The sequence below is a fragment of the Peromyscus eremicus genome, chromosome 22, assembly GCF_949786415.1.
Source record: "Peromyscus eremicus chromosome 22, PerEre_H2_v1, whole genome shotgun sequence".
Lineage (NCBI taxonomy): Eukaryota > Metazoa > Chordata > Mammalia > Rodentia > Cricetidae > Peromyscus > Peromyscus eremicus.
This window is the reverse complement of record NC_081437.1, coordinates 31,169,767-31,313,945: the sequence shown is the minus strand read 5'-3', so window position 1 is coordinate 31,313,945 and position 144,179 is coordinate 31,169,767. Positions and strand designations below refer to the sequence as shown.

Genomic DNA, 144,179 nt, shown 5'->3' with positions numbered 1-144,179 from the left:
GTAATAAATCCAAATCATTTGTGTTTCTACCTATTGTTTAGCATAGATATTAGATATGCTTTCTCTTGAGAATTGGAATTCATCTATATGATGGATCTTTTCTATTAAACAGTCTTTTGTTTTGGTACAGCTTCAACAACATTGATATTCCTTCCTCCTTGGTCACTCACATAAATATAGCTGTCCTAAGCACACTATTGTCCTTTATGGTGAATGTACCCTTTGGTTAGAACTGCCCTACCCACAGATATTTTGGTTGGAAACAGTGCTAGGTCAGGTCTTCTGACACATGACTCAGTGACTATATTCCCACATTTGGCCAACAAAGGCCCTATCACTGAAGGCATTGCCTATCAAGAGTGATGGATATTGAGTAACAAGATAAACAGCCTTTGGGCCAGCGGTTCCAGATGTTAGCCAAGCAATAGCAAATTGAGAGTGGCAGAAGATGCCATGCCAAGCTCCATCAGAGCACGTGAGTCCTAGAGAGCCTCCCACTGTGGACTTATTCCTCTAGTATCTACAATAAGTCAACATTTACTATGCAGAGCTGGTGAAAATGTCCTCTCTTGAGTTCTAAGACTCCCTGTAAGAGAAGAGTGATAGAAATACAATTGTAAAGAATTAGATTTGAGTTTCTGTTCATTATTTACTAGACAAACACCCTTGATTTAACACTTAATCTTGAATCTGATTTCCTGATTTTGTTTAAAAAAAATGCCAGTTTTCTTGCATTAATGTTTAAAAGTTTTAGTGGGAAGATAAACCTATGTAAAACGAAGGTGCATGCAGGCAACAATTGTTAGCTATTTTATGATTATTATTGATAGTTAATGAAGTGTTTCAGCTACATGGTATGCATATCAGTAAGTGGGAAGTGTTAGAATTGCCTCTACAAATAAACTATAGATTCTCAAATAACAGCTCCTTCATCTACAATGTTTGTTACCCATCTTTTCTCCTTATAGGTAGGAGCAAAAAGGGAGTGTTGAAAAGCATTCAGCCAGAGTGTGGCTAATGAGAGTAGGAAAAAGCCCGCTCTAGGAAGGAGGCCATGCAGTGACTTCTCTGCTTCTCCACTTATCAGGATGTCCCTTCAGCTGTCACTGCCACTCCCTCCTGAGAGCAGAGTGCTTTTATATGGAATTCAACTCCCGACTGAGAGAGAACGTTCACTTTCAGGAAGATTCTCAGTATACTGTGCTGAATAGCAAATTTAGGAGAAGATGGCTGAAGAAAGAATAACATGAAAATCTTACCCCCTGGTGGTGGAACCTGTTAGACAGCCTCCACAACCCTAGCAAAGTGTTCTCACCTGCCCATTCATTACCTACTGAGGTGTGGATGAGAAAGACATGTGAGCACAAGAGTCTCTCATCTTTTCTCCCAAAGAATATCTGCTGTGGTCTTTAAGTGCTATAGAGCTCAGAAAGAGGACCAGTGATTATCATGGTTTGCAAACATCTTCCAAGAGATGAAGAACCCAGAAGAGCCTCAGGGTGTGGCAGGGTGAGCTCAGTAGAATGAGAAGAATAAACGTTTCTGGGTTTATACAAACAAAAATGATAAACATGTGCATGCTTTGATTCTCTTTTTATGGACACTGTTCTTAGGCACTTAGGTTGTTTTTGTAATTCCATGTGTCTGAATTTTGGTAAGACTGATTTCTGATCGTTCATGATAAAGAAAAATAACATGAGGAACAGAACCAGGTGTATGCTTCATTCACAGAGAGAAATAAGACCTATGACTAAGTTTCTGCTCAACAGCTACCCTCCCTTCCAACCTGTGCCTGTGTGAGCAGATGGTTTCTCAGCTATGTCAAGCGTAGTTTAAGCCATGCCTCAGCGTGTATACGAGAAGCTGCCTACATAGAGTCCCTACTGAACAAAACCCAGGTGGCTTGTCTTAGAGTAGATGGCCATCCATTTTCTAGTCTAGCTAATTGGACCAAGAGGCATGTTTACAATGTAACCATAGAAACCAAATGCCTAGGAAGATGGGTGGCTTTTTAATATGGCTTGGCATGAGAAAATGGAGCAGGGACCATTATGTTTTCCTCTCGGAAACTAAACTGCTATATCTTGAGAAATAGAACAGAAGTGGAGGATAAATTGATATGATATACTGTGGCAGTTTCATCCTATCAAAAGGAAAAGGTGTAAGTAAGCAGAGTCTAACAGCAAGCGAGGTCAATGGGGTGAAAAGTGTACCTAAGACAGGCACATGAGGAAGTGAGGCTCTGAGAAGCGGAGATTTATTTGAACAGAAATCCACAAAGTATATGGGTAAATTAAAAGCACATCAATATCTCTCTCACCTCCAGCCCTGTTCTATTAAGGCCAGAATGTTTGGTTTTCCAGATCTGTGGTTCACATACAGCCCCATGAATGCCATCTAGTGACACGTGGTAGCTTGAACTTCTGTTCCTTGTATCCAAAAAGGAATTGTATTAGTCAGTGTTCTCCAAAGAAGAAAGCCAATATCATGGCTAGATAGCTAGGTGATGAAGAAGAGATTTTTTAGAAATCAGAGGGAATGAGAGGAGAAGAGAGGGACAGGAAGGTTCACACAGAGGCTGTGAAATCTCAGGATCCTCAAATCTCAAGTTGACAATTGTAGGTGGACTTTTCTTTACCATCTGCCAGTTCCAAAATAACCAATATGGAGACTCAATATTAATCATGGATGCTCGGTTGATAGCTCAGGCTTGTTGCCAGCTAACTCTTACATTTAAATTAACCCATATTTCTTAGCTACCCTCTGCAACCTGGTGGCACCTTCTTTCATCATGGCATGTTTATCTCCCACTTCCTCTGAGTCTCTCGAGACTCCCAAGACTCTGTCTGCCCTTCTTCTTCCCAGAGTCCTCCTAGTCTGGCTCTCCTGCCCAATCTCTTCCTGCTCAGCTATAGGCCAGTCAGCTCTTTGTTAACCAATAGCAGTAATACATATTTACAGTGTACAAAGATTGTTCCACAGCAGACAATAATAGACACAATAACACTGATGACATAGTCCACTATGAAGTCCATCTCCAATGTCCAAGATCAGTGCCCAAGCTCAAGCAATCCTAAGAAAGTTCTCATTTATTCAGGCATTTTCAGCTCTGTTCAGGTCCTTAGTTGACTGGGTGAAATCTACCCACATAAAGGAAGATAGCCTGGCTTACTCTATCTACTCATTCAAATGATAATTTTGTAAAAATCACCCTCAGGTATATTGAAAATAATATTGGACCAAAAACTCTAGATTTCCAGGGTCTAGTCAAACTGAGATGTCAAACTAACCACCAGTGAGCCTAATTGAATCACTTCACCCACCCGTGCTTTGGCCGCTGGAAAGAAACTCACTTAGCTATCATCTGCTTTTCCAAAAGGCCAGGTGAACTTACAGACACATGTCTGGTTCACAGTAATCTGACTGCCCAAGTAGAAAATGCTCGAATCAGTTCCTGTCTTATGGACTCAGGTGGGAACTCCACAGATCTCTCTCACAGATTCCCAATAAAGAAGAGAAGAAAGAAGCCGAATATATTCTACTTCCTGTAGGCCATTACCGTCCTGTGTTCAAATTCAGCTTGTTCCTTCAACTGATGTTCTCTTCCAGAAGAGAAACATGAGGGGGATGAGCAGATACCCACCCTCCAGGGCCCCTTATCCACAAGAGCTGGTTTAGTTTCAATTTTCAGTATGTTCTTTAAGAACAGTGGCCATTATCAAATCCATCTGCATTGTTTCTTAGTTATCATGGTCTCTTAGAAAGAAAAGGAGACATAAGCACATTGTCATGATATTTTGTTTGTGATCTAACAAATAAAGCTTGCCTGAAGATCAGAGGGCAGAGGCAGCCACTAATCGTAAAGGCAGACAGTGGTGGCACACACCTTTAATCCGAGCACTAGGGAGGTGGAGACAGGAATACAAGGCCGGTGGAGACAGGATCTCAGCCCATTCAGTCTGAGGATTCGTAGAAACAGGATCTCCCCCTTTTTTGCTGAAGAGTTGGTGAGGTGAGAAGTGCCTATGGCTTGCTCCTTTGTCTCACTGATCTTTCAGCATTTACCCTGATATCTGGCTCTGGGTTTCTATTATTAAGACCAATTAGGATTCGCGCTACAGCACATTTCACAAACTTACGTAGGAAATATAAGTAGTTACTACAAACAAGAGGATTTTCTCTGCAGGACAGAATCTACATAATATTGACTCAGAAACATGCTCTTAAATCATAGGACTGAAGGTATATGTAGCTCAAGTGACTGCTTACCATGCATGAAGCCCTAGATTCTATTGCTAGTACTCTAGGCATGGAGGCTCAGGCCTGTAATCCCAGCTCTAGAGAGGCGGAAACAGAAGATTCAGAGGTTCAAGGTCATCTTCAACTACATAGCAACTTTGAAGCCAGCCTGGACTACATGACACCCTAACACAAAAGGGAAAAAAGGGGGGGGGGGAATGTGCTCTCAGGAGAATATCTGGCCCAATAAGTCAGCTGATCCTAAAATAGTTTCTAGAACATTCCTGACATTCAGCTGAGGTTCTGATTGACCATGTTCCTTGACTAGAAGATAGTCATCACCCATGGGGACTTCCCATTTCACATCTAGCAAGTGAATGGTGACAAGAGCCTAGAAACGGGTTAGAACCAACTCGCCATCGGAATTAGCCTCTGAGTCTTAGAGGCATTCTATCTGAAACGGCGACAGTGACTTTAGACTCATAAACTTGTACCGCCACTCCTCTCTGCTGATTTTCCACTTGCAGAAAAAAGTGGTCGCCTATCGGTGCTGTTGTGTCTCCCGGAATAAACAAAGAATAAAGTAAGAACTGCCGTAGTCTCACATGGCATTCTCTTGAGTAGATCCCAGTTGCCTCAACTCCTGAAAGTTTCCTTTGTGAAATAAAAGTTGTTTAGCATTGACTTATAAAATGAGAAAATGTGTTACTGTGGGCATTCAAAATTGTGTGAGTTTATTTTTTTTAACCACAGACACAATTGATTATGATTCGTGATTATATTTAGCAGGAACTGAGTCTGATATTCCAGACATGATCTCAATCCCAGGAGAAGTGAGGAGCACTTACCCAGGGCAGCAATTAATAAAGCTACCTTTGGGCTCACAGGACAGCCATCACAGCCGCTGTTGATCTTGTGGACGAATAAAAGCAAAATCCCTTTCTGGAAGTGCAACCGAGCCATGTCTCCCTGAGCCAAGCAGAAAAATATTTAACCTTAAAGGTAGTGCTTTACACGCACCTTCTAAAGGTCAGGCTTGCCGGCTTCCTCCCGGGGCTCTGGTGTCTCTGTACTTGATTCCTGTTTGGCAGGCCCATGTCATCTGCAAAGCTGATGGGTCTTCCTCTCTGTTGCACAGCTTCTCCTAAGGCCCAGTAAAAATGTTGCCCAGAGGCTCATCAGCACTTTCTTGGCACAGCACACTAGGCCAGCTGTGCTCTTTATCACACACAGGGAGAGAGAAAATTGTGCCTCTCTGCCAATATTGCACCTTTCCTGAAAACAAATAGAACCTGCCTTTCAAATGCTTCCAAATGAAGTCAGAGGGGTTTTTTTTTTTTGGAGGGGTAGGGGGGCAGGGGTCTTCCTTCAACATCAGAACTGGGAAAGGATGCCTAAGATATTACTTCCTTGTATCCCTAGAACTTTCCGTTGCAAATGCGAGATAGAATATGCAGTCATTTGCAGGCCTATCTGAAGGAAGTGAATGACCTTATGTCCACAAATAATTGGTGTAGCTCATCCATTCAAATGATAAATCAGCAGGCATGTATTCAGTCTGTATTGTGTGCAGAAAATGTAGTGGGTTCTGGATATCCTAACACCAGCTAGGAATCACATTATACAACAGGAATACAAGTTTGGATTATAAGTTGTCAATAACAGCTATAGGGGAAATGTTATGAAGAATTTTCACCCAAATGTTCTGTTGCATTTTATTACACCATAGTTGTGAGTTCTTTTGTCGTCAGAAACAGAGGTAGTATCCTGCCATTGGGAGCTAAATCATATGAAGAGAATAATAGAAACCCAAATAAATAAAAGAAGGGCTGAAAGACCCTCACTACCTCTTCAGACCTGAGTAAAGTAGCATGGTATTAGGATTCAAAAATATATAGTATGCTCATCTTAATATATTTAAATTCATATCTACATCTATGTATAAAAGCAAATATCAAAAATTACAGCATTCTAGTATTTTAAAACATCTAAACAGATAGTATAAAATATCTCTGAATAAACAATAATAGTATGATATGTCTTATATAATCAAACTACAAACTGTTTACTCACCCAAGAGTCACAACCTGGATCACAAACATCCTCAGAATATGCACTAAAGCATGACATCATATTTCACCTTCCAGAATGCCAGAGATCAGAATGAATGATGGTTCTTGGTGATACTGAGAAAATGAGAAACCTCCTGAACTGATGGGGTGAATGTAAATCACATAGCTCCTTCATACACAAGCCATTCTCCTTGTGTATCAAAATGTAAAATGCACTTGATAGTCTATAAAAGATGAATGCATGCAAAAGCATTTATGTCATGATGATCTTTGCGGCTTTATTTATGAATGAAAATGGATTAAAATCTTGATACATTCATGTAATGATACACAAAAGTCATCTTGTGTCTTTTTTAAAATTTTTACTTAATGTGCATTGGTGTGAGGATGTCAGATTCCCTGGGACTGGAGTTACAGACAGTTGTGAGCTGCCATGTGGGTGCTGGGAATTGAACCCGGGTTCTCTGGAAAACAGACAGTGCTCTTATCTGCTGAGCCATCTCTCTAAGCCCATCTTGTGTCTTTTAAGACAAGTAAAGTACTGCAGGGTAGAGGAGGAGTAGACACCGGGGGCTGCATGGGGCTAGTGTAGGACGGGAAGTGACTAAAATAGACACCGTAAGTTTTAGGATCGTGCAGATATCCTAACACCAGCTAGGAATCACATTATACAACAGGAAGTATGTTCAGAAATCTCAACAAATAACATATAGCACCTTCAAGTTTGGATTATAAGTTGTCAATAACAGCTATAGGGGAAATGTTATGAAGAATTTTCACCCAAATGTTCTGTTGCATTTTATTACACCATAGTTGTGAGTTCTTTTGTCGTCAGAAACAGAGGTTCTTAAACAATGTCAACTGTGGTCAATAGATGGGGGAGGTGGAGAGCTGACTCAGCAGTTAGAAGTGTGTATGCTCTCACAGAGGACTGGAGTTGAGTTCCCTTCACTCACATCAGGTGGCTTACAAGTGGCCATAACTCCAGCTCTAGGAAGTCCACTGCCTGTGTGCTCCACAGCTTCCTGCACTTACATGTCCATACCCACTCACAGACACATGCACACATACATAAATACATAGTTAAGTCTTCCTTAAAAGTAATAAACACTGTGGTGTTCCATATCATTATATATAAGCATGTATAATTGTGTCATATAAAAGTCAATTTTCCCAATTAACAATGACTAAAGCCATTGTTTCTCAATCAATAAGACACAGTATCAGAGGTAACAAAACAACTACTATCACCTGTCTTTGCATTATTTTTCTGAAAAATTGAGTAAAGGACTACAAGTAATTAACATGATTAGAAAAATGGTCAGAGGGTTGGGGAGATGGTTCAGTTTGTAGTCTTTGCTGTGCAAGTAGGAGGACCGGAGTTAGGAGTCCCAGCATCCATAATAAAAAGCTGGCATGATGGCACATGCCTGTAATCACTGCACTTCGGAGGCAGAGGTAAGCAGGACCCTGAAGCTCACTGGCCCAATGCTCCAGCCAGCTTAGATGAATCAGTGAACTCAAAAAAATCAATAATGTGGAAAGCAAGTGAGGTAGAGACCCAACATCAGCCTCTGTCCTCTCCACACATATGCACATGCACCTGTACGTACATGTACACACACACAAGCACACACATGTACACACACAAAAAAATTAACATAATGAGGACTGAAGAAATGCTTTGATAGTTAAGACTCCTTGCTGCTCTTCCAGAGGACTGGAGTTCAGTTCCTAGCACCACACCAGGTGACTCATAACTGCTTGTTTAACTCTAGTTCTACGAGATATGATGCCCTCTTCTGGCCTCCACAGGTACCCACATACATTTGCATATACATATACACATACATACACACATAAATAAAAGTACCAATAAATATAATCTACCACATAAGTAGACTCAAGGACAGAAATCACATGATCATCTCATTTTGACAAAATGCAACAAGCCTTCAATGATAAAAGTCTTAGAAAAATCTATGGAACACAGCTCAACATTATAAAGGAAATATAAGGGAATCCTACAGCTAACATCTTCCTAAGCAGAGAAAAATTTAAGGCTTTTTTGCTATAATCAGGAATAGACTAGGATGTCCAGTCTCCACCTCCTATTCAATATAGTTCTTCATATATTAGCTAGAGCACTAAGACAAGTGACAGAGATAAAAAAAGATACAACAGGAAACGAAGGAGTCAAAATATTCTGATTTGTAGATGATATGATTCTGTAAAGACCACAAAAACTCCAGCAGAATGATCTCTACAGCTGATAAAAATCCATCAAAGTAGCAGAATACAAAATTAACATATCAAGTCCAGAAGCCTTTCTATACTTAAAATAAATCTTTGAAACAATAATAAAAGCATAATGACTTATGAAAAATATTCAAAATTCAGTATTTTCCATTTCTAATATTCAAGAGGCAATATAACAAAAATTATTTTAGGTTAGTTCAATAAGAAATGCATGTATAAAGAAAACCATTAAAAATATAGTATAAAAAGTTAAAAGTATAAAGTACATATTACTTTTATAGACAACATAGTATTTTTAAAGGTAGATACAAGTCAATCTACTAATAGATACATAATATCATAATACATAATAGATATGTTAACTTTTTATAAATTTAAAAGAAAACTTCATATTAAAAGAAAACTTTTTAAATTACTCCCAAAATAAGACTTTTCTAAAACTCTAACAAAGGAGTAATTACATATTAATTATAATTTATGTATAGTCAGAATAATCCAGAGAATAACATAGGCAATGAAATATGTAATAGATCATATCAGAAGAAAATATCATCCTAAAAAGCATATAAGAATAATATAATAAAGACAATGTTTAAGTTATAATAAAAGAAGAATTATATAGTAGATACTTCAGTACTCAGTTAACTAGTTTAAAAATAGTTTTCTCCTCAGTCTAACCTCCATGACAAATTCTTTATGACTTTCAAATAATACTCCAAAATTCTAAAGGTGGAGTCTATTAGATTAAAAAATGAAAATCAGTCATAATATTTCCGTGAAAATTGTGTGTTTAATTTGATTAATCTAGGCAGACATGAAAGCAAAAGGTACATCTGGATTTGGTAGCTCACATCTGTAGTGTAAGTACTCAGGAAGCTGAGGCATGAAGATCCATGAGTTCAAGGCTACATTGGGTCAGAGAGTGAAACACTATCTGAAAACACACACACACACACACACACACACACACACACACACACACACACACACACACACACCAAAGAAAGAAGAATTAAAGTCAATGTGTTTAAATGTCTTTGCTTTCATTTTTTAAGATTTTATTTTATGTATATGAGTGTTTTGACCACATGTGTATTTGTGTACCACGTGCATGCCTGGTGCCCTCAGAGGCCAGAAGATGGCATTGGATCCCCTGACACTGGAGTCACAGACAGTTGTGAGCCACTGTGTGTGTACTGGGAACCGAACCTGGGACATCTGCAAGAGTAGTCAGTGCTCTTAACTGCCGAGCCATATCCTAGCCCTGGTTTTTCTTTCTGAGGATGCTAGCTTCTTTGGACTGACTTCTCACAGCACTGATGCAAAGGATCTTTCCAAGAGCAGGTCACTAAAATTTCCCCCATCTGATCTTCCCCAAAGCCTGAGGGGCAAGTGATAACTTCCAAGTTTCATAAGACTGAAGTGAGAACAAGGTCATGATACCAATTTCAAGAGGACTTGGTTTGCAGAACAGTGTATTTCTTCAGACCCCTGCAGTGCCCCAGGCCCTGGTTTCCAAAGGAAAGTCTTTCTTTGAGCCACACTGTTTATATCACAGCGCAGGAGAAAGGACAATTCAAAGCGATAATTATTGCAGTAATTGCCAATGATTGTTTCAGATAAAGGAGCCTAAAGTTCAAACCAGCAAGTGCCCCATAAAAGATGTCACCAGCTGGATTTTACGTACATTTATTGAATGCTGAATTCATTTTCCACAAAAATGATGCCTGCCCATAACTAAACATTTTTTTTCAATTAAAAGGAAACTAAAAAGTCTTTGTCCATTTTTACTATATAGCTGTGCCCTGAGCTCTGCTCTCTGCATTGAGGAGTGCTCAGACTTGCCTGGTCTTGAAAAAAATCAAATACTTAATACAAACATACACAAATAGGCTTTTAAATGTGTAAGTGGAATTATCTTCATGTGTCCATAGTGATATGCATTGAAGGGGTTTCCAGAGCCATGAATGCAGCTCTGTCTTAGGCTGTTTAAAAAGACATATTAAATTTTAAGAGGAAAAAAAATCAAACTCATTTTTCTTGAGTCCTAAAGACTATTGTCTTTTCTTCTATGCCAGGTCACACTTTCCCATAATAGATTCATAAGCCTGATTCCCATTCAGAAGACCATGGTTCCCATCTCAACAGGACTCAGCAGAAGAAGATTTTATCAGGACCAAGCCTTTCCTTTGCAAGTAAACGGTTTTCATTTCTGTTGTTTATGACACAGCACAAGAGAAATAGAGCAATCCCAGACAGTACCCTCTCTTTCTCATGCACAATGCAAGTCAAAAGACTCACCCTGGTTGCTGGCTGTATCGACCCAACACTAGTTTCAGACCACCTTGGCTAAGACCTTGAAATTTAAGAAAAACCATCTTCAAGGTCACACCAATAAAAAGGAAATATTTCTTTCAATTTCTTCATTGTAAAAGAATCACACAATGTGGTGATTATAATTCTGAGCAGTCATATCCACAAAATCAGACCTTAGAAGATAATTTTCCACACTCAAATGTAGCCAAGAGAACAGTGCTGATATTCTTTTCCTGAACTAGATGGGGGCCTTAACACGAAGCTGTGTTAGATTCAAACAGAGGAGACCTAGCTACTGTGAGAACAATAAAGACAGATAGAGCCCCAGACTGCCCAGAAAGTTACAATCCCACAAGTGTGCCAGAAGAAACCTTATTTTAGGTTCAAAGATTAAAACTCCTATTCAGCAGATCTGGTTTTTCCAGGAGAGCAAAATCCTAACTAATCTTTTCTCATTAACCAAAGGGGCGTGCATGTGTTCAGTGGTCACTGAAGATGGATTGACTGTGCAGACTGGACTATTTCAAAGCCTCTTCAAAGCCAGCAAGCAGCACTGTCCCACAGAGATAGCCTTACAAAGCCGAGAAGGACCGGAGGGCCCACCCTCCAGACTCAGGTCTCTAAAGGCCGACCAAGCTCATTAGCTATGTATCTGCCTGCACAGGACCATGTTCATTACAAAGTGACATCTACAAACTATCCAAAGAGAGAGCAACTGGGAAAGGAAAATCAGATGAGGAGGCCAGACAGTCACACTAGTGACAGGACTGGAGCCAAAAGGAAAAGCAAGATTTTAGGTTGACTCCATTCGAGTGGCATCTTCTTATTTTCTGTGTTGTCCAGGTACCTTCTATACTAAAGATGAAGGTATAAGAAAATGCAGTCTTTACTTCTGATTTTCTCCCAAGTGAGGGTGGAAGCCAGAACTGTAAACAATTACCATACAAGGTTACACATTTTACGATAAAGATAGTCCAAAGGACTGTGGGGCGATCAGGAGAGAGACTTCTACCCCTAAATGATGTCTAGATAAGTATAAAGAAACTGTCCTACCTGATCAGTTCATCACTGTCATTGGCTTGGGGAGTGGAGAACAGATAAACAAGTAATGACATTGCAGAGACCTGGTGTCAGTGTGGCCTGTGGACTTCTGTACCAGTGGAAGGGTGTGCACACCCTTTACTTATAACACCTGTTCACAGAGTAACTAATTGAAGACCGGAGGTAAAACTGCATGAAGAAATCAATCATCATCCGAGGTAGAAAAGCAATTGATTAACTAATTGTGTCTTTCTCTAAAGCCAAGAAGAAAAATGTATTAGTACCCACAAATAATAACAACATGTTTAAATTTCATAAACATGATCAAATTCAAAACCCTTCCATTTTACAAAAGGCCCTCAAGGTTTATTACAATCAAGTGATGATTTGAGGCATTGTTGACCATTGAGGAAATCACGGAGGGACAAGTAGTTCAGCTTAAACTAGCAGCACTTAGTACTATCTTAGATTCATGTCTAAAGGTTTCTGAGGTTTTAATACTCTTTGAACTCATCTGTAAAGCTGTTATAATATAGAATGGTGAACCCCATGTCCAGAGTCATAGATGAATACCTTTGAGAAGGAACCTGGGAATTTGCATCTTGAAGGAGTGCTATTGATGCTGCTGATACAAAGGTTTACTAGAATCATTATTTTATAGAAATTTGTGCACATGTGCACCTGAACATAAACAAGGTTGCTAATGGCAACCCTAACCTCGACACAAGTCAAATATTATCAGTAGAAAACAGATGGAGCCCCACACAACAAGAAAAATGAACTAGAGCTGTCTGCAAAAGAATGAGTGACAGGAAAGATAACATGAAGCACAAAGATGAAAGGAAGAAGGAAAATATTCAGTAGGGCTTCCTGTGTTTTGTGTTCCCAAACAGGCGAAGCTAAAGTACATTATTTACATATGCAAACAATGTACAAATAATAATGCATAATGCAAATCAGGGACACGCATATCATAAGCATTTACCATGCAAGACAGTGATTATCCTGATGTTGGCTTGACAGTTGCTCTAGTTTCCTGTGTGTTGCTGTGGTAAAACACTCTGACTAAATGCACCTTGGAGAGGAAAGGCTTTATCTGACTTGTCCTTCCAGGTTGTGGATTACCTGTCACTTGGGGAAGTCGGGGCAGGAACTCAAACAAGAACTTGAAGCAGAAACCATGGAGAAGCACTGCTTGCTAGCTTGCTCATAAACCCATGCTTGGCTACCTTTCTTAAACGGGTGAGGATCACCTGCCCAAGATGATGCCACCCACAGTGGACTGTGTCCTCCTATACTGATAACAACCGACATAATACCCCAAAGATTATCCAAAGAACAATTTGATCTGGTTAATCTCAAATTGAGACTCTCTTCTCAGATGACTCTGGGGTCTACCAAGTCCACAAAGCTAACTAAGACAAAAGGTATTTGTTCAATGGTATATACAAGTTTAATATACTTTCCTTTAGAAATTTTATATTTAATGACAAAGGGAGGCAATGTATTCAAAGGGGTAAAATCATTAAATATGGGTGAGTTGTCAAAAACTTGATAGAGATGTTGAGTTGTTAGCCCCAGGGAAGCAAGCTCAGATCATTTTAATGAAATACTAGATTTGGACATTTGAATATTATTTTAAAAATAAAGATATGTTATCCCTATTAATAATATCAATTTTCAAATTATCCATTTTATAAAATTCAATGAAAACTTTCATAATTTAGTAATCATTTTCATCTCACTGTCTTTAGGAATAAAATTTTGAAGTAGCCTACTTTATAAGGCATTTTAAGGTAAGCCAAAGCTGGGCAGATGAAATGGCTCAGCAGCGAAGGGCACTTGCCACCAAACCTGACAACCTGAGTTCAATCCCCACATCGCAGGTAGAAGCAGAGAACCGACTCCTACAAATTGTTCTCTGACCTCCACCTGTGTGCCCATACACATGAATACATAAATAAACAAAAATAAATAAACAAATAAATAGTGTTTTATGATAGATCAAAGTTCCACTTATCATTACCAAGTACAGTGGGATACTAGAATCAGGCTCTCCTGTCTGTTAGATGACCTTGACCGCCAGGAACAAGCTGCAAATGGGAAAAACCATTGAGTCTTTTTAGCAAATGGTTATGTCTCAGCTGACACTTTGTGATCTGAAAGTGTTCTCAGTATGTCCTCCTCTCCCATTTTCCTGGAACTCCGACAACTTGTTCCTTCCCAGCACTGAAGCTCCACGCTTGCCTATGAGAGGCAAAAGCTTTCCAAACCATTCACCTCTTCAGCAGTTCTCAGGCACATCAAAGTGCAAATTTCTATGCATTTCCATTCCCTTTCACCAAATCATTTCCAGCTTTGTTTCTAAGACAGCAATGTGAAATAAGAATTTTCCTTATGATGTGGGAGGCTACAGAGCGATGCCTTGAGTAGTTCTAAAGTTACTAACTGACTCATTCAAAAGGTTGAGGGCGAATCACATGACCCTCCTCCTAACTTTCTGTAGTATGCTCCCTCCCCAGGAAAAACCATAGTTCAACCAGGAGTCTGTGAAAAAAAAAAAAAAAACTTAATGGCTAATCCTCCTTAGATAATTTCTCACAAACCTCTACATTTGGATTAAAGAAAGACGATCTCATCCACATGATTGAAAGTGGGATACCACTTAAAATGGACTCAGGGAAATAATATCTGTTGCAATCTATTACCAGTACATTAAGACACATTGTGTCCATGCTAACACCTATGTCTCTTTCTTTTAGGTTTTGGTTCTACAAAACTAAAACTACAGATAGATCAGGACTGGAAGTGCAGGCCTGTAATCTCAGATATTGGGGAGGCAGAGGCAGAAGGAGCACAAGTTCAAGGCCAGCCTGGGCATCTTAAGAGAGGCCCTGCCTCAAATATATAGCCCAGTGGTAAAGCATTTGCCTAGCAAGTATAAAACCTTAGGATCAAGCTCCAGTACCAAAATCAATAAAGAAGTGATAAATAGTAAATCTCTCCCTCTCTCTTTCCTTCCATCACTCCCTCCACTATACGTACATTTATCTCATTTTTAATTCTTTCTTTTCTTCTAGATCCTTCTCCCAAAGAACAGCAATACCTCTCCCATCCATTACTGTTTCTTTACCACAGGCCTTCATTTTAACCAGCCCACATCCGCTGCTATTGCTTCCTCTAAGGGTCCTTCCGGACTCTGTCCCTTCTGTCTCTGCAATTCTCTTTTATGATGCCCTCCCCAAGTGCAGTAATTACTTGTTTCTGTGTCTATGACTCCCATGGCTCCTTGCATGGTAAGCCAGCTTAACTTACCTAACGCAGTTACTGGCGGTCAATAAAGTGGTGAACTGGATTCTCTCTCTACCTTTTCCTTTGCCTTGCTAGAGTCTCAAAAAAAAAGGTTATTGCTATCAGTGGACTCACCACATGGGAGGTGCTTAGTTCTCTTAGAAGTCTTGGACATGCCTTTATCGAGACTTCAAATCAGAATTATCATTAAATAAATTCCATCACAAAGGAAGAAGAGCATTACAAAGGTCCTGACAGACCAAAAGATGAGTGAATGCAGGAAAAATGCCAGCCTTTGAAACTAAGGAGCAGAGCAGAAGGTAGAAGGATGTCTTCAAACAGAGGGTATGCCCTGCAGTGACATCTTCACCCTCAAAATGCCCTTTAATCTCAAAATATGAATTAATTACAATTATTTTTTCTTCGCTACTTAATCCTTTATCATCAATAGAAGATTCAGCAGCCCACTTTCAAAAAACAGCCACTAAATCCATGGACTCTCTTGCAGCTATTACCCTCTTCCTGTCTCACTCATCACTTCTACGTGACATGAGAAACTATAATGACCCTCTAGTTAATATCTTTTTATTGCTCTACCTTATCAGTAGATCTCTGTACTCTTGGAAATATTTCTGAAGTAAAATTCTAATCGTATCACTTCCTGAACTATGGCTTTTAATGACACTCAATACCCATTGGATTAGTTTCTAGTCCCGGAGACCCCCACACACATTGCAATGTGAATGAACCCAAGGAGTTTAGCCTAAATTTCAACTACCCCCTTACTTTGACCATTCATACTCCCAAACGTGATCCACATGATTCTGCTTCATATTTTTTTTTCTTTTCTTCTGTTAGTTATTTTTTCCCTGTTCATCCCAGTTATCAGCATCCCAAACAGTCTATACAAATGGCTCAAATATCACTTGCTTGATGAAGCCTCTGCTGCTGGCTATTTTTCTTGCAAAACATCAGTATCTCTTGCACCTCAAAGGCCAATGGCATCATCCTTCATATTACGGTTTGTTGGCATCCCCTTTTGAATGCAGAGTGAGAGAGCTACAGAGGGCTTCCCCACCAAAAGCCAGACAATGAAATTCCTTAAAGACATCCTAGTGTGTCTAGCACATGGACCAGCCCTAAGCATAGTCTACCCAAATGCATAGAATAGATATTAACTCCAAGACACATCCTCATGACCAGGTGAAAGGATTCAAAGCTAGTCTAAATCTTCTATATTTATTATTCAAAAGAAGTAATGAGCAGCCCCTGAAGTGGACAGGATTTGGTTGTATTCCCCTACGTCTCCCCTCAGTGCCTTCTAATGAACTGAACCCAGGAAACATCACTGAAGAAGAGCAACTGGAAGTCATGAAAGACACACTAAGTTAGTGGTAGCTTTTAGAATATCCTAAAACAGGTCAAAGATATCACAGCCAAGATGAAATGTTGACCAGAGGCGAAGATGCTGAATGGAGACAAGAGAGGCACGAAAGCCTGAGTGTCACTCAGCATTTACGCTGCTAAGGACCCTGGGTCAATAGGGTCCTAACATTGTCAACCATCCTTTTCCAGGCACAGGAGATCAGAAATGAACTGAATATTATAGAGGTTTTGACCTCATTTCAAGCCTACATTCTTTAAATATTTGTTCAATATCCTCTGGGAAGGAGGAAGGCGGCAGGTGATTTTCTACTAATAAGAATTATATACAGAAATAGATTTAATTATTTATCCACTGGTCATGTCTGAAGAAGATTCAATTTCAAAAAAAAATTATCAAAATGGCTCTCCATTTTCCTACAGTTCATGTCCTTCTAATTTCCCAAACCAGATGCATCCTGAGAGCATATTAAAGGTTTGGAATTTTGATCACACCATCAATCATTCATAGCAGTAAACAAAAGCAGGGCCTGAATTATTGGATTTCGAAACTCTAGCTGATTTGGCATGTCAAGGATGAATTCCTACCATGCCATCACTGAAGTGCCTCTTTCTCTGCTTCCATAGTATGCTTGGGGCCCTGGTTTTAATTCTCAAAAGAGTGTAAGCAAATTTCTACTGAAAAGCATTTTTAATGTCAGTGTGAGTGCAGAGAAAGGATTTATACTTAGCCAGTTTTTTCAGCTGCTGACAGTACCCCGTCTCTTACTCAGTAATGTTTTAGAAAAATATTTACCCATCTTCCTCATTACTAGGGATTCCAAGCAGGTATAAATTGCTTCTCATGAAAGCATTAAAATCTCCTCTCTTCTCACCTCTTTCCCAATTATTCTAGAAAATTAACACTTTGTTCCTTAATAAAGCAATTGCATTCCTCGTAGGTAGGAGTGGAGAAGCACCTTTGTAAATTCTTCTGATGTACAGAGGCAGGATAAGTCTTATGTTTCTGGTACTTTCTGGTACTCCTTTTAAAAATACCTGTATATTCATCTAGTTATCTATGTACATCATTGAACAACTATAATAATGGGGTTTGGATCAGTGGAAATGCATTTGTGCAGTACAAGGCTCTGAGTTCAGTCCCCAGCACTGCAATAAAATAAATTATTGTATGAAAGAAAGGACAGAAATTACTTGGGAATTTGGGGAGTTCTTGTTAAAGAAATAAGACTAGAAAGTCACCATTGTAGTTTCTAGTATGTTGAGAAAATATGAGCACAATCTAGAAACATCTAACTTTGTAGATTTAAAGAATAGAATTCTAGAAGGAGAAAAACACAGTCACCAGGAGATATAGTAGGTTAATGATCAAGCAGGGGTCAGTGCTGGTAATTTGGTCAAGCCAGACAGATCAGTAGACCACAAATTCAAGGCCTATTCATTCTCATCCATAAACTCCACACTAAAAAGCACTCATCAATTTCTGAGTGCTATACAAAATGGAAAGTGGCAGTTCTGTGTAAATCTAAGTACATATGTTTATCCTCATACACAACTAGACCTTGAAAACACAGAAGCACAAGATGACCCTTTGAGATTGAAGTGAAACGAGCAGCATTCTGAGACATGAGTAGCTCACTACTGAGAATCTGAATGTTTCCTGAAAATTATTGTGTTGAGCCTCAAACCCAAATGTAAAAGTATTAAGAAATAGTGCCTTTCACTACCAGATGAAGAGCTACAGCCGATTAACAGCTACTGAGAAAAAGAGAGTCAGTCTTTTCTAGGGACAAGTCCTCTGAAAGGCTATCCAATCTAAGAGGCTAAGTCCTAAACACATGTACATATGAACAATAACACTAATCAACTCAGGAATATATATAGGATATTATATACATATATATAGGATACACATATATACAACACATGTATATATATATATATACATATATATATGAATTAAGGGGAATGGGAAAAGTTAGAGGGAGGAAAGTGGGGGTGGAAATTACGTAAATATGGAAGTCATGTATGAAATTCTCAAAAATAATTTAAGATTGGAGCCTATAAGGGGTAATTAGGTCATAAAGTTGACTAGATACTTTATGAAGGAACTAGAAGAAATTACCAAGGCCCTTTTGATTTTTCAGCTTCTGCCATGTGAAGAGAGCAACAGGCACCATCTTCGAGGCTAAAACAGAACCCTCTGATGACATCAAACCTGATAATGCCTTACAGCTTCCAGAATGATAAAAACCATTTTCGTCCTTTCTACTCTCTCTCTCTCTCTCTCTCTCTCTCTCTCTCTCTCTCTCTCTCTCTCTCTCTCTCTCTCTGTGTGTGTGTGTGTGTGTGTGTGTGTGTGTGTGTGTGTGTTTGTGTGTGTGTGTGTGTATACATTTGCCATGTGAATACAGATGCTTACAAAGGTCAAAGAAAGCCTTGCATCCCTGAAGCTGGAGTTATAGTGGTTTGAGCTGCCCAACATGGGTGATCAGAACCAAACTCAAGTCTTCCAGAAAAACAACAAACATTCTTAAACACTGAGCTATCTCTCTTTCCCCAATCTCTCTAGCCTTTATAAGTCACCCAGTCTCAAATATTTTGTTACAACAGAGTAAAGGAAGAAAGGAAGGAAGGAAGGAAAGAAGGAAGGAAGGACAGATACATAATTGGTAGGTGGGACATTAGGTAAACACTGGAAAAAAATCTCAGTTAGATAAATATTGCCAAAGTCCTAAAACAGGCTAATAGAAAGTAGCCGATTTGCAAATGGTTTTATCTTATAAAATTTTGTAAATCAGTAGTTTAGGAGCATTCTAGAACAAAGGCCTTTGTGAAAATTTCAGACATAGCAGTGAATAATGGTTCTAATAGCATGTACTTCTCCTTAATAGCATGCAGTTATTTGTGGGCACTGCTCTTCCGTTTGAAGGTGATGAACAGAATCATGCGTACCCAGGGTAATTGGACTGAAGGGTAGGGATGGATGGCCACTGTAATGAGAGGCAGAGGATGCTGCCAGCAACACAGCATCTGGAGAGAAAGACCTGCCATTGGCCTTTCTGCTTGCCAGTTCTCAGTTTTGGCATCCCAGTGTTCAGCATTTTAGTTTAATCCTCTTATAATGGACCTTTTTGCAATGTTTCATCAATAAAAAACCAGCGACACTCTCTAGGTGTCATAATTTTCTTCAGAAATAGATGTAATAAATGGCATTGATTTTTTTCTGTTTATAACCTTGGCCTTATTCTTTACATTGCCTATATATAGGAGTTTTATTATTAACTTCTAAACAGTGTACAGTTTTGACTTGTTCTCTAGCTGAGTGTTATTTGGGAAAATTGTTTTTGTATTGATACAGTTATTATTCTTGAAGACCTGAATTTGGGGTAAATTTTTTGCATTATTTCCAGAGGATTTGCGTGTTCAAGATTCATTTCATGTTTGCCACTTAGGGGCTTCAGATGTGGAAAATTGTTCTTTATACAATGTGGAAATGGAAAGCCATATTTTCTCTCCTGAATCTTTTGAAACTGGACAGAGCTAGTGAATGGAAAACAATGTTCATTATCCACCATGACAGCCAGCAAGATACCCCACACATCTGCCTCTTCAGCACCGACATTTGCTCCAGTTCTGTCTATCATTCAGGGTTGCAGACAAGAAGTATACTGAAATGGAAGAATGGTTCTCCAAAAATAAAATCAAACAGATATGTACCAGGCAGAAAACCTCTTCAGCAATGAAGAAGCTGATTGCTTTATGGTTTTCTATCATTTAAAACATTTAAGCATTCTTACGAAAGAAAGCCAGTGTTATGTGTTGACTTGACTGTGGTATGCCTTCTTTTCTTCTCTATCTTTTTCATCAGTTTTCCCATATCCTCCACAGTATTTGGATCATGAGTGCCCTGCTCTAAGCCTTGTTTTTTCCAAAAAAAAAACATTTTCAACAACCATTCACAAGCATCCTAGCTAACAATCTTCCAGCCACATACTGATGTCTCAAAGACATGAATGCACAGCTCCTCTGAGATACAAGCAATCTAAGTCATAATGATATGCGCAGACGACTTCTCAGAATACAATGGCTAACAGAAGCTGACTCAAGAAACCCGATGACCTTGGAATGAATTTCAAAATAGCCTTGGCTTTCCAAGGTAGTCATTTGAATCTACACAGTTTTCAGTCATGCTCCTCTTTGAATTTACAATCATGAATTTTCAAGATGGCAAAAAAATAAAAACCTTGTCTTGCCATTTGTCATCTGAGACAGAAAAAAAAATATCTAAAACCATTCTTCTGAAGGTAAGGCATGTAGCAAGTAACAAGATCTCAAGGCAGGAAAGACTAGAACCCTGGGCTCCCAACTTTAGTTCAGTTTCTGTAGCCCCTTGTAGTTGTGTGATTTTCTTCCTGTGTGCATTCTTTCTCCTCTCCCCTGCCCTCTCTAGCACCCTACCAAACTATTTGACACACTTTTCTTACATCATGCATAGAACACAACACAAACTCAAATGAATTATAGACAAGGGCTCCATATTACTGAAAAGATACAGCAGAATTTCGGAAGAAATTCGGGTTTCTTCTTCAGTCCATTGGTCATTGAAAGTCAGCTTTCAAAATGCTCCCTGGATATAGGCTATGGTGTTAATTTTCCGAGATGGTCAGGCATGCTTCCCAAGCCATGGGTATGATGAAATGCTGGGTCTGCATTTCTACCACTGTGACTCACATACGTAGTCTTAATGCATGTCCTTGCATTGGCTTACAGCTTACACAATGCTTTCAGGCACGTGATCCCATTTGATTCTCAGACTCCCTTATCCAGTGAGAAAAATGCATACTTAAACCCATTTTCCATACAAACAAACTAAGTGTCCATGAGATTAAATGATTTGTTAAAACTTAAGACAGCCAAGGGGGGCAGAATCTATATCTGAGTTCGAACTGTTACCTTCAAATCCTAGTCTTTCTAGCAAGCAGCTCCTATCCACTGTCTGTCCTCACCCCTACCATGGGGCCAAGTGCTTCTGCTCAGTCTTTAGGAATAGGGACAGACCCTTCATGCCTGTACCCTCCATAACTCTTCGTGGAATTCATGCTCAGTAAGTGTTCCTTATACTGAATATAATTGCCCTAAATAATCACAATGAATATTCTGAAAGCCCAATGGGATTTAGTTAATACTGCATTATTTTTGTAATATTCCTGAATCACTGGGGCTGAGAAATAAAGATCCTCCTCCAGGACTGAGTTCCTCCCAGGGAAGCCTCTTCTGTCCTGAGTCTTTAAGTCACATCTCTTCCAGACACAACCCCAGCCTTTACTGCCCCTATGGTTCAACTGAATGTCCATCTTCTCTGGGTGCCTGCTTCTCTGAACTCTGATTCTGTTCATGAACTCATGCTAAATTTTCAACACTCAGCTTTCATTAGAACCTACTCTACTTTTGCCTCAAATGTCCATCCTTTAAGACTAAGTTTTATTTTTCTGCCTCCTCCAGCATTGTTCAGAACATCTTCTGCACACCAGGTACCAAATTAACACTGACCAGTTTGTACCAGTGTGCCCTGCATGCGAGTACTGTGTCTACTCTGGCTAGCTATTGGAGTGACTCTGTGGCTAGCCACTCTCTAAAATCTCATGGCTCCTTGGCACAAGCCAGGACACACACTCTCGACTTGGTTCAATGCATAACCAAACACAAAGGGCCAACATTTTACTTCTGAGCTGACACTTTCACTTTGGGGACATAAATAAACTATGGGTAATTATCCTCCCTGCCACCCTAAGCAGCCTACAAAATCCAGCCAGCTCTAACAGTTCAGTTCCCTGTTGGTACAAGAAGGGTCCCTGGTTCCATTGCACCTCTGTAGTTTCCTGGTTTCCAAACAGCCTTGCACAGACGATCATGTAAACAGTGAGGGATTGCCAGATCTCCAGACTCGGCGAGTGGGTTTGCTGCAATGCAGCATTCAGCCTGCTTATTCTCTATGAAAGGCTCCTCAGCAGGCGGTGATGCAGAGGGAGTGGCTGAGAAGCTGCAGAAAGAGCCCAGCAGATGGCTGCAGCCCTGTCAGCTTACAAGGACAAGGTATTGACAATGCTAGTCAAAGAGAGAGTGGTGCTAAAAAAAAAAAAAAAGAAAAGAAAAGAAAAGAAAAAAGAAAAAAGAAAACGTGCTTTGCTTGTTGAAGTTTTCCAGCTTTTTCTACAGGGCTGTTGACTTCTAGAACCATGTTCATTTGGTTCCTCCCTAATTTGGAGAGCTGAAATGACATATCCCGTGCTGCTGATCTATGTTTGAAACTCCTGAAAGAAAGAAACCCCAGGAGAGGTGTGGGGTGGGCAGAATTGAACTTAGCTGAAAGAATTAACCTTCCAATCAGCTTCTGAAGCCCTTCCCTCCTCTGGCTGTACCCCACATGCCAGCAATCATTTGACTCTTCAATTCCTCTGTGTTCCCCCACTTCCCCAGAATAATTAAAATCTGTCTTCACAGAAGGCTGCCCGTGTTTGCCATTCAAGTTCCTTGTGGCCCACACTTTCTTAGCTCAACTCCACACCCTGAGAATGATGCTCATGTCAGAACCAATTGCTTACACAGGCCTTAGGTTTCGAGGGAAAGAGCTCATCTCTGTGTCAGTTGATTGAGTTTGACCTATCTAGGGTGTTCCTTCCAAACTCTTGGGGAACGGCACAATAGTCTCATTTGCCAGTGGTGATACACTGAAGGCCCTCCTCCTTGGTGTAACTCCTGGCTACTTAATAGACATCTAGAGAATGTGATAACAATTTTTTTTCCTCCTCTCAGTTCTTGGTCATCTGAACTTTTTCTCTTTTTTTTAGTTTTACAAATGTATTGGACACATATTATAAGGTCAATCTCAGTTTGCCACTTTAGAATGACAGTACATCAAAAACCAGGACTGGAATGACAAGTTAAGGTATGCTGAAACTTGGGAGCATCTGCCAAGGCCCCTGGTGAAGTCTCAAAAGTGACAAGGATAACAAGAGGCAGGACTCTGAGCTGTATAACCCCTGGCTTAAGTTGTGTCCAGCTGCACACCTTATTAGTAATTTATACTTAAATAACCTGATAGAGCTTTCAGATACAGTAGATATGAGACTAAGAACAGAGTGAGGTCAGCCCAGAGTCAGGCTATGAACCTCCTAACCCAGCTCATACAGTTATTACAGGAAGAACGGAGAATGAACGGGGGCAGTCACAGGGGAGCTGTTCTCGCTAAGGGTCAGCAAAGTCATCTCCCACGGACTAATTAACAGTGGAGCTGGACCTGCCGACATGACCAGTGTTCACCAGGTCCAAGACTGAGGGGTGAAGGAAAATGCTGCAGAGATTGGGCCGAGAATTAAGAATTGTGACCTGCACGCAATGGGGTTGGAAATCAGAGTCAACTGCTTTGTCAGGAAGCTGCTGAAGTAGCTCACAGTTCTGAACAGCATCACCTACTGGAACTGTGTGTCCGTAAGATTCTTTCACACAGGTCCCTGCTTACATCTACCCTAATCAAAGCCCACTCCTAAAGACGGAAATTCTAGCCAACTTGATCACCATCATACCTCGAGCTCCTAATGCGGAACTTACTGAATAGCGCAAAGAATAAATGAGTGAATGGATCATAAAGTGATAACAGAACTTCCAGAGTGCTACATATTAATAAGCCACTGTTATTTGTTTGTGACTGAGCTAAATTAGGCATCCATTCGCTCTGGAAGTCCATCAAGACTGTCTTATTTGAAAATAACTATTTTGTAGGTTGGATTCCATCCACACAGCCTCATTTTCCCTTTCTTCAGGATGAGAGCAATTTGGAATATTTTTCATTTTTTAATTTTAGTTAAAAGACAGCTTCTTCAAAGTATGTAATAAATCTCACCAACTTAAAGTAATAAACTCTGATCTTGCTGGGGAGTACAGGGCCCTCAAGGTCAGGCACTGCTTTGAATATGTTTTATCTTAAAACGCAAGTGAGTTTCTGAATTCGGGAAAGTCAAGAGATTGCTCTCTATGTTTTCAGAGTGGAAAAGAAAGTCCATTCCATTCTCAAGCTAAGTTTGCATGTGCATGAGTCCACCTGAGACTGTGAGCGTGTACCTCAAGTTGGCTCCATCTGCTTTCCCCCTGAGTTCTATGCTGGACATTCTGAGGTAGTCTGTGCTAGAGCCCAGTTGTTTTTTGTCTGGATCTGGGCACTGAAAGTCAAGGGAATGTTAACTCAGCTTCTTCCTCCTCGGTGCTCAATCTGCATGCCATTCTCTGAAGACTTCTCAGGAGAGACACCACCAACCCCATCCCAGAGCCGTCTCTTACTAACAGCCTCCACAGTGTTGCATCTTCCAGTAGGAGCAACGCTGCCCATCTGCTCTGGTGTTTGCCTTTCTGGTTTTATGTAACAGCTGTTCCCAGCAAGACTAACCATGGTATCAATGGCTGCAGAAGCCTACCTGCCGCTGAGAACACTGAGGCACACCTGAAGAGGTTAACAACACACTAAGATACCAAGGCTCCTGAGAACTTGGAGCCCGCTTTTGAGTTCACAGGCTTCCTTGTCTAACGGCTCCCTCCCACCCACCCACCCACCCACAGAAGCATTTCCTTGGTGCTTCCTACCTCGGCTCCATTTCTACCCTCATCCTCTTGTTCTGTCCATATCTTTTCAGTGCTCTCAATACTCTGCACACCTCAGTCTCACAAGCAGGCTGTTCTCCACACAAAAACAAAGCTGTCATTGCTGGATAGCCAGCTCAGACATTCTCATGCCACAACTCTAGCTGTTTGCTTCCCTGGCCTACATGGTACTTCCTTTCCCAGGGAGTCTGCATGCTTCTTTGATACTTTGCAGATCCCTTTTCCATTTCTTGTGTGGTTATCTTTTATCCATTGAAAAATTTTCCCCTATATCCCTGATGAATCCTTCTGTAACAAGGGCTCTCTCTCTCTCTCTCTCTCTATCTATCTATCTATCTTTCTTTCTTTCTCTCTCTCTCTCTCTTTCTCTCTCTTTCTCTTTCTCTCTCTCACTCTCTCATTTGTTTCACCTTAAGAGCAAGACAGAGAAGACTAAAATTGTGACAACAGACTCAGCTTCTCTTTCTTTTCAGAAACAAGCTCTCTACAGTATGAGTCCTCTCTGTTTCACGTGGACAGAGTCACTGTGTACCTAAGAGTATAAATCTTATTTGGGACATTGATGTCAAACACTCACTGAGACCTATTCAAAGTTGTTTGCACTCCAATCTAGCCTTTAGTACTAGGAATAAAGACAATTCATAGCCCTAGACACACTCTACCCAGCACCTTTCTCTTCTGGTCCAGATCTCAGGAGGTAAGAGGACACCACAGCATTCTGCATGGATATTTAAATCTTGCTTCTGTCACTTAATCTGCTGGTTACTATACTTTGTCTATTCCACTCTGGCATGGACTTCTCGGAGATGAGAATGATGGAGCATAATTTTCATGTCCCCTGGAGCACTTGGTTCAAGCTTCAGAGCACAGCAAGTGTCCAATCCATTTCTAAGCAATGGAATATTTGTTGGGAAACCCTTATACCTCCTAGCAATCAAGTCATTTTCCTTAAATGTGTTTGCCATAACTCTGCTACTCATAAAGATCCGTAACCAAGGAAACATCTTTCTTGTTCTAGCTAAAACAGAGCCTTTCAATTTTTTAAATCTCCTCTAAGTAGTTCTTCAGCATATTTCTGATTCTCTTTGTGACTACTAGATCTCTTTTGTAAGGCACTAATAGTCTTTCACAAAAAGCCATGGTAGCTAAAGGTCCTGGTAGTTCACATGAGTCTCCCCTCCATCTTTCTATTCATAAGAGCACAAGCTGGTTTTCAGACACAATGTCATCTAAAGCTGGTAGAGCTTGGAGCCAAGGTTTTTCTAGCAGCAAACTCAACATCTCTATCATAGAACTGGGTTTCTGTCAAACCCACAGATCCCTAGCTGGAGCATTACTTCTGCTTCTGTCACATGCTTCTCTGGACCATCCCCCTGTGACAGAACCCTGGCCTGCCAGCCTATTTGCACCCCATTATTCAAACCTAGGCCCATACAACACTTGTCTGAGCATTGTCTATTAAATGTGAGTTTTCTCAACACCACCCCTTCCCTGCCATCATACCTCTCTTTGTCACATATAACCCAATTTCATTTAATTATTCCAGGCCTTTGTATGACCATGTAGGATATCTCAACAGTCTCTACTAGCACTTTCTTTATAGAGAATTAAATTTTCCCACTTTCTCACAGAGCTGAGATACTTCCTCATATCCATTCTCTTTTCTAACCTCAACCAGTTTCATGACATTCAGAGTCTACCAGAGCCAGAGCAGGTCTATTATGTGCAATGTCATAAAGCAAAGGAGGGAAAAGAAATCTACAAGATGCTCCAGGCTAACTGAATCTTTCCTTCACATTTTATAGACAGAAATACGAAGATAGACAGAGGCTAAGAATTTTGCCGAAGTAAACTCAAGGCAATCTTGAAATTAAACCTCAAGTCTCCTGACAACCAATTTTATCCAACAATTTTTAAAGAAATAGATAAATAATACAACAGCTGGTATTGATTTACCATTATTATATAAGATAGAGTTGCCAAAACCGAAACAGATTTTTCACAAACCAATGCCTCTGTTCCAAGGTATTTGCAAACTGAAGATTGATTTTGGCAGTTCTTATGACATGGATATTAAACTATAACATATAACAAGTCTGAGTGCTGTTCTATCTCAGGAGACCAGCAATTCAGTCTTTTAATGGTAGATGGTTGCAATCAGAGAAACCCTAGAAGCATCCAGTGCCTTCTCTTCCATTACAGATAAAAATAGCAGTCACAGAACTTAACGCAGAAGAATTTCGCCATACTACTAAAGAGAAATTGGCCAAAAGAAAGAATAACATGAAGTTGATATCATAAAAGATATGGTATGACTCTGCAAAAATCCAAATCCCTAAACTGCAATCAGATGCAATTAGTTCACAAGAAACAAATCAAATCTTCTCTACCACAATGCAGTCATGTAAATTGATACAAAAAGAAGTTGTTCATATTCAAAAAGACAAATGTCCTATAATGTTCCGTATTTGCCCTAAAAATGACAAGATTTGGGGCTGGGAAATAGCTCATCAAGTAAACCATTTGCCCTGCACGTGTGAGGATGGAAGGTCTACTTCCCACAATCCAAGAAGACGCTGTGGGTAGCAGCATCCCTCTGTGATCTGAGGCTAAGGCGGGGGATACTGGGAGCAAGCCGATTAGCTAGACTAACAGTTATTAGTCAACTCTGAGTTCAAGGGTATCTCTGATACAACAGATAAGATGGAGATTATGCAAGGAAGACTCTAATGTCAACATCAAGCCTCCACACATGTATCGCAGGTACATGTGCACCTGCACATACTCATGTGCCCACACACACATACAAACATATACATGCGTGAAGGCATACCACATGCACACATACATGTAAATATTTACAAAGTTCATATATTTGCAAACTGTAAATATACTATTGCTTTGATATAAAGCAAAAAAAAAAAAAATGTCCTTAAGGTAAAAACCATTTACATTAGGAATATACCATATTCTTACTGGTACTAAGAAACCACAAACTGGTATCAGTTCAACACTTTTTTCACCAATAAAAACTCTCTCATGGCCTATATATTTGTCAAAATTTACCCATGCACCTTGCACTGATCATCTTTCAACTCCCAATCATAACTATCTTCTCTGTATTCAGAAAGATAGACCAAGTGGCCATGGAGACACATGTATTGTCCACAAATCTATACCCTCAGATTCAGATATCACTTAGACTGCTCTGCACCAGCTCCCTGTCTTCCTGAATTGGTTGCCGGTGGCAGCTCTGTTGTGTGTGGTGACTGGGAACTGATGTTTTGTCAGCACTGGAGGAAGGCATGCATGGCTGAATCACATGGAAACTGAGCAGTTTGGTGCTTGGAATGTAAAGAGCTCTGCTAATGCCAACAGAGGATCTTGGCACACAAGCTACCCTATCCAATTTAAAGCAATAAGATATATTTTTTTTCTATGTAGTCTGTTCATGGGTGATGGTAAAAGTGGTCCGGGGCTCAACAGAAAGCATTGTGACATTTAAATGCAGAACAGTAACTGGAAAGATTGAGACATGAGGTTCATAAGTTCAAGGACAGCCTGAGTAATTTAAGCGCTCAAAAATAAAAAGAGGGCTGGGAACTTAATTCAGTGATGGAGCCCTTACCTAGTATGCAAATGGCCCTGGTTTCAATCCCCACCAAAATGAATGGATTGATGAACAAATGATTATTACACACGTGATGCTTTCTAGCAGACTGGACCAAACAGGTGGAATGGTGATAATTCCTGCTATAGGTGCTTCGTAGATTGGTCTCCCAATCCTCACTTATGCTTTACTGCATAGTCTCAGCTATTTATAGGACAAGTGTATGGTTACCCATTCTATCAAGAAAGAACACTTGCATCATGTCCTTTCACTTGGTGGCAACAAACACATGGCTTTTCCTGTCCTAATACAACCTCTGGGTTGTAGGTCACTTCATCCTGCGTCCTAAAGAACTCCTAGTCCTGCCAGAGGCTGCGATGATTTGTTCTGCTAAAGCCATCATATGCTGGGGCGATATTCAAATTGTTCAAGAACAAGGTATTTAGTTGGCATGATTAGACTGAGGAGCAAGATTTCTTTGGTGCATTTGGCGCCTTCCTCAATTTATCAAGTGACCTGCAAAGTTCGTGGTTCTAGAAAGGCTCCACATTGAAAGTAGATTCTCACAGAAGGTGGCTATTGCAGAGGCCTCTAGGGCAGTGGTTCTCAATCTGAGGGTCAAATGACCCTTTCACAGTGGTTGCCTAAGATGATCAGAAAACACAGATATTTACATTACAATTCGTAACTAGCAAAATTGCAGTTGTGAAGTAGCAATGAAAATAACTGTATGGTTGGGGGGTCCCCACAACATATAGAATTGCATTAAAGGGTTGCAGCATTAGGAAGGTTGAGAACCTCTATAGTCACTGGGACAAAAGTCCCTTCAGTTTGAGAGCACAGCCATGTGTCCTTAAATTAATTAAGTAAGCAATCTTCTTTGGAGAAATACTTCCTGGCTACTACTCTGGAGGACACCGAACTCCCAACCACAAGAACACTGGGCCTCCTTTTCCATGCACTTGCACACCCCTCAGTGGGATGTTGGATTGTCCCAGGATACAAAAATCAACACAAATATTGAAAATACCCCCCATGCTCACACCTGAGTTACACATTAAACAAGGACCTCAGCGGAGCAACTCATTTATTTTTCTAAGCTTGTTTTATCTTCAGCCCATTTGTTGCTCAGATCAGAGAACATGAGACTCACTGCTCAGCATTTTGCTGAGAGCGCAGGATCATCTTCACTCAGGAAATTAGAGCTCTCCTGTCTCCAACCTGAGCCTTCGGTCCCGAGACCGGGCTGTTCCTGGAGCCGCACTGTGCCTTTAAAATCGGCAGAGTCTGCTCCCTGGAGATGAGAACAAATGTCATCAAATACTCTTCAGTGGGTTTTCAAAAGCACACGCTTTTTTCCTGAAATTAAACTAAAAACCAAAGCCCCATTTCATATCATTATGACAATCCCTGTGCAGCCCTATTAAATATGACGGTACAGAGCAGGAGTTAATGGCAATTGCTGTTTAATAGCACCGGGTTCAGTTTCAACGCGAAGCACGATCTGAAAAAAAAAAAAAATCACATCCCCAGCGTGGGGAAATGTTCAGACCTGCCACCATTTGCAGCTGGGAAATGCAGTGAGAGTAAATTGTTAAGTGGGCACTGCAGCATCACAGGCAGCTTCATGGTCTTGGTTCTCGTCCATTTGAGCGTTCATTTGTGTTTTAATATTAAGAAGTCTTTGCTTAGATGGCATGACACTGAGAAAATACAATAAACTCACTAGACTGTGTGCTTTAACATTGCCATACTAGGAGTATATAGAACAATCGTGGGAAATATAAGATGTATAAGCCCATGTGTGAACCCTGCTTACTTTCTGGATAAAGTAACTTAGCTGCCCTGGGTTGGTATATGCTTGGAATGAGATTATGCATTTCACATGTTTGCCACAGCATCAGGTATGAAACTACTAAGCTTTCAACAAACAGCACCTGCCATAATTATCATCTGCAGTTACTCTGCTCGTACAGCTGCCTTAAACAATGCCCCCAAACAGTTCAATGTAAATTAGAAATAAGGAAAAAGCTCTGGATAGAGGGAATAATTCATGTGCCTGTCATGATGGTGACTGACATGTACTTTCTTTTGCTTAGTTCCCTAGAGAGATCTCATAGTTCTTTTTTAGCTGGGGATCAGTACCAAAAGGACTCAGCCACGCTGAGGACCTGAGAGACCCCTAAGAAGGTGAAGGATTTCTGAGCCCAATCACTGGGAGAGGAGAGCAGCAAAGCAAAAGAATAACTCATCCTATGAAAAGCATCAATGAGCCTGTGTATAAAGAACAGCTATGAGTAACTAGCCCCTTTACTGGTTCTCATCACCTGCTTTGACAGAGGTAACTTTGCCCCAGTGGACTCTATAAAAAGGTCTGGTGAATGAATGTTCAACCACGGCTGCACAATGACTTTCTGTCTGAGTCAATGGTCAAAGAGCAGTCTATGCTAGAATCAAGTCTATTCTGAGTGATAACATTAGATGAAGTCCCCAAAGCTCCAAATATTTATCTAGGGGAGAAAACAGACTTGGATATATTCTTACCCAGCTTAGACATGGGATGAGAAACCCACACTTTACAATGCTGTGTGTCTACAGTGACCAATTGGTATGGATTTTTCTCCTTCTAAGTAAAATAATAGTAACCTCTACAGAGCATTTATTTACTGGGCACAAAGTCCCTTAAGAAAACTGCAATTTAAAACCAAGCCAGCGTGGTCTTGCTAACTATCAGCTTCCCAGAGCCTCTGCAGGAATTCTGTCTTCCCATCTACTGTCAGGAAATATGAGTGCTGTTCAGGTTCTTCCAAACCCAGAGAAGACAGGAAGAATTCTGCAGCTACACCATCACATGGCCTCCAGCGTTTAAACAACTCCATTACATATCTCCTTCTCCTTCACTAAGCATCCTGTACAGGAGCCTGCAGACATAGTTCTGTCCCACTGCAGTCGTGACCTTGATTTCCCACTCTTTGGATAGCTGCGGTATTAACGTCAGCAAGTTCTGTGCATTGAGACACTCATAAAGGGATTGTGTTACCTCAGGGACTCACTCCTCCTCACAACACTGACAGCTGACTTAAGTCTGGGTTATGATTAATAACAACTTCTCTGGTGGTTTGACAAGGTACATTTCATCTCCAGATTACAAGACGTCCAGCAAAAGTTCCTTCACATATTCTACTTGTAGATGGGAAGATGTAGGAGGCCAGATCTCGCTGGCTTAAGTTACATGCCCAGTAAATAGTATTGAAAGAAAATGGGAAAGAAATCAGGTCTTTGGGGAATTAAGTTTCTGTCCACAAAGCTATAATGCCAGCCCAAGAAAGAAACAGTATACGAATAATACATACAGAAGCTCACAGCACACATGAGAAGAATTCAGTACACTATTTTCCTTGGTTTCTGTATCTGTTTGAGGCTTCAGAATAGACACATTAGTGAAGCAGGACTATGGTTATTTTACTTACTGATTAAGGATGCTTCAAAGGCTTGAAAAACAGTTACCAATTTCATATTTTGTGATTTTTTTTATAAAGCAACTGAATTTGGTCATCCTTGTTTCAGACGATCAGTAACCAGGAGATAGACTTATCCTGTATGTTTGAAATGCAGAATTTTCCAGATCTGTACAATTATAGGCCCACTGAAGCTACAGCCATCTCCAGACTCTCCATCCTTCCCGAAGCCAGAGACTTACTCCCCAGGCTATTAGAACCTGTTTAGGGTAAGTCTTGAGTTGGCAAGTAGCCAAAGGGCTCAATGGAAAAAGCCTTAAACCCTTGGAATAGCTAATACCGAGGCCTGACTTAGACCTGGCCTTCTGCAGATTTCCTGAATTTCCCTCCCACCTGAAGTTACCTCTCACCAGTGCGGTACCAGTTCTCTCTGACTCAGCTCCCAAAGCTCTCCTGCACATTACATCCACGGGCTAAGACAACTTCAAGGTCTTCCAAAATAATGACTTCATCATAGCAACCTGGGGCAATTGAAAGCACTGATCAAGATCAATGGGTAAAACAGAGCACACAGTTTGAACAAAGCACTGGGTGACAAGAAGGGTGAGAAGACAGAATTCCTTGTCCTTCCTATCTCAGGGGCATGCCTTAGATGACAGACATGTACGCGAAACAAAACTGAAAGCAAGCCTGTGCTGTACAACACAAAATTAAAATGGAGCGAGCTGGGGAAGACACAACATAAAAGACAAAAAAGTGTTCACCAGATTAGAGATGAAAGAGAAGAAAAATGAAAAAGCCAAAGGAAGAGGGACTGCAGAGATGCTGGGGGTATTAAGATAGCACTATGCTCCCTGGAGGCCATTGTGGGATACACAGGTAGAGGGATTGTAAAGATGCCAGGGTGTTGAGATAGCACAGTGCTCCCTGGAGGCCGTTGTGGGATATGCAGGTAGAAGGACTGTAGTGATGCTGGGGTGTTGAGATAGCACAGTGCCCCCTGGAGGCAGTTGTGGGGTATGCAGGCAGAAGGACTGTAGTGATGCAGGGGTGTTGAGATAGCACAGTGCCCCCTGGAGGCAGTTGTGGGATACATAAGTAGTCTGTACTGCAACAATGTAAATGGTATTGAAAGGACAGATCTGGGAAGCCTAGAATGCTACATTATGCTACAGGATTCACCACATGCCCTAGTACTCAGTGAGAAGAAAGCTCAGAGTCAGAAATCCTTCCATTTTAGATAGCAACAATTCTGTAAACAAAATTGTCATCAATAAATGTTCAACATCCACTGAACAGAATAAGATACATTCCTGATGCACACAGAAGGAGACATGCACAAATAGAAAAGTGTAAAGTAAGATGTCAATTTTCCCCAAGTGCTAAGAAGTAGTTTATCACAAAGTTTACTATTAAATTTTGTCAGAAGCACTAGTCATGAGGTAGGAGAACAGTTAGAAGAGAGAACTTTCAACAGAGGCAAAGATAAAGCCTTTGTCTCAGATTCTCTTCTGTTGCTGTGATGAAATACTCTGACAAAAGTCACTTGATAGAGAAAAGGTTTCTTTCTTGTAGGTCATGGTTCTAGGCATGGAACGCATGCCTGGGAAGTCAGGACAGCAGAAGCCTGAGGCAGCTGCTCACACTGTGTCCACATCAGGAACCACAGTGGGATAAACGCATCTGTGCTACTGCTCATCTCACTGTCTCCATGTTGTAAAGTCCATGGTCTGCTGCTGAGGGAATGGTCCCACCCACACTCAAAATGGGTCCGTCCACATCAATGAATGCAATCGAAATGATCCCTGGCAGAGGCACATCTCCCAGGTGATTCTCCATCCTATCAAGCTGATAATTAACACTAACCACCATAGCCTTGAAAAGTAAAGCCATCTGATGTGGGTGATGGAGTAACAGACAAACCAGTGAAATAGAATTAAATATCCACAATCGGCCCAGTCGCATTCTGAAGATCAGGACTGCTAACAAGCAGCATTTTAATCCAGCGGAGGATTAAAAACAATATAAAACAATAAAAAACAAAACTAAAAGAAAAGTCAAGTAAGCAACGCTGCAGAAACTGGACATTCATCACAGAGCACATAGAATGAGAGAATTATTCACAATGTACCTGAGAAAAATTCCAGTTGACAAGCTACTCAAATGCAAATTTGAAAGCAAACAAATACAAAAAAAAAAACCAAAGAAACATGTGTTCATCCCATCAATCTAGAATAAGATCACTACCACAGTTTAATGGCAAATTTGAAGAAAGCTTTAATTAAGTACTGGCCAGGTGGATGGGCTCTGGCCTGGTGCATCTCTGGTTCTCAATAAAAAATGGCCGAGTCACTGTTTACAATGGCTTAAGTATTTCCCATCAGGTCCAACCAGGGGCAGGCATACGTCCTGACATATTTCCTGCCTGTGAACCTCCCACCCACATATTATCAAGTACTTCCAGTGCAGATGGGTCAAACAAACTTGTCCAGGGGAGTGAAAACATGTGGCTTGTTATCTCCCATAAACAACAGCCTCCAGCATTTCAGAAACTATCTGTCCTTGGACAAGAAGCTTGCAGATCAGAGGCATTTTTGATTCATGGATCTCTTAGGCAAAGCAATTAAAACTTAAAATGTAACTTTGGCAAATGCCCTCTAACCACAGAGAATCAGGGAAGTTAAGTAAAAACCCTAAAATACTAATTTCAGTTTGAAATAGCAGTATGAAGTCACGGTGTGTCTTTCTTTCTTTCTTTCTTTCTTTTTTTTTTTTTTTTTTTTTTTTTTTTGTTAAATATGCACTTCCTACTTTTGCCTCCTAAGAAAACCTAAAACAACAACCAGGTCATTACTGTTGGCACCCTGACTCCCTAGACTGCCTCTACCTCCATGCTGCATTTCCTGACAGAATAAACTATGGGAACTGCTTGTTTGAGGTCAACGACAGTAAATGAAGATTCTTTTGCTCAGAGAACCAAGGAAGTTGTTAAAACAGGCTGAAGTTACGTGAAGAGGACTGTAAGAAATAAAAGCTGCTGGTTTATTTTCAGAATAAAGATAAGCACCAGAGTCAGCTTAGGTCCAGTTACAAATGAACGAATACCACTGGGCCCTGTTAAGTTAGCCAGCCCCCAGCAAATGTTATTAATCTAGCTACCCATTCCCACCCAAACTAGAAATTGAGAGCAGAAAATTACTAACAGCCATGTTTGCCTAAGGACCTGCAGGTGTGACAAGGTCATTCGCCTCCTAAGCATTAAAATAAGCCTGATGTAAAGTGTGGAGGTGAATCTGTGCAAGGTCTTTGTTTTAAAGGAAGCAAGCATGGCAGATGGAGAGATAAGAACAAGTTGAAGTGTGAGGCTGTCCCTCCTGAGGATGCAGCCGATGAGGAAAGGGAGGATGGAGCCTGCATTAGTATATAACAACTGTCCTCCGGCTACCCATCGGCACGCTCGCCATTCTGGGCTGCCGTCAACTTTGCAAAGTTCCGGAATAAACCACCTCCCTGTCACTACTCTGAGTCTCCAGTGCTCCTGTTATGGGGTTAGGGGAAAGGGTCTTAGTTCCTTGCAGGACTCAAAAGTCAATTTGGAAAGGCTCTAACCTAATTAAAACCAAACACAGTAAGCATCAGAATGAATGACCATCTTGATGAACCAATTGGCAAAATCCAAGCAAAGCCACTCGCCCTGGTGATAATAGCAACAAATAAGTTTACAAGGACAATTTAAAAGGTGAATAAAAGGCACCTATGCGCCAAAAATCAGCCTTGTAAGACTTAATAGACGAAACACCGTGGGCCTTACTAGGTTCCAGATTCAATTTGCCATCAAGAAGAGGGAAGATCAAGAAAACTTACGAACTGTTTGAATATTTGGTGATAGCAAAGGATCACTGTAAATTTTAGGTCTTGTAAAGGCACCATGGCTATTTTTAAAAAGAGTTAACCAGATGTCATGTGTGTGCATTTAATTCCAATTCAGAAGGCTAAGACAGTAATCACAAGTGCGGCCCTGAACTACATAGCAAGACCTTTTTTGTTTGTTTGTTTGTTTGTTTTTAAGTGCTTCTCTTTTTGTGATAAAAGCTACAGTCTAACACAGGTGAAATCCAGGGAGTCTGGAATTTGATTTCACATAATGTGAGAAACTGGTGTAGGGAAGAAAGAAGATGTAAACATGGCTTAGTAGGATTGCTATGTAGTAAGAACTACAGAAGGTAGGTGCTAGACCCAGAGACTTTGAACTATTTCTCTCTCTCTCTCTCTCTCTCTCTCTCTCTCTCTCTCTCTCTCTCTCTCTCTCTCTCTCTCTCTCTCTGTGTGTGTGTGTGTGTCTGTCTATCTTTCTCTTGCTCGCGCGCGCGCACACACACACACACACACAGAGAGAGAGAGAGAGAGAGAGAGAGAGAGAGAGAGAGAGATTTTGAAGCCCTTTAAAAATGGAGAATGACAAGCTTCAAGTCTTGCCATGAAAGAGTCAGACAATCTCTTATCAGGAAGAGACCCGCCACGATACCAAAGTCTCACACCCATTCTTGTCTTGCATTTTCCCATGGGGCTCAGGGGAGCCCAAAATAACTCTTGGAGCCCTTCAAGCCTGACTTTTTAAAACCCAAAGCAAAGAGCTCTCCAGAAAAGAGTGGGTGGCAATATATTTCCCTTATGGCTTTTTTAACACAGAGAAATGAAAGAAAAACAGCTCCATGCGGGTCAGACGCTTATGATTTCCCCATGTTCCAACGGATCAGCTAGACACTGTTTCCCCAAATAAATTGCTATTGCATAACTGAAAGACAGGAAAGGTTGAGCAAAGTCTGCAGATCTTTTTGGAATGAGTCTTTAAACTACCTGAGTAGAAAATAAAAATGGCATATCGCTTTTTCCTCTAAACGATACAATCTCACGTTTCCCAAATACTCCTGGCAATCCAAGACAAACTAATATGTGCTCTCTGCAAAGACTGTTTATGCTATTAGTTTTCTTTAAAAGCAAAAAGGTTTTATCAAAAGCAATCAAATGCAGAGACCCACAGCCAAACATCAGACCGAGCTTGGAGAATCCTGCAGACGAGAGGGAGGAAGGATTGTAGGAGCCAGAGAGGTCAAGGACATCACAAGAAAACCCATAGAATCAACTCACCTGGCTCATAAGAGCTCACAAAGTCTGAACCAATGACCAGGGAGCCTGCATGGGGCCAACCTAAATCCTCTCTCTATATGTGACAGTTGTATAGCTTGGTCTATTTGTGGGACTCCTAACAGTGGAAGCAGGGGCTGTCTCTAATGCTTTGGCTGGCACTTGGGAACCTATTCCTCATACTGGATTGCCTTGCCCAGCCTAGATACAAGGGGAGATGCTCAGGCTTACCACAACTTCATACTCCATGCTTTGTTGATACCCATGGGAGGCCTTTCCCATTTCTGAACTGAAGCAGAAGAGGAGTGGGTGAGGGGGCAGAGGGGAAGTGGGAGGAGGGGATGGGAGGAAAGAGGGAGGGGAAACTGTGCTCAGGATGTAATAAATGAATTAACTAAATTAATAAACAATTAATTAATTTTAAAATTAATTAATTTAATTTAAATTAATTAATTAAATTAATTTAAATTAAATTAATTAATTAATTTAATTTAAAATTAATTTTAAAAAGCAATCATTATAAAAGCAAAGCCTGAAAAGTTCTCAAAATTGATTGATTCTGGATTACATACATAGCTTTATTCAACACTCAATTCCAGGCTCTCTGCAAAACTTTTGTTTTCTTTTGTCCACCAACCTCAAGTTAAGCACTGTTGCTGTGGTCAGCACACCCTAAAGTGGCCCTCCATGCTTCTGATCACCTGTGTGTTATCTCTTCCTCCTCGGTGTTAGAAGGATCTAAGTCTTGCTTCTAATCAACATAATGTAGCAAAGATCCTGGGCTGTCACTTCCGTGGCTAGGCTATGTTACGTGCTAAATGTAATGAATTGCCATCACCACAAGTTGCTTGTGAGGTACACCCATACCTCTGTCTTATTAACGAACATCAAAGAGCCTTTGGACTTTGCAGAAGCAAGTCAAGTTGCTACAATGTGATTGGAAAAGGCCACATGGTATGTGAATAGAGAGGCCAAAAGCTAACTAAGATTAGAATTAGAGGGCCTTCTCTCTATGATCATGAGCTAAATTTTGTTCACAACTCCTGAAACTTGGAAGAGAGTTCTTAGCTCCAAAACAGATGCAGACCATCTGAAGATAAGACTACAATGAGACCCTGAGTAGAGGACTTGGATATGTCATGTCTGGAATCTTGATCCACGGAACTTGTTCAAGAATAGGTGTATTGCCTTGTGGTTATAGATTAGACAGCAACAAAAAATAAAATTTAGTGACTATATTTTGGCAGTCCTCATACTATCTTCAAGTTCAACTTTCTATCTTGAATGACCCACTTACAAATATGACATAACCACACATCCTTTTCTACCATACGTCTTCATTCTCCCCTCAGTCTTTACATACCTGTCATTTCCTTAACATACATGTATTGCATTGTAATTATTCATCCATCTCAGATATTGAGTGTCCTGTCTATTCATTCATTCATTCTTTTACTCAGCTGATATTTGTTTCTTTCAGAACATCCTTGTGAACTTTACTAAGTAACAGGGACATGGGCATGAAGAACTGTCTTCTCAAAAGACAGAGACCACGTTTTATCCACCTTCATGTTTTCTGATGAATTATATTTTTTAAGTAGATTTGGGTTCTCAGTTTACAAAAATATAAGTTTTTCATCAGATAGTTTGTCAGATAATCAAAGACTAGAGTGTGTATGTGTAAATTACTGGTCTCTGTGACAAAATGTTTGCTAAGAGCAACTTAAGGAAGGAAGGCTTTATTTGAGTTCAGAGATTGAGGGTAAATTCCATCACAGCCCGTAAGGCATAGAAGCAAATGCATGAGGCACCTTATCCTATTGAGTCCTCAGTCAAGAACCAGAAAGGAATGAACCCTGGTACTCACCTCACTTCTTCTTTAAATTCAGTCCAGAACCCCAGTCCAAAGAATGGCACCACCCAGTTAGGATGGGTCTTCCCATCACAAATAAAATAATCTAGATCATCCTACACAGACATGCTCAGAGCTCATCTTGTCAATCATTCTAGATCCTGTCAATTTGAAAATCAATATCAGCATCACAATGTCATAAACTGGTTTTCATAGTTAGTTCACTGTGACAGGTTCAGAGTATGCCTTATAAAAACAGAGATCTGCTTTTAAGACAATTCAACCCCTTAAGCATTGACATCCATTTGCATTAAAAAGGTACCAAGGGTTGGGAAAAGGAGCTGTAGAGAAAGGAATAGCAGGATACAAGGTAATATGGATGAAGAAATGGAAAGACAGAGGTGGAGCTTGAGGTGGAGCTTTAGCTGGGGATGGGAGACACTAAGGATTTTTTAAAAGCCACAGGGATGATGATGATGATGATGATGATGATGATGATGATTATTATTATTATTATTATTATTATGTTTGTTGAGACAGGGTCTTACTCTGTACCATTAACTGGCCTGTAACTTGACATGTAGACCAGGCTGGTCTCAAACTCATAGAGATCCACCTGCCTCTGCCCTGAGGGTTGAGATTAAATATATGCACTGCAACATCCAGCCAGGAATCACATTATTTAATAGTTACCTAAATTACATAATATATATTATAATATATATATATGAAATAATATATCATAATATATATTACATAAACTGAAATTACACTACATGGAGTGATACTGTTTCCACCAAGAGCCATGGCCTATCTAACAAAAACCCTAGTAATAGGAATGAGAAATCCTGTTTTGAGCTGTTGGTCAAGAAACTCCGAGGCTCTCAAAACAATATAGGCTATTGTTGTCACTTTTGTTTGCCTCCCAGAAGTTGGAGGTGAGTCCCCATTGCTGGAGATACCACACGTTTTCACTACAGGACACAGTAGAGTCCACCTGGATCCAACCTAAAAGCCTCTTCCCTGGGGACTAGCTGTCATAGTACTGGAAGGTGCTATGGAAACAACCAAGAGGACAAAGTAATCGATAGTCCTACCCAGCTGTGATGTCTATGAACTAAAATGGCCGGCACAATAAGTTGTTGCTAAAGGCGCAATAGTGGCACATACATCTTGGTAGTAACCAGTGACTGTCTGATTGGACTTGAGGCCTGATCAACAAGAGGGTTATCATACTTGATACTTTAAACCCAGCCAACCACCCATGATAAGTAAGGTCATGGGTCTTACAGAGAAACCTACTACTGCCATTTTCTGAAGCCTGACTAATTCCTAACTGTAGTATAAACACTTATCTTTATATCCACAGAGAAGTAGGCTCTCACCCCTCATCAAAAAAGCTTCTTTTTTGCAGCAGATTGAGACCATCACAAAATCCACAACTGGTAAAAATACGGAGAACTACTGGTCACAGGGTGCCCATCCCAAATGATCTACATTTACAACACAACCTCCACACCCAAGGCTCACAGAACATCACAGAAGAGAGGCAGAAAGATTGTAATAACTAAGAGGACCAGGAAGTCAGCTTCAAGACTGAATTTTCTAGATATGACAGGGAAGCTATGCCCATGAAATATCAACACTATGGATCCCTAAACAAGACCAGAACAATAATAACACCAGGGGACATATCAACATGGCTAGAAGTAATCTCACGGGACTCCATCCCTAGATGAAGAGCATTAATGACTGCTGAGAGAAGAATTAGCCTTCCCCAGGGATGAACTCTCTTACTGGTCATCAAATACCAAAGTGGTCAACACTAAAAACCTACTGATATAAGCAACACTAAATAGTCTCACAAGTTGTATTTATGTAAATATTCATAAACATATACATGCATATAATAATAATTAAAGAAAAAAGCCATGAATCTGAGAAAAGGAAGAGGACATGGGAGAGATTTGAGGGAGAAGAAGTAGGGAGAAAGTCATGTGATTGTATTTTAAGTAAAAAAATGAAATATCTTTAAAAAGTATGGATCCCATGAAGAACGGATCTTCAAGTTAGCAAAACTTAATGGACCAGATATCTCAGCAAAGCTGAGCAAAGTGGTCATTGGGTGCCTTGACTGCAGTAAACTGTCCAGATGGCAGGCTATTACTCTTATTTATCTGTTGGCAGAACTACAAGAGCACTCGTGCCCTTAGGTAAGACAAGCCGAACCTGAGCTACAGTTGCTGGTCCAGTCGCTCAGGAGAAAATGGAACATAAAGTGACATTTGAACAAGGCAAAGAATCCAAGCAAACAGAAAAATATGGGGGAAATGTCATTTTGACAAGGACTGGTAAGGTGCTCCTTATCGCCAAAGCAGTACACATTTAGTTTAGTAATAGTTGTAAATACTGTAAGTTCATTATATGACTAGTTTATTAGTATTCTGCACAATAAAACATTTCCGTGAGAGATGTAAATATCAGTCTCTTAAAAATGCCTAAGATTTAGGCCAAGGGTATAACTTGGAGCTGAAACTTGCGCTTGGCATATGAAGATCCTGGATTCAATTTCCAGCATCGTCACCAACAAGAACAAAAAAAAAAAAAAAATTAAAGGCCCAAGATGTTGACCTTTGGAATAATGACATTCTACTTAATTATCTTTAAAGTGCTGTGGATATCGTTCTGTATAAATAAAAGACTGATTGGACAGTGGCCAGGCAGGAAGTATAGGTAGGACTAACAGAGAGGAGAATTGAGAGAACAGGAAGGTGGAGAGAGACACTGCCAGCCGCCATGACGAGCAGCATGTGAAGATGCTGGTAAGCCACAAGCCACGTGGCAAGGTATAGATTTATAGAAATGGATTAATTTAAGATGTAAGAACTAGATAGCTAGAAGCCTGAGCCATTAGGACAAACAGTTTAAATAATATAAGTGTCTGTGTATTTATTTTATAAGTGGGCTGTCAGACTGTCGGGGCTTGGTGGGACCCGGAGAGAAAAAACTCTAGCTACATTAAAGGATTTAGAATAAGACACAAGTAGATTTTTTTATTCTTAAACAGCATGCTAACTTTAAAAAAGGAAAACAAACTCAAAGACACTCCCCCTTGCACGCTAATACCAACAACAAAATCATAGACACATCCTCTCCTTCAGCTTTTGGTCTTGCCCACATCCCACAAGTGTCTCCTGTGGAGTGTTACTGCTGTTCTTCCGCATCTTCAACTCTTACTTATCATCAGGTCTTGGGAATGTTGCCAACGAGTTCAATCTATTTTGATTGTGTGTATCACTTTGTTGTAAGGGTATCCTCTTTTTGTGTGTCTTTCCTTATGCCTGTATGAATTCAGGTCTTCTGCAGAAGTGCTAAGTGCTCTTCACCACTGAGGTGTTGTTCCAACAACAGTGTCTCTTTGTTACTGTTGAGCTACTGTTTGTTGATTTGTATTTGGTTTTGAAATACAGACGAGAAGGAAGGATGAGGGACAAGTAACATGAAGGCTGTTTGATAAAGTCTCAAGGAACCATATTATTGTGTATTTACCCACAATTATACACAATAATGCAAGAGAGAGAGAGAGAGAGAGAGAGAGAGAGTGTGTGTGTGTGTGTGTGTGTGTGTGTGTGTGTGTGTGTGTGTGTGTGTCTTAAAGAATATTATGCCACTTGGACAGACAATGCTTCCCACAACAACCATAGATCAACAAAAATCCCAATACGAGACACAAGAAACCTCTTTTCATATAGTTGGTCAGACTAGTCCAAGTGACTCCTCAAACAAAATAGACTATTGATGTAGTCTTTGGCATTAATTGTTTTTAATGAGTAGGTGGATACAAATGGTTGACAGACTCACTTGGCCTAATATTTCTGTATAATTGGGGAAATTCCTTTGGGGGAATGAATTAATTTTTCTAGATATTTCTTCATTCCATCTAACTTTTAAATACATTGATATCTACACATTTGCTCTTTGCATTGATAAATCTTTTCATTTTAATTGTTAATTTCATAGTTGTCCGGGAAGACAATGGTTGACTTTGATAAATCTCTGTACTCTATGGTCACTTTTTGTTTTTATTTGCTGTACTTCACTATTTATTTAATCCTAATTTGTCTTAGAGTTTTACAGTGTCTTCTAAATTTTAAGCTATGTACTTATGACCATGTTTACTTCCTTCATCCCATGATGCTTTATAGTCCACTTTTCCTCTGGGATGCATCTCCCTCAGCATGTTTCTGTTCATGATCTCTAACTTCTAATACAGAAATTGATTCATCAGAAAACATCATTCTGTATGGTGTAGCTTTCGGCTAATTCTCCTAAATATTTCCAATGTACTTGCTAAACTTTTAATGATACTATGTAGCATTCCATGTTTGTCCATTAGGTCAAGATGATTTTTGACCTATTATTAATGACCTATGTATCTTTTCATTCCTTTACTTTCTGTTTTTCTGTATCTTTACTTTTTTAGGTCTGGTGTTTATATATGCACATAGCTTCATCTTTATTTTACAATATTGAAAATTTTGTCTTTCAAGTAGAGATTTTAGTCAATTTTTGTTTATTTGAATTACTTATTTTTTATATATCTGCACTCTATGGTGGTATGATTTCTACTGTCCCTTTATTGTTTCTTCTTTTTCCTCTTTTCTTTTATTATCTTAGATTTACATTTTCATCTTGTTTTAGTAGTTCTTTTAAAACATTTTAATATGTATGCGTTTGACATAGAAAAAAATTCTTAATATCTTTTTCTCTAAACAAGGACATAGGCACACTACATTCAGTGCTTGCTGTAATGACCTCAAATTTGTACCATTGTGTGTATGACCACAAAGAACATAAGTGACAGAGGCCACTGCTTCCATATTCTAAAGCAGCCCAGGTACACACGGGCCAAGACCCAGTGTGGTGAGAGCATGAAGGCCAATCCACTCAGGGGAAATGTTGGCCCCTGAAGAACAGCTTTGCTATTTGCCTCAAGGAGTCAGTATCAACTATTTAAAATGTTTTCAGAACCTCACACTGCCAAATCTTTCCATCCAAACCTCTCTCTCTTCCTGAGGGCTATACCACCCTCTTCCTACCTCCCCCAGCTTCTCATTTCTCCTCACAGATACTTTCCCTGACAAAGAACTTGCACATTTAAAACTGTCCTGGTGTCTCCTACTGGGGGATCTCCGACTAATCAATGTGATAACAGACACGATGGTAGAGGAAGAAAAGGCACAATGGGGATTCAGGACTGACTCACCATGTGGACAAAGAGAGCCTCATCCTGGTTTGGGAGACGCCCTATTATCGCCAACAAAAGATTGCCCCAAACTGGCCTTACAACCAATTGCTTGAGCCTCATCTTTGCTTCATCAACACACTTGCTCAACATGCTTGCATTCTTTCTTTGTAGTCCTGAAGATTTTTCCCCCTGTGCCTTGCCTTGACAGTCTTCTATAACTCCTTATTTTCTTCCTGACACTGAGTACCCCATTTAGCTCTAGAAAAATCTGCTCACAAGCCCTGCTGGTAGAGTTTCCATTTACTGAGAAGCCTACCTACCATATGCCTGGTGTTATGCTATCTTACTAATCTTTACAAGTGTGCCAGCAGTTATTATTATCTCATCTAGAACCGAGACTCAGAAATAGTCAGTGAATGGAGAGAGACCATAGCTTTACCTAGGTTCCTGTTTGTCTGTGCTCATTTACACAGGAAATAAAGGGGCTTTAGGAGGATAGTTTGAATCCTGAGTATCAGGAACATGTTCAAAGGATCAACAGATTGGATGGCCATTCTGATAGATGTTATGGCCAAAGAAGATTAGAAAGAAAGAAAATTCACCAGAAAGCAAGAAAGAATGTGACACTGCACAAATGACAGATATAAATAATACTAAAAGGTCACAAGGGAATGGTAAACCAAGGCAGAACCTGGCTGCTGTGACCCAGCTCAATCCTGGGAGAGACACCATGCATCATAGATATTTTGGAAAGTAATAGAACTATAAGCAGCCACTGAAAGGGCTGTCACAATAACTGCCAAAGAATTTAAGAACTAATTAATCTCACTGTGAAAACTCTACCCACTCCATCCTCCTCAGCCAAGCATAAAATAAATAATATAGAGGGGTGAGCAGTCTTGTCTGTTCACCAGCCTGGGAAAGAGAGATGATAGACAGAGGTCTATGTAGAAGTAAGGTGGGAGCAGCAACAGCATCTCCAGTGGTTGACTCCACTGCCCTGGCATCACAGTGCCCCAGCTGGTGGGGCAACAGAGCTGTGTTACTCCGGGCTGAGAGGATGCTTCAGGGCGGAGCTACCACCACACTGGTACCATACAGCTAAGGTTGAACTGAACAGGCATCCTTTCATTTTCTAAACCAATCACTTATGAAGGAGGTGTCATGCACCACCCACTGGGCCAGTTGGCAAGTGTTGTAGGTGAGGCATCAGAGCTGTTGGGGCCACAGAAAGTCCAGTGGGGACAGAAACCGTGCCACCAACCACAGTCACAGTCTAAGTGAGAAAAGCCCTATTATGAAGCCCTTCCTTACCAGATTTTCTCCTCTGGATTGGTTACTTTTTTTTTTAATCCAAGATACGTGGAAGTAATAACTCCTAGGAATAAAGATTTCTTTGGGCTTACAGTTCCAGAGGGCTCCTTAAAACCATCTTCTCCCAAAGGAGAGTCAGTATCAAGCAACAGAGGAGTGACTCATGGCTGGAAAACCTTTCAACACTCACTGAACGCACATACCTCACACATCCAAGAGTAAAGTGTTTTCCCCACAAGTTTCACAACGGCTGCAATAAATTCTTCATGTTTGGTACCACATTTTATTGAACATCAGCTGTGCCCTAAGTCTTTACACAGGTCATCTCCTGCAATCCTCAAACAATCCTTCTATGACAGCTATTCACACTCTCTATTTAATTGATGAATAAACCAAGAAATGAGGTCCACGGGGTCCACAAGTGGTAGCATCCATACCTACCCGTCAGCACTATGGTGCTGAGAACTTCCCAGTGATAAAAAGTCAGTTTAAAAGTACTGCCAAATAAGCTTACTTGCTTATAGCCATAGAGTCATTTCTGATACAGTCATCACTGAAGGACCTCATTGAGTCTTCAGTACTTGAAAGGAACAACTACGTAAGTTAGCAAAGGTAAAGAAAGCCATGGCACAGGGTCTTTGCCAAATGGAAAATCTGTAAATAGACTAGCTGAACACCCAAAGAGCTTACTTCTTCAAGAAAAGACCTAATGTTGGAAACTTAAGTCTAATGCATCTTGAATAACTTGAAGTCTTTTTCTTTCAAATGATAAGCTGGAAGACTCATGTATTTCTTATTCTTCCATTAAAATTCTTAAATATAGCTTAATATGGATTTCTATGAAAAGCAGAGAGCTGAAAATTTCATAATGTGGTGTCATTTAAAATGCCTCCAAAAATACTGATATCTCCTGTGGATGTATGAACTACTGAAATGGACAGAGATTACAGACAATCTCAAGAAAACATGTTTCAGAGAAACATGTGGGTAACAGATCAATGCATCAAATTTGTCTATAGTGCAAACTCCAAATGTAAATTTCTAATTAAAATATTCTAGATCATTCTAGATTTTACTTTTGAAGTAAAGATGACCACAGGGCTGGCTGATGTGATGGGTGGCATGTAGTGTTTATATTGTGTCTGATGGACCAAGTATTGGAATATTTCCATGTCACAGGAATAATATTCTGAGGTGCATAAGGTTGGCTTTGAATATGTCTTAGAATGAAGGTTAGAGCACAAAGCTTAGCAAGGGCTGGCCCGTGTTGGCATTTATTTCTTGGATGTGTTTGAAATCACATCACTCTTCCCTTAGGCTATTTAGGGAACTGTTCAAATATCATCCCGATTTTATCCCATGAGCTAAAGGCACAGAGCTTCTAAGCATTTTTATCTCCTCTGACATTTGGTTTGGGGTGGCTTTTTCTAATTCTGGTGTTTTTAAATAGGTCTATTGTGGGTCTTCCAAGTGTGGAAAGGAAAGCACTTATAATGATGTTGAATAACATTTACCTTCTAAATCCCAAGCTTAGAATGTACACAAGGGCATAAAGCATCTTCTTTTGTATGTTCATATATGTGGCCCACACTCTTCTGGAAAATGTCATGGGGTGGTTTTCATCACCTATTTAAGTACTATTTCCTAAGAAAACACGAAACTCTAAATATAGAAAAGTTGAGCTCTAAGCAAAATTTATTTCCCTGAAAGTAAATACCTTCAAAACACAAAATAAGTTCCAGTCATCATTGACTCCTCTTCTTCCATCTACTCAGTAGTCACTATATCCCAAACACTGAATCATGTTGGCACTGTCTCAGAAGTTGTCTTCTCTTCCCTTCTCTTATCTTTCCTCTTCTCCATTCCCCCATCACCCGCCCTTTCCTCCCACTGGAATTATTTCAACAGCCTCTTAACTAGTCATCTAAGTGCTTAGCCCACTTTAGTACATTTTTTCTATGTTATAACAAAATAATCTTTGAACTATGATTTTTACAACTCCAACTGAAAGCAGTTCTGAGTTTTCTATTGACCATATGATTTTTAAATATGTAAATTTCTTAGACTAGTTTAACAATTAGAAAAATTCTAGATGAATACATTTTATTTCTTATTTGGGGTCCTTCACAAGGCATAAAATGCTTTAGTTACATAAAAGACTGTCACAATGAACAAAATTTAAATAATTCCATCATCTTCTTTATCTGTGTTTATGCTGTTTGCTGTAGACCAGACCTCCAGGTGTCCAGTCTTCTCCCTGCTTCTAATCCCACAAAGCTCTGTATGTGTCTCCCAGCTAACTTACTCCCACCTTCTGTAAATTCTGAAACAATCCTCTTAGTTCTCTGGCATTTAAGTCTCTCACCAAGGGAAAAAAAAAAAGCTCTTTTATCTTCTAATTCATCTCTAAATTTCCATTCACCTTCTTGTCTTGATGGAAACTTGTCTTTCCTTTTAGGGCATTGTTTTCCTGATATCACACCAAGAAAAAAAAAAGCCCTTTTATCTTCTAATTCATCTCTAAATTTCCATTCACCTTCTTGTCTTGATGGAAACTTGTCTTTCCTTTTAGGGCATTGTTTTCCTGATATCATTCAGATGGTGAATTATTTTATCCCTCCTATCAGTGGGATTATATGGAAGGGAGTGGTCCTCATTGCATATAATTGATGTGTTCAGGCTACTTATTGTGTTTCTTTGGAAAATCCTCCGTTCTAAATTATAAACCATCAATTCACACCACCCTTCACTACCTGCCTCAATATTCCTTTCATTCCGTGATGATTTTATCTTCTGATTTGTAATTTCTCAAATACTTATTTGTCTTCAATCTTTATGAATTGAGCATGTGATTAAATGTTTTCTGAAGTAAAGCCTCTCAGTTTCTTGACCATCTCTCTGGTCTTCCAGATCTTAATTTCTCCCATCTTATTATCACCCCTTAAAACTTGTTATTACAAGTACAGACCCTTTATTATCTTATTTTTTCATTAAATTTATTTAACAATGCCATGCATGGTTGTAACACATTTTGATTACTCTCACCTGCACCCTTTCTTATATTCCTCCCACTGTGGTCAACATTCCTCCCTGGAGCTCTCTTTCTCGTGCTCATGTCTTTTTGTTTTCTTCATGAACCCCTGAGTTTAAATAGGGACATCTGAGTGACCTTGGGTCTGGAACCATCCAGCGAAGCTTGGTGGGCTCACCAATGGGCACACAACTGAAGACACTGATTTTCCTTCCCATAGTATCTTTCAGTAGCCATGAGTTCAGCATGGAGAGGTGGGGCTCTGTGAGCTCCTCCAATATCCATGGCTGGCTGCTGGCAGGCATGGCTTTGTGCAGACCCAGTGCAGGCAACAGGAGCTGCCGTGACTTCATGATCGCTGTTTCATACCCAGAAGACGACATGTCACATCCTTTCTCCTCATCTTCCAACTCTTATATGCTTTTTGCTTTTTCTTGTGTGATATTTCTTGAGCTGTATAGAAGATGGTGTAAATGCCTTGATCAGAGATAAGCAATCCGCTGTCTCTAATTCCAGAATCTTGAGCAATCACAAGTCATTATTTGACTAACTATATCTTCCTACCATAATTTCTCTCTCCCTGAAATGTCCCAGTGCCCCCATTTTCCACTTTGGAACAACCAACAAATAATTACCCCCACCAACCACAAGCTTTCCCCCTTTTCTTATCCTGCTAAAATGCCATGGGAAATGACCACAACGTCTTTTGGAACATAAACTCAATTACTTTTCTTTTTCATCATGCATGCTATTCTTTGGATTAAAATGCTGTTCTGCTTAAATGTATCTTTTTCAATTTCTGTCCCCTGCCCCAGGCACTCATGAACCAGAATGCAGCTGAATAAAAGCAAACTCATACAGTGGGATCTCACTTTGTAAACATATTTTCATGAGCTTTAAGATACTAGGGAGGACTGGCATTCATGCTCTGCTTTCCTAGTCCACCAGCTTCTCACTCACCTACAGATCTGTTTCAAACTTAATTATTTGCCCCTCTAGTATCCTGTCTCCCACACCCATGTTCAGCTAACAAATTTGGTTTCAGCTATACCAAGAAGTCCAATAAGATTACAACTTCACCAGCTTCCCCGTCATACCTGTTGTACCAACATGTTGGTAGAATGCTTTCCTTCTTAGTTCAGGAAATCATTGCCACAACTCCTACCCAAACCCAAATTATCCCCATTGAGCTCTATCTTATTCCCATATGTGTTTCCAATATTTATCCAAGAATTCTACTTTCTCCAGGACATTTATTCTGAATTTTTTGGATTTCTATGTAATTGTTGCCATCAGCATGAATGCATGTTTTTATTTTTTACATCTTATTTTTACATCTTACTACAACATCTCATGATATCCCTTTACCAAGCTCCTACTGTTTCCCATTTTACCGCTGCATTCTTCAACAAACCTCAGATGAAATGTTTGTATTATCTCTGATTCCTTACATTCTTTCTGTTCTTTGTGTGTGGTGGGGAGGGGGCCTGGAGGTTGAACTCAGGGCCTTTGTGCATACTAGGCAAGTACTCTAATGCCCATCTATACACCCAGCCCCTTCCATTCTCTCTTGAGCCCACTTCAATCAGGCTTCCATCCCTTCACTACTAAGATGGCACTGGTCAATATCACCAATGCTTTCCACACTGGTGCATATATTAATCATTCCTAATTCTTCATTTTGACTGAGCAACCTCATTCATCACAGCTGAGCACTCTCTCCATTGCTTACTCTTTCATTCATTACATTCTTTTGAATTTCCTCATAGTTCTTTACTGTTTCTTGAATCCCACCAGCCCACTCACATAACTGAAATATACTCTCATGGCCCTTCTTGCCTGAAATCCTACAAAGGTCATAATTCATCTCTGAAGACCCCAATCAAATCTCCCAGCAGGACTCTCTATTTCCACCAGGTAGGTCAAGTGGATCAGACATCTCAGGACTTTCACTTTCCAGTCTTGACTGAGTACTGGGTTGTATATTTGCTTTATGATGACATTATTTAAATTGTCATAAAGATTAATTTCCTAATTAAAATAAGAGCCCTAGGTAACATTTGATCTACATTTAAGATGGAAGATTTCATGATATTTTCTATTTCTACTAGCCTTCTACATCAAAATTTCATTGTTTAAAATGAATGAATACAATAATACCCCAACTTCATCAATACTAAGACCTAATAAATGAGATACTTGATGAACTTTTTGAATTAATAATACAAAGATACATGATATGTTGTGTCTCTGGAGATCCACATATTTGACAAATCTAAGATTCTTACTATTGGTATTTTAAGGCATATTTTAATGATTCATTGCTAATGATTTGAAGAACTTAATTTTACTTTAAGATTAGTAAATTGGGTCTTGCATTTTTAATAATCACTAGATACGCTACTCTTTCATGAGAACTCTGCTAGTGTTCATAAATGATGTATATAAATTTAGATAGAGTAATACAAAAATAGGGTAGTTCTAAAATGTAACAGGAAAAAAGGCTCTGATGCCCACATAGGTCAATCAACATGCTGACAGGTTTAGTGGGTTAAAAAGCAGCACAAGCAAATCAGATTTCTATCACTAAGCAGACGTTTTCATTATTTCCATAAATCTCTAATTACCATGTTTATGTGCAACAATTTAAGCAAAGATGGATACTGAAATAAGCAAATGAAACTGAGCTAAAAGAACACCAGGGCAAAAAGTAAACACAAAGGGAGTGTACTATAAGAAACTTATGAAAAAGAAGAAAAAGTGGTGTGTTTTTGTTGTAGGTCTGGGTTCTGGGGAAAGTAGCCCTGCAATGGATCCCTAAATAAAACAGCTGTTTTATTTTTTTAATATTTATTTTTTATTTTATGTGCATTGGGTTTTTCCTACATGTAGGTCTTATGAGGGTGTCAGATCCCCTGGAATCTGAGTTATAGACAATTGTGAGCTGCCATGCGGGTGCTGGGAATTGAACCCTAGTCCTTTGGAAGAGTAGCCAGTGCTCTTAACTTCTGAGCCATCTCTCCATCCCGATACAGCTGTTTTATAACTATAGGTGTTTTGTAAGGATGGGGTATATTGCTCCATGAATCCCTGTCACTGCACAAATAGGATCAAGCCTCAACACATTTAAGTCAGTAGAATCGAGTTTTTATAACATGCCCAGTAAAGTAATTGTGTTAAAGATTGAATATATCATTTAAATACAACATCTACATATGTGTGATTAATTCAAATTATATTAATTTAAAATATTTTGAGTATGGGGAAATAGCTCAGTGATAAAAATGCTTACTGAGTATATGCAAGGCTCTGGGTTCAATCCCCAATACCACCATAACTAAATAAATTAAAATGTGCAGTAAGAAAAGAAAGCTAATAGCTCTGAGGGAAAAATTGTCTTGTGTTGTGGATTTTCATTTTAATAAATGATTTACTAAATGTTACTCTGTCCCTTCTATGCACATATCCCAGAAGCAGAACCCTACTCTTTGTCAAAACACATCTCAGTGCTGAAACTCTATTCATACTCATTGTGGCCCCTGCTGTCATTGGTGATATCTCAGGACTGTGAGCAATTGGAGAGACAATGAAGACTGCTCATTCCTGTGGTGATGAAGTATCTTGTGATTACTATGTGGCTTTCCTCTCAGGGTCACGTAATGTTGAGAGATCTTGATGTACAAACTTCATTAACTGCAGAGAGAATCTTGGCTTCCACTTGGCTCCTTTGATCAATGATGTAACCGGAGCTGTGGAAACTTTTCATTTTCAGGAACTTTTATTCCTATCTTTAGCAACTGACAATTCTAATCCTTGAAAAATGGTGGATGTTTCCTTTATGAATCATTGAAGAGAGAGCAAGAGAAAGAGGGAGAAGGAGAGAAAAAATAGGCTATATTTAGATAAGTGTAAGATGGATAAACAGACTAGAAGATAATAGCCATGATAGATAAATGATATGTAGATAGATAGATGAATAGATATATACATATATAGACAGATACATTGATAGATAATAGATAGATGGATGGATAGATAGATAGATAGATAGATTAAAGAACATTGTTTTTTTAATGAGCTATGCTCAGTATATTTTACAAGTAGGTTATCTTTGACAATTATCAGTTGGCTTGGTAGCACAAAAGAATCCACTCCATTTTTCTTTTAAAATACATGTGGCAGGCACAAAGGGGTACTAAAATGTTTAGCATGATTAAATGCATCAAATGTATTTAGCATTACTCAATATTATAATAAAGCCTGCTTTCTCTTTCAGGTCTTCACTGTGACAGAGAACTATCAGTAAAGAAAGCAATCATATCCTTCCCTTGAGGACTGTTCATCTATTGATGCTTTTTAAATGCTTGTGTGTGTTATGTGCATGTGAAAATATTAATCTGTCCCACTAATATAGACAATTAACTTGTGTTAATAAAACTGTAAATATTAAACAATGTAAAAGAAAAATGTAAAATGCTCATATGAGGGTAGTTTAGTGGTCAGAGTCTCATTTTTCAGGATACAAATATTAAAAACTATTAGCAAAATCCTTTTAGTGACCATGTATGTTTAGAGTACTATTACAAAGAGTCATCAGAGTAAATGTACTGTTTAGCAAGGAGAATGCAAAGGGAGCGTTCAAATACTAATGGCTGCTGTAAGATACTCCGTGTGACAACTCAAAAGAAAAAGTTAGTACTGATCAACACTTTGCAATTGCAGAACTCTAATAAAGAACACTCAGGCACGAGAACCTTTGTCATCATCCTAGACTATCAGCTCTCTGACATCAAGACATGAGTAGGCATACATGGAGATAGAGATTAGGAATCTCCCTGGAAAGGTCCCATCACATCCTGCTTCCTTTCATCACGAAGTCAAGAGCTGAGTCTTGCTTTCTTCCACTCAAGACTCCATCATAATATGTCTCTTACCATGAATTTGCTTTGGTTCCCTGGACACCAGGACCAGTGGTTCATACTTGAAGTCTCAGACCTCCATACCAGTATGTAGAAACTTTTATGTCAAGGTCTGAGAGTTTTTTAGCTGTGTAAAATTCCTAAATGAATCTTACAAATAGAACTCAACTTCTGGGTTAAAGTAATCCGGACTTCCCAGAACTAACAAACATGGGAAACTGTTTCCAAGGAGCCAAAACCCATCTTTTGCACTTGTCAATGGGAAGGTAGGCTCTTACTCCATATATTTCCTCCTAATTATATTCTAATTGGTCTCCTATTTAAAAAAAAAAAGTTTCCCTACCTTTATGCGCATCTAATGTATGGGATTGCCTCTTGTTTTCAAGAAGGAGAAAACTGAAGTTCCAACTGTTTGGGTGACCCCTTTTTTCTGGGAACTGATTCAACTACTTTTTCATTTAAAAAAATTACATTGTTCAAGCTGTGTTAAGGGCATGGCAAAGTTTTTCATTTCAAGAGAAAAATGCTACCCAGTAAATTATCCGCTGCATCGCACAGCTGCTGCTGACCTGCTCCTTTCACACTGTTCAGAAGGGAAGTGTCTTAATGCATTCCAAAATTAAAATTAACACTTCCTCCTAATCCAGCAGTTACCTTTCAGCCTAAAACAAATAAAATGACAAAATAGCAACCATACCCTGGGTTAAGGAAAAAGAAAAGTCTGCCACAGAATGAGCCAATAAGTGGTTTTCCATTCATCTGTAAATTCCATACTGATGTCCATGTAAAGACAACCATGTAAAAATTGAGAGAGCAAATTCTGTCCTCTATAAGACAAATGTTACCATATGGGACTCTCGCAACAGCGAATTAGTCTCTGAACACCCATGTTTCATCTCGGAAGAACTTGGTTGTGTTATGTGTAACAATATGCTTATAACATATAACATGGATGGGGAAGGGGCTCATGATGCCCCACCCCTAGCCAAGGACGGCTGCTAGGAGATGGGAGAGTCAATTGATTTTCCTCAGGGATGTTCCCTGGTACAGTGCCTGTGCCCAAATGGATGTACTGGATGCACCAATTAGACTTCAGACCCAGTAGGTTAGAAAAAGTCAGCATTAAGATAAGAGAGAGATGATGGGATTAGGGGTCTGAGATAAGCTGGAGGAGTATGGGGGATGGATATCATCAAAATACATTATATACATGCATGAAATTCTCAAATCATAAATTAAAAATCTATTTTAAAATACCATCCTGGGAGAAAAAAAGAACCCAGCCATTAAATATAAGATGGATATGAGACGTTTCACTTCAGCTTCTAAAGCTAGGATGTGTCTACATCCTGGGGAGGTCCCTCTGTTTATATCCAAGTGTGCCCATGGTGTACAAAGCCCCACAAAAAGAAACAGTGAATTATAGACTTTTAAGGATGAGTCTGCTTGTGTGACTGGAGAGATTGCCTTGGTGGTTAAAAGTACTCACTGAGCAACTGTGAGAACCTGAGTTTGGATCAGCATCTGTGTAAGAAGGCAGTCATGACTGTGGCCCTGTAATCCCACTGCTGTAGGAAATAGAAACCAGAGGATCTCTGGATATGCTGGCTTCCAGACCATAGAAAGCACAGGCTCTATGTTTAGAGACCTTGATTCAAACGAATAAGATGGGGGGTGATAGTGAGACACCAGATGCCTTCCACTGGCCTCTGTGCACATGCAGAGGCATACATACCTACATGCACATGTGTGTACCATGCACACTATACACATATATCACACTTAAGCATACACAAAAAATAATGACAATTGTCTTTAATTTTTTAATTTTTAAAACACTTTTTAGATTTATTTATGTGTATCAGTGTTTGCCTGTGTGTGTGCGTGTGTGTGTGTGTGTGTGTGTGTGTGTGTGTGTGTGTCTGTATACCACATGAGTGGTTGGTACCCACAGAGGTCAGAAGAGGGCACTGAACTCCCTGAAACTGTAGTTACAGATGATTGTGAATCACCATTTGGGTGCTGGGAACAAAATCTGAATCCTCTGTAAGAGCAACATATGCTTTTAAGCACTGAGCCATCTCTCCAGTCCCAGTGCTTTAAAAAAATGTTTTAAGAGTCTACATCAGCTGGTAGCATTAAATGAAATTAAAAATTGGAAAATAAATTAACAGAATATCCAGTGACATGAAATATAATTCTCCCTTAACCACAGCTTCATTTTCCACAGTTTGAGTTACTTGTGGTCAAAAGTAGCCCAAAACTCTCAAGTGGAAAATTCCAGACATGAACAAGTCATCAGCCTTACATTGCACACCATTCTGAGTAGCATTAGGAAATCTCAAGGCATCCAGTTCTGTTCCTCTGGAACATGAATCATCTTGCTCAGCACATCCATTCCTGCTCTCTGTTAAGAGATCTTGGTACCACAGTGCTCGTGTTTTAAATAACCTCTGCTTTACACTGTAATGGTCCCAAAGTAAAGCACCAATAACAAAGCAAAAAGCAGATCAATTCTGGTACTGTATGGAAACAACGTAGAGAGTGTCGGGGGAAATCACAGTGTATATAGGGGTTATAATCCAGGGTTTCCAGCATCCACACTGGGGGGTCTTGAAACATCCTTGGGAGTAAGGGAAACTGCTGTAGAAGGGTGCTTATGAACTCTTACAAGCAACATAACTCTTTTTTTAAAGCATCACAAATGTTCTTCCTGAGATGCTAAATACAAATCACACAGCAGTGGTATATTTCAAGAAGCTTACAGAGATCCAAATTTAAAAAGAAGTGTTGATTACAGTCAACAGAGGAATTGTAAGTGCACAACATCACATGTTGGACCACTCCCTTCCATAACTTTGTGTTTTCCCTCATTTTTTTCTTAGGCCATCCCCTGCACCCTGTTCTTGATGCTGATATCATGGTACTAAGATCTGATACCACACACAACCCTAAATGCTAATGAAAATAATCTCAAACTATAACAGAAATAAAGTGTTTCACTCTCCTAAAGCTGCATAAAAAATGCATTAGTCTACCTCATAAAGTTAATTATAATTAGTGGTAAATTGAAATAATCACAGGGCTATTTTGCTAAGAAATAAATGTGAAAATATGCAAACTTGTGTGTGCTGAGTTATGGAAAGTGTCCTCTAAAGTGTTATATGTGCAAAGGAGTCTTTTAGGGCAACTATAACATAAAGATTACTGAGTAACAGGAAAAATGTACCACATTAGCCCTCTAAGTTTATAATTCTAAATGTCAATGTTTTAATTATTATTTGATTTTCAAAACATTCAAATTAACATCCTTGCCCCTTGAAAGGTATAAATTCTACGGAAGTTTCTTTCTCGGGACATAAAAAGAATGTTGGGAACTCTATTTCCCACCTTGTGTATGTAATGACAATACCATGAATATGATGAATTGTTTATTTAAACAAAAGGTTCAATGATCTTTGTCTCATTCAAACTAAATATAGCATGTCCCTGGGCATTCTGAAATACTGTAAGAAACACAAGAATCCTGACACTTTGGGCTTTTTAGGAGGACACAAAAGAAAGATAACCATTTTTAGCTGATGATATATTAGAGACATCATAATTGGGATCTTTCTTGAGGCCCGGAATTTGGCTTAAAGTGAAGACAGATTATGCCTCAAACTTCTCTCTCACTTTTAGCTTGAATAACTAATATCTATTTACAAAGGCACATTCAAATGTCACCGGCCAAGCACTGCTCTCCCCACCCCAGAAGTCTCCATATTTTCAGATGAGCAAACTAGAATGCAATTGTGTTAAGAATAGGGAGTCACATGTCAAAGGAAGAGAAAAGAGTATCGTATGGACCTGCTAAGTACTAATTTCTGAGAGTGTGACCCAGCAGCTTCTTCCTATGGAGCACAATATGATATGAGGTCTTAGCAAGTTATTATCCCACCATTAGAAAAACATGTAAAATGTCGCAGGAATAGATATGGGCAAATAGGAGAGGTCCTTGCTGTATTAATCACAATTCTCTTTCCAGATCACTTAATGGTTATCATTTTATTTTGTTATCCTTATTTGAAATACTACAGAGAGCAAAGGTTTATTTTCTGTGAGTTCAAACACAAGAGTGGAAAATTAATGGATTTCCTTTCACCCACATCTCTCTTCCTGATATCTGATTTTATGTTGTACAAAATTCAAACTCATCATGTGCTTTCCTGCCCTTATACCGTGTCTCAGTTTTAACTAAGCACATCTTTACAAACAATTTGCCTTAACATAAATTCTGCTATTCAGCTAGCATTTTTTATCTTTCTACAAAATGGCATTTTAGAGCAGAAAGTACAGAAGCATAATAAGGTGGAATAGATAAGTACTTCAGCACTCAGCCAGAAGTGGACTTGTAAAAACGGATAAATGACGGTTACTGCAATTTCATCTTTCTAGTGGTTACAATGAGGAAGGCTACAATATGGTTAGCTAACTTGGATCCATTCACGTAACCATGGAAAGGAAGGACAGAGGATAATTTATCACCCACCAAGTAAGAGATGTAACACCACCTACTAATATTTATTTGAGCATATTGAGACAAATCATCCGTTCAACAGAATGAGGACACACTACAGGATTAAGACCTTGTGGAGTGAGCTTTGTAGATAGACAAGTGGTATCACAGGCAGAATTCATGATGGTGCAACATGCAGCGGTTGAATGTCGTGCTATAACTAAAGAAAATACTAAGGAGCATAGGAGAGGAAATCATCTCTTCTGGATGGGCAGGGGTGAACTGGAAGCTGCTATGGTTTAGGTATGAAGTGTACACTGCAAACCTCATGAGCTGAAGACTCAGCTGATGGATCCAATCATTGAAATGTTATTGGATTGTGAGGTCCCTGTTTATTCTTTGTTACTTTTCTGTGGAGGACTGTGTCTGTTTATCCACTCATTTATGTATAAGCAGAATCTGGGATTATTTCAATCTATAGAATTGAAAAATTGTAATATTGTGACACTATCAAGCCTTGAAGAGGAATCCTAGCTTCTGTGTAGCTCTGGCATCTGTGGTCTAGATGAGATAGGCCAAAAATGTTTATAACTTATTATACAAAAGATCCTCTAGATATGGTTAAATTAAAAGAGAGAGAGCGATCAGCAGCTTCCGGTGGGGAAAAAAGAGATTGAGGGTTAAAGGCAAACAATGTAATCCTCCAGATTTTCTCAGTGTATCTGGATGCCCTTGCCTGCTGCTCCTCACAGTAAAAATAAAAGCCTTCTGCACGAATACCCAAGAGAAGAATCTTCCCTGGGGAGATAGAACCCGCACTGCAGGGCAGGAGTCCTGTTGGAACACTGGTCATCTCTTAATTGAACTGACTGAGGATTAGTGGGCAGCCTAGGTCAGGATATCCTGTCCTCTTGTTTCAAGACTCAGCCTGTACCTTAGCCTGAACAAAAAGTATCTGTTCATTCAGAATATACAGCGTCAATGCACAAGTGAGGCCTATCCACCTGGAAAATGGAAACAAAGTTTCTCCACCAGAGATTTCTTTCCACACTACTGTAACAGTGTAACATAACAAAGTAATGCTGACAGTATATCTCAAAGTAAATACCCATATGATGCAGAACTTCAAAGAATACTATCCATTACAATCAAATGAAAGAACATAATCTGATGACCATGAACATGTGTGTATGTTCATATTCACAGCCAGTGGCAAATTTTGTCTTCCTCATATCTACTGCCTGCAAGAAAAACTCCAAATCCTTCATTGGCACTCAGCTTCCTTTTTGCCTCTTTTGACTCTTATTTTCCAAATTAATAAATTTTAAAATCTAGGAAGCCATTTCCCTCATTTCTTCATCATTTATATACTAATATTGATTAAGACCAAACCATATATCAGGTACAATTTTTTTGCACTGGAGCACACAAGTGAAACAGAGAAAAAAAATATTGCTAGTATAGAACTTAAACTCTTGTGAAATCAAGAGGAGAAAGATATTAAGGAACACATTTGACAAATAATCAAATGATATCACTGTGGTGGTATTGTGTTCCCCAAAATATTGTGTACCATAATAAATTTATCTGGGGTCAGAGAACAGACAGCCACTAGATACAGAGGCTAGAAAATGGTGGCACTCACACCTTTAATCCTAGCATTCCAGAGGCAGAAATCCATCTGGGATCTCTGTGAGTTCAAGGTCACATTGGAAAGAGCTAGGCATGGTGACACACGCCTTTAATCCCAAGGAGTGATGGTAGAAGGAAGAAAGATATATAAGGAATGAGGACCAGGAACTAGAAGCAGTTGGCCTGGTTAAGTATTTGGCTGGTTAAGCTTTCAGGCTTCTAGCAGCAGTTCAACTGAGACCCATTCTGGATGAGGACTCAGAGGTCTCCAGTCTGAGGAAACAAGACCAGCTGAGGAACTGGGTAGGTGAGGTAGCTGTGGCTTGTTCTGGTTCTCTGATCTTCTAGTGTTCACCCCAATAACTGGCCTCAGGTTTGACTTTATTAATAAGAATTTTTAAGATTCATGCTACATATCACAGAATCTAAGGATTGTGGGAACAGCCAGAATGTGGCCCTGAGGTGAGGTAGGAGTAGCTGTTTGCAATGCCTCCAGCTTAAGCCTTTGGCTGTCAGCAAAGCCTGTTACAATTCGTCTCCAGCCTACAGAGATCACTGCAGTCTATGAGCCTCTAGACCACCACCTTCTATTCCAGATCATTCAATCAATTTTACTTTACCTTTGCTTGATATTGGAGAATAAATTCTAAACAGAAAGTTTGGGAAGAGAGACACAGGAAACTGAGTTCTCTCTCTTTTACATAATTCTTGGGTGGTTTTATCATTTTTTAAAAAGGGTTTGACTAAATTTTAGCATTAAAATTTTAAAGGTAAATTACCATGATTTTTTTATATGCATGTTCTTCTCCACATATAATTTTTCCATAAATATACCCTTCATTGTGTTTTTCCTTCCCCAATTACTCACACAACAATATATAATAAGTTCTAATTTGGATTAGTTTATTTAGTGATATAAGTACCTTCAGCCTAGTCACTAAAATGCTTTTCAGCAACAAATAAGCTTTTGCAGGCATAAGCCAGCCTTCCCTCGGCCGTAAATATTTCATGACTCAAATAATCCTCTCCAGTCTCTGAGGAAAGTGAGGATTCTAAATGAATTTAAAATCAAATACTCATAGTTCTCAAATCTTATCAAGAACATAAAGTAAACAAATATTTTGTCTAGAAAGTATTGATTGTCTCTGTTCATTTTCTCCAGGAAAATCTGCCTCAACAAGGCTTCCATGTCATGTGCAGCTCCTATCAGCAGGAAGTCATGCCCAGTCACTGGTCAATCAAAGGTCTGCAAAAGGAAGTATTGAAAACTCGACTGTGTGGACAGGTGCCTCTCATTAATGCACCTGGGGATCACTTGGACAGATTCTGACTCATGAAAGGAGAGAGGAACTGGTTGGATGTGCAAGTTGACCACGCTCCTGGGTGGAGCCAGTTCTGATTATATATAGGCCACCCCAAGCTGAGACCAGAAAAAAGTCACGTGGTATGGAGTATGTGGAAATATGACAGATGACTCTTGTCGTCTTTGTGCTGCTGAATTATTGATTGAGGTTATTTTTCTCCCCAAGTAAAATATTTGTTTGCTTACAGTCTTTCTTATGATGGGAATTTCTATGGACAGAGACATTTTATGTTATAATTAATCTGTTAAAAGCTAGGCTTAAGTAAAAGACTTACTTATATTGTAAGATTAATCCTAGCAGTAATTCTGAATTGGCACATACTTTCCTTGTCTAGGACCATTTTTAAAAATGAAGTTTCATTGATTTAAACAACATCAGAGCTGTTAGGACTAGGAAAGAAAGATGTATTATTTCTGAAGACCTTCTAAGCCTTATCAAATTTCTTCTGTAATTTAACACATGTATCATTTCTGATAAGTTGCTATAAAAATGGTACCCGCATGCAGGGCTCTGGCCTCAATGCTATGTGCAGATGAGACAAGGCAAGAGAGTTCAATAAATCAGGCACACTGAGGTGAGTAATGGACCCGTCTCTCACACCAGGATGAATGTGTGCAAACAAAACAATAAATACCCAACACTGTCAGAGAGAGTACCATTGCTGAGCACAAACCAAAAGCTGCCGGCATAGGACATCAAAGTCAAAACACCTTCAAGTCCAAACTTCAAGATATACAACTAAATAAACATTAAAATTAAGTATGTTGAAAACAGCAAGCCATGGTTTGAAGGAGCGAAATGGTTATAGAGCACATCTGTTTTGGAGCAAGCTGACATCACCCCAGGCTTTCATTGCTCCTACAAATGACTGTGAGCAAGCCAGATTTATTACTCAAATGAGATTGACAGCAGATTAGGAAATTATTGATCTCACACAAACTCATATTTTAAAAACGCAGCCTTGCCTGTCCAACTCATAAAATCTAAGCTACAAGAACGCAGATTCATAGATGTGTAACCATTGTGCACTAAAATATTAGATTTGTCTCTGAAAGCTAAATAATAAAAAGCAACTTGCATTCATCTGTGAACATCTCTGAAAGGACTAGTGAATAAGAATCTCATTTCCTAGTTAAGAAAGACAATTAACTTTTGTTAAGCGCTCAATTAGAGACACTGTGATTCAGGGAGCTACACGAAGCTTATTTTCTCGAAGTATGTCAGATTTCATTCCCTGTCTTCATGCATAAAGTGTTTTTGTTTGCCAAAAGGCCTCATCTCTCAGGTTTCTGCATCGGTGTCTTGTGACTCCCATGCAGATCCAGGATCTCTTGGTCCAGGACCAGCCAGTTGTAAAAGATGAGGCTGATCGCCCTGCTTATCAGCTCACACTCCAGTCACCACTGATGGCTAAAGGCCCTGAATGGCCAGCTGTCACCCCACAGCAGCCAGCACAGCTGAGTTTTCCAGTTATGGGAAAAAAATAATAAAATAAGACTTCCTGTGTACCGAGGGAGGAAAAAACCCAGTCCATGAAAATAAAATCTTTAACAAAAGGAAACTGCACCTTAATGCTTGGCAAGCCCTTTGCCTAACACACACACAGTACTGTTTCATTCTGTGCATCGCTGTAACAACAAACAAATAGTAATGTCTACGATGAATAAGGGATCGACATTAATTCTAGATTTTACTTTAATTAGCAGGGAGAGTTTTCTAATTCAGACTTCATCATACATTACATCTAAATGATCTCTCTTATCCTATCCATCTACCTCTTTGGAAAGATTGGAGAAAGAAATAATTTTTCAGGCAAAACATGGGGCTCCAGTTCCAATTGCTTGTAATGTCGTCAGATAGGTTTTCCTGAGGGGGCACAAGTGAAGCCAGCTGGGCAGTGTCAGCCTCCATCTCTTGGACAACCCGGATCTCCTTGGTCACTAATAGGCTCTCCCTGCCTTACTGTCCACACGTTCTCTCCAAATCTTGTTTGTTGTCAAGCCTTCCTTCTCCTTCCCATCTACAATCTCCAAAGAACCTTCAGTAGATAAAGAGCCCCCAAAGATCCCATGAGTTCCTGTCTTTCTGTGCTTTGAAAATAAAATGACAGCAAAATGTTTTCTTGGTTTTTTTTTACCAATAAGCTCCAGTACGGGGCGGGGGTGGGTTAACTAGTCTCCAACACAATGTGAAGCACAGAGCTGCTGCTATTCAGCCTCATACAACTATAGATTAGAGAGTTCACTGGATTGCTCTACCAATGCCCTGTGATATAGAAATGAACTCAGTGATTTGTCCTAACCGGATGGGTGCTCTTGGGATGCTGCAAAAGAGGCTACAAAAGTGAGTAGATTAATATATAAAAACACAGCAAAGCAAGGCAGCAAAACCAAGCAATGATGTCTAAGCTAAGTAGTAGACATGATAGCTATTTTTCATCACCAGTTTCAAAACCAGATACCTAGTCTTTATTAAAAATTTTCATCCCAGCATTCAGGGGGCTGGTGCAGGAGAATCAAGCATTAAAGGCCAGCCTGGAATCCATAGTGAATTACAGGTCAGCCTGAGATATAGTGAAACCCTGTCCTAGTTAGGGTTACTATTTCTATGGTGAAATACCATGACCAAAAACAAACTGAAGGGAAAGGGTTTATTTGGGTTACATTTCTAAATCATAGTCCATTACTGAAGGAAGTCAGGACAGGAACTCAAGCAGGGATGGAACCTAGAGGCAGGAGCTGATGCAGAGGCCATGGATGAGTGCTGCTTAATGGCTTGCTTCCCATGGCTTGTGCAGCCTGCTTTCTTATAGAACCCAGGACCACCAGTCCAAGGATAGCACCACTCACAATGGGCTGGACCCTCCCCCATCAATCACTGATTAAGAAAATGCATTACAACTGGATTTTATGAGGAATTTTCTTAATTGAGATTCCCTCCTTGCAGTTGACTCTAGTCTGTGTCAAGTTGACATAAAACTAGCCAACACAGACCACATCTCAAAAAAGAGATAATTTTTTTAAGTAATAATAATGTTCATTAATAAGCAGATGTCCATATTTCTGATGGTTAAATGACAAATTTAGAATATTGTTTGCTCGTTATACATGTGACTTGTGAAGAGTTAATCTCAATATTTAAAAGGAATATTACATCATTTACAAAAAAAAATTGAATATGTCAAATGAAAGTTCTACCTAAAAAGTGGATTGTTTGCACCAAGGTTGAATTTACAGTATTAAATACTAATTCCTTTGGATGAATGTTTATCTGAGAAAGGTGACCATATGCACATGGCCCTTCGATTCAAACACTGTATATCAAGAATCAGCTTTAGGACCTGAAAACTATCCAAACACCTTCCAATTTTCACATCTGTAGCACCAATAATTAGCAAAACATTCAACAAAGACATCACAGATAAAAGACTTCCACATTAATAACTACCAGGCATTCCAAGGGAGCAAAATATGAAAAATAAAAAATTGTATTGGGAGATTACTTACTTATGGCAAGACAAACTCCAAATAATGAAATAAAATCTAACTGTGAAAAGTAGAGCTATCCAATGTTAGATCCCTTTTATAACTTGGGTATAGCAAAAACCCCTTCGAAATACTGACGCAGACTCCAGAACTAGTAAAGGAAGTAACATCTTATCATTTTAGACATACATATATTTTTAAAAGCTGAACTCACTCACGTAGATAAGAACAGCCATAAGCAAAGGCAAATGATGGAAGCCAAGGCAGGAACCTGAAGGCAGGAACTGAAGCAGAGACCTCAGGGGATGCTGCTCATAGCCTTTCTTCCTTCCACCTACTCAGCCACCCTTCCTGTGTAGCTCAGGCCCACCTGCCCAGGATAACGCAGCCCACAGTGGGCTGGGATCTCCCATACCAATTAGCAATCGAGGGCCAATCTGATGGAGGTACTTCCTCCATCAAGGTCCTCTATGTTCAGGTGTGTTGCTGACAGCTAAAGCTAACTGTAACAACAATACAAAGAGAGGTTTGGGAGAAAAATCAGGACATGTTGTATACATGAATGTATTTTATCTTTATTTGCTAATTAAATATGGAAGATAGATAAAAGGAAACTCAGTGGGGGAAAAAAGGCAGGCACTAAATAAAAATTAGGTAGACTCTTTTATATATATAAAAAAAGTATCATTTTCCCCTAAATCTACCTACTCACATTGATAGAGACCAGTGAATCTAACCCTTTCTGGGAACGAGAACCATTAGAAAATCTAATGGAAAAGATGAGATCTCTGGGGAAAGATCTTACCCAACAAATGGCCCCAGCCCTTCCTGGTCCCCATACCCATGGTGGAAAATCCTGACTCCAGGGCAGGTGACTCCACACAGGCAGCAAGCTTTACCATCTGAGTTTGATCCCTCCAAACCCACATTAAAAAGCCAGAACTAGTGATGCAACAACTGTATTCCCAACACCCCTATAAGGAAATAAAAGGCAAGGACAGGAGAACTGGCCAAAGCTCACAGGCCAGCTAGCTGGTGTGCCCAGTCTATTCACAGGAGTGAGAGAAACCCTACCCAGAAACAAAGTAAAAGGAGAGAATAGACTCTTTAAAGCTGTTATCCACATGTGCACCAGGGCAACACATGCGCACATGCACACACACACACACACACACACACACACACACAGGTTCGAGGGAGAGGAAGAGAAAGAGAGGAATTAATTAATTAATTGATTAATTAAAAAATAGAAACTCTCCTTACAGGTGGTGCCCTGTTAGGCAGTAAAAGGTACAAATAGGGCCGGGCGGTGGTAGCGCACGCCTTTAATCCCAGCACTCGGGAGACAGAGCCTGGTGGGTCTCTGTGAGTTCAAGGCCAGCCTGGACTACCAAGTGAGTTCCAGGAAAGGTGCAAAGCTACACAGAGAAACTCTGTCTCGAAAAACAAAATAAATAAATAAATAAATAAATAAATAATAATAATAATAAAAGGTACAAATAGGAACACAGCAGGGTTCTGAGAGGTACACAGGCCCCCGATCAAAGAAAATACAATGGGAGATAGGCCTGAGCTAGCTCCTTCAATTACATCTGCACACACAAATTCCATTCTCATTTGAGAATATTTTAAATTCACAGTTACTCTTAAAAATACTTTCACTGATATAGCATCATACAATTCTGGGTTGATAGTTTTCTCATTTATCACTTTAAGGATATTTTTCTCTTGTTTCCATGGTTTCTGATGAGAAGTCCACAGTTATTCAAATCATCCTCTTAGTATGTGATGTCATTTTTGCAGCTGTCTCAAACTATTTTCATTATTCTTAACTATAATGGCATTTAAATACAGTTTTCTAAGAGTTTATCCTACTTGATAATCTCTCAGATTTTTGATTCAACTTTGGGAAGTTTTTCTTCATTTTTTTCAATTTTTCTGTGACATACATGTTTGACCAAAATTAATAGACTACAGAGAATGAATGCTCATCCATCAAATAAATTTAGTTTATAGTCTAAGAATATCTTTTTAAAAAAAATCAGGTTCATGTGGCTTGAGTAAATGCTATCAAGCATTTGATAAATAAACAATAACAACCCCACATGAACTATTCCAGAACACAGAGGAAGAAGGTAAACCAATTTCCTAGCACTAAAATAAAAAAAAAAGTCACAAGAAATTAAAGCTACAGACCATGATCTTTTATGAGACCCAACTATAAACTTGTTAAATCCAGAAAAACATAGCACAGCCATTGTAACATGATCAAGCTTCAACCAAGAATGCAGAGTCAACTTCAAATGAAAAAGTCATCATCATCATCATCGTCAGGGATAGATTGCTGTGGGATGATCCTTCTGCATGCTGTGAATACGTATTGCTCCCATTGGTTAATCATAAAGCTGTCTGACCCATAGCCAGGCAGAATGAGTTTAGGCAGAACAATCAAACTGAGGGCTTGGATGAAGGAGGGTGGAGTCAAGGAGATGTGAGCCAGCCACCCAAGAAGCAAGATGCCAGAGGACTAGTAAAGCCATGGACCACATGGCAATACATAGATTAATAAAAATGGGTTGATTTAAATGTAAGAGCTAGTTAGCAATAAGCCTGAGCAATCAGCCAAACGTTTCTAATGAATGTAAGCCTCTGTGTGGTGATTTGGGAAGCAGCTGCTGGGTATTTGGGGACAGGTGGGCAGGAGACAAGGCCCAGTTTACAGACAGAGAAACAGTACAGTGGGTAAGAGCTCTTGCTGTGAAGGCAAGAGGACCTGAGTTCAAATCCCATGCTTTCACATGAAAGCTGGAAATAGCCAATATCAAACATTTTCAGTTTTTTCCAGGAATGCAAAGTTGGTATTTTATTTGACAGTCAATGTAGCTCACCATAGGGACACAAAGAAACATAATCATATGATTTCTATTCTCAATAGCTGCAGAAACTTTTAATTTTGATAAAGTTCTTACAAAAATACAAAAAGGAATTTCCCTTATCTGAGTAAGGGTAGTTAAGAAAATAGATAAATAATAACCTTCAGGAAAATATTCATGACTTTAAATTCAATTCAAATACATTAAATTTCAACACACAATTTTAAAACCTTTCCCTGTGTTGTTGGAAGGAAAACAGACTGTCTGCTCTCAGTATTTTTTTCAAAAACTGTATTAGAAATCATGGCTAGTCAATGAGAAGAAGAAGGAGAAGGAGAAAGAGGAGGAGGAGAGAAGAGTGAAAGGAGGGGCTGTGGACTGGGTGCATAGACATAAGGATTGGGAAAGAAAAAATACGCAAAAGACATGAATGAAAGAATATATAGCCAACATTTCATTATTGTTTATTTTGTGCTTTGGGGGATGGAAGCCAGGGCAGCACACACACTCTGCATATATCTTGCCGGTAAGCTGCACTCTCAGATTCAAAGGGTTGGAGGTTTCCATTGTTGTTTTATGTTTGCAATGCTGGGAATTGAACCCCAAGCCTCTTGCATCTAAGCAAGCACTATATCACCATTTGCATTTGTATTTCCTCCTGCTTATTTCTTTTTTGATTGTCTTTCTGTCCTGATTGTTTTAAAGACACTGTGTGTTCTGGGTGTGGATCCTTGGTTTGTTGTAGAAACCTGTGGCTTTGGGTCTTTGTGCTCTACTTTTCATGTGTAGAGCATCTAAGAAGCACAGAGATCTGACTGCAGCTGTGCAGTCTGTCCTGGGCTTTGCCTCTCATAAGGAATGTTCATATTATATTCCACATCTGTCATAGCTTGATTTAGACTCATACTCCTGCTGCAATTGATCTCTGACTATGGTATGACATAAAATAAAGGCAAAGATAATTATTCCTCCACTGCAAAAAAAAAAAACAAACAAAACAAAAACAAAAACAAAAAAAAACATGTTGACCAACCAATTAAATGGAGACTGTTCTCTCCTTTCACGGCTCTGTACTCCATATGCTGTCAATCAAGGATTGTGTGTATGTCTAGCTCTGTCTCACACTGCTTTGTACATCTGGCCCAACTGTCTGTTTTCTCCAACAAAACACAAGCATTGTTACTGTTGTATGGGTTTGTAACAACTCTTCATATCCACTTTAATAAGATGCCCTATTCTTTCTTCAAGATTCTTCCAGTTTCCTTCCACAGAACTACCTCAGGTTTTCTCAGTGGCTAGTACTTTAAATACATTTTGAAGCAATTTGTGAGTTTCCTCACCAAATACTAGCAAAGACTGAATAGGATTGGATTTCATCCAGGGAGCAATTTGGAGGACAGATAATAACCTCATAATTTGTCTTTCCAACCTCTGAAGATCTATCACTCCTTATTAAACCTTCCTTAATTTATGATTGCAGAACCACTTGCCCAACTCATAAACTTTCTCTCTTTCTTTCGCTGCCTTTCTCTTAACTCACTGGGACATTTTTATTTGCTGTTTAATATAATCCTAAGAAAAAATGAAATTTAAAATCTTAGCATGAATTTTTCTGGCACATCTTAAGCAATGGCAGAAAATGTGAATGAGAAAACATGGAAGAAGAAAAAGGAGAGGGGAGAGATAGAGGAGGTAAGGAAAGAAATATGGAAAGGGGGGACCCACTGGTAACCATGGGCAGCAGCAATTTTTCTAACTTCTAAAATTAGTAGTTAAAAGGAAAGTGTGAAGCATTTTCCCTGATTCTTAAAGTGAACCATAATTTACTGCCAGGTGATTATTGAAACATTTTTTAGCAGAAGAATGTATAAAATGTATAGACAAAAGATAGTCCTGTAGTGTAGTTGTTAAAATTGCTTCAAGTAAGGGCCATCAGTGGATGCAAACCCTACCTGATGAAAGGCTGGAGGCAGCTGTCCACATGATGCTTTTACCACCTTCATTTCTTCAGTCAACCGCACACAGGAACACAGAACATTTCAATGGAGAGATCCCATCGTTACCTCCCTACGTGAGTGAGTGATGTGTGGATGAGGATGGTGCTTTATCCCCCGGAGAGAAGTAGCAGCTTGTAAAATGGTTCCCAGAAATGACTACTTGAGTCTAACTGGGCCTTTAGATCTAACTACAGTTTACAGGAAAGGTAGGGGATAATAAAACAAATTAAAGGATGTCCCACTAAACAAACAGATAAACTCAAGATGCAGACACCAGGCATGGCCATCAGTCTGATCTCTCTAGTAATTCAATGTCGTAAACAATTAGATGGTATGAGAACTATTATAGATCAAGGAGATATAACCTCATATTGGTACTCAAAATATATGCAAGTATCAACAGATATTGAGAACTGTGGATGTTATATGTGTGACAGTAGTATATTCCCTAAAAGAGATAATGCCTATTTATTTGTTTATTTATATATTTTATTTAGTTATTTATTTATTTATTTGAAGATATGTACCAAACTGTTTAGGGGTTTGATTTTCTCTGAAATGATTCTGAAAACTAGCTAAAATATTAACCACTATTCTTCTCATTATAAGGTATATGGACTGTCACTCTGCAATTCTTTCAATTTACAGGTCTGCTAGAAAATGTTTATACCAAAGATCAAAGTCTTATACTTAAAACAGTTTATGATTTTAACCCCTACTTTCTCTGTAGAGGTTAAAATCTTTCTTCAACCATCTGATCACCAGAGTAGGCCAATTCAGGCACCCTCTCGACTATTGCCAGTAGTCTATGGTGGGGTCATCCTTGCTGAATACTCTGTCATCATAGAGCCCTCATCCAGTGACTGATGGAAGGAGATGCAGAGAGCCACAGCTGGGTGCCAGGCTGAGGTCCAGGAGTCCAATCGATGAAAGAGTGGAGGGATTCTAGGAGCAAGGAACATCAAGAACATGATAGGGAAAAGTACAGAAACGACTAGTCAAACTAGTGGAAATGCATGAACTGTGGACCAATAGCTGAGGAGCCCCCATGGGACTGGACTAGGCCCTCTGGATAGGCAAGACAGTTGTTTAATTTGAACTGTTTAGGGGCCCCCAGGCAGTGAGATCGGGACCTGTCCCTAGTTCATGAATCAGCTTTTTGGAGCCTAGTGCTTATGGTGAGACTCTTTGCCCAGCCTTGGTGCAAGGAGGAAGGGCTTTGACCTGCCTTAACTGAATGTACCAGGCTCTGCTGACTCTCCGTGGGAGACCTTGCCTTGGAAGAGGTGGGAATGGTGGGTGGGTTGGGGGAGGAAGGCTGGGGGTGGGAGGAGGGAGGACAGGGGAATCTGTGGTTGATATGTAAAATAAACAGAAAATCTCTTAATAATAATAATAATAAAATTTTAAAAATCTTTCTTCAAACAAAGCCTTCTGAGGGAGCACAGAAAATCAAACAGACAGCAGCTCAACTGTTTTGGCTGAAGCAATGGTGAGCCAGAGCAGCGTCCCTTACAGCAAACACCTCGTCCCCACAGTGGAGGAGCCCTGGAGCCTTCAGAGATGCTCAGATGAACACCAGTCCCTTCCCAGGACATTCTGGGACACCTGAGCAAATGTTCACTATGTGCAGAAAGAAACCCAGGCTTAGCTAGGAGGCCTGCAGGCGCCAGGTGGCATCATTAAGCCAGCGACATTAACCTTGTAGGAATGAGCCAAAGTGCTGTCCACTGTAAGCATGCCATAACCAGGTGTAGAGGGAGTCTAAGAGCTTCCAGGGGACTTTACAGAAAAACGCTGCGACTTTGAAATCCTGGTGACCTGCATATTACAAAAAAAAGCTCAGGCTTGGTGAAGTTTCTTAGGGAAAACAATGCAAATTAGACAAGTTTTTCTTTTTATTTACTTACCATTTGAAACACATTACACTGTAAAAAAAAATAACCTACTAAATGTATGCATGTTTTAATTATGTACTGTTTACGGCATAATTAGATAGTATGCGTTTTAATTAGGTACTGTGCTTTTATTTTCTTTCTTTTGTATACTGTTGGGTATGTGCGGGTGTTTATGATTTGAAAGACCCGACTTCTCCTTAATTAGTTTCCACCCATTCCGATCTTTCTCTCAAATAATAAGCTGCACCATGTATTGTGTTTGTGGAAGTATGCGCAATTTTCCAAGAGACAGATTTTTCTAGGGAAATCATTTTGTGAACTTAATGAAATAGTGGTTTTCCTCGATGTTTTTACCTGTGGGATAAACACTTGGATGAAGGTTTCATCAGCCTTTGCCATCCTTATAAGTGGGAAAATATTATTTGAATTTTCAAAATGAGCCAGTGGAGATCCTTGAGCGCATAACAAAGAATTCAGTCTTCTTGATATTTAATAATAAACATTTCTTAAAGAATTGCATTTTCAGGGCTGCAAAGATGACAGCTCTATGATAAGGAACACTGAGGACCCAACTGAGGTTCCCAGAACCCATGAAAGGCCTCTCACAACTACCTGTAACTCCAAGGGATTGGACGCCCTCCTCTCCATGGACACATGCACCGAACTCGAGCGCACATGCACACACACACACACACACACACACACACACACACACACACACACACACAGATTCCCAGGACTGAGGATGTAGCTCAAAGGTAGAGCACATGCCTAGCATGCACAAAGCCTTGGGTTGGATTCCCAGCACCACAATAAAACAAAAATAATAATGGTGATAATTACACTAAGTTGAATCATGGGTTTTAGTGCAAATTAGTGAGGGTCTCATTTCTGTAGAGAGTAGAAGGCGTTCTCTCCTCTGACAGAGCCAATCTAAGAGTGCTACCTTTCTGTCTTTGGGGAAGTGAAGGTGAGGAAACTAGCTATCGAGCCCTTAATGACAAAGCAGGAGTGGTGTGCAGGGTCCTTTTACGTCTCTGGTCTCACTTCATTCTTCTGACAGCCCTACCAGGTAGAAATTATTAGCCATGCTATACAAAGTGCTTAGCCTGGAATGAAAATACACATGAGACTTGCCAGGCTGTGATGGCACATGCCTTTAATCCCAGCACTCAAGAGGCAGCAGCAGGTGGATTTTTTAAATTCGAGGCCAGCCTGGTCTACAGATCGAGTTCCAGGACAGCCAGGGCTACACAGAGAAACTTTGTCTCAAAAAACAAACGAAAAAAAAAAGTGTGTGTGTGTGTGTGTGTGTGTGTGTGTGTGTGTGTGTGTGTATTAGAACTGCCTCATTCAAAACCTTGTGGTCTTGCCAAAATACCAATCATCATCAGAAGCTGGGAAATAAAGAATGTACCACATCTAAAAGCAACTGCTTGCTTGGGTGCATATAATGTGAAGCAAATAGTTATTATTGGTGGGTAAGAAACTAATGAGGCAAACTGAAGCATCAGAACAGATGTTTTTCAGTCTGGCTTAAACGTTGAAGAGACCAGACACTGGGAAGCCACAGGAATGTCATGTCGTTCTCTCGAAATGTAAGAGAAACATCAATGGTGATTATCTTTTCATGGCTCTTTCAGAAACAGAAATAATCATGTATTTAAAACAAACATATTCCTATCTGCCAATCAAAAGTGGAATGCCTGGACTACATCAACAGCTGAAGGACAATTAATTGTGTTATTACCTCCAACTCTTGTCTCCAAAGCCCACCCCCAAAAATAACACCCAGTGTAGGTCAGCATCAAGCTCATCAAGTTGGGTGGGCAAGGAAGGGAGGATGGATCTGAGAGAAGTTAAGGGAGTAGAGGTGAATATGTTCACAATATAGTGTATGAAATTCTTAAATAAAAATATTTTAAATAAAATATTTAAAAAAATCAAGAGTCCATGTCTTGAAATCTGTGAAATCTAGCTATTGCGAATTCAGCACTAGTGTTTGTCACAGACTTCTTTAACAGAGCTGCTCTGTTTGTGCCTAATGTAAGTTGTTTGAAACCCAGGCATACCACATGGCTTTTGGTCTAAAGCTTGCCTTCCCTTTGTGTTTGGTCATCTGTGGTAATGAGCTTGTTCTTCATCCAGCTGAGGACATAAACCTTTCGGCTACTGACCACAAAAATAGAGAAAAGAACAATAATGATGACAACGATCAACACTAAAGACCTCTAAGTGGGTGTTCCCATCCACACATTTTTTCTTTAAAATTAGCCACTCTACAACGGGTGCCAGAATAAATCCCATAGACCTTCTAATGGTTTTCTTGGTTTTTAAAGTTTTTTTATTATTATAAATACTTAAGATCTACAATGTGATATTATTAGGTAAGTGGGGACAGTAAAACAGTTTATTTAGTGAGACAAATTAACTCTCCCATGATCTTAAACATGCAGTCGGCCAGGCACATCCTCTCTGCCTCCTAACCTCTCATTCCCCCCACTCCTCCTGAGTTCCCATCAACCAGGTGCACATCCTGCTGCCTCTGGACCCCTCACTGGCCCCATGAGCACCTCTTGACTCTCTGGTATCTGGGAGTCATAAACAGCTTCTGTCATTTCATGAGTTCTGTTGTGCTAATGCCTCTTGGTCTCGAACACCTGAGCCTATTGCTCCTCCAATCAGAGTTCTCCTCCAGAGTGGCTATATCCATAGAAATGAACTAGACTTAGGTCAAACAAAACTCCTAAGTCATCTCCTAGTGTAAGTAAGTTTCCTTGAGAGGTACACCTGGTCTTAGACCTCACACTTAGATAGTAAGCCATCTGCTAGATAAAGAAGTCTCCCATGAAGGACGTGGAGCAAAAGTCCACAGACATCCCCCATAGAGCAGGATGGAAGCAAGGTTAGACTCTGACTGCCATCCAGAGACCTTGATGCTGGATTAGAGGAAAAGTCACAACAAAGCAAGCTTGTAGACAAATGTGTGATGGCTGTTTTGATTCCTGATACACTGTAGGATCTTGTCATGAGCAGCCCAAAATATGCTTTATGTATTCCAGGAATTTGTAAAGTTACCTTACACGGAAGAGGAAAAGGCTCTTTGCAGATTTAAGATAAAGATCTTGAGACAAAGACACGCCATCATGGATGATCTGGTTAGGACCTGAATCCAGTGTCAACTGTCTTCATAGGAACTACTGATAAGAAGAGATAGAATAGAGGCAAGTCTTCTAAATGGAAAAAGCAATAGCCAGCTAATATTGGAATCCACTGCCAAACTGATTGGCATCAACTCTCTCCATGAGATTTTATGTGATATCTAAAACAGAAAGCATGTTAAATTGTCTCTACCTAATGCAGTGTCTAATATATAGTAGTGTATTTGTTAAATAAACAAATGAGTTTTTGGACTGGAAGATAATTTAACTAGTAAAGTGCTTGCAATTTATCATGAGAACCTGCTGGGCGGTGGTGGTGCACGCCTTTAATTCCAGCACTCGGAAGGCAGAGGCAGGCGGATCTCTGTGAGTTCGAAGCCAGTCTTGGCTACAGAGTGAGTTCCAGGAAAGGTGCTCACGAGTATAAAATGAATGAGGGGCTAATCTTCTAACATAGGTTTAGTCAGATATAAATCATAAAGGTAACACAGCATCTTCTCTAGGTAGCTCGCAGCCAAAGTAAGAAGAGGAGGGTAGGTATTGGTGGAAAGGGGGGCCTGCAGTTATATCAACTAGAATGACTGAATGATAGAGCTCATGACCCCCAAATGCATAGCAGTTTCTTCCACACAAAAATAAATACAAGTGGAAATGTATAGTAAACTGGAATTGGTCAGTTAGTTCTAAAGCAATCAGGGACCTGACATTTCTTCTTTTCCTGTCCCTTACACAGAGTGCAAACACAATTTATGTCACATTCCAAAGAGAACAGGCCACGTGTCATCCATCAGGCAGAGATGAAAAGAAACAACCATTCTCCTATAAGTATACTTTTAATGCATATGAAATTTCCACTTGTGTCCCAGTGACCAGAATTTAGTCCTGTGATACTCCTATTTGCAAGAAAGACTATTGATGATACTTGTGTGAGGACAAAACTGAGAGCTCTCTATATTAGCCAAGAAAGGAAAGAAGATGTATTTTGAATGGTATAAATTACTAGGTCTTCCATGGTATTTAACTCTAAAGGAACAAAGTACATGTTATCCTACAACAAAAGCCATTTGATTTGAGAGTGCCAGGAGAGAAATCACCATTCCAGCTGAAAGCATCAGGGAAGGGTTGAGGAATAGGTACCATTTGGGCAGACCATGAAAGAGAAGCAGAGCACTAAGAGAGGATAAATGATCTCTAGACAGAGGGAGTGCTGTGAACAAGAACAAAGATTGGAACGTACGCAACGTACATTTTTTAAAAGGATGCATCAGCTATAGTAAGGGGAGGGGGAGAGGAGAGAGGGGGGGAAGACCATTTCGTTATGGAAAAAAAAAGATCATTGAACCACAGAGAGCAAGTTCGATCATCATCCTCATGACTCAGTATGTAAGTAATGGGACTAGAAAGCCGAGTTTGCAGATGACCAAGTTAAAACATTAACTAAAGATAAAGTAGAACCCTAGTCTCAGGAATGGCAGGCATAGTTTTCATAGTGAGAATGTTGAATTTATTCTATTAGTAACAGCAAGAAAAGAGGTATAATAAAAATTATATTGTTCTTTTGTTATAGAAAGTCCCTTTGGTAACTTTAATAATCAGAACAAACTCTTTGGTGCAAAGAGAAAATCCACATACTTTCCTAGAATTCTTTCACACCACTGGATTCCTCCTTACAGCTTTCAAACCATCTAGTAGATACATGCAGGGGAAAAAAACTATTTGAAAATGACAAGTAAAAGATGTTTTATAAACTCCAGATGGAATTTGATCTTCACTCAGATCAAATATGTAAAGACATCCAGGCACCAGGGTGGGCATCTAGCAAGGCAATTCTGACTTCGTGGAGTGAGACTGACTGCATTTCGCTCACTGAGTTTCACAGGGAAAATACAGAGGGAAGATGGGAGGTCAGCATTATTTATGAGAACAAGGCAATAGAGCCAGAGGACTTATCCTGGGACTCTTGCTATGAATTCCACTTAGCTCTACAGGTCTTGTGATCATTGTCAAGATGTTCAGACAAGACACACAAAAAGCAGCAGAGAAAACAGGTGGAGTTTATGACAAAATAATACAAGGCATCCTCCACAGTGAGCATGAGCAATCACCACAGGGACCTGACTTGGTGACTTTTCTATTGCTGTGATAAAATATCCTGACCAAAGCAACTCAAGTAGCGAAAGGTTTACTTCGGTTTACTGTCCCAGGGAACAGTCACGGCAGCAGGAGCTTGAGGCAGCCAGGCACATTGAATCCAGTCAGGAAGCAAAAGGACATGAGTGTCTGTGGTCAGTCAGCTTGCTCTCACTTTTATATGAGTCAGGATCCCAGACTAAGGAATCATACCACCCACATTGGACAGATCTTCTTATCTTAATTAACTAGATCAAGAAAATTTCCCCCAAGCAGGTCCACAGGGCCATCTGCCAGGTGAGTCTAGCTTTTGCCAGGATGACAACTGCCACAGATTTTCACAGGACCAAGGCAGAGGGAAATCACAGAGTAAGAATGAACAATGGTCAAAAGGACTATTACACCAACCTAAATATTTACATAGGCTTCATGCTATTTCTCAACATTTCTAGACTAGAAAACTTGCCTGCGTTTACCTGTTCAGGTCACTGACAGGCCCATTTTAATTATCTGTCAAAGGAAGACCAATGGTATATATATTTTTTAACACAGAAAGCCTCCTGAGCTGAGATAGCCATCTTATAATCTCTCCAGAAGTTCAGAAAATCATGTATCTACCCAGGGCCAAAGGTACAACTCAAATTCCATTCTCTTCATGAGTAATCAAAGCATTAGATTATGAAAGTGAGGTCTGTCCTGATTGATCTTCAAGCATGCTGATAACAAACTACCTAACAAAATTCATATTCAATATCTCATTTTAACCCAACAATGCATAGAACTGAGGTAAGGGCCTGATCCAAGTTAGAGAAAGACCAGGACTCTAAACCTGAAGCCCATCTAACTCAAAGGTAGTTCAGGGGCTGGAGAGATGGCCCATTGGTTGAGTGTGAGTGCTGCCCCTGCACATGACTTGAGTTGGTTCCCAGAACCCATGTTGGTTGGCTCACAAATGCCTGCTAAGCCCTAAGCACTAGGTGGTCCGGCCTCCTGTGGGTAAAACTTACACTCATGTGCATATACAAGTGCACATAATTGAAAAGAGTGATAAAAATCCATCTTTAAATCGGTGCTTCCACACAGGCGATGCACTTTCTTCCTCAACCAATAACAAACTCCTATTTCACTCTTGATTTTTTAACTTACTCCATCCAACTTTTAACCAAATCTTATCTTATCTTCTGTTCACTCAGATGTTTTACATTTCAATATTCACTAATTTTTTTCTTCACTCAATTTATCTCTTTTTCTGACTTAAAATGCAACCTATAAGCATTTTACACTTCAAGAAAACAATGCTTACCCGCCCTTGGAAGATTCCCCTTCTTTACTGACCCTTACATTAAAAGCTGCTGATGGAATTTAAATTTCTTTCTTCTTGTTTTTGTACCAGTTATAGATCAAAATGTGTGACAAATCTTTTTGTCCAAGGGGAAATTCATATCTATCTAGGCACTAAGCCAATTGCCTAGCACCTAGTACAGAGTGCATTTGTCCAAAATCATTTATAAAATTATTGAAATCAAGAACATACAGTACCTGTCCCAAGTTGTCACTTACATTCTCATGATCCTGGTCTATCCCCTCCCCACCAAGAACAATTGCAATTAATCATAATTGGCCCTATTGCCTTTCTCTAAGCATGCTCCAGATTGGCCTGCTTATGGAATATTATTTATTCCTTTCTCCTTGCCTAGAAGAATATCTCATATCTCACTTTACAATAAGCATTGAAGACTGAGAAGATGGCTCAGTGACTAAAATGTTTGCTGTGCAAGCTTGAGGATCAGAGTTCGGATCCCCAGCACCCATGACTATAATCCCAGAGATCAAAAAGCAGAGACAGAAGATTCTCAGAGCAAGCTGGACAGCTAGACTGGCTGAATCAGTGAGTTTGGGGTTCAAGTGAGAAACCCTGACTAGATACAGAAGGTGAGGAACTCCTAAGAAAGATACCCAAAGTCAATCTTTGACGTCTACACACACTGGTACTCACATAAAAACAATCATAAAGTTGATTGCACCTCCAGGGTGGCCTCCTTCCGGAGATCTTATTGGTGATCTTATTCAAAGGAGCTAGCTTCTTCCTTCTGATTGTTGTGACACTGAATTGCCCAGATACTTTTCATAATATTTACATTGTGCAATTACACACAGAATCAAAAAAAAATCAAATAAATATCTGACCTCATGGATTATATTAACATGAACAGTGCTTGGGTCTCAAGGAGATCTCTTTCAGTTTTCCTATGCCCACATCCTTTCTCCTGCTGAGAGTTAACTTTATTCTGCCTGGATCAATTTCCACACCCTCTTTCACACTGCTGCTTTGAATACATGTGTATATCTCCCTTACTAAGAGCAAAAGGATTACAAAGTCTTCCTCCCTAATGTTCTGTCTGGTTCTGCAGCTCTAAGACATTTTAATATTCTGCAAGGTGCTATTAAAGAAATAAATAATGTGATATGACAGAGAGTAGCTACGTGGGAGGCATGTGCGGAATAACTTAGTTACTTTAAGAGAGTATTCCAGCAAGATTTCCTAAGGATATTATATTTTTTTCTAAATCATGAAAGAACAAAAGAACGGGGAGGAGGAGGAAAAGCTAGAGGAAGAATATCACAAGTCACACAAAAAGAGGGGGCTCTGAGGTAGGAAAGAGTATGTCATGTTCAGGTAAGACAAGGGAGGTTACCACTGCCATACTGCAGAACTCAAAAGTCCAATGCTATCTTAGAAGAGGAATGTATTATAAGGGAGAGCTTTCCAGGCATTTAAGTCCTGGTATTCATATGACTTATGACATACTGTTAAAACACTCTTCATGGAAGTGCTGGCCATATTTCTGTAATACCAGCAGCGCAGTCTCCTCAAGGCACTGGCTCAACAGCTCTGCCTGCCACGCAGATGTTTCTTCCTCAAAGTTCAATCCGTACCTCTGACTGATGAACCAAGAACGAAGTGTCTTTTCCTCAGTAACTGACTCAGCTTCCTCACTTCCATCATCTCCTGGGCTGACCACCTTAGGCATTCTTACACATCCTTTTGTACACACCAAGTCGAAGCTTGGCTCTGACAGGCTTCCGCCCCATCTCCACTGATGCCACCCAAGAACAGTACATTTTACCAAAGTCAGTCCTCAACTACCAAAAGACTAAAATAGGTCTGTCCCTTTCAGACTTCCCAGCCTTCTCTCTCACGCCCCTTAGAATGATTGCATGATGTCATCCCTATTTAATACTCTGAGCCCTCCCAATGTGTTCAAATTCTCCAGGAAGCACTTAGAGTCACCATAATCTTAGGCCTTATTTTTGAATACTCTGCTGACCAAATCCTCCTCTCAGCTAATTTGTTTTTGTAATTTTTCCACCACTAAAAAACGTATTCCTCCTTTCATTATGTTCAAAAAAATTCTAGATCAAAACTTTGGTTATATGACAATCCTGTGAAGGTATAACCGACCATCCCAAACCAAAATTGGTTCCCCTTCTATCCATTTACCTCACGGTGATTTTTATCCTCATCAATCAACTGTCACTCATCAGTTCCGTCATGCACCATCACTCTGATTCTATGTACACAGATTTTTTTCTTCCCAAATAAGGGGAAAGAGGGACTCAAGCTTCACTGTCTCTGCTAGTAAGCATAGAAAGACACCCCGTATATGGAGAGATGCAATTGATCATTCATTAAATAAAATTATGGATAAAATACTATTAGTTCACACCTGACAAGATGCAATTTTTAAGATAATAAAGTAATGCACAAATCCAACATGTTTACATCGATTCCTGCAAATGTTTCAGTTAGCATATTTAAGCAATGGTTTCTTGCTTTGCAAAATTTTCCATTTCGTTTACTGAAGGGCTCTTGGTGTTAACTGTTCACACTGCCTTCAAAGCTTCATGGAGCCTGCATTTTTAATCAAGAGTAATTGCTAACCTCCATTCTAGTCTTCAGTGCCCATCTAAATTCATGAACCAAGATCTGAATTAGCAAATATGTGGCTATCTCAAGCACTATGTAAAATCAACTTTCAAGAAAAGTGCAACCAAAGGAGACTTTATAAACAGACCTTGTCCATGCTTCTCCAAAACAAAGTAGGGATAAGGAAGCAGGTTCTGGAAGGCCTTTCCACTGGAACTGAAAGGGTTCCAAAGTAGAGACTCCAAACACTTGTGGAATGAATGCCATCAGTAGTCCATCTTAAAAAAATCAAAACAAAAACAAAAAGAAAAAGAAAAAAACTCTCCAAGATTTGGTAATGTACATTTCCCCAGCCCAGACATTGGAAGAAAGGAGGGAGACGTCCTCCAAGCCCATCTCTACATAGCACCTGCTATTCTATGTGGGTAATTTCACCCTGAGCTTTTCATAGTCACATTTGAGGTTCTCATCTCCCTGAAGAATCCAGGTTAGATCAAAATCATTTCTGAAGAAGAAAAGGCTAAATGCTGGCTTTCTCCACTGAATAGATGCTTTGGTACTCTATGTCATTAAATGCATGAGAAAGGCCACCTATTGGAAGAGCAACCAGCTTTTGACCATTATAGGAAAACGCATTTGAGGAGTGGTTTGCTTTGTAGGATCTTTTATTTCTGATCTCATCTGTGTTGTATATCAATAGGATTCTTTAAACTTTTGTTTATATTTATTTTTTGTGTCTTTCACATCATGCATCCCAATCCCACCCATTTCGTGTTCCCTCACATCCACCCTTCCCCTCTGCAACCTCCTCCCTCCTCAAAATAAAACAAAGTAAAATTTAAGAGAATAAAGGAGGGAGGGAAAGGAAGAAAGGAAAAATCTCCTCATGGAAGCTGCAGTGTGACACAGTGAGTCCCGCAGTAAACCCCCTTATCCACACATGTTTACATGCAGGCATTCATCACAAAGAATAACTGGTTTGGTTCAAGGGCCCTGGTCTCTGCTATACCATCTACACTGGGCCCTCACTGGGACTCTTCCTGGACATCCCGTTTTGCTGCCCTGTGTCATGGAGATCCGGCAACGCTGGGTCTGCAACACCCCTCTCCACCCCCATGCTCTAGCAGATCACAGATGGGATGGATATTGGGGTGGGCCAACACTTAACCCTGATTCTGGGCCTCGGTAGTTACAAGGATGGTCAGCCCGCCAGCTCTCCCCTGTTTTCACCACCAGGGTGAGCTCTCCAGCATGGCCCCAACTAGCTCACCTCTTATAATCATGAGCAAGGGGTGGGACCAGTTCTCCAGCTTTCACATACTTAGGGTCAGTTCTTTCACATCTACACCTTCAGGGCCAGCTCTACTATGTTGTCCAGGCAAGGTGCAGGGCCTGCTCTCCCAACATCAACAGAATTTTTAAGAAAGAAAAGCAATCTCATTTTCTGGTATTCTATTTCTCTTTGTAATACTTATTTTTATTGACCTTTATTTTCTTCAAGTATTTTCTTATGTATGTGCATATGTACATGCATGCCTACATACATACATGTGTTGCTAAGGATTGAATCTATAGCATTACACATGGTAAGCAAATATTCTACCAATGAGCTGTCTTCCCAGCCTCTTTTTACTTTAAGACACAGTTTCACTAAGTTACCAAGAGTGACCTTGAACTCACTCTGTAGTCCAGGCAGGCACTGGATTAGTGATCCTCCTGCCTCAGCAGCCTGAGTAGCTGGGATTACAGGTCCATAACACCAGGCCCTTCAGTTTTCAAGGATTTTCATATTATTGTCAAAAAGAACTTCCCAAAATAATGGAAATACAATAGAAAACAATGCAATGGAAAAATATAATTAAAAATACTTAGAGTTAACATTATTTTCAATTTTTTTTAGAATTTCATATATGAGTTCACTATATTTACATCATTTCTACTTCTCTCTCTTCTTCTTCCAACTCCTCCCTCCCCAAGTCACACCTTTTTTGATTAATGACCTCTTCTTCTATAATTATTATTGTCCCATATAATATTTATGATATTGTATATAGTAATGCATTATTATATACACATACTATTTATACATATATATGTATAAAACCTACTAGTGTTGTTCATATGTACATTCGATCCATTTGGTGCTGCTTATATGTACACCTGCTTAGGACTGCCCACTTGTGATTAGATAACTTATCAGAAATCTCATCCCTGAAGAAAACTGATTCTCTCTCCTCCAGCAGCCATTGACTGTAGTTCTCTGCCCTCTGTTATTTGTGCAGCCAATCCCTGCTGTGGGATGTTCTGTATGGCAAATGTGTTGCTCTGATTGGTCAATAAATAAAACACTGATTGGCCAGTGGCTAGGCAGGAAGTATAGGCGGGACTAACAGAGAGGAGAAAGGAAAGAACAGGAAGGCAGAAGGAGTCACTGCCAGCCGCCACCAGGACAAGCAGCATGTGAAGATGCCGGTAAGCCACGAGCCACGTGGCAAGGTATAGATTTATAGAAATGGATTAATTTAAGCTATAAGAACAGTTAGCAAGAAGCCTGCCACGGCCATACAGTTTGTAAGCAATATAAGTGTCTGTATTTACTTGGTTGGGTCTGAGCAGCTGTGGAACTGGTGGGTGACAAAGATTTGTCCTGACTGTGGGCCAGGCAGGAAAAGTCTAGCTACAAATCCCTAATCTTTATATTTTTGCATATAACCTGGAACATACATAGAAGCCAGAAAGGGGACAAGAAGCTTAGCATTATTCTTTTAGTGAACAAAGAGAAATTAGTGAAAAAGTCTAAAAAGAAAAAAAACATGAATGGGAAGCATATTAAAATGAAAGCAAATACATGAAGTTTTCAGTTAGTTTATGGAGACTAGACTCTGGAGACAATTTGTACAGACCTTTGGTTTAGTGGACACTAAGTCAATACATCTGCATCTCCTTCAATAATCAAGCAGCTAGCTTTAGTACCATGTGTATGTGGTGCACACTCAATAGCAGTCATCTCCCTCAAGAACTCCAAACCAACTCCTGTGTTCCCTTGTCCTTTCAAAACGCAAAATAAGAACATAGTGCCCATGACAAATTCTTGATGGATTTAAAATATTAAAATCTCATGCAAAAAAATTAAATCACATTATGAGGAACACTGAAAGATGATTATTAAAAAAGAAAAAAAAAGTCCTTGAAGTAGTTCTGTGCATGAATACATGAGTCATTTTCATGAGTGGTATTGACTAGGGGCATCTCTATCTCTTTTCAGCACTTCTACCAAGACTATTGGAACTTGAAGTCAAACTTTATTGTCCATAACTTCTTGTAAGCAGCTTTATTGGGTGATACATCTGCATAATCGCAACATTCACTCACTCTGAGTTTAAAATCCCATGAATCACAACAATCAACTAAGTTAAAAATGCAATGAATCTTAATAATAAAGCACAACCACAGGTCGATTGTAGATATGTTCACCCCTCTAATCAGATCTCGCTGCTTGTTTGGAGTTACAGTCTATCCTTTCCTATCTCAGGCAATCCTTAAACTACTTTCTGTTCCTATAAATGGAATCATATAATAAATATGGAGTCTTATATCTAGGTGCCTTTACTTTACTTGCTGTGTGCATGTGTGCATGTACATGTGTGTGTGTGTGTGTGTGTGTGTGTGTGTGTGTTCCTATGAAATATATATCTAATATATGCTCAAATGTGTGCACATGTGTTCACAGCTACACATGCAGGCACAAAGGCCAGATGATGTTGGGCCCTGCTCTATAATTCTCTGCCTTATTCTCAAAACAAGATCTCTCTCTGAATTTGGAGGTAGGCTGGTCAATGCTCATGATTCTCTTATCTCCACCTCTCACAGCACTGGGCTCTAAGCACACTCAGGCAAACCAGGTTCTTCTGAGAGTTCCAGGAACCAAACTCAGTTTCTTAGGCTTGTACAGCAGGTGGTCTTACCAACTGAGCCAGCTCTTCAGTCCCTCATGTTGTTTGTTTTTGAAGCTCAGACATGAGGTGGCCTGTGGGCAATTCATTCCTTTTTGTTGCTGTATATTATTCTACTGTTTGAATATCCTTATTTTGTCTACCAATTTACAAATGGATGGCTACTTAGGTTGTTTAGTTTCTGACTTCGGGACTATTGCTGCTGTGAACATTCACTCACGAGACTGTAGGTCACATGTTCTTATTCTTCTCAAGCCAATACATAAAGTCAAGTATGGGGTTGTGTGCTTTTTATGTTTTACTTTTTGGGAAACTGCCAAACCCTATTCCAAAGAGGCTGCACCATTTTTTGTTCCCACAGCACATTTTCCACCTCTTACAAAACACTCGTTATTCTCTGTCTCGTTTGTCAGGAACATTCCAATGAGTGTGAAATGAGAGCTCATTATGGTTTGCATTTGTGTCTCCCTGACAACTAATGATGTCAGGCAGCTCTCACTGTTGTGGAGTTTCAGCTCCTTCCTTTACAAACTGGGAGAGAAACAGCTAAGGAGTGATTTGAACATTCTCAACATCTAAGGAGACAGCAAAAAAAATTGGTCCACAGCAATTCTGAAATTTAATCACAAACATAGAATGCATCCGTTGGGTCCTTAGCCAATGCTTCTATTTCTGTAAGAAGCAAAAAAAAGTTTAAGGTTACATACCCCTTCCCAGTATATTAAGCCTCCTGTAAGTGGAAATCAACATGTGTATCTGTCACCACACTCTGAATAATTTTCATTTACAATTCTTATTGGACGTTGTGAATAATTGAAGGACTAAATGAAACACGGATGAATAAATTAATGTTGAGAGATGTTAAAAACATGACGTATCTAAGGAAATGCTAACAGTGCTGTGAAGACCTTACACAAAATAGCTTGCAGAATTCTACTAAATCCCCTGCATCAATGGGCAAAATGAGTCATTTCCTCTTGTTCTGGGACTGAATGAATGCCCACTCCTGTTTCCCAGGTGACATCTGTCATGCACCTTTGTCTCATCCACACTGCCTCCCCTGCCCCATTTCCTCTCCCTGCCATCATCTCGTCCTTTACAACCTCCTCTGCCCAGCCTGTATTCTTAAGACACAGTCCGAGTTACTTTGCCAGCCTTGGGCTCTGTCACATATTAAGTGGGTCTTATGGGGCAGGTAAGGATGTACAGAATGATAGCATGTCCAGCCTTATAGGAAGGCTTCCTTCTGGGTTCAAATCAGTGACTTGTCCAGTTCATTTGCTTCAGACTTCATACATGTGATCCTGGCCTTGCAAGGCCTCTGTCAGTCTAAGGGGAGGTGCACAAAGTAGGTCAGGAGCAACCACATATGAAATTAATTGCCCCTTGCTTGAGTAGCATCCTACAGTCAAGTTTCCTCAGAATCACTCATGCTACTGAGTGTGTCCCAAATCCTCCCCTTTTTTATTTTTATTTTTCCTTTAGAGCCACTACTTGGAAGAAAAATACTAAAAACCCTTGATATTGAGAGAAGTCCAGTGTTTTCTGAGGTTGGTAAACTGAGGTTCCAATGAGAAAGGAACCCAGCCAATCCCTGGAGATAATTCTGTTCTTGAACAAGGCAATCCAGACTCAAGGATAACTCACTCCGCCTGTTCACGGGCACTTTCACAAATATTCACACGGATTAATGCATCACCTCCCACTTGGCATGAGTTTACAATTTGTTAAGAGCAATTGCAAATTAGATTGTGACAGCAGATCTGTCTGTGTGGAATACCATGCACTCTCCAACTTCTGGAAAGTGTAATGCTTCAGACAGGCCAATGTAAATACTGCACAGAGTCACATTATGCTTCTGGCTTACTCTAACTTGAAGGGCATATTGTAAGTAGTTTAAGAACGACCTCCAAGTCCTTTTAACAGCTCATCTGATAGGTTTTGAATGCCATCAGGTATAATTTCATGTTTGCTATAATCAGTGACCTTTCTTCATCTTAAAATGACCTATGAGTTCTGGGAAAGAGCAGGAGACATAAACTTGGTGGAAATTCCATTACCTCCTGTTATGCAGTGCCTGTAGTCATATCATTATATACGTAGGTATATTTAAGTTCCATGTAAACTTGAGGCACAGTTCTATATTTTTGTAGACATTCCAGATGGCAAAACACCTAAAAAAATCTTTAAATAATCTTTTAACCATGGCATAAACAGTTTTTGCTGGTATTCCAGAAACCCACGCATTTTATTAGCATATGCCTCCCTGTCATATTTTAACAGTCCCTAATAATAACCAAAACACATAGCACATAAATAGCATTGATAAGCTGAGCCAAAGAATAATGTGGAGAGAAGTTGCGGTGTGGGTGTGATGACAGGAGCAGTGAAAACACACTTTCCGTGTGAGCCTGACAAATCCCCTCATCTCCCTGAGCCACTCTTCCCAATCTTTCAACAGAGGTGTCACGAGAAGGGTTTTCTGAAAGCAAATCTGGGGTAAAGGGCCTGTATGCAAATGGTTTGTTTAGAAAATGGTCTCAGCAGGATAGTGGTGGTGCACACATTTAATCCTAGCACTTGGGAGGCAGAGGCAGGTAGATCTCTGTGAGTTCAAGGCCAGCCTGGTCTACAGAGAGAGTTCCAGAACAGCAGGGGCTACACAGAGCCCCTGTCTCAAAAAAACAAAATAAAATAAATAAATAAATAATCACTAACCTAAAGTCATGATTGTAACAACTAGGCTAATGCAATCTGAGTAAGAGACAACTGACTGCAAAATTCATCTGAAGTATATAGGAGTCTTCCTATCTCAGATTAAGCCAGTCATCTGTTTTCTAGGAATCTCAGCTCTGTAGAAATCAAACAATGCTCTAAAGAGTCAGTTCCAAAAGAGTATGCTTGAGTGAATAGAGAGGGTTGATCAAGGGGAACTAAAGTAAGGCACAGACGTTCCAGCACAGTTGAGAACATAGGGAATGTACGAAGTCTAACAGCACATACAGTGCTCAGAGTAGTTCAAAACACTCACAAGAGACCTTAGCAACTGACTGTAAGCACCACCCTTGGTGACAGAAAAGGGAAATGGACACAGGTCAGTCTACACGTGCATGTGTGCAGAAAGTTAACTACTATACAGTAAACGTTTGTATTGTGATCTGCTTACTCCATCCTCCACAAGGAAAGCCTTACGCTCTGAAGCACACAGTCCCTAGTCCCTCACCTCTAACAGAAAGTACAAATCTTGGTTTTATATATGCAGTTAAGTGTGACTATTTTTGTCTGCTACTTACAGGGCACAAAACTCGTCCTGCTAACTTACTACTTTTTAGTTGGGTTCTCCATCTCTTCCCACCTTGACTGGTTTTAGTCCCTTTTAGAGAATATACTACTTAATCCAAAAGAAAAAGAGAGGGGTGGGGGAGGTTGACAAGCGGTTTTATGAGGAAGAAAAAAAAAAAAGCCAGATCAAGGAGATGAAGGAAAGAAACAGGCCCAGCTGATTTTTCCAAATTGCATGCTCACCTCCTCAGAAGAAACCTCATAGCTAAGGGGCTGCATTGAGATGCTTTCAGCCTCTGAGCAAAGCAAAGGCCAGAGTCTCTGAATGAGCTTGCAGTCAAAACTGCAGAGATAGCATTCCATGGCAATCAAGGTGAGAAGAGAGAAAGAATGTAGCTCTGAGATACTTTTAACCCAATTAAAAAGTAGTAAGTTAGCATGACAAGTTTTGTACCCTGTAATTAGTAGACAAAAATTGTCACACTTAACTGCATATATAAAATGTGTTAACATCACATATTTCTAAATAATTACTTGGTTATTGTTATAAAGTCTTGATTTAAATGGTTTTTTTTTTTTTTCAGTCATTGTCAAATTTCTGAATTAGTGGCCTGTCAGGTCTTTCTTACCATGGTAAACAAGACTTTGTGACCACAAGAGGCCAAGTGTGGGGTGCAATCCTTTATCTGCTACTATGGCCATGCCAAGTTAATGTTTTCAATCACAGTTGTCAAAACAATCTTAAGCTTCATTTAATTAGCTAATTCAGAAAGTATCAGCGTTCATTCATATGCAAAGAGGACCTACTGTGTGTCAAGGAAAGTGTAGAAGCTAGTCCTTGTGAATAGGAACTCGCGGTTCTTGTGAACAAAAACTGACCTATGGACTGGTGCATACCAAGAGGTAATCTCGTAAATATAAAGCTGAGGTGTTACAAAGCAAGGACACAGAGTGAGTGAGACTGGAGATAGAGCTATTTTACGTTTTCTCATGCCAGTGAAGTGATATCTGCTTAAAAACCCCACAAAGCCATGCGATGGGAAGGAAGAATTAAAGCGGGAGACCAGAATGAAGAAGTGAAGCAGTCTCACCGGGGAAGAGCAGGTGTCTATCTCAGAGGGATGAAGAGGGCAACAGAGTAGCAAAAGACCGAAAGAGTAAGGAAAGGTGGGAGGGCTTGGGTTTAAATTCTTGTGATGCCATAGTAAGTCTTAAAACACAAGAAGCCACTGCAGTGGAGATGGGAAGTGACTTGGTCAAATTCACAACCCGGAAACTGTAGCATATCATGTGGTGCTAGGTTTCAAGTGTGTGTGTGTGTGTGTGTGTGTGTGTGTGTGTGTGTGTGTGTGTGTGTGTGTACATGGGATGGAAGTGGGGGAGGCACTTGTGTGCAAGTGTGTTTGCAGGCCAGAGGACAACCTCAGGTGTCGTTTCTCTGGTACTGTCTTCTTTTTCTTTCTTTTCTTTTCTTTTTTTGGACAAGGTCTTTTAATGGTCTGGAATTGATAAGCTAGACTGACATGCCAGTCAGCCAGGGGAATCCACCCATGCTTCCATTACAAGCATATGCTGCCATGTGTGTGTGCGTTTGTGCGTGTGTGAGTGTTGCACATGTGTGTGCAGTTGCATATGAGTGTGCATTCCTGTAGCATCAGAAGTCTTCTACCACTATCGACCTTTTATTTTTGAGGCAAAGTCCCTCAGTGAACCTCTGGTTGGCTAGCACACTCCAGGGTCCTCCTTCTGATGCCAGCCCTCGCATAGGAGGTTCACACTGCTGGCTGCACTTGGCTTTTTACACAGGCACTAAGGATCACACTCAGGTCCTCATGTTTACAAGGTAAACACTTTCCAACTGGCCATCTTCCCACCCCAAACTGTGATCTTTCCAAGACCAGTGTCAGAACTACTAGATTTTTGTTAAATGCGCACACACAAACAAGTCACTAGTCTCCACTAACCTTGATTACTAGAGTCTCTAACTGTGTTTTCAACACTCTCCAATGACTCTTACATGTGCACCCTGAGCTTAAAAATGGCTTCTCTCTGGCCGGGTGGTGGTGGCACTCACCTTTAATCCCAGCACTCGGGAGGCATAGACAGGTGGATCTCTGTAAGTTCGAGGCCAGCCTGGGCTACAAAGTGAGTTCCAGGTTAAAGCTACACAGAGAAACCCTGCCTCAAAAAAAAGAAAAAAAAATGGCTTCTCTGATGATTTCCAAGGGGTCTGGTACTGTTTAGGCTTAGTAAAAGCTATAACTACTCACGGAATACTGACTCCTTCTACCCATCCAAAAAAAGTTCTTTTTCTCACTAAATAAAAGAAACAATTTAGATGCAAATATCCTGGTCTCTTTCTCCACTGTTTCCTTCTAAAAGTCCAAAGAATAATGTAATAATTTCACTGACAGCTGGAAACTCTCCAGGTAAGCAGTATTTTACAAATGAATTCAGCTACAAAGCACCGTGGAATATGATTTAACTTTTCTTAAAAATACCAACTTTCCTTGTTACTATAATACTGTTTAAACTAAAACAGGACTCACTAGACTTCCTGTGCTCATGTTTCCACCAGCATTGGCTAGGAGGCAAGTTAAAACCATCTATAGCAGCAAAGTGGTTAGTGAAAACTGAAGAAGCAAAAAGCCAGGGTCACATTCGGGAGTAGGGGTGGGGGCTTTACACACAAGAGAGAACGGGTTCTGAGTTAGTGTAGCAGAATGAGACCAAATACAAAAAGGATAAAAACTGAGTCAACGTGGGCAGCTTGGGGGATGGCTTGGCAGGTAAAATGCTTGCTGCTAAAGCATGAGGAACTGAGTTTGAATCCCAGCACTCACATAAAAAGCTGGAGATGGGAGCCCATACCTGTAATTCAAGTGCTGGAGAGACAGTGACAGATAGACCCCCGAGCTCAGTGGCCAGCCAGTGTAGAGTAATCGGTAAGCCCTGGTTCAGTGAGATGTACTTACTGTCTCAAAAAATAAGATAGAGAGCAATTGAGAAAGATAGAACATCAACCCTCGGTCTACATACACACACACACACACACATGTGCACACACACACACACTTGAACATACACATAAAAGAACATCTCAGCTGTTTTTTTAAGCAGGCACAACTGAAATTTATAAATAAGAGATTTAAGAATTATGAAATAATCTTTCTACTATATTCGGCAACAACCAGGCACTCAAGCACTGGATCAAATTTGAAGTCAAAAAAAATTAAAACATATATGACAAACTTATTTAGATTTAGAAAGCAGAGCCTGAATGTCTACGTCAACAACATTTGTTTTTAAATCATCATAATGAGTGAAAAGGAGGCCAAATCTATTTCATAAATCATCATAGAGAAGTATACATGGGACAATTTGTTCGGCGTGATACTCATATGTGTTGTCCTCCAAGACACCATATCTGGATTACTATTATTATAAATTCAACAATCATTTGTAGAACGTTTGCTTCACTCAGATATTTACAAAAACACAAAGTAAGGGTTTAGAGTAAGTTCACATAATGTAATAAGAATTATATGTAATGTATTTGCTGCTTAACATTGGCACAAGACTATTTATGATGTAGAACCAGGGTTAGACAGACCAAAGAAAACTAAAATCCAGGAGTATGTACCATAGTGCTGGGGGAGGGATGGTACCAGCATTCCAAAGCCCACCCCACACCATATTAAACTACATAGGTCTAGCTCAGTCATTCTGCTCTGGAGCTCCCAGGGCAAGCAGAATGGTTTCCTCCTAAAAAGTGTCAAGCCCATATGGTTAATTATATAAGTTAGCATGTAAATTAATATAAAAGTATCGTGTGTCATGGATATCCAAGGCCTGAATTTCCAAAGCATTCATCAGCAAATACTTGCTTACGTGTCAATATTTCTTAGACTTGATGCTATAACAGTTGACAATAGACACAAATCATTGCCCCCTAGAGTGCACATTCAAATGAGGAAAGTTAGGTACCAAAGATGATGAGCAAATGAAATACTGTGAATAAAGTGAGTCCTTGGAAAGGCACAAAGAAAGGGTCATAAGGTGCCTAGCCTCGTTTGCTTTCCTGTGCCGTGATGAACACCATGACCAAAGGCAACTTGGGTAGAAGGCTTTATTTGGCCTACAGGTTACAATCCATCATAGAGGGAAGCCAAGGCGGGAACTGAAACAGAGACCATGGAGGAATGCAGCTTCCTGGCCTGCTTCCCTTTGCTTGCTCATACATCTTTCTTACACAGGCAAGGTCCATCTGTCCAGGGATGGCCCTGCCCACAGTGGACATCAATCATTAACCAAGAGAATGACCCCATAGACACCCCCAGGACAGTCTGATGGAGAAAACTTCTCCACCGAAATTCTCTTTCCAGGTGTGTCTAGGTTTGTGTCACGGTGACAAAAACTGTGGCTGGTGCCACTGCACAACTCCAGGGAGAAGACACTGGCAGTGCAGAGGGCGGGTCTTGGAAAGGTGTGTTTGGAAGGTAGGTCTGTGGAAGGCTTTCTAAACGTGGAATGAGAGCATAAACTAAGACAATGATGATTCCTAGGACTCAGTGTGGGGAAAAGGGGCCAGCTAAAGAAACCCACCAGAGCTAGTGAAAGAAACCCACCCCGGCCCTGAAACCAGAGCTAGTAAAAGAAACACACTCTGGATCTGAGACCTGAGTCAGTGAAAGAGACATTTTAGTCCTGAATCTAGAACCTAAGAAACATGCCCTTCCTGATCCTGAACCAGTGCCAAAGAAACACACTTTGTCCCTAGAATCAGAGCCAGTGACAGAAATACACCCTGGCCCTAAAATTAGAGCCAAAAGGCTAAAAGGGAATAGTGAAAGAAACACAGTTCCGCCCTGAAATCAGAGCCATCCCTGCCCCTGATCAAAGAAATTAACCAATCCCTGAGCAGGAAAACTAACCAATCCCTGAGCAGAAAAAAATCTTCTCCCTGGAGAAACTCTGCCCCTAAGAAGCCTTATATAAGCCCCTCTATCCGTTCAGTTGGTGATTGTGCTTTCCCATCCTGGCAGAGGCAGCCACTCTCCTGGACTCCTCCTTTCCAAATAAGTTTCTTTCTCAAAGGAGTCTTGAGTGAACATCTTCATTCGCTGGCACAGAATAGAACCTTGCTGAGATGTCCCTTAAGGGGACTGAGCAGAAAAAGCCTTGCCGAGATGTTCCCTTAGGGGGGCTGAGCAAGGAGGAGCAGAAAAAAAGTAACAACTTTTCTGCAGGAGCCAGAGGAGATTGCTACATTTCCGCAAGGGTTTCCCCTTTAGCAGAGAGAAGCGAAAGAAGCAATATCTTGGGCCAGAGAGAAAAAGCGGGGCTCTGCTGGGGTGGGGGTGGGGGACAGAGCAAACCTCAGCTGTAACAACTCCCTCTAGGAGAGGAGCAAGATTGCTATATCCTGCAGGGAAACCATTCCCCACAACATCCCAGCTTCAGGTATCACCTGACTTCCGGACAAGTCAGGATACCTTTCCCTGCAGGGCTGAGCTATATTATTGTAGCTCCAGTCTCCAGAGCTGTCCTATTAAGGCTCTAGGTGTAGCCTGGCGTCCCGACAAGTCAGGAAACCTTTCCCTCCAGAGCTGTAACACTCTACTCAGTGTAGGTATCCTCAGGAAGAATCTCACGGGGAGAGGATGAGTCCTCTGTTTCCAGGGCTTGACATCCCGTGTTGGGGTGTGGGAGTGTCAATGCCACCTTGCCAAGTGCCATGTTTAGAAGGGTGCATATTCCCTCCTAACTCAAAATTCATTTCCTTTCATTTTGAGGAGCTCTCCATTGGCCTGGTTTTATACATTGGAATTGATTTTCTCATCACTGGCTTAGCATGTGTCACCCAGAGAGTAGCTAACTTGCTTCTGTTTTGTTAAAGGCTGAGTTAGGCCAAACCACCGTGGGCGGAGGTCATTTAAGTAATGAAGAGGTTGAGAAGGTGGACATTGTTCCAGGTTGCCTTCAGGAGGGCCAGCTGCCAGACAGCAGAGGAGAGGGTCAAAGGACTGGCAGGAAGGAGGCTTCCCTGTGAGTTCACACTGATCACAGTCCCAAACCACACTGTTGTTGGGGTTTTGTTTGTTTTACTCTTTGGGGGGCCACCACCCAGCTCCCAGATAAATACACGGAGACTTACTCTTACTTATGAATGCCCAGCATTAGCTTGGCTTGTTTCTAGCCAGCTTTTCTAACTTAAATTATCCTGTTTCCCTTTAGCTATGTTTTGCCTCTGCACTTTTTACCTCTCTTTATTCTGTGTATCTTTCTTTCCTTCTTACTCTGTGACTGCTGTGGCACTGGTCCCTGGCATCCTCCTCTCCTCCTTTTCTTGCTCCTCCCTCTTCTTGTTCTTCCTAGATTTCTCCTTCTATTTATTCTTTCTGCCTGGCAGCCCCACCTATCCTTTCTCCTGCCTAGCTACTGGCCATTCAGCTCTTTATTAGACCATCAAGTGTTTTAGACAGGCACAGTAACACAGCTTCACAGAGTTAAACAAATGCAACATAAAAAAAATGCAACACATCTTTGCATCATTAAAGAAATGTTCCACAGCAGAAACAAAAATAACACATCTTAAACTATTTTTCAAAAACACCACACAAGGTTTAGAACGAGATTTGAAGAGAGAAGAAAGTAAAAAACCAGGAACTTCTTTGTCGTGATCTTCAGGGAAGACATTACCAGCATCCAAAGTGTACCCTTGACTGTGTAAGCAATCCCTGCAGTATTCTGGGTCTACACTTTAACATTGTAGTCATGGAACAATTTTAAATCTAGATGGACATTCTCCTCCTAACTGGCCACTAAAGTGAGTAGGGCCCATGTTATTATTCACCTCAATTAGTATGTGATTAGTATAAAAGAAATTACTTTTAATAAATTTTTTATAATTTTATGTTATAAAATTATAAATTATATAATTTATAATAACTTCATAATTTACATGTTACTAGAAATCAAATAAATAAAATGGTTAGTGAATTTATTTAACATCATATTTTGAGAGTCTATTTCTGGAAAATAGAAGCAAACCTAATTTTAGGGATAGAACAATCTCTAGTTTTTAAAAGAAAGAACCTTGGTCAAATTGTAGGCTGTCACTTTGGAAATCAGTATGGTGGTTTCTTAGAAAATTGGGAATCAATCTACCTCAAGACCCAACGATACCACTCTTGGGCATATACCCAACTATGCTCATAGTAGCTCAACTATGTTTATAGCAGCATTATTCATAATAGCCAGAACCTAGAAACAACCTAGATGCCCCTCAACCGAAGAATGGATTAAAAAAAAAAATGTAGTACATTTACACAATGGTGTACTACTCAACAGTAAAAAACAATGACATCATGAAATTTGCAGGCAAATGGATAAAACTAGAAAAAAATCATCTTGAGTGAGGTAACCTAGACCTAGACAAAGACAAAGACAGTATGTACTCACTCATAAGTGGATATTAGATGTAAGCAATCCCAGATAATCCACAGCCCCAGAGAAGCTTGGTAACAAGGAGGACCCTAAAGGGGATGCATGGATCACCCTGGGAAGGGGAAACAGATGATATCTGCTGGATAATCTGGGGGTGGGGGTAGAGGGGAAGGGATGGGGGATGGGAACATGAGGGCTGAAGATGGTCAAGTTGGGGGAGGGACAGAGAGGGAGAGCAATGAAAGAAATATCTTGATAGAGAGGGCTATTATGGGGTTAGGGAGAAACCTGATGCCAGGGAAATACAAGAATCCTAACTGGTCTTATAATAAAAACCCGGAGCCAGATATTGGGGTAAACGCTGAAAGATCAGAGGAAACAAGCCACAACCACTTCTCAACTCAACAGTTCCTCAGCAAAAAGGGGATGATCCTGTCTCCATGAATCCTCAGAGTGAATGGCCCTGAGTCTTCAGCCATAGGGGGCCAAACTCCTGTCTCTTCCTGCCTTATTATTCCTTCCTCCACCCAGCCATATCACTTCCTGTCTCAACCTTTCTAGTGTTGGCATTAAAGGCATGTGATTCCCAAGTACTGGAATTAAAGGTGTGAGCCATCACCGCCTGGCTCTGTTTCTCCTTTAGACTGAATAAATATCATGTAGTCCAGGGTGGCCTTGAACTCACAGAGATCCATCTGCCTCTGCATCCCTAGTTCTAGGATTAAAGGTGTGTGTCACCACTGCCTGGCCTCTATGGCTAACTCTGTGGCTGGCTCTGCCTTCTGATCTTCAGACAAGCTTTATTTGTTGGAGCATATTCAAAATATCACCACAGGGAAACTCCCAGGAATCCACAAAGGTGACCCGAGCTAAGACCCCTAGCAGTGGTGGAGAGGGTGTCTGAACTGGCCTTCCATTGTAATCAGATTGATGACTACCCTAATTGTCATCATAGAACCTTCATCTAGAACTGATGGAAGCAGATGCAGAGATCCACACACAAGCACTGGCCAAGCTCAGAGAGTCCAGTTGAAGAGAAGGAGAAGGGATTATATAAGTAAGGCGGCTCAAGATTATAATGGGGAAACCCACAGAGACAGCTGACCCGAGCTCGTGGGAACTCACAGACTCTAGACCAACAGCTAGGGAGGCTGCATGGGACCGACCTAGGTCCTCAGCATGTGGGTGACAGCTGTGTAGCTTGGTCTGCTTGTGGGGCCCCTAGCAGTGGAACCAGATCTGTCCCTGTCACATGAGCTAGCTTTCTGGAACCTATTCCCTATGGTGGGATGCCTCGCTCAGCCTTGATGCAGGGGGAAGGGACTTGGTCCTGCCTCAATTTGTTATGCCCTGTGTTATTGACTCCCATGGGAGGCCCTAGCCTTTCTGAGGAGTGGATGGGGGTGGGTAGAAAGGCTGTGGGGGAGGGAACAGGAGGAGAGGGGGGGGCGAAACTGTGGTTGGTATTTAAAAAAAGAAAAGAAAAGAACTGTAGGCTGTATGTATATGTATGTGTATGTGTATATGTAAATATATATGTATGTATATCCTACAATTGTATTTATATGTAATTATATACATATATATATATTAGAACAATTTTAACACAAGAACTCTGTAGATGAATTTAGAAGTAAAACTGCTTTACACTTCATATGTAAGCCCACTGGATCACCTTGCTCACTAGCATCTGCCCTGACCCACTTATGACGGCTAATGAAATTTCCAGTTATGTACACACTACGCATGGTACTGAAGACAGAGGAACACCAAAAGTGTCTTCCAAACTTCAACAAGACGATAATCTTTAACCACCAAATGAATCAATTATGTATTAAAATTCTTATAATAGGCCAGGAACCCTGTGAGTAAAGTTAATTTATCCTCTATGACAAACTCTCTTTCTATTTCTGGTTTACACACAGGGAACCAGGCCACAGCAAGTCTAATTAACAGAAAATGGGAGCTCAACTGGAGTCCCAATCCAAACGTAGGCTAATGGTTTGAGAGACTGTGCTTTTTAAATTTTTTCTTTCTTATTGGGAATTTCATATATACATGCAATTAAATGTGATCATATTTACACCATCCATCTTCTCCCTACAATATAATCATTACACTCTGAGGGTGTCCTTTGAGCTCCAATCAATCCAAATTTCTCACAGGAAGTGATATCTAAAAAAAAAAACTATGCAAAAGAGAAGCATAAAATCCTAGACTAAAGGAGACAAGGGCTATGTTATCAGGACAAACTACCTCATTTATTACTGCTTTATAAATGCAGGATATATCTCAGAATCTGAGAACTGATCAGCCCTCATACTCATATATCAAACTATGTCCATTGGGGTAATTCATAAAAATAAGAGTAGCAGCAATTCTGTATTCAACCACAACAATCACCCTCCACTCCATCATAGCTGTTATGTATAGGTCCTTACATCATTCCTCTCAGTCAGCACACTAGCCCTCAGTTACTGGAATTTATTTGCTATAGTAATAAAATCCCCCACACCAGCCCAGACCCTCCTCCCTGCTGTCAAATAGTAGTAATGGAAAGATCACCATAATTCCAATTTTGTGTATCTCACTGGCTCACCATGATCTCTTATCTTGCCATCTCACTTTGTAAAATCTCCCAGACACTCTACTGGACAACTCTAAATGTTACGTATAATTCTGACTTTAAAAAAACCTGCAAGAGAGATCTTACAATCAACAGTTTGCAGATGAAGTCACAGAGAACCTGTGTGATTATTATAGGATGAAGCCAGATCTCTACCTCCAAAGACCCACATTCTTTCCCTTCCAATACTTGCTCAGCATCCTTTTTTGGAAATACAGAGTATAATGCAACCAAAAGCCAGGGTACATTTATTTTCATCTCTTGCCTCTCTTCTACCACAAAGTCACAATGCAGTCTGTTGAATTTGCTCCTGTGATGGCTATTCTTAGTTGTCAACTTGACTACTTCTGAAATTAACTTAAACCTGAGTGGTTGGGTACACCTGTGAGGGATTTTTCTAAATTAAAACATTTGAAGTGGGAAGACCCACCCTAAATCTGAATCTTTTGAGGTGGGAAGACTCACCTTAATCTGGCCCACACCTTCTGCTGACAGCCTACATAAAGGACATGGAAGAAGGAAGCTTACTCTCTTTGCTGCTTGCCCTTGCTCTCGCTGGCAAATTCATTCTTTCACTGGCATTAAAGCCCACATCTTTGGGATTCTGGCATCTATTGAAGACCAGCTGAGACATCCAGCCTCGTGGATTGAACAACTAGATTCTTGGACTTCCCAAGATAGACAGCCAGTGTCAGACTAGCTGGACCATAGTCTGTAAGCCATTCTAATAACACCCCTCTCTCCATATATAGTCATTCTATCAGTTCTGCTCCTCTGGAGAACCATGACTAATACAGTAGCCATATGTCAGAGAAAGAAAAATACACTAGTTAACATTTTACACAGCACTCAAGTCAAAGCAAGTAGTTTAAAAACTAAGTATTAGGTCAGAAAGACGCATGCCTAACATTCTCCATCATCATGGAAGTTTAGAAGCAACACATCTTTATCAGTGGACTTTTTTCTCCAGATGAGACAGGTATATTTTATAACTTTAAATGGGATAGGAATATTTTGTCACATTCCATAATGCCCAGAATTAAAAGTTCTTTCATGGATGAAGGTCTAGCAATATCAAAAAATTTAAAGACAGCAAATATTGCTAGTCTGGGAAGGTAACTTAGTTGGGAAAGTGTTTACCATACAAAGCAGGAGGACCTGAATTTGACACTCAAACTCATGTAAAAACTGCCAGATTGGTGGTGCATGCTTGTGATTTTTTCACTGAAGAGATGAAGACAGCCCTGCCCCCCGCCCCCACCTCTGGGCCCAAGGCTCACTAGCAGAGTAGCTTAGTATACTTAGTGAGCTTCAAACCAATGAAAGATCCTATCTCCCAAAGCAAAGCAGACAGGATCTGAGAAATGACTCCTGAGGTTGACTTCTGGCCTCCAAATGGTTAAGCACATAGGTCCATACACATATCCACATGCACAAACATGCACATAATACACACACAAATATTAAATCTGTATATTAAGCAATCCAGTAAAGGTGTTTAATTCATATCGCTAAATACATTTACCCTTTATAATCTACATTATAACAACTAAATCATGATAAGCTCCTCTTTAATGATTGCTAATGTTACACAAAATCCTTTCTTTCTTATTTATAAACCCTGGCAAGTCTGAATTTATGGTTCTTTTATGGTTAGTGATAATTTGTGAAGGTTATATTTATTAAGTTTGTAATACATTCTATATTAAAAAAAATATATGAACCTTCCGCTAACGTGGCAAACTGAGCTTTTAACTTTTAAACATTAATTACATTATTCACTATTTTTTAAATTTTCTTCCTTTGTCCTTGTTAACTATAAGAGTATGGAAAATGGCCGGGCGGTGGTGGCGCACGCCTTTAATCCCAGCACTCAGGAGGCAGAGCCAGGCGGATCTCTGTGAGTTCGAGGCCAGCCTGGACTACCAAGTGAGTTCCAGTAAAGGCGCAAAGCTACACAAAGAAACCCTGTCTCGAAAAACCAAAAAAAAAAAAAGAGTATGGAAAATGGTCATTACTTTTATATCTAGGAGTAACTTCTCTCTTGTTTACTTTTTACTCATAACCTTAACTCTGAAATCCAGCTAGACACAGAGGACAATAAGGACATGTGGAAACCAAGGAGCTGTGGTGAGAATGCAGAGATTATGGAATGTTTAGAGCAGACAGGGTGGAGGATGCTCTCCTGGACTACTGAAGGCACGATCTGGTGGTTAAGATACACCCTGATCTTATTGCCAGTCCCAAAGTGCTCTATGGATTGCACTGATGCTCATGCAATCTTTCACCTCCCAGTGTCTTAGAAAAAAAAACAAAAACCTAGGAAGCTTTTGTGTTTTGTCCAGCATTTCCCATGGATATAATAACAGGACCTATGCTTCAGGATAAAGTTCTCAACATCAAATTTTTTTCCGTAGACAAACTTGCCATTTGTGCACTTATAAAGTACCATTATGGTGTGTGAAGACAGCAACTTAGCACATGAATTCTGGAATAACTCCGTGATGGAAAGGAACCCTTACAAATGAATTATTTTGCTCTGGTGCTCCAAACATGGAATTTCTCTGAACTTTGCAATAGCTCAAAAGAGACACAATCTAAAGACTCACCATTGACCATGATGTGCAGAAGCATACGTGGTTGGCCATGGCTGGCAGCAAGCACCTACAGAGAATGGCTGTATTTGCAAAGCCTTTACCTAAGTTTTGATGTATAGCTTTTGTGTATGTCCACCCAGGATCCCAGGCTCATGAGAGCTGAGATTACACTTTATATTCATTTTATATCCAGGTGTTAACTTGGTGTGATGCACATATCAATGCTCATATTAAAAGGAAAGTAGAGCCGGGCGGTGGTGGCGCACGCCTTTAATCCCAGCACTCGGGAGGCAGAGGCAGGCAGATCTCTGTGAGTTCAAGGCCAGCCTGGTCTCCAAAGCGAGTTCCAGGAAAGGCGCAAAGCAACACAGAGAAACCTTGTCTCGAAAAACGGGGGAAAAAAAAGGAAGGTAGAAAGGAAAGAAGAAAAGTATGAAGTAGGTAGTGGGTACAAAGTTTAGAGCAGAGTTCTTCATCTCCATTCAACAAGTAATTACTCCATGCCAGCTGGTGGGTTAGGATCTAAAGTAATAAAAATTACTTACTTGAGAAACTCACAAACATGAAAACTATTTTCATTATCTGAAAGTAGTAATAATAATAGATTGATGGAAGAGTTTAATGAAGAAAATATAGAATATGTTATAAAACTTTTAAGAAAACTATAGAAGTGTACAGTAGATTGGATAATAAATTAGCAGTAAGTTTGAAAGCAACCATAATGACATTAGAAATAACTGAAGAAACAAAGTTAGGGCTGGCCAGGTTCTCAGCAGGTAAATGTATTTTCCATTAAGCCTGAAGATCTGAGTTTGATCCCCAGAGAAGCAGCTTGTCCTCTGACCTCTACATGCACACAATGGCATGCACATACACAGTAAACAAATGTGTAATTTTAAAATATTCTTAAAGTAATATGATTAAATTCTCCTAGTTCTCTAGTTCTTGTAAGGCAGGAAGGTAGAAAATAATAACTTAAAAAGAAATTATTGAAATGAGCATTCATCTTCTATTTATTAAATAATTATTCAGTGCTGAAAAGGGGAGATAATTCTGAGCCAAAAATCTGAAATGCTTTTCATCCAAGACCTCACAGTTGGGGAAATGGAATAGCATAATGTCCAATGGAGTTGAGAGTAATAAATCTCATGGTACTGTGAAAATATATATCACAATGTCTCAGTACTAAGAAATTACATTTCCATGCATAAACACCTTCCATCAGGAACATTATAAAAACTCAGTAAGGAAGCATATAATAACTATATAAAAAGAGTGGTGTTTGGGAAAGGGAGGAGACTGAAAAGCAAAGATAAAACTTGTTAAGGACATGAATGAAGATGGAAAAAAGAGAAGAGATACATGGAAAGAACAAGGAATTTAGAAAAGTGGGGGAGAAAAAAGGGGCTGGTATGCTAAGCGAAAGGAATTTGTATTCATGCTCCAACAAGTTCCCAACCAGATTGCTAAGATATATAGGAATGTGTTGACCATAGCTAAGAAATCCACCATAAAACAAGCTTGAAACAAGGAAGGAAAGAGAGTATCGCGCCTTATTTTTTAATATAAACTCTTTTTTGGCTCATATTTTGCTCATATCACCCTCCCATTTCCTCTCCAGCCCTTCTCAGACCCCACTCCCACCTCCCTCTCCAATCCCATAGCCTCTTTCAATAGCCAACTAAGTCCAATCGGCACTCTCCTCATGTTCATGGTGCAGAGCAATCCACTAGAACATGAGCCATTTCTCTGAAGAAAACTGGTTCTCCCTACCCCAGCAGCTGTCAACTGTCAAAATCCTCAGGTAGAGGTGGTACTTCATGAGCACCTCGCCCATCTGAATTTCAACTGACTTCATTCTGTCCAGATCTTGTTCATATCTTGTGCAAGCAAGCTAGCCATTGTGAGTCCATGAATGCAATGACCCTGACATGTCTAGATTACAGTTTCACAGCACTCCTCCCTTGTCTCTGGCTCTTACAATCCTGCCCCTCTTCTGTGTGAGCCACACAAGGAGAGAATGTGATATCAATGTCTCCTTTAGGGCCAAGCACTCCACTGTTACTCATCCTCTGCACTCCAACCAGATGTGGGTCTCTGTGAAAAATTGCTATCCACAGCACAAAGAAGCAACCCTGATAAGGGTTGAGAGCTGCACTAATCTGTGGGTATACAATATTTAGAAAGTAGTTTGAAAGTATGTCCATTTAGTACAATAATAGTAGCAGTTTTTCCTCTATGCTCTATGACCTACCCACCAAATACTCTTGGCCAGGTTTAGTAGCAGGTATGAGTTCCCTTCTGTGGAGTAGGCCTTAAAGTCCAATCAAAGTGATAGGTTAATCCCATAACTTGTGTGTCATTACTCCATCAATGAGTGTATCTCATCAGGACAGTTGTTGTTCACAGCTGGAGAAGAATTGATGACTTTTCTCCTTCCACAGCCTGGATAACAACTTCTGGCACTGTGAGAGCTGAGCAAAAGATAGGATGTTTCCAAATCAGCTCTGGATTATCTCTATGCCCTCCAACTCTTGTGTTCTGTTTTCAAAACTGGCATCTAGTTCTGGTGGGTACCCAAGAGCAATGCCTTACTTTTATTGTATGCATCAGAATAGGAGGCTCAGAGAAGGAAGTTCTCGAAAAACTCATGACTGACTGTAAAATAAGAGTGTCCATCATTCTTCACAAGCTCTGTCATGTGTGGAGTACCAAAAACTAACTTGCTCTGAGTCCTGACATTTCAGTATACATCACCCTTCCAGAAACTTCTTTAAATGTTCTGGCTTACTGAAACAAACTAAGTTCTCAAAATTAAACAGGTCATTAAAAGGTTAATTAAGGAATTTTTGCCATGAGAGAAAGTTCATCAATAAATTATGACCTAGAATTCTTCATTGTTTTGTTTTAAAAAATGAATACTTGTCCCATTAACAATTTTATAAACTTCCAGTTAAACTGAATTACATATTATGGTGCTATTCTAAATAGAATTTTCTGCTAGTTTCCTCTGTTCCATAAGTTTAGACTGTCTTTTCAGATGTAACCATATACTTTATATAAATTCCCCCTCTCAATCAGGGTACATCCTTGCCCCTCCACAGCACCCTGCTTGCTACATTACATGTTAATGTGATCTACTCTTCAGTTAGTTAAAACTCCACATCTACCTTTGTAACCCTCATCATACCTTGTATATACCAAATCTGAAAGAAGCGTTGAGGCAGCCTCTCACTGAACCTGACAGCTACCACTACACCCAGCTAACTGCTCAGACATGCACCTGTTTCTGTCCCTGGGCCTCCAGCACTGGGGTTACAGAGTTGTGCCACCACACTCTGCTCTGATATGGGTATTAGGATCTGAACTGGAGTCCTCATAATTGGGCCAGCACTTTACCCACTGAGCAATACCCCATTCTCTTGTTGGGTGTTTTTTATTCTACCAATAGTCCATGCTTTCAAATTTGTCAATATGCAATTTATTTACATGCCTCAATATTTTTTGAAAATTTAATTGCACTCCAAACACAATGTTGATTATTTTCATTTTTCAATTCCTACATTTAAAATTTTTCCTTAATCTACTTTTTGTGAGAAAAAAAAACTATTAGGCAACAGAACTTTGAATTGAAGCTCTAACACATTGCTCAGCAGTTCTCATAGACACACGGGAACGGGCTAGCTATAGCTAAGAAGTCCTCCACAAAACCAGCTTTAAAAAAAAAAAAAAAGAGCCAGGCAGTGGTGGCGCACGCCTTTAATCCCAGCACTCGGGAGGCAGAGGCAGGCGGATCTCTGTGAGTTCGAGGCCAGCCTGGTCTCCAAAGTGAGTTCCAGGAAAGGCGCAAAGCTACACAGAGAAACCCTGTCTCAAAAAAAAAAAAAAAAAAAAAAAAAAGAACAAATTGCAAAATTGAGAATTTTTACCCTTCTGTGTAAGTTATGTTTTCACTCATGATAAAAAAAAAATGTAAAAAGAAAAACTGTATAAAACATACTTTTTAAAAATTTTTTCAAAAATTCTATACATAACAATGTGACTATTATTAATGTCTTGCTGTAAGCTGCACTTTAAGTACTTCAAATGGTAAAGCTTGCATATTTCACCATTATGAAAAATGAAATATCATTTTAATAATTAATTTGCTTGTAGTTAAAGGTCTTCCATGAAACTGGACACAGTCCCTGACACTTGTCAAAATAAATTGACCCAAACATGTATATGTTTGAAGCCTACATTAATAAAGTAGGTATTCTGAGAAATAAATATTTAAACCATGTGATGGATATTTCTGAGATAAAGGTAAATATTTTCATTCCCACACTTCAGAGATGGGATTTTTTAAGTCAGGAGACCTAATGAAATCTTTTTCATTTATAAACATGCAACAGATAGGAAAACCTATTTTATGAAATGTTGACAATGCTAATTACTGGGAAACGATGCACCAGGAGTTGTGTTGGACACATCATGTATAGGATCTCTTAGTATTAATCCCATGAAATTGACCAGGTAATTTCCTCCTTCACGCTGCATGTCTCTAATCATCACAAATATCAGAAACATTTTCTGGAAATCCTTTTGTGCCAAATGGAAAAGTGGGTCAATTTTTCCATTTTTCAAATGGAAAAGAAGATTTTCTTCCCAAGATACTTGAAAAAGTACAGCAGCTATTTATTACAGTGTGTCTTATGTTAGCAATATAGACTAGAAATCAGGTTAAGAACAAGGTTCTTATCAGTTCAATAGATCTGAACAAATTTATATGTTATTTTATGGAGGTTTGATCAATATACTGTTTGAGTTTTATACATGAGAGAATTTAGAAGTAAAGTCTTTTATTCAGTTCCAAATTAACACTACGTTCTCAATAAATGTTTGTTGAAGCCATAAATAAATGAATTAAGAAAGAGAAGATATTTCCTGTTTAAAACACATGAAAGACAAGTTATAAGGGCTATCCTAATCTCTCTCTATTCTTCTTTATTTTTAACATCCTTTAATGGCATTATAAACTTGCTGAAATAACTAATAATATTGTATGTTCTTTATTGTTTATACTTCAAGTTTTTGTTTATATTGTTCCTTTTATTTCTCCTGAAAAACCTCCGTGGGATTTGATCTGCTCAGTAGATAAGCAGAGGTTGTGATTACAGTAACTGGCCAAATGAGGGAACATCTGAAAGCCATTGAGCCTACAAGACATAGCCAAGGTCATGAAGAGAGTCGGAATGGATGCTGAAGTCTCTTGACGATTCTTTCAGTTTTTAATTAAGGCAGTTTATGTCTTAAATTGTTGTCAACTATAGTTGCTCATATACACTCTAAAATCAAGAGATGTGCAAATTCTACATGGTACTTGGAAAACTGTAAGGCACATTGGGGTTAAGTTTTTGATGGTCAATATTAGCATCCCTGTGGTCACAGATTTCAAGGACAGTGTGCCAGGTCATATGGCACATCATGGTATTTGTGACACAAGACATCACAAGAGTGACCAAATACAATATCCCTTTACACTGCTTAGCACTTTGGGTTTTTAGTTACTAGAATTTTTTTCAAGCCTAGTATAGATGTTTATTTCAACATCTTAAAGCTGACCATTTTAGTGTGTGTCACATTTCAGCTCCTAAGCACAATTCCTGCTAACAAAATAAAGAGAAAACTCTCTTCTGGAGCCATTTTAAAGGCTTAATGCGTTTTGAAACATCTCTGTTCACTGGGAAGCTTTTGTCAATGTTGACAGTGTAATTTCCTTAAAACTCAGAATCACTATATGGAAAATCCATAAGGAAGGCATTCAGGGGACACAGCCACAATTTAAAGTGTATGATTGTTTTTCTTTAAAAGATAAAGTCTAAAATGGTCTCAGTGTAAGTCTATATTAAGAAAAGATCCATTGCTAGAAAATCCACCATTGTGGGAGCCCAAAGTGCCTATTGGTAAGTGAAAGGAAGCAAGAAAGCAATCTTGGAAAGCTACAGCATACAATATGCTTCCAGCTCTTTGATGTTCTGGGAAGGCAAGAACAGAGTGGCAATAAAGAGACCAACGGTTGCCAGGGGTTTCAGAGTGTTGAGTAGGGAGAAATAAATAAACGGGGTAGAGGAAAACCACAAGCAGGTAAAACTATTTTGTTTGATACTATAATGGTAGATGTATGGAAGCGTGTGCTCAGAAACTCCTATGGAAATATGCAAAACAAAAGGCGAAGCCTACTATAAATAATTAAAAGACTTCAGTTAGCAATAATATATGAACATTAGTTCACCATGTAGCTTCAGTAGACCAGTGCAGGATGTTAATAATAAAGAAACAGGATGCCATATGCAGGAAATCTTTATTTTCTGTTCTATTTTTTCTGTAAATCTAAAACTACCCTAATAAATAAAACCCATTAACTTCTTAAAAGTTACAATAATAAAAATGTTAATGGCCTATAAAAACTATGCTCTCATTTCTTAACAAGAGTTTTGATCTACCAAGCATTTATAACTCTTAGGCAAATATATCTGTGGTCTATACAACTTTACTGTCCTGTCTATTTAAGAACAACTGGTGTTGTCACATTTTATTTCTTTGTAATCACTTTCAAAATTCTTTGTATGCAGTACCCAAAGTATTCTGTATTCAATTTCACTCTATGATTTTTTTATTAGATTCAATAAACTTTCATGTTAAAAATAATTTTTAATATTAAAGTTTGAGCTAGGGAGATGGCTTAATGGTTAAGAGCATGTAGTGCTTCTCCAGAGAACCTGAGTTCAATTCCCACCTCTCACAACTGCCTATAACTCTAGCTCCAGGCCAGAGCCTCTGTGGGTACCTATATTCATGTGCACAAACTTACACGTAATTAAAAATATAACAGTACTATTTTTAAAAAATATGTGTAAATCAAATCAGTATTGGGAGAAACAAATCGATGTATACCTCAAAATTGGGCTTTTTTTTTATACTTTAATGTTATAAACAAATTAAAATTTTCCACCAATAAGTTTATGGTTTGTCATTCTCTCCTCTACCACGACCTACATACAAAAAAAAGAGGAGAAATATGAAATGGGCAAAGATACTTATTTTGAGAATGCATATTAAAATGTTGGTATAACTTGCTACCAAGATGATTTAAAAAACAGTAAGAACCAACTGGAAAACTGACCTACCTAGCTAACTATAAAAGTATCAATTAATTGTACACTTGGTTCTGACAAATAAGCAGAATCCAAATGTTAATTATTGATGCCAATTCTATGAAGCATTTTGCAACTTCTCCTCCTCGTGAGAGCAAGTAGTGGCTGATGGTCACAATGACAGGAACAATGAAGGACTCATTCTATGCATCAAGACCAATGGCTGCACATGTGTGAGATACTGTTTTGTAGCATACACTCTAAATGATATGGAGAGAAACAACTTTTTCAAAGTATTCTTTTTCCTACTGATGAAAATATACAAATATTTTCAAAAAGTTCACCGAAAAGCAATAAAAAAAAGTACCTAACAATTTAAGTAGGTTTCAGTCATATGAAAATATGTTTTACAACACACTGGAGGAAAGGAGAGTTTTGCTTTGAAGCTGGCCAAAATAGTAAAAGAATACAGAGTCAGAAAGAAGAGATAAGGTGGATATAGAGGTCTATGGCCATAATCTGAGCATTTGGAAGGCAGAGGTAGGAGGATCAGGAGTTAAAAGTCAGCCTGGGCAACATGAAACTCTTTCTCGTAATGGAGGGAGGGAGGGATGGAGGGACCGAGGGACAGAGGGACAGAGGGACGGAGGGATGGAGGGTAGAAGGGAAGAGAAAAGAAGGGAAGGGAAAGGAATGGAGAGAAAAGAGTAGCAACCAGTATGTCCACCAATGACATCATTTGTATTTACTTACATTTTCTTCTGTAGAGAAATGTTGTAAACTCTTAGACTTATCAATATAAATATAAACCCAAACACAGGAAATTATGAAGTAAATGTTAAGTGACACTGGGTACATAATCAGTAAACATTGTCATTACAATGCACTGGTTGAATGCTTTGTAGACTACCAAGAAGTTTCTAAGACAGTACCCATGCACAAGCTCAGATAAACAAAGAGGCAGCAGTAGCAAAGTAAATGCCGAGTGAAGGAAATGTGATAGTAAGTGTGCTCGTCATTCAGTGGACACAGCAGGAAATGTTCAGGAACTTGGAGACAGTGTTATAGAGGTGGATGGGTTGAGAACAGGACAAGATTTAAACAGTTAAAAAAGAAGAGTTCCCAGGAGAGGAAAGACTGTGGGCAAATGAGGAAACACTAGTTGAGAGAAAGTAAAACATTCATAGGCTAGTTTAGCTGTAGGGAATTGTGGTGTAGTCAATCTCAAAAGCTACATTAAGTAAGGCCCCATTATAAAAGTCCTGAATGTGAAAGAATGCATGTATTAGAAAATTTATTAGAAGGAAAAGTTCATCAACTTCACAGTGTGCAGCACATATCAAGAATTAGACTGCATGAAGAATGATATGATTTTAGGCATACTGAGTTCAAGTCAATGACCTATAGCCCCAGAACCCATGTAAAAGTAAGAGTCACCAATGCATGTCTGTAATCCCAGAACTCTTATAAAGAGATAGAATGCTGAGATTCTCCCCATTCTTCAGGACTCCCCTGAATCCTCAGAAGCTCACAACTGAGCTAGCCTGGCACGTGCAGCACCAAGACACCTTGTCTCAAACAAGGTAGAAGATGAAAATTATGCCTGAGATTGTCCTCTGGCCCCGATACATGCCCATCTGCCCTCATACACAAACATGTATGCTTGTGAAAACACACACAGATACACACACACACACACACACATACACACACACATACACACACACACACGTGCAGCAGCATGCACACAGAATCACTCATGAAGAACTTTTAAAAGGGAGACATATGGATCCTATATGGTCCTATTCACTGAAACATAGATATTTGTTGAAAATAATAATGAAGAATGCCTTTCCTTTTTTTCAAGGTTTTTTTTTTTTAGGATTTATTTATTACATATACAGTGTTCTGTCTGCATGTATGCCTGCATGTCAGAAGAGGGCATCAGATCACATTGTAGATGGTTGTGAGCCACCATGGGTTGATGGGAATTGAACTCAGGACCTCTGGAAGAGCAGCCAGTGCTCTTAACCTCTGAGCCATCACTCTAGCCTAAAGAATGCTTTTCTAAACTCTGTATATATAGAGACTGTATCCTTTAATCTTTAAAGAACTTTATTGTGAGATACAATTACTATCTCTATTTCAGATTATGAGTTAAATGCCTTAAGGCCATAATGAGTTTTTGAAAAAGTAAAAACTCAGAATTGTTGCTTTAAAAATTAATACAATTTGGGCTTAGAACATAGCTTAGTGGTCCAGTGCTTTGTCTAGCACGTGTGAGGCCATGGGTTCAGTTCCCAGCATCGCAAAAGCAAATTAACTAAATAAATAAAGATGAATGTAATTTTAGTTAAAAGGTCAGACTCACTAAACTTTTTTTTAACCCTTCAAGTTAGTTTCTTTAACAGTGAAAAATAGATAACACTGCTAAAGTGGCCAAGAACTGGGACTAGATAAATCATAGGCCTAGGGGAAAACTACTACTATCATTCTGCTACAGCAGATATGAACAAAACGACTCCTAGTAACATATTGCTATGCTGATGGCTCAAAGAATCACCATCATCAGAGAAGCCGCTTCTTGCAGTAGATGGTAATTAACAAAAAGATCCACACCTACACAATGCAGAGAGGGAGAGACTGTGGATGACTTAGTCTCAAGTGAAATGCCTTTCTCAAATCCCTCTCCACAGGAGAAAAGGGAGAAAGATTCTGAGAGCCAGTAGTGGTGGATGACTTCAAGGAAAACCAGTTAGCCAATGCAGAATAGACTCCTTGGGTTTCTGCGCATGCGTGCTTTTTGTTTTGTTTTGTTTGGGTATCTTTTGTCTTATTGTTTTTTTTTCTTTTTAGGTTTTTTCTTTTTTTTTAATTTGTATATTTTGATTATGATTTTTTTACTTTTCATGTTTTGTTTTCCTGGTTTGGGAGAAAAAGAAAAAGAACATGAAGTTGAGAGGGGAGAGAGATGAGAGATTAAAGTTGGAGGAAGGGAAAGAATACAAACAAAATATATTTGTATGAAATGAAGTTTTTATGCTGAAAGGATTTTCTTTCTAGTCTTAAATATTTAAAATACTGAAATGCATGAATTATTGAATCAAATATACCATAAATAACCAAATCTACTATAAAAAAATATGTATTGAAGGAAAAGATAAGAATAAGTAAGATGCAATGACAAATATGTGTATTTTAAGTGTAGTATTCCTAAAACACCCTATGTACTTTATAACAATACTACCATTCATAGAAATATGTGGAGGCAGAAAGCTGTTAACCACTTACATTAAAGGAGCATTTGATTACATTCTCAGGAAAGGGCATAAAAAGCTATGGTACTAGCTTAGCAAGCATTCTAGAAAAATAAGGTAAGTGCAAAGGGCCTGAGGGAGCAGCACGCCTACCACTTCAGGATGGTAGTGTGTCTTCAGTGGAACATACAAGGTAACAATAGTGAGGTGGTGCTTAGGAATGGGGTAGCACTTAAGCACCAAAGTAAGAGTCTGGCTCTTAATCAAAAGAAGATAAAGACTGGAAGATTACATTGTGCTGAGCTGAGCTCTCACATGCTGACTTATATCCCAAAGATTCTTTCTGGATACTATGTTCAGAAACGATAGACTTGAGGACTGAGGCAAGAAGCTCCATAAAAAGGAACTCAATTCTATTGCAGTTAGTCAGGCAAGGGAAGCCACACCGCTAGGTCACTGGGGCTTAGGGGTGGGGAGATGTCAATGATAACTCCCAGTTTTCTGTCCTGAGCAACTTAATGGAGTTCCTCCTTCCTGAAATGAGAAGTATACGAAGGGGGGACTTTTAGGGAAAACAGCAGGTGCTTCTCCTGGACTGTGACATGTTTGGGGTTCCTGATAGACATCAGAGTAACAAAGAAGGAAGCCATGGAGCCTGGAACTCAGGAGCACATAGAATTTTGTTTAAATTATCCCCAAATTATAAAGAGCCAATAGCAGGGAGCATAGGCTGTGAGCTTATTCTTTTACCCTGAGACTACGCAGGTGGAAGAGCTCAGTGAGTATTTCTTCCAAATGCTCTTCTACAGCACATGATATGCCTTGAAAAAGAACTGGAGTCTGTCTAGCAAAAATAGCTTCAAATGATGGTGTTTCCTAACACAGTGGGTATAATATAACTTAGGGTCTACTGTGTGTGTATGTGTGTGTGTTATATATGTGTGTGTGTGTGTGTGTGTGTGTGTGTGTGTGTGTGTAATATTTCTCCTAATCCAAAACAGGCATTTTATTAGTGCAAACTGCCTTGAAGTAGTATATGTCTTTGTAAATGAAAATACATAATGTCTGCATAATTTTAGAAATTTCTCAGAAGTTGGTCACAGTGGCACTCTCAGAAGTTGGTCACAGTGGCACTCTCAGAAGTTGGTCACAGTGGCACACACTGTAATCCCAGCATTTGAGAGGCAAAAGCAAATTTGAGGCCAGTCTGGGCTACACAATAAGATCCTGTCTCAAACACTAAGTACATAAAGAGAGACGAGGCATGAAGGAAGAGCAAGAGAAAAGAGAAAAAGGAGGCAAGTATTCTAAACATCCGTTACTGAGTAGTTGTTACTATGTATCAACAAATATTTATGGTTAAGCACTAACTTTGTATCTGAGCTGTTCCAAGTCCATAAGCATTAGCAAGCATAATTCTTACAATCATCCAATGGGATATTATTATTCCCCTTTAAGATAGGAGGATTTGCCCAAAGTCAAAACCTTTTAAGAATGCTTAGAGTGGATGTCAATTGTTTTCTCCAGAAAAATAACTGTGTAGTAATGCATATGCTAATTTAGCTAGATTTAACTCTCCTACAATGTATATATTGTGCTTCAAAGATCATGTCATACCACCTAAAAATACAAACAACTTCATCTGTCAACATAAAATGTAATCTTCAGTTAACAAAAGAAAAAGAACGTTAAATGACATATATTTTACACAACAAGAGAAGAAATTCATTCATTTATACTCAAATAATAGGAATATTTACTGGAAGCAGATACAGTTTTAAGCCCCTGTGACATATTTCAGGGGGTGGGGCAAGAGGGCAATCTTGCTTTCAAATGCTTGCATTCTGGGACTAGTGAGATGGCTTGCCAGTTAACAGCACTGACTGCTTTTCTAGAGGACCCAATTTAAATTCCTAGCACCTACATGGCAGTTCACAATGGTCTGGAACTCCAGTTCCAGGGGATTTGACTCCCTCTTCTAGTCTTCAAAGGCACTGTATGCACTTGGTGCACAGACAAGACATTCAGACAAAACATAATCCTTTAAAAGACAAAGCTTTTATTTTAGCAAGGCCTAACTCAGGGTGTTACCTGCTAAGTTCTCCAGCAGAGAGAGAATGGAGGGATTACAGCAGGATGTTAGAGTTGGAAAGTGTGTGGTGGAGGATGGAACTTAATGAGTAGAGCCAAAGTTGAGGCTGGAATTTAGTGGGTCTAAAAAACATTCACTGGTGATCATTTAATCCAGCCATATTTGTATTGTGAATTGATGCATTTAGGCTTACTTTTGGATGTAATTGCAAAATATACTGAGTGAGTTAACCCTGACCTTCTTTGCTATTCTTACGTTTTCTTGATACTTCTTTCTTTTCTTAATTTTGTTCCTAAGTATGTCAATATTATTTGTCTAGTATTTTTAATTATGCTTTATTCTATTGATAATTAGTTTAAAATATGCATATTCTGTATTTCTCTACAAATCTCAAGGACAAAAAGGAAGCTACAGCACAGGGCAAAAGAGTCAAGAGTTCAAGGTCAGCAGCAGCAGCAGCTTCATAGGGAGTTTAATAACAACCTGAGCTATAAGATATTCTATCTAAAGGAAGGAAGGGGGGAGGGAGGGAGGGAGGAAGGCTTTTTAAGGCAAGATTTTATATACCTGACAAAATGTAGAGCAGGTTAGACCAGTGGCTCATTACCTTTTTATAAGCCACAGAGCTTTTCAAAAAATAGTAGAAGTTATAGATTTTTCTCTATAAAAGGATTGCAAACATGTCATGAAAACTAAAAAGTTGAAATGGTTTATAAGATCATGAAAATACTTTAATGTGTATATTGATCATATGACATGAAAACATCAGTGAAAAGTTTTCTTTTAATGGTAATAAAATAATCTATACACAAAAGAACCTTTCTACACTCTATAAAGACAGCACAAAATCTCCAAGCTGAAAGAAAATACTTATACAAAGCAAGAAATAAAGCATTCCTAGACATGCTGAATCATTAAAGTCCAGAAGCTTCTTCTAAGTCCTCACCACCCATTCATTTCAGATAAGGATGGAGTTGTTTCAGCCTAGCTCTTCTGGACAAGCCGACTCTAATTGGGCGGCTGCACGTCTTAAGAGGATGCACTCTGGAAATGCCATGTGAGAAATGACTGCCTGCAAAGATGACAATATAATTTACAGAAAGAAGCAAAAATTACCAATATGCTTAAAAGTCCATATTCTAATCATGACACTAACCACATTCGCTAGAGATGTACACACCAACCACTCTAAGTGCATTATCGTACTTAGTCCTATTATATTCAGTTCTAAAGTCTGGAAAGGTAAGTACAGGAAGAGTAGGAAACCAGTCACCTATGAGCAGTATTCCAGTCAGGGACTCTGACATAAGAACAATAAACCAAAAAAAACTAATTAAAAATTAAGCCAACTTGATAATGTACTTTATGCATGTCATTTTTCAACTAGAAGCTAAGCAAGTCTGCCATGTTGTTAATGGTTATATTTGTTTTCTAATAGAGAGTATTGTTTAATAGAATACAAGTATAGGCCGGGCGGTGGTGGCGCACACCTTTAATCCCAGCACTTGGGAGGCAGAGCCAGGCAAATCTCTGTGAATTCGAGGCCAGCCTAGGCTACCAAGTGAGTTCCAGGAAAGGTGCAAAACTACACAAAGAAACACTGTTTCAAAAAAACCAAAAAAAAAAAAAAAAAAGAATACAAGTATAATTACAGCTACAGATTACTCTGATTTTTAGTTTTATTTAACTTCACACTACATCAATTTCCAAGAAATTCAAATATTTCACAGAGTTGTATTTCTCCTTAGATCAGTTAACTTAGACAGGTAGATATGATGCATTACCCTTAAGATTTTTCCCCATAAAAACTATAAAGTACATTTGTAAGACTCAAATATAAATTGGTCTTTAGTGAATTAGTATGACTTTAATACTATAATATACTAAAAACACTGTCATCAACCCATTGATGACATTTTGTTAAACCCATTTTGTTAAATCTATCAAAAACTAAACACTATGATTTCAAAGTTGAGCAAATTGAATATATCTATGGTAACATTGATGAAACAGATTCCAAATTTAACTACATATCAATAACATTAACCCTCCAAAAGCTGTAAATCCATTTTGATACTTTACCATTAAAATTATAAATTTAATGATGATCAAAAATATTATTATTAGATTTTTTATAAACTTAAGGGGATGCCCAAATCAAACAAAATTATTGGGTCATGCTGATATGCTATATTTAGTTATATATTAGACAGTTTTTGGAATTTTGTATAAAATGAAGTTTTTCATTAAAAGATTATTTCAGAACAAAGACAAAATTAATCATCTATTTCTTTTTTAGAGTACACCTTTCCTTTTTTACATTTAATATAACAGTGCCTTATCATAATTTTACAATGGAAAATGTGTATATTGATCATATGACATGATAGGAAATTGCTATACTAATTTCTATCAGTAGTAGGTCTTTTGTAAAATAATGACCTCTTTCATTAAGCTATATTGTTGATAATATATTCCTTTGAAGAAAAAAATGATTTTTTTCTTATTGTTATATGCTTGATTAATTTATTGTTCACATTTTTAAACGAATATAAACATTCCAGAAAACTGTGAGAAATTGTTCTTAAAAGTCAATATCTAAAAACATGTCTTAAAGCTGGGTGATGGTAGTGCACGCCTTTAATCCCAGCACTCGAGAGGCAGAGGCAGGTGGATCTATGTGTTTCAAGGCTAGCCTGGTCTACAGAGTGAGTTCCAGGGTAGCCAGGGCTACAGAGACAAATCCTGTCTTGAACACCCCCCCCCCAAAATAAAAACATGTCATGATTAGGGCATGGCGGCACACCCCTTTAATTCCAACACTCAGGAGGCAGAGGCTGATGAATCTCTCTCTGAGTTCCAGGAAAGCCTGGTCTACAGAGTGAATTCCAGGACAGCCAAGGCTACACAGGGTGTGGTCAATAGCCTAATAACACCTACATCTGCGTCTTCTAGGAGACTGTTCAAAATGCAGAATCTCAGAGCTTAACTCCAGTGAAAACAGAATCCTATACCAGGATCTTCAGAAGATTCACATGCACATTAAGGTCAGAGCAACACTGGCCTAAATGACATATAAAATACCTGGTGAACTGGCAGCTGCCACATAACATGCGACAATGTGGATCTGTGTTCCTCAACTCTTTCTAGTCTACATCAAATTATATTCCTAATCCAATTGTTCCCTGTCTTTCAAGGAATAAGGAGACTCCATCCGGTCCAGCCTAACTCTTTCGATTCATGGATTATCAGTCTCCCAGGGATCACGTGATTCCAGGGGAGAAGAGACTGCCTTTTACTCCTGATCATCCAAAGGCATCAGTTAATTTCTAAGGTTAATTCATCAAAGACTGAGGTAAAAGGAAAGACAAAATGAAGGTGCTGGATATCATCCTTCTGATGATGAAAAGCCATATAAATCTATATGAGAAATGGTGGCTCACTGAAGACACTTGAATAAATATATTTTCCTTGCAATGTAGCCTTTTTGGATTTGATATTGTTACATAAACATATTACAAGACTAACCTCAACTTGTTCCCTAATTTCAATCCTATCCTTATTTCTACCCACTGGTACAAGTTAGAATAAATACTAAACTTATTTTTGCTTTATTCTGATACTAAAAATTCTTAGGTAAGGATTACTGGCAATTGTTTAATTTTTCTTTGGTTGTTTTCTTTAAAAGCAATTAAAAATAAATGTATAATAGTCATACTCAAAAATCATGTTAACACCTAAAAATAATAAGTAATTGCTAGTGTATTTGGTTTCTGGCCTCAAACCTGTACCAGAGTCTCCTGTCAATGTCTCTCTAGTACTCAGAACAAGGTATGATCCACCACACCCAGATCAGTATTAGTAAACTGTTTATATAATATCTACATTAGAATATCCATAAAGGAATAAAATATGGAGGAGTGGTTCTCAACCTTCCTAATGCTGCAACCCCTTAAAACAGTTCCTCATGTTGTGGTGAGCCCCAACCACAAAATTATTTTCATTGCTACTTCATAACTGTAATTTTGTTACTGCTATGAATCATAATGTAAATATCTGATATGCAGTATGTCTTATGTGGAACCCCTATAAAGGGTCCATTCAAGACCCAAAGGAATTGCAACCCACAGGTTGGGAACGAATGGTATAAAGCATAATTGGGAGTGACATTTAAAGAATGGGGATCCAACTGGGATGGATTCTCTTTTGTTTGGTATTTTGCCAATTAATAGTACATACATGATAAATCACACATTTGAAACACATGCCTTATCACTTAGATTATTGTCATACCTTACTGAAAATATTTGACCATATTATGCAGAGGGCATTTCCAGTATTATTCTAATCTTTAGCCAGTTTCCACCTATTGAAATTAGTAACATTTGTATTTTTCAAGGTATAAAATTTTGTATTTGTTTTCTACCAACCAAAGTATTTTCATCATGCTAAAATAACATGTCAGCCGTCTTAAAACTCTAGAAAATAACAGAAGATCTTACCTCCCTTCAATAAATAATTGTACTTTTCTATTTTACATTCATCAGGAGAAAAAGCAGAACTTCTAGGGAAAGGTTTCTTATAATCTGAAAATAAACATTAACATATTTTCATAGCCCAAGCTAAATTTTATGTCATTCCAATGACTAGTTGGTTAAAACCCTTTCTAGAGAAAGTAACTTTGGTCTACAAATGTTAACAATATTAACAAAGTATGTTTTTATAAATACTACCTTTGATCGGCTCCTAATATTTAGAAAAATTAGATAAGACTCTGGAGCTTCTCTTAAAATTTAAATAACTTGTTTTCTTCAACTTCAGATTATTATCTAACATTTTAATAGATTTCTGTGGGAAATAGTATACATTCATAAATAGTCTCTTCTATGTTACTTTTTGCCAAAAATTATATATTTTCCTTACACAGGAAAAAAACCACTAATTTTTTATCATGAGTAAGAAATTTAAAAATAAATGGCATACCTTCCTCAGAAGTAGAATGGAGGAGTTCTTCCTCTGATCTTGGATAATACTCATTGGGAACTACCTGTCCTCCATGAATAGGTATTGTTTTCCAATTAAATAAACCTTGGTGCCTATGTTTGTTGGGGCCTGCTTTCAAATCGAGCGGCAAAGAAGATGCATTTCTTTTATTGGTTTCAACCATTTCCAAATCTTTTTCTATCTCCATTCTTGCCTCCTTAATATCATTACTTTCTCCAAAGTAATTTTCTTTCCTAATGTTTGTTTCCGCAGTACTTGGAATTTCATTTTCCTTACTAATTTCATGAAACATACGAAGCTCTTCAAGTACTAAATCAAATTTACTCTTCATCTCGAAATCTTCTGCTATTGGCAGAGTTTCTGTTGATAAACATTGAGCAGTTAAGCCCTGAAAACACTCATTGTTCTCTCCACTTGAATCACTTTCAAACTGATGATCAGCATATAATGTAGAGTCATTCTCAGGATGAAAATGCTTTGAATTAGCTAACTCGCTTTCTTGCAAAATACCTCCATCCTCTTTTATTTTAGTTCCGTTATTTTGATTAGCAGATTTAGTTTCTTCCACATTTACATTCTTACTCACTCGTGAAGCTAACTGCACTAAAGACACTCTGTCAATTGGAGGAGAGCTATCCTCTTCCTTCTCTGTGTCGATAGCCTTATGAGCTTGGCAACTCCTTGAACTTTCTGTGGCCTTTACATCCTTCTTCAGAATAAAATCACATATTTTCCATTCTATTTCACCTAACAAGTTCTCCAAGCTGAGCTCCTGAGTTATCACCATAGCATTCATCTGGTCACTGTGCGTTGTATTTTGGCTTAACAATGTGCCCAGTTGCCTAACTTGAAAGACATCTTCAAATATGAACTTAAAAATGAAGTGAGGGGTCTGATGGCAGGTTAAAGTATTATTGTCTTTATTTTTGGAAATGTATTTTTGTATAGTATAGTACCTCAGCTGAAGTATATTGGCATTTTTGCCTTTACCATTAAACCAAACAACCTCTATAAAATTGGGGGGATGACCCACAGTTCCTACCATCAGCGTCTTTGAGTGTTGTTCATGTACATCCCTGAATTTTGCATTGTGATAATCTCCCTTGTTTAAAAGGTCAGTCTCTAGCAACTTTGCCAAATTCAAATTTTCTCCAAGTTTTTTCATAGTTTCACAGATAATCCTAAAATTATTCAATATCCAACTATTTCCCCTCTTCCTTTTCAAAACAGATCTGTTATAGCCCAAGCTTTGAAATTCTTCTTTTCTGGTAGGTATGTAAGAATCTAGAGTCCTTTCTGTTCCCTCCCTATCCACATCTTCTACTGTTAGAGTGAAATTCTTTTCAGTCTCTCTTACATCACACTCAATACTACTGTGGTGATAGTAGTTTAGATCGATCGAGTCTATTTTCCCTTCAACAGTGAGTGACTGGTGGTGACTTTCACAATACTCAGAAAAACAGTTTTCCACACATACATTTTTTTTATCATCCTGTAACTTTTGTTTCTTAGCATCAGGTCTATTTTGGGACCAGCAAATGTTTGTGAAATCCCTAACATATGCCTCAGTTTTGTCATTCTTTTTCTTTGCTATTTCCTTTAAATAGACAAAGGACATGTTGCTATTTAAATCCCTTGGAAACTCGGGGTAAATTATTGTGATGTTATCTCTAAAAGAGCTGGGTTTGGCGCTTTCCAAGCAGGCCTGGTTTTGAAATTTTGGTATTTTTAGTGTAGATGATGAAACGCTGTTTTCTTTTTTCTCTGAGGTTACGACACTGTCCACTTTACGTCTGTCCTTAAGGTCGTGTAATGTTGACTTAGTTTCCTCAGAAACTGTAACATCTAGAAGTGGGTTTCCTGGCTGTCTCACAGAATTCTTTTCTTTCAGAAGAGTTTCCTTCCCTCGGACAGGGAGTTCTTCGGGCTCATGTTTGACACTTTGGACTCCGGGCTTGGAGGTGTCGGGCGGAAAGTGACTCACTTCGGCTCGGCCACCACGGAGCACCCCCAGAGCCTCCCTGCCCTGCAGCCCTGGCCCAGGAGACCTTCCTGGAGCCCTCGAACAAGCTACTCTTCCTGAGATTCCAGACCGCCAACCGCTCTGCGTCTGGAATGTTCCGTCCGGCCACCCCAGGCCACACCGCCGCCTCCCCCTGGCCGAGCTCCCCGGGTTCTTTGGAACGAGGAACGCCGTGAAGGGTCTGGGCGACCACTCCCAGGCCTTTTCTACCTCAGACAAGCGAGGCACCACCAGCAGCGGCCATCCCGCCTCAGAGACGCCGCCGGCAGCCTCCTCCGGACCGGGCCGCTTGCTGCTGGGTGACGCCGCAGCGGGATCCTCAGGAGGCCGTTCTGAGGTGACAGGCCGGGCAGGCCCCGCAGGCCACGCGGGGCGCGAGAGAGACATGACCGCCGGCCACCGCGAGCCTCTGCCGAGGTCCCCGCCACGCTCCAGCCCTTTTAAAGGACGCGAGCCGGCTCCGCCACGCCCCCCCGGCTCCGCCCCGACCACGCCCCCGCCCAGCCCCGCAAGGCCAGATTTAGGTAGTCTACCCAGGTCTCGCCCCACCCTGACCCCGCCCCCGACCCGCCCCCTCAGAGCTCCGCCCTCACCTGTGTCTGTCAAAGCCCTGGACCGTTACACCTTCTATTTTTAGCGCATTTTAAAAGCCGTTCTACCTGTTCTCCGCCTTCTCTCCGGCAGAATTGGGGGCTTGGGGGCGGGGGGGGGGAATCAGAATCTGTCTGTGTTTTAAGTTTTGTGAGAGCAGCCTTATTTTTTTTTTTTAAAGTTCTAAAGTCGGTGTTTTCCTCTGAAGCAGTTTCTCCTCAGTTTTTCTCAGGTGGATTGTCTCCTGAAATCCAGCGACCCCCGTGAGCGCCAAACCAACTCTCTCTGTATCTGGGATTGAAAAAAATTTTTTTTTCTAAACATCCCAGTTATAGTTAAAATCGGCTTTCCTGTTTCATTAAAATAAAAATAAATATTTGTGGGGAAGGCGCTGTTACTTAACCATCTGAATATTTAGGGGAAATGGACAGAACTGAGAACCTAGGAAATTATCTGCTCTTTAGTTAAGGCCAAGACTATATATACTTTTCGAGTGTTGTAGAGTTTGCTTCCCAAATATTGTGGAAAATTTTACTAAGAAATAAAAATTGCATGTTTGAACTTCACTTAGTGTAAATACAATAATCCGGTAGTGGCTCATATTTAATAATAAATTTTTAATGCTATTTCATTTTTCCCTTTGCATTAAGAAACATCTTTATGATTTAGAGTCAGTGCCAATTTTTGTAAATACTGTAATCATGGAGAATAAAAATGATCTTCAAAACATTTATTTATATACATGTTTATTAAGAAAATGTAATTACTGTTAAGTGAGCATAAACCTCAATCCTCTTGATGATTGTTTCCATGTTAGTATACTGTATTTTCCTTTAAAAAATGTATAAGCACTACAGAAATGTACCACAGGAAACTAATTTCAGAACTCTCAAGGTACATATGGAAATATGTAATCAGTGCAATGTTTTCAGCAATAAGACATTCATCTACCTCAAGTCTTACAAATGCTTGCAGAGATATTATCTTTTTCCCATTCTAGGTGTCTGACTTTAATGTATAAATTCTTTCAGAGACATGCTTACTTAAGGTTGTAAAAAGACCTTAAACAGAACCACCTCATCAACAGGCCAAGAATGTGGCAGTGGTTTAAATCACACACCAGTGTGTTCTCAATGCACAGCTTCTGTATGTCTTATGTTGCCTTTTTATCCCAGATTCCATGAATCTGAATTCTGTGCTTGTAATCAACCCATAGGGGTGGCTTGCCTAGCTAACACGAATAGAAAGGGTACAGAACTATGCTATTAAGAGCAAGATTTTTTTTTTACCTGTAAATGCCATATTTTTTGTGACTTCTAAAAGTTGAACTCGGTGTTTTACATTTTTCTTCATCTTGATAGATTTTACAGGAACACACTCTTTTCCAAACCCTCCATTGCACCATTATTTAACAACCACGCATTTTTAAGGACCAGGAGGCAAAATATAAATGTGGCAAAACCTTACTCAATAAATTGCTTTAGAACTACATTCAAGTCATTATTAAATGTAGAGAAATGTGTAATGCTTTGGCTCCATTTCTTTCCATATATATGGATATATAGATGTATACATATATAATACATATATATACATATATTCTGTAGAAATAAACAGTAATTGAGACCAAATTAGATGTATTTTGTTGCATTCCCTATTTAAAATTACACTAATGACCACTGTCATTTATAAATAATGCCCATAGAAGTTACTTACTATTTATATATTTTTTTCCTTTAAGTTTAAATGCTACCTCAAAAGGAAACAGGTCATAAGAAGTACAGAAGGCTGTATCTTCAACTCATAGCTGAGGCTTGTTTTAAAGCTCATTTCAAATGGCACACCTCTCTGTATCATTTTACCTGCTTGTCCTTTGAAAGCACTTGTCTCTTTTAATAACAGTAAACTGGGATTTTTTCAGGGCAGCCACGGCCTGCTTCCTTTCAGCCAGGTGTATTATTGCAGTTCAGATCTAAATTGAACAAGTGAAAGAATGATTGAATTCATGAGATAAGCCCCAAAATGGAGCTTCGCCACTGAGTATCTGTCAGAACTGTTAAGAGTTCATTCCACATGTTGAGATCCCAATGCTTAATGTCAATGTCCCCAGCGTCGCTTGGGACATCTACAGTGAAGACTTATGTTATCTTCTTCTCCATGATTGTGTGTGTGTGTGTGTGTGTGTGTGTGTGTGTGTGTGTGTGTTTAACCACTTGCCGCAGAATGCTTGTTTTCTTGTTACTGTGCTATTCCATGCGTGTTCTCAACGCCCTTCTCTTTCTCCACCGGGCAAATCCCTAGCATCCTTAAAGGGTCAGCCTACTGAAAAGTTACAGGAAAGCATCTTTTACATCATCCCAGCTGTTTTCAGTCCCTGGGCAGATGACCTATATCCCCAGTTCTCTTTTGACAGTGAATGAAGAGCATTAGGTGAGGGGGGAAGAGGAGGTGAAGTCTAATACTGTGTATATCTTCACACACAGTGGCCTTTCAGCTGAGCAACAGTGGTGCATCACATATCATTTAAGAGGAAACAACGTACCTGCAAATGATTAAAACCAGAAGCCATCTCCTCCCCTCCCAGTTTTAGGACAGTCTATTGCCTATCCACTCTCAAACTAGAAACTCCTAGTTTTACTCTTCTGCCTTTTTACTGTCATGTCCTAACACCCAACAACTTGACTCTACACAAAATACAACCCTGATATTGAACCCCCTGATTTATTCATAATATTTACCTGTATTTCAATCCCTCATCACCCCTTCATAAGCCCCTATAGTAAGTTGCCCTTCATTTATTAGTCTCTCCTTAATTGCTTAACACTACTACAAGCATTTTCTCAATAAAATGTGAATCGTTTTTTTTATTTCTTTACTTCAGAACTTCACTGGACACTTGGACACTTTGAAATAATCCACAAATTGTAATTTGTCATCTAATGAGTTAATCCATAGTTTAGCTCTGTTCTACTTACATTTTTTTTTTTGTCAGCTTGACACAAAACTGGACGTACGTATATGGGAAGAGGGACTCCCAGTTGAGGAACTGCCTCCACCAGACTGTTCTGTAGAAGGCCAATTTCTGGATGATTAATGTAAGCAGGTTCCGACCACCGTGAGTGATGGGCCTGGGTTGTATAAGAAAATAAACTGAAGCCAGGAGGATCAAGCCAGTAAACTGAGTTCCTCCTCAGCCACTGCTTCAGTTCCTGTCTCCGGGTTCCTGCCTTGGTTTCCCCTGATGATATGCCAAATAAAACCTTTCTTCTCCAAGTTGCTTTTGGTCCTAATGATGTTTAATCACAGCAATAGAAACTTGACTAAAACAAATTCTGTGATGGTTGAATAAGAATGGCCTCCATAGGCCCATGTATCTGAATGCTTAGTCATCAGGGGGTGGCCCTACTTGAAAGGGATAAGGAGGTGTGGCCTTACTGGAGTAGGTGTGGCCTTGTGGGAGGAAGTGTGTCTCTGTGGGTGGGCTTTGGTGTTTCAGAAGCCTAAGCCAGGCCCCTTGGTTCTCTCTCTTCCTGCTGCTTGTAGATCTGGATGTAGAACTCTCCGTTTTTTCTCTAGGCCCATATGTGCTTGCACGGCAACGCGCTCACTACCATAAATAATGACAATGGACTAAACCTCTGAAACTGGAAGCAAGCACCAATTAAATGCTTTCCTTTATAAGAGTTGCCATGGTCATGGTGTCTCTTCACAGCCAACACAACACTGACTAAGACAAAACTCCAAAATGGTTTTTACCTTCCAAGTATTCTTCTATATTATTCTAGGGTCTCTCAAGGAACAAAACCCATAGAATAAATAGGTGCTAAAGGGGGTGTATTAGATTGGCCTACAGGATGTGTTCCGGGTTGCCCAACAATGGCTGACTCAAAGGAGAGGCCAAGAGTCTAGTGGTTGCTTGGCTCACAAGGGCTGGATGTCTTAGCCATTCCAATCTGATGCAGGAGGCCTGAAAAAATCTTGGAGATTGGGTAGTTCTGACACTGCCAAAAGAATGCAACAGTGCAGAGGCAGCAACAAGATGTATGCCCTTGCCTTCAAGCATCAAGGAAAACAAAACATGCAAAGATTCGCTTCCTGCATGTACCACCCACATTTAGAGTGGGTCTGCTTACTTCAAACAATCCTATCAAGAAAGTTTCTCAAAGAGGTGCCACCAGCCTGCCTTTTAGTTGACTCCAGATCCACTCAAGTTGACAGCCGAAAGTTGCCATCATACAATATTACTCGTCTGTGTGCAGAACTGTATGTCTTATCACTCTTTGAATACATAGGCAGAGAGTTTCAGCTTTGGACAGAAGGTGGATTATTGGCCTGGAGTAGTGGATTTCATTTACGTTTGCAAAGTGATTTCAAATTCTACAACTGTCTTGCATCTTTGCACACCCACAGATCTATCTGCTGGCCATCTTTTCCGTCTCTAAATCATACCTAATTTACATACCCTGTATACTTAGCTAGTTACAAATACCCTTTCCCTGAGCCCACCACATTAGAGAATCAATTGAGAATGTTCAGCTATTTACAACATCCATCTGATATCCTAATAAGTTTCAGCATCAATTGAAAGATTATTTGACCACCCACAGTAACTAAGGGATGGTGAGAAAAGAAAATGTAATTTTCCTCCACTGAGGAACTCCCTAATTAGTTATTCAACACCAAGTGACCAGCTTTGAAATTATGTACATCCAACACTAAATGGACTCAGCAGGCTGTACTCTATACTTATACATATGTGTGTGTGAAACAATAATGAAGAAGGGTTGCTAGGAGTTTGAGAGGGAATGCGGGTGGGACGTGGATGGAGTTGGAGGAAAAGAATGGAATGGAGGGAAATAATGTCATTGTATTTTAATAAAATGTTAACAAAAAAGAAAATATATCAGTCAATGAAATAAAAGCAAGAGTTTGTGTTTTATTAGAATTCTTGCAGTTGTAAGTAACTTCTCTTTTAGAAAATAATAGTGATCTCTTTTTAGTTAACCTTTTAGAAGAGACTTTTCAAATTTTTAAGTTGGCAGCATGTCTATCACTTTTTTAATCACCCAAATTTATGCTTTCTTTTTTTGCATAGCTTTGGGTTGTTTTCTTGCTGAGATTAGTCACTTTATGTTGCTTGGTTACATAACAAACATTTAAAAAGACAATGAAAAGTCATATAACTATCTTTCGCTTTGTATTTTTATGGAAATATACATATCACATTAAATATAAAATATATATCACATGAAAACAATAGGGAAGGTTTTAATTGAGTAAAGAGTTACATGACTAAGACCTGGAGTCAGCCTAAGCTTGGTTCTATGGTCCACATTTTGGGGATGTAAGAAAACGATTAACCCTTTCTGTTTTACATGTATTTACTTATTATATATATGGTTATGAGGTGTATTACTTGTCCTTATTAAGCCTTTTTATACCAAAGGATCCCTGCAGGCAGAAGCTACTGAACACACTGAGCCATCTCTCCAGATCCCATTTGATACTTATTTCTAAGTGGAGGGCCATACAAAGAAGTATTTGTATGTTTTTGGTTTGCTTGTGGTTCTGCAATTTCAGGATGGAAATAGGTTCAGATGGAGGAAGTCAATGGGCTCAAATAATGGTTCCAATTCTGTTATCTAGAGCACAGTATAGACATACATATCAATTAATAACCATTAAATCATACTCTCATCTGATCTGATGTTCTGATCTAACTCTCCTTTGATTTGTTGGGCGGTTATTTTGTGCAAGAAGTGTGTATGGTGTTGAAGTAAACAGTGCAACATATAAATGCATATGCATTTATATATGTATGGGCAGAGAGAAAGAAAGAGAGGGGGGAAGAGGGAGGGAAGAGGGGAAGAGGGAGGGAAGAAGGGAGGGAGGGGGAGGGAGATAGAGAGACTGGGACTGGGGAACCTGACTGAGTTCAAATCTCCAGCAAGGACACAAAAAGCAAGGGGTGGTAGCACACGCTGCTGGTAAAACCAAATGTTGGAGGGGAAGACAAAAAAGGATAGCTGGAGGCTAGCCCAGCAGGGTTGCCAGTTCAGTCAGTTCCTAGGAGACTTTGTCACCGGATAGATAGATAGATAGATAGATAGATAGATAGATAGATAGATAGATAGATAGATAGATAGATACATAGATACATAGATACATAGATACACAGATACATATATACATAGATATAGATAGATACATAGATAGATAGATAGATAGATAGATAGATAGATAGATAGATAGATAGATAGATGAGAGATAGACAGATGAGAGAGAGAGAGAGAGAGAAATGTAAATAAAAATAAAGTTTCAAAAAAAATAGGCCAGCAAGTAATAAGTAATAGCACAATCCTCGCTATGGGAAAGACCAAAGTGAGACATCCAGAGAAAGAAACCAAAAGCAAGCTCTCCTAGAGCTTCGAGTGCCATCACTGTGTCTAGATTCTCTGAACATACCTGAATAAAGCTTTCCCCATTAAAGTGACCCTTGAAGTTACCATAGCGGCTGCTAGAGACACACTTACCCCTGCGACAAGAACTGGAAGTCCATGTGACAGAGGCAGAGTATGGGCACTGTATTCTTTCGTCTAGACTAAGGTGACAAACGCTCACACAGCTTTTAGGAGCAATGAATACAAGCAGAAATCATATCATTAATGACTCATTCTCCTAGACTGATATATTTATTACCTTAAACAACAGGAAAAAGAGTATCGATCCATTTAGACATCATTAGAAGGGTCTATTTTTAAATATTCATATTGGATGCTTACAGACCAAGGAATAAACTTAAGTTTTTCTGAATCATCCTTGATCTATCAGATTCCATTTTGCTTTCAGAGTGAACACAAGCTCAAGTCCCAATTACTTATTTTTCAAACAGAACAAGATGTGTAAAAATTTTCATGATGTTCCCAGGTATCAAGATTTTAGTAGATATTGTGGCTATTATAAATTTGTTCTTAGGCTGTACCCCTTGTGAATGACCCTGAAGGTTATCATGGTAGATAATAATATGTCATTTTGGTAAAACTCAAATGTGAATGTTCTACAACCATAAAGTTACCACTTGTAAATGAGTCTCTAAATTTATAAGGCTAATCAACTGACCATAGTGTGCTTGTGGTCACGATTTGATTGTTTCTGTTGTGTTTTGCTTAGGAGTCTGTTAATGAAGGGCAGTTGTGGCACATGCCTGTAAATGCCAGAATTTGGGAGAGATAGGTGGATCTCTGTGAGTTGAAGGCCAGCCCTGATCTACAAAGTGAGTACCAAGACAACCAAAGCTACACAGAGAAATCCTGTCTCAAAAAAAACAAAACAAAAACAACAGGAAAAAAATTCTGTTAACAGAAAGAAGGTGGCTATTTTTACTGCAAGATGACTTTATCTCAGGGTAGTACTCATATATTGGAGTCTTGGGAGGCCTTAATAAAAATTCTTTGTGTATAACAAAGACATGCAACATGTTCAAGAATTCCTATAATTTAATCTGTTACCTTAGCTTACTTTTTAAATAAATTTAAAAATCCAGAATCAGTAAATTTTTGTTAATATGACTATATTTTACACAACCAAATTTCTTTTTGGCAAACTTAAATGATTCTTAAAGTTTCACCCTTCCCCCTGCACCCCACCCTCACCCCCTTCCCTCTACACTCCTGTTCCACAGACATCCATTCTCATGGCCTCAGCTCTTCACTCACCTCTGGGTAACCATCAATTTTGTGTTCCCGACACAGACCTCTCACCGAAGTCCCATATCTACTTGATGTCCATTGACTTCTCCATGCAAATGTGGCACAGCCTTTCAGATGAGAAACACACATCCAGAAGTGGAGCGCCTTCTCCTGCTCTTTTGTTTATTTATGGTGTGTGTTCGAGCTTGAATTTCTATGTGTAAATGTGGCCACGTATGTCCAAGGCAAAGGATGTCCTGGCTGTTTTTCTACTGTGTATGCCAGGGCAGCTAGTGCAGGAGCTTCTGGGGACTCTTCTGTCTGTCTCCCAGGAAGGGTTCTGGAATACAAACTAATGCTAGGCATCTGGATTCTATGTAAGTTCTAGGATTTGAACTCAGTTCCTCACTCATGCCTGACAAACTTTTTTACCTACCAGACCATCTCCCAGTCTCTCTTTTTATTTGAAAAAGTGCTTCTTTTGTTTTCTAAAATCAATATCATGGGTTGGGAGCCCAGTAACAATTGGATGGTGGCACTTAACTCTACCTTCTCCTTTGCAGATAAACAAGCATCAAATTCTATGGAACCTACCCTGGCAGCATCTCAATACTATATCCATGTACTTTGCAACTTTTCTTTGATATGCCCATAATCTGATGTAATTATAAAAATTTTCCTTAACAATTCCCTTCACCTCCAATTAGACCTGTTTTATTACCCTGGCAGTTGAAAACAACAAAACAAAACAAAGAACAAAACAAAAAATGGAACACAGAAGCACAACTTTTCCTTCTAATAAAAATCATACACAGAATTTTATTTATGTAAGATATATAAATTATATATATATAAATTAGCCATTTTTCTGTTGCTATAAAGAGACACCATGACCAGGGCAGTACCTGATAGAAGAAAGAGGTGGGCATGACACTGGAACAGTGGTGGAGAGATTACATCTGACCCACAAGCAGGAGGTAAAAAGTGAGAATTCACGAGGAAAGGTATAGGTTTTTGAAACCATCAAAGTCCATCCCCAGTGACACACCTTCTCCAACAAGACCACACCTCCTAATCCTTTCCCAACAGTTCCACCAACTGAGGAACAAGCATTCAAATATAGGAGCCTATGGGGGCCATTCTCCTTCAAACCACCACATCTTATAAATCCGTCCTGGTTTTAAATGACACTATTTTCCTGATTTTTTTAAATCTTTTTTCATTAAAAGGTAAAATATAACAAGGCAGAATGAAATGACAGTGTAAATGGCGCGATAGACTTCCTCAGAAGTTGTACTTTGCGGAAATTATAGGTGAAATACTTTCCTTTTTTCTATATTTTAAGTGACTTGTATAAAACAATATTCCTACATACTTCAAATTCTGAAGCAACGTGTATAAGTTTTTAAAATCTCTTCAGTAAGTGATTTGCATTTACAGTTCCAAACTTTCCATGGATTTGACAACAAATGCTTAATGAAATGTTCGACACCTTTAGTCTATGTGTTTTCAGTGTGTTCTTGTAACCTAACCAAAGGAAAAAAAATTGAGTGAAATAAATTTTATTTTTTCTTCTGGGAGTATAGGTAATAGTAATTCACCTTCTTCCTAAATTTTAATCCATAACAGTATATTCTTATGATTCCAATCAAGAACTCGGACCTGGAAAAGACAGAAACCAGAGGAAGATTCTACAGCCTTAGAAGAGTAACAGAAACTATGACTAGATTACTCAGTTGCATCTACTCTGTGGTGATATTGTGTCCCCCAATATACTGTGTCTCTCAATAAAATTTGCCTAGAGATCAGAGGGAAAAGCCAGCCACTAAATAGAAGTCAGGCAATGGTAGCACATGCCTTTAATCCCAGCATCAGCCATAGAGGTCTGGAGGTCTGTACTGGCAAACAGGAAATGACAAAGCTGTACAGGAAGAGGAAGTGATGTAGCTAGGCTGAGAGAGCTAATGAGAGGACAGAATAAAAAGGCATATAGGCGTGGGTATATAGGAGAAGGTCACTTTGGAAGCTGCAGAGTTGGTAAGGTGAGGTGCGCTGTGGATTTCCCTATTTCCCTGATCTCTCAGGTTTTCACCGCTTCATCTGTCTTCATGTTTTTTATTTAATAAGATCATTTAGAAATTCATCTGCATACTTCAACAAGAAGGTGTACAACCTTTAGAAAGTGTTATTGCATGGCCCATCCTTAAAATTATAAAAATGAAGGTACTGATATCTGTTTGGCAATCAAATAGAGGATTGTGAGGTCATGTAAAAGTTATAAAACACAAGATTTTTCTCTTATTGCTTTTAAAATTATTTATTTGTTTTATTTTATATAACTTTAAAATGTAGTGTCTGCATAAACAAGATCTGAACAATGGCAATATCAATAGACATGCTAATGTGGAGGGGAGGTATCTTGTAGCTTTTTTTCTATGTTTAAAAAATAAATATAATATTTGTATTCATTCTTTGAGAATTTCATACAATGTATTTTGATTATATTCACCTTTTTTCTACTCATGAACTCATAGCAACTGCAGCTGCCCACATAAGACCTGAACAAGTTCAAACCAGTCAGCATTTTTCATGGAGCAGGGAGGGGCTCAGCTCAACTGAGGAGCTATTGGTAGTTACAGCTTCTAGGGAGGAACAGTCTATGTTCTTCAAAGGTGTGGACTCTGGTAGGTCAACCGTGTTCTGATGGATGACCCTATACCTATGAGTACACGGCCAGCATAATCTGGACTCAGTGGGTTATTAATTAAAAAAAATAAGAAGACATGAAATTGGGGGGTTAGGGAGGGCAACTTCTCTATTTTTAAAATTTCTTTTGTGGCAATTTCATACATGTATACAATGTGTTTTTGACAAATGAATACACATATGCAATGTATTTTGGACATATTCACCCCCATTATTCTCTTTTTCCCCATGCTTCTCCTGTTGAGCTCCTTATTATTTCCAATAATTTCCCATCCTACTTTTGTGTGTTATTTTTAAATGCTATCCACTGAGTTTATGAGGAGAGTGTGAGAGTGGGGGAATATTCACCAGCATTTGGGAAACTTACCATTGGTTAGACCATGGAGGAAAATGACTTTCATTCCCTACAGTGACCCATTAGTCCATAGCTCCCCAAGGAAGAGTGGAATTTCTTGAATTCTTTTTCCATCCATGATGGAATGTTGACAGGTCCCATCTTATGCAGGTTTCATGCACATACCTACAGCTCCTGTGTGTTTATGATTGTATTATTCATGTCATTTCCAGAGCACATAATTTCACAGTGCTTCTCCACAATCTCAGGCCCTTACACTCTTCCTTTCCTGTCTTCCATGGTGTTTCTTGGGCCTTGGAGAGTGTGATGTATGTTTCCTCTAGGGGTGAGCACTCAACAGTTATTCATTCTTAGTATTTGGCCACTTGTAATTCTGCATTAACTACCACCCACTGCAAAACAAGCTTCTCTAACCAAAGCCGAGAGCAGAACTATCTGTGACTATAAACATGAATATTTAGAAAGCATCTTGACAACATGTCCATTTAGTAAAACAACTGTAGTAGATTCTCTCATAAGTCCTGTAACCTCCTCAGCCATGTGTTTTTGACCAGGCATACAATACCAGGCATGAGTTCCCTTCTACAGAGTAGACCTCATAACCAAATAAAAAGTGGTCGGTTGCACCCATACACCAGTCGTACCACTATCACACCAGTAGGCCTATCTTTTCTGGCAAGTTGGTATTGTAATGCACAGTGTCCACAGCTGAATAAGACCATGGATGACTTTTCTTCCTCAGCAGCTTGACTATCATCCCCCTGCACCATGAGTACTAGCCAAATGGAAAAGAGCTTCCAGCTCAATCCCAGTTTGATTTTTCTGTGGCTGACAACCAAACTGTGTGGTGTCAGCAAGAGTCTTACAACCGTAACACTTGTAACTTATTCCTAATGTCTACAAAACAATAATAAAAAAAAATCAACAATCTATCTGTCAGTGAATGCTTTTAAATATTTTGAATGTGGATTCTCCAGAGGATCCACAGTCAGGTCAAATGAGAGTAATTAAACCAAGACACTCATGCAATGGCTATAAAGTTTCTTCACATCAGAGTTAAAGATTTTTAAATACAGTTGAAAGGACAGGTTTATAACAATGTAACACATTCATTTTGCTCTCTAAAGTGAAACATGGACAACATAAGCTTTTCTGTAACAATTACTAAATGGGTTGTCATTACATAGTAGCCTATCTTTAATCGGAGCTGTACAATTTTGTATTTTCTATATATATTTGGTTGACCTTCACAGTAGCTTTGTGAAGTGTCTCCTATGTGCTATGAGGAGAAAGATTTTTCTGTTAAGGGATGCTATCTCAGCTGAACTTGAAAGATTAATAGACTGCTTGAAGATCACTCAAAGTAAAAGAATTTCCCAGAAGAAAGAGCTCTTGCAAAAGGAAATAGAGGTAGCACATTATCATGGGCTTAGAAATCTATAAGAGCCACATTGTAGCAGGGTACAGGGAACCAAGAAGACACAGCAAGATGGAGTTTATATGGGTCAAAGGTCACCTGAAAATGTTCTTGCATCCTGTGTGAAGAAGGCTTTTTTGTTTTTGTTTTATTTATTTTGTTTTGATTTGATTAAAAGGAGGCACTACCTAATGGTTTTAGTCAAGAATGATGAGATTTTTGTGTTTGCAATAATCGTGAGAATGAAAAGGTCTTTTGACTCAAATGCATGAATTTGATTGCCCAGCACCCACATCAAAATAGCCAAGTGCAGTGAACTACCTGTCTGTACCCTCAAGGGCTGAAGGACTGGGCACAGAAAGATCCTAGATGCTCACTAGCCAGCCAGTCCAGTCAATTAGTGAACTCCTGTTTCAGTGAGTAACCCCATCTCAAAATAAAATAAGGTGGAATGAATGAATGAATGAATGAACAAATGAATGAGGTCAATACTGACTAAGAAAGATATCCAAAGCAGACTTCTGACTATATGCACGCACACATGTGGATGTGCACACACACGCACACGCCCACAAATGTGTAGACATACAACTACATACCAAAAGGGAATGGGAAAAAACTAATCTAAGATGATAGGAGGCTGAATAACACAGGGATGTGAAGGATGGACGTGAGTCAGAAGATGGAATTCATAGGATTTAAGTAATGATGTGATGAGGAAAGGTGTAGGCGTGCTGATTTAAAGGACTGGCTTGGTATTAGGCACCATCAAAGACCTTCAGAGCAGGACAGGAAGAGCAGGTCCATGGAGCTGGATGAGAGAGACAGAATTATTTGTTTGAAGACTCTGTAAGAAATTCCCATGTAAGATGTTTTGTAGGAAGTTGTAAAGAAAAAAAAACTGGAGAGTAAGAGAAAGGCCTGGCTGTAAGGACATCAGTGGTCATTCTTTCTTTTCTTGAACATCTTCTCTGTAGGAATGGCAAAATAACCTTCTGGCAAAAAAACACTGCTGAGAATATAAAGGTCAGACTCAAATGTGGAAGCAAAAATAGAACATAGATTTTTTTTTTGCTTCTTTTTCAAATTTTTTTAGACAACATCTCACTATGTAACCTCGCTTGCTCCTTCAGGCATACTTCCTCATGTGCTATGATTACAGACTGGCATTCCTCTCCCACCTGGCTTGCTATATCCATTTCTGAGACTCTTAAGAAATGTCCAGGATTCAGGTGCTTTGTGAGGTGTTCAAAAGTCCAAGGAGACTGGTTTCCATGCTCTGGGATTGTATTTCAAACAGTTTGCATATGGCTATGGCTTGCGGAACTCAATAAGGGTGGGCAGGGAGAGGATCAACAAGATCCTTCTTAAGATGAGAATTTCAGGGCTAGAGAGATGGCTCCATAGTCGAGAGCAAAGGCTACTCTTGCAGAGGACCAGAGTTAGATTCCTAGCATCAGTGTCTGGCAGTGCACGATCCTCCGAAACTCCCGCTGCAGGGGATCATGTGCTCTATCTGACCTGTACATGCATGGGACAAACATACACACATTAATCTTAAAAAATATTAACATTTCAAGGGGATGAGGCTCAGTACCTCCTTCTAACCTCACAGGATTCCATGCTTCTGCAGTTTCTCATACACTTTACAAAACACAGAGAATACAAATACAGTGTATCAGAAAAACTATTGTATGGTCTTATTCAAGAATTAACTTCCTACCTGACTTTAGGAATGTTATTTTGTTGGTTTATTTGTGTATTTTTAAATACACAAATATTTTTGTTTTGTTTTGTTTGTTTGTTTTAATCTAGAAAGAAATGAGATAAAAGTAAGTTCGAGAATCTTCTGTAAAGAATATTATTTGTCAAGATGTGGTAGTTCATCCTTCCATCTTCATATTTGGGTTGCTTAAGCAGGAGAATTGTTGCAAGCTCAAGGCAAGCCCGGGCTACATAGTCTATTCCATAGCCCCCCTGGTCTACACAGTAAAATTAAAAGCAAAAAAAAGAAAAAAATCTTACATATAAATGTCATTGAGAAGTTAAGTTTTAGTTAAACAGTAGAAATAAATGGTCTGGAGTGATGAAAATGCTAATTAGCTTGAGTCAGTTGTTTTACATTGTGTATATATATACACACATATAATAGCATCATTTTGTACCTCATAAGTACATATCTATACAATTTGTCACTATGCAGTATAATTTTTAAGACTGTAATTTACAGCCAGGCGGTGGTGGCGCTTGCCTTTAATCCCAGTACTCGGGAGGCAGAGGCAGGTGGATCTCTATGAGTTCAAGGCCAGTCTGGTCTACAAAGCAAGTTCCAGGACAGGATCCAAAGCTACACAGAGAAACCCCACCTCAGAGAAACAAAAACAAAAAAGAGTATAATTTACAAGGAGAAAAAGAAAAATGACTCCTAAATTGTTTCTGATCATTTGAGGGCTCTAGTATCAATGAAGAACAACCCCTTCCTCCCCAAGCATCTTCCAGATTAGCCTCCCTTATACTCACCCCACCCAACACACCTCCCAAATGCTTAATGTGTAAAAACTTCCAATTAGTTTTTCGATATTAAGGTGTGGTCTTATATAAGGAAATGGCGTTCCTCTGTCAACGTGACGCTGTATTCAGTCCAATATCCCTATGCACATAGCACCTCCAGACTGCATTTCTCTGTTCTGGTTCATGGTCACTAGGCACACCTGTGTTTGCATGAGGGAGGAGAGCAGCTGCGGACTCCCTCACGTTGTAGAATACCTGGACATCCCTATCTCAAACATTCTGCAATCTCGAAGAGGGCACATCTTCCCAATTATTCAGCCTGGTTTTCCAGCCGTAACTCAATAAAAATCATTTAATTTTTAAAACAATACAACTTTTTAGAAGTCTAAGTGGATATACCATCGTAAGTGAAGACTAAATTAAGATGCCGTACTCGGACGCCACACAACGCTGTGGAATAAATGGAAATGTTTCTGGAAAAATAAAACCAGCTGCCTGCCTTCTTGGAACAAGCTACTGAAGTCGAATCTACCGAGTAACAGCTCTGTTTAAAGTACACCTGTGCATTCTTTTCCCCCTAAACACAAGAGCAAAGTAAGTTATCTAAAACTGAATATTGTCACCAGTGGGTCCTCAATGAGCAGGTTGGTTGGGTTGAAGCCGAGAAATAGCATCATGAAGCCTTCGGTTAATACACACTGCAGTGCATTGGCTGTGCTCCAGGGAGACACCAGACGGCCTCAGTGGGGAAAACCGACAAAAGATGGGGGGATTACTTTGAATACCCTCAGGGGCGATCTCTCCGGCCAACAAAAGCAACTTATCCAGACCTGGACTTTAGAGAAACTGAAAGAAACCTGCCTAGCCGGTGGGGATGCCCTGCTGCGCAGTGCGCACTGCGGCCTGGGAGCGCGGGGAGGGCGCCCGCCAGACCGGCTTAGTGCTCGGCTGCGGCAGAGCGCCTGGTCCACGTGGCTCCGGGATCCGGGTTTCCACTGTCACCCACACCTGGGGAGGGGTGGCAGGGGGAGAAAGAGCTGCCAGCGTTGTCCTGGGAGTCTCGAAGGCGAGATGTCTTCCTGTGGAGCCTTTCTGGGGAGTCTGGCGTGGAAAGAGCATTCATGAACTCTGGATCGGCGAGGTTAGTTTTGAACCTGCTTGGCGTTGTGGCCTGAGACCCTCACCGGGCATGATCCATCACTGGCCGGATTGTCTTCGTTCCGCTTTAGTTGCTTCAAATGCGTTCCAAGTCAGTCTCCCAGTTTGGAGCCAGCTGCCTCCTGGCAACCAGTTTAGAGCCAGTTGGCCACCAGGGGCGCTCTAGGTATCGCAGTTTCCTTGAACGTACCAAGGTATGGAAAGACCCTGAGCAAAATGCACAGCTCCGGGATAAAGGGGAACACTGATTTCCATCAGGCTCCCGGGACTTCTTTCCCTTGAAAATGAAGTTCCCACCGAAATTGAAACTCCAGAGGGATTTTTGTAAACGCCATCAACCCCAGAAACACAGGGCAGTGCCTGCTAGTGGGTGCTTCAAAGAAAAATCAGAAAGGGAGTAAAACAGTAAATGGGAAAAGCCATCCGTTGGGAGCATTTGAGAATTCTTCCTTGCTTTCCAGGTAGGGAAGCCACCAGCACTAACAGGGCGCTACTCTTTGCCAAGTTTTCTAGGCTTTGGCAGGCCAATGGGCAGCGGGGCAGAGCTGGCAAACGTTAAGCCATTCAGGGAGGGCCTTATGGATGAGGAAGGTGAAAACCCCGAACCTTCAACCTGGATCTGAAGGATCATCATTGGCTCCTTTCCCTCTACCTAACCCTTGCCCGATGCAAAGAATATTCAATACATGTTTACTTTGTGTATACAGATGGCACTTTCCAGCATTCGTTGATAGTCAACCAAGGTTCAGAAGCCTTTTAACACAACATTGCTTCTACAAGGCCCAGCCACCAGGCACTTGGGTCCCCTTCTCCTAGCACTAGACCCTCCGGGAAAAACACCCCCAGGACAAAATGAAAATTAAAGCCATTCTCCCCGTGGTGCAGGGACAGGGGCTGAGGGTCCAGCTGGCACCCTTCTCCTGAGGTTTCTGCAGTTTTCTTCACAAGGGCTGGACTAGAGCGGCGGGAAAAACCAAGCCCACGTGTTCTTGTCTCCTCTGACAAAGCTTTCAGGCACTTGGCCCAGGGAATCTCAGGGCGTGGTGAATGAATCCCTTCAGCCCTGTCTCATGCCCGTCCAGGTGCAGAGGCTGGGGTTAGCTGGGCTCCTTCTCCCAATCTCTGCTAAAATCCGGAGTGTCTGCTAAAATCCGGAGCCTCGGAATCCACCCGCAAAAACTCCGAGCCCTGCATCTGAGCATGCGCTGTCGCCAAGCGGCTTTTGGTCACAACTCTCCAGGCTGGGCTGCGGAGCGGCGGGAGGAGGGAGGAGAGAGAAAGGAGGGGGCGGGGCAGGGAGCAGCGAGGTGGAGGCTCGCGCGCTTGCGCACGCAGCTCCAGGGTCCCTAGGTTTTTCTATGGGATTCCCAATCTGCAGCAGAGATTCACCCGAGCTTGTTGCAGCGACCGCTGGCTTTGCAAGGCGCGATCCGAGAGGGATATAAGCAGCTCGGAGCTCCTAGAAAAGGAGCGAGAGAGAACCACTCACAGAGACGGCTTAGCCGTTAGCCCGAATTAAACATATATATATTTTTTGAAAGAACTGTTGAGTTTTATCATTTTCCTTAAGTGACGGTGCACAGCGCTATAAACTGTAAGTGGAAAATACAATCTTCGTTGCATTTTTATTTTTGCATGTGTAGCGCAGCCAATTGTCAGGCGATGCTTTGGCTATTGTCACGTATTTTGCTTTGCATAGATACGTCTAAATGCATGGTGACAATTGCCTTGGTTAGCGTTAGCGGTCGGAACGTGCTGCTGGTTGATGGGGGGACCTTTTGGGATAATGCGGTGGAGGAAGGAGGAGTGTTTATATGCGGCGCGTTTGGGGGGACTTAGGCTAGATTTAAGACAGGTGAGACTGGGTGCTTTTTTAGTACAGGACTACATATAGGTGGGTTTCTTTAGTCAGATTTAAGTAGCTTATTAAACGATTGTGAAGTTTTCCCAGTTGCTGATAAAACTATTGAGCGGTTGCAGTTAAGTACCAACCTATCATATGTGGGATTGGTGCCCCATTTTTTTTTCCACCGTGGAGGAGCACAAAAGGTGTTTGCTAAGTAAAACTGAGTAGACGAGGTTAGTGTGGGCATCACCGTTGGTTGCTATGCAGGATGCTAGTGTTTAAAATCCCGAGGAGTTGGGCGCCCAAGTATATTGCTTAGTACTTAGGAAATGCTATTTTCTTTTGGTTTGTGGTTTTGTTTTGTGGGTTTTTTTTTTTTCCCCGTCGCAATGATGAATTGTTCAGAAAAGGAAAGCATCTTTGATTTTGAGCAGAGTCAAGAGTGTCTGTATGGGGACTTTCAAACCCTAACTAGCTACCTGACTCTGCATTCCGCATTCGGCTTCCGGAATGCAGGGCTGAGAACTGCACCCCCTGGCACCTTGCATTTGGTAACATTGCCTTAAAGGAGAAAAGGTCGTTCTGTGTTTTGACTTAAATTGGGGTATTTCTAGCCAGTAAAGTGGGAGAGGGGTCTTCACAAGGTCAAAGCCTGTTTGGGGAAAACAGATTACCTAAGAATACCCTCCAGGGTGTGAGAATGTGTATGGGGTGGGGGTAGAGAGGCAGGGGATGCTTTTCACAGGCGAGAAGCGGGAGAGAGCTCATCTTGGTACCCAGCGAGGTGCCAGAGTGGGAATCCATTTTTTCCAGAGTTGCCCTCCTGTCCATATTTTGGAGACTAAAAATGAGATGGAATTGCTGGTGGGTGTGGAAAACACAAAGTATACACTGTCCGTGTGCCACTTCCCACTTGAAGGCACGAGAAGGCAGGGAGTTTTATTTCTATGCATTTCCTTCTTAATTGAAAGGAATTTTAGGCTGAGACAAATTTAAAATGAAACTTGTGCAAACTCATTTTTTTTCCCTCATCGTCATTTAAACTGTCTCCGGTTGTGTGTGGCATGGGGGTGGGGTCTGCATCACGGTAGACCTTACTCAACAGTGCACTCCCACCGAGACACCAGAGCTAAACAACCCCCAGGAAATGCTGCATTGAAGCGGTTTGGCAGAGTGGTATGAGGCCGACAAGCCAAGAGGGGCTGGTGTGTACTGGATCCCCACAGAAAAGTCAATCCGATCTCTGGGATGAAAAGAAATAAAATCCCCTCTCAATAGGGAGGGAGGATCATTTTAGGCATCTTTTTGATGGTTTGATCAAGTCCAGCTATTTTCAACCCCTCGAAGGAATATGTAATTTACTTCAGTGCATAAAATTTGTGATAGAATATTCTAGAATAGATTCTCCTTGGCTTCTTCTCTTCCTTCCTTACTTCAAGGCAGAAGGACCAACGAGCCTCAGATTTGAGCCATCGTTGAGAGTTGGCATCAGCTCTGTGACCTGTGTGTGTGCTGCTCTGCGTTGGTAAATAGGTGGCAGAGGAAATGGGGGAGTCACATATGAAAGATCATGGATGTTGGGTCTCAGATTCTCTGGCTCCCAGGTTGACAGGCATGGAGGCTCACATCAGGCAGAGTCCTTTCAACAGTGTCTATATCAAACCCCTGGTTTTACAGAAGAGGAAATGAGGCCCAGAACCACGCAACTAGATAAAGCCAATTAACTTCCAGTCTGTGGGACAATTAAAAAGTCAAGTTGAGTGCAAATATCTCTTCTCCTCTGCGGTGTACAGCATCCTCAGCTACACCTCTGCAGTCCTCTGTTACATGTGCCTTATTCTTCTCCTAAGGTGTGAGGTGGTCTTGCAGGGTGAGGAGGGGGTGTTTACACTCTTTCTCCTCTGCATCTTTCCCGTTGCCTCTCACCTCATTGGGTTTTCTTTTTTTATTATTTTATATTTTAATCTGCTCACCCTAGTGTTCTGTGCCTCTTGGTCAGTTTATTTAAGACCTTTGGTGTTTTGGGGGGGAAGCATCAGCAAACAGAGGCAGGGGGCAGCTCCTGTATGAGACCTGCCTGGGGTGGATCCATTTCTCCTGGCTCCGCTCCCAGAATCCTCAGGGGCTCCAGACTTCAGAGATACTGCAGGTGCCATCCCCACCCCTCTGCCAGTCTAGCCTCTTCCCAAACTGCTGCAGCTGCGGGGATGGGGATGGCGTGGAGCATAGAAACTGCAGGATAAACACACAACGGACTCTGCCAACTCCCCCGGCTCCTGGAAGGCAGAAGCCAAATCAGAGAGGTGCATCTCCAGACTGTATGGAGATCCTCCTCTAGAGGAAGTCATCTGCGGGGGTGGAGGGGTAGGAGGGTTGCTGTTGGGAGAATGCTCAGGGCTTTAGAGAAGAGGGTAGTAAGGCTTCTTAACACCTTTGGAGCTTTTCAAGCATGCACGCATACAGCTATTTTTTTTTGGGGGGGGGGGTGAGGGTTGGTACTTTCTTCCTTCCTCTTGGGCAGCTTTCTGGGCTCATTAGCTGAACTACAGCTACAAAGCACATTTACAGCCACTGCACTGCTTCCCCCTCCCCCCTCCCCCCCTTTTCTCTTCTTTTCCTTATCCCTCGCTTTCTCCATTTCTCTCCCCATTTTCCCCATTTTTCTCCTTTTCTTCCATAAAAAAAAAAAATTTCCCGAGTGCCTACCCACAGCTCCATGCCTTTTAAAGATAATCTTGGCCCTCCTGTTCTTTCTCCAAAAATATAATCTTCCAGACACTTGGGAAGACAGCTACAACCAGCACAAATGTCCCCAGGAGGCAATGCCAGCTTTTCCTAGCCCCCGAGAACGATGAAGCTTGCGGGCAGGGATGTGACAGGTGGAGGCAGGCCTCGTTGGTGGTGCTTTTCCATTCACAAAAGGAGCTAAAGAGTCTTAGATGTTGTTAAACCTGAGGTAGGAAGGGTTTCCAACACATGAACCAATTAACAACGTAACGTCACTCCCTCCCTTCCCGGTAAATGTTTTCTAAAAAGGGATGAGCTCTGTCTTGGATATGTTTTGTTCATTAAAAAAAAAAAAAAAAAAAAAAAAAAAAAGTTCTTGATTGATTAGATGTTAGGTTGGAATTCTGTCCCAGACTGTTCCGAATACCAGGTAGCCTTTGTGGAGGCCCAGAGGCTTGTGGCTGCTAAGGGTCTTGCTTTGGTCGACTATATATGAAGTATGTTCTGTAATTGAAAAACATGTCTGGGAATGCTAACAGCCTTTCCGTTACAGGAGCTTCTGTATAGAATAGCATGGTCAGGAGGGTTGTGTTTAGTTGAATTGAGTACAGATATGGATTCTGAACATTTCATAGGGACTCCCAAAGGAGTTCTGCAGAATGGCACATAACATCAATATCAGTAACAAATGTGTGATTTCTTATTACTAAACCCACTATATTAATGTCATTCCAAAAGGTCATCTTCATTGTACTGAGTGGTTTCTGTGCACATCAAATTTGTGATTATCTGGGAATACAAGACAATTGCTTTTATAGAAGGAATCAGGTTTGTAGGGGCTTGAGAGATGGTTCAGTTGGTGAAATAATTGCATACCAACATGAGGACCTCCATTCAATCCCCAGCACCCACATGAAAAGCCGGGTATAATGGTGCATGCTTTTAACCCCAGAACTGGACTGGCAGAAAGAAGCTGATCTTTAGGGCTCACTGACTAGGCCTCCTGGCCTAATCAGGGAGCTCCAGGTCCCAATAAGAGACTGTCTCAAAAACAACAACAGTAAAAAAAAAAAAAAATCACCACCAACAACAAGGAAAAACCAAGGTGGACTGAGCTTGATCTATGACTTCCCTACACGTGAGCACAGACATGTATACTCACACATGCACATGCATGCATACAAGGAAGGGAATATATTCAACAAATCTGAGGTTGAAATAGACACTGTCTATCTCAGTTATATGTAATAGGTATAAACATTAATTCTCCTAAAGAACCAAAAATGTGTAGCAATAAAGAATGATTACTATCTCTATCTCCCATATAGTTATCTAGCCCATTCCTTCAACATAAATAATGCAGATGGTATTTAAGGAAAATTATAACCATGAAGACTTTATGAGCAGCATGAAGTCACAGATCTTTAGTATTTCCTAGTGCAGTATCTACATCTATTTCCCAGCAAAAACTAATATTTATCTGTTAAATATTTGCATGTAACATTCAACTACAGCAAGTAAATCATTTCTGTGATAACCCTATGCACAATTAACTTTGTTTCAAATATCTTTTGGGAAACTGAGGAGATAACTCGGTTGATAAAGTGCCTGCTGCAGATACATCGGACCCAAGCTGAATCCCTAGCGCCTCTATAAAAGCTAGGTTCGGTGGTACATAGCTGAACCCCTAGCACAGATGAGGGCAGACACAGGCAGATCTCTGGAGCTGACTGAACAGCAAGCTTAGTCAGGCAGCTCTAGAATCAGTGAAAGATCTTGTTTCAAAAAGCAAGATGGAGAGCAACAGAGGAAGACTGTCAACCCCGACAGACATATGAGCACACACAAACAATACACACACACACACATAAACAATGTACACACACACACACACACACACACATACTCACCAAATTTAACATTTTTTTACTAAAATTAAATGCTATATACTAAAGAATATTTTACAATTACTTCTAGTAAATATATAAAAGCATTGCATCAGTTATTTTAATAGTAGAATGCTGGACTACAGTGATCGCTCAGCCATTAAAGGCTAGGCTCTCACAACCTGAAAGACAAGAATGTCATTTTTAATCCATTCTTTTATTTCATTTTGTTTCCCTTTTATTGAAAATGGATTTTTCCCCCTCACACATCATATCCTGATTACTGTTTCCCATCCCTCTACCCCTCCAATTCCCCTCCCCCTCTCTTCCCATCTAGATCCATCCCCTTTCTGTCTATCATTAGAAAGCAAACAGATTTCTAAGGGATAATAATAAAATATAATAGATAAAATAAAACTGATTATTTGTTAGTAAGCAGAAAAATGAATTATATTGTCCACATACAAAGTTGATATTGACAAAGTCACAAAAGAAATCTAAATCTAGTCTATGACAACTATGCACTATATTTATTTAGATCACGGTCTTTGGAGTTATGGAATTATGTTATTGTGTTCCCATTGTGAAGGGACCATAACATTGCATTTCCCATTTATGGTTTGCTTCTAACAATGGCTTTTCTAAGTGAATCAAAATTTGAGCTGCTCCTGGTGTGACTCATTGAGGAACTTTACTAGGTGAAGGATCTTGGGGATGCATTGGGAACTACTTAATGAATGAAATAAAAAAAAAATGAAACAGCAAATTACTGAAGAATCCTCAAGGAGATTGGATGCTTATAATAAGGTGCCTGTGAGTACATTATGCAGATGCTTTATACGCATTGGCTACCTTAAAGCCCACAAGCCAAGCCAGGTAAGTTTCTTTTTCTGGATGTCTTTGTTGCCTTGCTGCAGTGCTGGCCTTCCGTAGATGACCTGATATGTAAGCACCAATTGTTTACTTTCGATGAAAAATATAATCCTGGCCATTATTTCCAATGACTTGTTGAGTAATGTCTGGGTGAACATTTTCTACTGTTTTGTACCAATTACAATTAAGACCTGGAGTGCTCT

At 39.8% G+C, this 144,179-nt stretch overlaps 1 protein-coding gene across 4 annotated transcripts; it reads right to left on the bottom strand.

Annotated features, from left to right (window-relative positions):
• Nucleotides 1–48,393: 48,393 nt before the first annotated feature.
• Rad51ap2 (RAD51 associated protein 2) lies at nt 48,394–128,827 on the bottom strand. Of its 4 annotated transcripts, none has more exons than XM_059248415.1 (3): nt 118,175–120,619; nt 117,694–117,777; nt 48,394–49,367 (listed from the first exon to the last, which is right to left on the bottom strand). In XM_059248415.1, exons 1-3 carry the CDS (start codon nt 120,603–120,605, stop codon nt 49,264–49,266), a joined length of 2,619 nt encoding a protein of 872 aa, XP_059104398.1. In that variant the 5' UTR covers nt 120,606–120,619; the 3' UTR covers nt 48,394–49,263. The 4 variants fall into 4 exon arrangements, 3 of the variants coding, with proteins under 3 accessions (XP_059104398.1, XP_059104399.1, XP_059104397.1); XM_059248414.1 differs by lacking the exon at nt 48,394–49,367 and adding an exon at nt 113,901–114,263; XM_059248416.1 differs by lacking the exon at nt 117,694–117,777.
• Between the last annotated feature and the right edge of the window lie 15,352 nt (nt 128,828–144,179).

Bases quoted from the DNA above. Each gene is read 5' to 3' on its own strand.
- Rad51ap2 (XM_059248414.1), bottom strand. From the start codon at position 120,605: ATGTCTCTCTCGCGCCCCGCGTGGCCTGCGGGGCCTGCCCGGCCTGTC. The intron at 117,778-118,174 runs GTATGCCATTTA...GTTTATTTTCAG, and splicing joins CCATTCTACTTCTGAGGAAG to ATTATAAGAAACCTTTCCCT. The intron at 114,264-117,693 runs GTAAGATCTTCT...TCATCTTTGCAG, and splicing joins CAATTATTTATTGAAGGGAG to GCAGTCATTTCTCACATGGC.